Source organism: Gorilla gorilla, chromosome 4 (genome assembly GCF_029281585.2).
Source record: "Gorilla gorilla gorilla isolate KB3781 chromosome 4, NHGRI_mGorGor1-v2.1_pri, whole genome shotgun sequence".
NCBI lineage: Eukaryota > Metazoa > Chordata > Mammalia > Primates > Hominidae > Gorilla > Gorilla gorilla.
The window spans coordinates 176,856,341-177,000,519 of record NC_073228.2 but is presented as its reverse complement, the minus strand read 5'-3'; the positions used below and the strand labels follow the sequence as shown (position 1 = coordinate 177,000,519).

General features: G+C 43.2%; 2 protein-coding genes and 1 pseudogene across 13 annotated transcripts; 1 reads left to right on the top strand and 2 right to left on the bottom strand.

Annotated features, from left to right (window-relative positions):
• Positions 1–25,624: 25,624 nt before the first annotated feature.
• Positions 25,625–45,494, bottom strand: BNIP1 (BCL2 interacting protein 1). Of its 7 annotated transcripts, XM_004043013.3 has the most exons (7): positions 45,366–45,494; positions 43,041–43,133; positions 38,309–38,437; positions 35,578–35,669; positions 31,139–31,240; positions 29,937–30,055; positions 25,625–26,266 (listed from the first exon to the last, which is right to left on the bottom strand). In XM_004043013.3, the coding sequence occupies exons 1-7, from the start codon at positions 45,447–45,449 to the stop codon at positions 26,070–26,072; spliced, it is 816 nt and encodes a 271-aa protein (XP_004043061.1). In that variant the 5' UTR covers positions 45,450–45,494; the 3' UTR covers positions 25,625–26,069. The 7 variants fall into 7 exon arrangements, with proteins under 7 accessions (XP_004043061.1, XP_055243355.1, XP_004043060.1 ...); XM_055387380.2 differs by lacking the exon at positions 31,139–31,240; XM_004043012.4 differs by lacking the exon at positions 38,309–38,437.
• A 5,135-nt stretch (positions 45,495–50,629) lies between these two features.
• On the bottom strand, positions 50,630–133,811 carry CREBRF (CREB3 regulatory factor). Of its 6 annotated transcripts, none has more exons than XM_019027871.4 (10): positions 133,652–133,801; positions 109,292–109,491; positions 103,474–103,599; positions 98,702–99,788; positions 81,267–81,461; positions 79,361–79,550; positions 77,687–77,760; positions 66,741–66,863; positions 56,347–56,482; positions 50,630–51,302 (listed from the first exon to the last, which is right to left on the bottom strand). In XM_019027871.4, exons 2-9 carry the CDS (start codon positions 109,298–109,300, stop codon positions 56,367–56,369), a joined length of 1,920 nt encoding a protein of 639 aa, XP_018883416.3. In that variant the 5' UTR covers positions 109,301–109,491; positions 133,652–133,801; the 3' UTR covers positions 50,630–51,302; positions 56,347–56,366. The 6 variants fall into 6 exon arrangements, with proteins under 6 accessions (XP_018883416.3, XP_055243353.2, XP_004043054.4 ...); XM_055387378.2 differs by lacking the exon at positions 133,652–133,801 and adding an exon at positions 132,445–132,805; XM_004043006.4 differs by lacking the exon at positions 50,630–51,302 and having other exon boundaries at positions 52,367–56,482; positions 133,652–133,811.
• Positions 103,822–104,917, top strand: LOC101149736 (cell division control protein 42 homolog; annotated as a pseudogene).
• Positions 133,812–144,179: the final 10,368 nt, after the last annotated feature.

Genomic DNA, 144,179 nt, shown 5'->3' with positions numbered 1-144,179 from the left:
GAGAATGTTCTCTAAAATTGACTGTGGTGATTGTTATCCAACTCTGTGAATATACTAAAAGCCACAGCATTGTACATGATAAATGGGTAAATTATATGTGAGTATATACATCAATAAAGCTGTTTCTAAAACAAGAATGTTATAGAGATGGTCTCTGATGGTATGTAACCACTTGAGATTGGCTTTTCTCACTCAGCATCATTCCGTCGTAGTCCCTCTCAGCGGTTGCCCAGAGCAGTAGGTGGACCCTCCGCATTGCTCAGTAGTATTCCAGTGTACAGACATCCCAGAGTGTGTTTAACCATTCACCTGCTGGATATTTGAGTTGTGTCCCTTTTTTTTTGGCTATTAAAGCTGCTATGAACATTTGTGTACAGATGTTTGTATGGATATACATTTTCATTTTGCCGAGATGAATGCCGAAGTGAATGTTTCATTTTAAGTGTCTCTGTTATCCAGCACACCTCTGCTAAGAAATGACTATCTGCATCTGGGAGCAGTGGTTCATGCCTGTAATCCTAGCACCTTGGGAAGCTCAGGTGGGAAGATCGCTTGAGGCCAGGAGTTTGAGACCAGCCTAGGTAACATAGTTAGATCCTATCTCTACAAAAAATAAAAATGAAAAAATTAGCCTGTCATGGAAGTGTGTGCCTGTGGTCCCAGCTACTCAGGAGGCTGAGGTAGGAGGATCGGTCGAGCCCAGGAGGTAAAGGCTGCATTGACCTATAAGTGCACCACTGCACTCCAGCCTGGGATGACAGAGAGATTCTGTCTCTATAAAATAAAAATAAAAGAAGTTACTCTCTGCAAATGCTTTATATTTTGTGTTTTAAGGAACCATGTAGTTAGTCAATTTTCTAAACGGAAATCAGGCCAGGTATGGTGGCTCACGTCTGTAATCCCAGCACTTTGGGAAGCCGAGGCAGGTGGATCACCTGAGGTCAGGAGTTCGAGAACAGCCTGGCCAACATGGCAAAACCCCATCTCTACTACAAATTCAAAAATTAGCTGGACATGGTGACACATGTCTGTAGTCCCAGCTACTCAGGAGGCCAAGGTTGGAGGATCGCTTGAGCCCAGGAAAGTGAAGGCTGCAGGGACCGTGATCATGCCACTGCATTCCAGCATGAGCAACAGAGCAAGACTCTGTCTCTAAAAAAAAGAAAAAAAATTACCACATTTTTAGATTATATAATTCTGATTCAAAGGTAAAATACAAAGGGGGAAAATATATTTAACATAAAATTTGAATAAAATATTTTCCAAAATCTTAATGAAGACTTACTTCCATAAAAATAATTTTTATGTCAGGCTTCAGGCTCAGTGGGCACCTGTGAGTCCTGATTTAATGAGACAAGCTTCAAATTCTAGGTTTTTTTTAAATGATTCTTCATCATTGATTGATTGATTGATTGATTGATTTTTAAGGGACATGGTCTCATTCTGTTGCCCAGGCTGGAGTGCAATGGTGCAACCATGGCTCCCTGCAGCTTTGACCTCTGGCCCCAAACAATCCTCCTGCTTTGGCCTCCCAAAGTGCTGGGATTACAGGCATCAGCCACTGTGACCAGTTTCCTCTTCTTTCTGTTAAATGACATATCATCTCTTGAATGCAAGAGTTTCAGATTCTTAGTAATCATCATTGCCAAGAAATTTTGCTTTTACAAGTAAGTGACTTTTAAAAAGGTTTAAAAATTGTGTTTTTCTACCTTAAAAATTTTACAATGGTCAAAACTACACATAAAGGATCACCCTTTCTTTCCTTGGCAATTATGATATAGGAACTTCTTGGGATTTCTAATCCATTCCAACTTTCTTTTTTTTTTTCCTTTTTGAGACAGAGTCTCACTCTGTCGCCCAGGCTGGAGTGCAGTGGTGCAATCTCGGCTCACTGCAACCTCTGCCTCCCAGATTCAAGAGATTCTTGTGCCTCAGCCTCCCGAGTAGCTGGAGTTATAGGCATGCACCATCACTCCTGGGTAATTTTTTTTTTTTTTTTTTGTATTTTTAGTAGAGACAGGATTTCATTATGTTGACCAGGCCGGTCTTGAACTCCTGACCTCAAGTGATCTGCCTGCCTTGGTCTCCCAAAGTGCTGGAATTATAGGCGTGAGCCAGTCCGACTTTTTCATACTGAGTATGTCACAATAATGCTGACACTCTAACTTGTAAAGCACACGTGATTGACTGCAATGGTTGCCTGCAGGTGGCACAGTTACCCCTGTAGGGGAACATCAGTCATCCAAACAGAAGCATCTGTGTGAAGACAGAGCAGGCAGCCCGGAGCTGGGCCTGCCCAGGCACCTGCCCTCATCCTTCCCTCCAACCCCTAGGGGGCCTCCCTTCAGTCTGTACCCGCTACTCCTGGGCACCTGCAACGCAAGCTCACCAGCCCCCGTGGCTCTTGCCCAAACCAGACAGCATAATGCCTGGCGGCTGGCTACTGTCCTCCACATCCAGGCGGCAAGCAGCTCTTTCTTGATGGCACTCAGGACCCCGCCTAGATCAGGGCATACCACCAAGGCTCACAGTGCTCCTGAGGCCGCTGGGGCACCACAGGGTGCTTCTCAGGTCCTGTCACTCAACTGGGCCTCCCCAAAGCGGGCTCACAGCCCAGGGGCTCCAGTTGCCCCAGGCTCTGCTAGGCTGCCCAGAGGACTCAAGGTGTGGATGTCTCAGGCACACCTGAGTGTTGAGCTCAGCACACGTGTATGCTGGGCACGGCATGAGTGCAAGGAAGCGCTGGCATAGAGAATAGCACAGGGAACCTGCAGCGCAGCATCCCCTGGCTAGGAAGCAAACTACTGCTGACTCCACCGAAGCCCCTGCACGCCCCTCCCAGTACCATCTCCCCTTGCCCCTGCAGAGGCAGACACCATCCTGACTTTGGTGTCTATTCTTTTCATTCGTTTCTTTCTATTTTACCACATGGGTATATATCCATTAAAATATGTAATTGTTTTTCATGTTTAAAACTTTATGCAAGGAATATTATTCAGTGTTAAAAAGGAAGGAAATTCTGACCTATGCTATAACATGAGTGAAGCTTGAGGACATCAGGCTAGGTGAAATAAGCCAGTCACAAAAAGATAAATACAGTATGATTCCACTTATCGGAGCAGAGTAGTCAAAATCATAGAGACAGGAAGTGAAATGCTGGTTGTCAGGGCCTGGGGGAAGGGGAGAGTGGGGAGTTGTATAATGGGGACAGAGCTTCACTTTCACAAGATAAACAGTTCTGAGGCCGGGTGTGGTGGCTCACGCCTGTAATCACAGCACTTTGGGAGGCTGAGGCAGGCAGATCACCTGAGGTCAGGAGTTTGAGACCAGCCTGGCCAACATGGCAAAACCCCGTCTCTACTACAAATACAAAAATAAAAAATAAAACTAACTGGGCATGATGGTGGGCACCTGTAGTCCCAGCTACTTGGGAGGCTGAGGCAGGAGAATCGCTTAGAACCTGCGAGGCAGAGGTTGCAGTGAGCCAAGATCGTGCCACCACACTCCAGCCTGGGCAACAAGAGCGAAACTCTGTCTCAAAAGAAAACAAGAGTTCTGGAGCTGGATGGTGCTGATGGTTGCGTAACATCATGAGTGTATTTAATACCACTGAAATAAATACACTTACAAATGGTTAAGATAGTCAATTGTATGTTATATGTATTTTACCATAATCAAAAAATGTAACTTTACACAAATAGTAGTCAACTATGAGAATCGTTCTGCGGCTGCTTTTTTTGATTGACATCGTGAGATTGATCCATGTTGATACGCACAGATGCCAAACATTCCTTTTCCTGCTGCATTGTAGTCCACTGAAGAAATACACTCCAATTTCTTCATCCTTTAGATGTGCGTTTCAGTTGTTTCAAATATTCGCTATTACAGACAATGCGTGAATGTTCTTCCTGTGTAGACGTGCGCTTACGAAGCTGCCCAAGAGAGGCTCTAAGCTATCGGTCCTCAAAGTGTGGTCAGAGGAACCCTAGGGAGTCCCTGAGACCCTTTCAGGGGCCTGTGAGAACCTCCCTTTTGTTTTTTTCTTTTATTTATTTTTTTTTATTTCTGAGATTTTGGTGCACCTATCACCCGAGCAGTGTACGCTGCACCCAATTTGTAGCCTTTTATCCCTCACCCCACTTCACCCTTTCCCCCAACTCCCCAAAGTCCAATGTATCATTCTTATGCTTTTGTGTCCTCACAGCTTAGCTCCCACTTATGAGTGAGAACATACGATGTTTGATTTTCCATTCCTGAGTTACTTCACTTAGAATAATAGTCTCTGATTCCATCCAGGTTGCTGTGAATGCCATTATTTCATTCTTTTTTCGGCTGAGTTCTATTCCATGGTATATATACCATTTTCTCTATCCACTCGTTGATTGATGGGCATTTGGGTTGGTTCCACATTTTTGCAATTGCGAATTGTGCTGCTATAAACATCCGTGTGCAGGTATCTTTTTCGTATAATGACTTCTTTTCCTCTGGGTAGACACCTAGTAGTGGGATTGCTGGATCAAACAGTAGATCCACTTTTAATTCTTTAAGGAATCTCCACGGTTTTCCATAGTGGTTGTATGAGTTTACACTCCCATCAACAGCGTAAAAGTGTTCCCTTTTCACCACATCCACACCAACATCTATTATTTTTTAGTTGTTTTATTATGGCCATTCTTGCAGGAGTAAGTTGGTATCTCATTGTGGTTTTGGTTTGCGATGTTGAGCATTTTTCCATACGTTTGTCGGCCATTTGTATATCTTCTTTTGAGAACTGTCTGTTCATGTCCTTAGCCCACTCTTTGATGGGATTGTTGGTTTTTTTCTTGCTGATTTGTTTGAGAGAATCTCCCTTTCTAACTACATATCTGTGTGAATAAAGCCAGATATGCTTTTGCGTATTTGCGTATTTTAACCAATACAACTGCAGATGCATTAATGAGACTCCAGTGACTTCTACTGAATAAGACACTAAGGAGATTTCCAAAAATGCAAAACAGTGCCTTCTTCTCATTAATTTTTTCATTTTGAAAAAACATGGTTATTTCTTACTAAAAAGATGTTATGTTACATTGTGATTGATTTAGCACTGTTGTTAAATTAGTAAATAAATACTTTTAATATTTCTCAGTTTTAATTTCTAATAGGGTAAATATTAATATCCAATAAACAAAAACTCTTTTGGAGTCCTCAATAATTTTTAAGGGAATAAAGGATTACTGAGACCAAATTTTGAATACGCCTGCTCTCAGGTACCTACCTCGGTGTGGAATGACCAAGGTACGGAGCAGACACAAATTCAGCCTTACTAGATATTGCCAAATTAGTCTCCCAAGTGATCATCCTGCACAAAGACAGCAGGTTTTGTGTGTTTGTTTTGGGGATTTTTTTTTTTGGCTTGTTTGTTTTCTGTTTTGTTTTTTTGTTTGCTTGTTTTTGTTTGGTTGGTTTTTTTGGTTTTTGTTTCTTTTTGAGACAGAGTCTCGCTCTGTCACCCAGGCTGGAGTGCAGTGGCACGATCTCAGCTCACTGCAACCTCTGCCTCCCGGGTTCAGCTGATTCTCCTGCCTCAGCGTCCCGAGTAGTTAGGATTACAGGCGCCCGCACCACACCCGGCTTATTTTTTTTGTATTTGTAGTAGAGATGGGGTTTCACCATGTTGGTCAGGCTGGTCTAGAACTCCTGACCTCAGGTGATCCACCTGCCTCAGCCTCCCAAAGTGCTGGGATTACAAGCATGAGCCACTGTGCCTGGACTGTTTTTTGTTAATTAATGGCCAACTCATAAAAATCAAGTGAATTACCCCCCAAAATTCAAGTATCTGGCTTTTCTAGAAAAATCTGAAAATGTGATGTCACTGGGCCCATGTCTCTGCTTGGCCTGAGGACATCTGTGTTGTGCCCTCGCCTCGGGCAGGGAGGCCACTGGAGAGTTCTCAAGGAGGCCATGGCATGTGCCTCTGAAAGAGAGGGGCTGATGCAGGGCACCAACTTGAATGAGGAAAGTCCGGCTGCATTGGGCCCAGTCAGAAGCTGCCAGAATGACCCAAGCAAGGCACAGGGAGGCCCAAGGTAGGCAGAGGCCAAATGTACAAATGGGAGCCTTGGACATGACCCCCAGAAGAGAGAAAGATGAAGGAGACATGAAGAGGCTGAGTTTCTTCTGGGGAGCCCTAGGGGCCAGTAGCAAGCGTAAGAGAAGCTTCCAGGTGGTCACTTGGTTGCAACCAAAATGGGGAATGCAGGTGGCAAAACTCACCTGGGGTTGGTAAAGGTTTTGACATCCAATTTCTTTTTTTTTTTTTTTTTTTTTTTTTTTGAGACAGAGTCTTGCTCTGTCACCCAGGCTGGAGTGCAGTGGCAGGATCTCGGCTCACTGCAACCTCTGCCTCCCAGGCTCAAGCAATTCTCCTGCCTTAGCCTCCCAAGTAGCTGGGATTGCAGGTGCCGCAACCACTCCTGGCTAATTTTTGTAATTTTAGTAGAGATGGGGTTTCACCATATTGGTTGGAATGGTCCCAAACTCCTGACCTCAGGTGATCCACCCGCCTTGGTCTCTCAAAGTGCTGGGATTACAGGCGTGACCCACCACGCCCGGCCAACATTCAGTTTCTTTATTCTTGATCACTGGCCTGACTCACGTAGGCATCCTTCACTTATCTACTATGCTCAGGCAGACCTGGTCTGGGTCAGTGCCTGCAGTTAAGCTGAGGAACAGGCTTGATGTCAAGGAGGGCCGAATCCAGCCAGGCACAGTGGCTCACACCTATAATCTCAACACTTTGGGAGGCCGAGGCTGGAGGATCCTTTGAGCCCAGGAGTTGGAGACCAGCCTAGGCAACATAGTGGGACTCTGTCTCTACAAAAAATTTAAAAATTAGCCAGGTATGGTGGTGGCATCCACCTGTAGTTCCAGCTACTCAGTAGACTGAGGTGGGAGGATCGCTTGAACCTAGAAGGTTGAGGCTACAGTGAGCCATGATCGCACCACTGTACTCCAGCTTGGGTGACAGAGCAAGATCCTGTCTCAAAAATAAATACATAAAAATTAAAAAGAAGGGCCAAATCCCAGATTTGGGGGCAATTTTTATTCCAGCTCTGGATTTTGAGCAATATTTATACCAGTTCACAGTCAATCAAAATGATGGTGGTAAAAGTAAGCCACAAAGGCCAATGCCTGGGCCCACTGCAGGAAGAGCTCTGGACAGACACGTTTATACTTTTGACCATACTGATGTGGAGGTCTCCTCTCTGGAAGCCTAACTGGGGGGATGGCTGGCCTGCCAGTTTCATCTCTCTTAATCTCTCCCTCTTCCAATAAGGCACACAGGGGTTATAGTACTAAGGACCCATTGGGTTGTAAGTGACAGAAACCCAAGTAAAAGAAATTAGTTTTTGGCTGACCTAAATAGGAAGACCAGAGATTTGATGGGTTTCAGGCATGGCTGGATCCAGGGGCTCAAATTATGTGAATAGGATGCTATCTCTCTGCCTCTCAGCTCAGCTCTCCTCTTAGACAGGCTCCCTTAAAGATGGTAACACTGTAGCTCCAGGATCCCTTCCTGGCAGCTTGGTGACCCTAGAGAAAGAGAATGCTGTTTTCCTCGGAATTCCATGAGACATCCCAGGACTGATGCTCAGTTGCCTAGTTTGGTTATGTGAGCCAATCGCTCTGACCCTGACCATCCAGGTCACCTCTTCAACCCTGGCATCAGGGGTTGTCTGAGTTCTGTCCCCATGTGGACTGAGTTGGGGAGTGATGGTTTCTCAAAAGAAAACTAGATGTTGATCCCAGATGAAAGGGAATGGGTGCTGGGCAGACAGATACAGTAGATGCCCACTGCAGGGCATTGGTCCCTCAACCCCTGGCTTCTGTACCCTGTGGGGAAAAGTAAGGGTCCTTCTCCCAGGCCATCCCTACCAGAACCAAATAAGCTCATCTCTGCTTAACTAGGCCCACTTCCCTAAAGAAAGGAGGGAAGTACTTCTGATTAATCAGGGGGATCCACCTCAAACCCTGCCTCACACCTATTTTACCAGTTATGTCACTGCTACAAAATGGGGGAAGAAAGCAATTCCAAATGTACTAAAATATTCACAAGAAAAAACATTAACTTTGTGAGTGGCGTCTTTCAAGCCAGATGGAATTGGAAGTGTTTGTAGTTGCAGGGTTGATAAAATTCTGGATCATTAACATGATCTGCTCAACATTATCTCTGCTGTCCCCTTTCCAGGTTTTTGGTTTAGCAAATGGTAAATAATTTGGGTTCGGTTGCTGCATTTATCTGCCACATTCCTCATAGGCCCCGGGATCATACAACCACATTTGTTCCAGAGAGTAGCAGACGGCAGTGCCCACACTTGCCATATAGGAGTGTTTGAAGTCAACATGATGCTGTGTAACGTGAGCGGCGAGGCTGAAAGATGGATGTAAACTTTATCACAGAAGCTTTCCTTCCTGTGTAAATCCATTCTCCAGAAGGAAAATGTTTGCAATCTCTTTCCTGACCCAGCGTGTCCTCTGGGGTGAATCAGTGCTCTAGGTAGGAAGAAGCTGGAGGCTCTGGAAAATGCTTCTCTGCCTGGGAAAGACTTAATGTTTGAGGTTCCGAACCTCAGGGTGGCTTGCCTGACTCTAATTCACTCTATTTCCCTTCTTCTCTCTTGCTTGACACAGTGAACTCCAGAAGTAAAGAATGGACCACTTCTTAACGATGTACACTACTCAGGTAAGGGGAGCACTAAAAGCCCAGATTTCACCATTACACAATATATCCATGTAACACAACTGCCGTTGTACCCCTAAATCCATAAAAATAAAAAATTACCTAAAAAAAAAAAGAATTGACCATTTTTATCTTCTAATGTGGCTACAAAAGAAAAAGGAAAGAATTTACCACTCTAAAACCTGCAAACAACCTAAATGCCCAACTGTGGGGAGGAGAGGGGGTCAAACCAAATACACTCCACCCATCAGGTTCCTTCATCTATTCTGTAAATACTGAGCACCTGTTGTGTGCCAGCGATTATCTCTGGGTATAGTGGTTTTCAGGCCATTTTTTTCCTTCTTCAGAATTTTTCCAGTTTTCCAAATTTTCTAAAATGAGCATGTATCACTTTTATTATCAGAAAAAAAACCTGATGTTCATTCAGTAAGGACAAAACCAACCAAAGAAACTGACTTTCTGAGAGTGGTATAGCAGCATGCTCCAGCTATCTAGTGCTGCCTAACAAATCACCCCAAACTTAGTGGCATCAAGGAACAACATCCATTCATCACAATTCTCTCTCCCGCTTCTGGGGATTGGCTGGGCTCAGCAGGGTGCCTCTTCCTTGAGGTCTTTCCTGTGGTTGCAGTCAGATGGTGGCTGGTGCTGGAGTCAATGAGGAGCTTGCTCATGTGTCTGGCATTTGATGCTGGCTGCTGACTGGGAGCTCAGCCAAGCTACAACACCAGTAAGTGGTCTCCCCATGTGGCCCAGGCTTCCTCACAGCATCGGTGGCTGGGTTCCAGGGGTGAGTGTCCCAAGAAAGAGAACCAGGGGGATTCTATATTGCCTTCTCTCCTGGTCCCAGATATCACACAGCGTCACCTCCACCACAGCCTATTATTAGAAACAAGTCAACCATATTCAAGGTGAGAAAACTTAGACTCCACCTTTTGAGTGGACTGCTAATAAACTTGCAGACATCTTTTAAAAGGACTGCACAGTGCTTTCCTGAACCAAAGTTCCCAAGCACCCCAGTGGCACTCTAACACCAACCAGTCATCCTACCCATTGGCCCCTCAGTCCCCGTTTTCTGCATCTTCTCAGCACTGAACTCCACCTTAGACCCTCTGCTCTCAGCAGAAGACCTTGTCTCCTCATAAAAGGGAAGCCAAGACAGCAGATCTCCCCAACAGATGCCCTTGGTGCTGAACTTGAACCTCGTTTCCATGTTGAATCCTCCATTGAGTCGAGACACCTTGCCTCCTCCATGACCTCGCCCAACCTGTTCTCATCCTTCCTCTTCCCTTCCCTCACATTCTTGGAATGTGCTAGGTTTCTTCCTCTTAAGTAAACCCATCCCTTAAGCCTAGGGTAGGGAGATCACTCAGAAGGAGTCTGTAATAAGCCAGCCAAGGTCAGCAGGAGGCAAAAAGGAAGGGGAAGGCCAAAAGTAAACTCATTTTTGAAGTAGAAGGGTCATCCTCCAGAGGTGATGATATCGGAAATAAGGAGGTTTGAACACGACTTTGAGGTTCCAGCTTCTGTGTCCCATGAATCCTTGCCTGGGATCTTTCTTACTAGGTTTGGGAGACAGCTCCCTCTGTCCCCTTAATGGCCATGTATCCTGTTGGGAAGAGGCTGAGGAGAAGCTGCTTCTAGAGATCCACAGAGATAGGAGGGCAGGAATGGAGGCCTGGGTCCGTGAGTCCCTGAGGCAGGACCTGGTCCCAGAGCTGCCCAGGATTCCGCCGCTCTCCCTTTAACCTGGAAGCCCCTCCAGGATGTCCCCAAAGTATCCCTTCCACTTAAAAAAAAAAAATGCATTGCAGGCCAAGTGCGGTGTCTCATTCCTGTAATCACAGCACTTTGGTAGGCCGAGGTGGGCGGATCACCTGAGGTCAGCCTGGCCAACATGGCGAAAACCTGTCTACTAAAAATACAAAAATTAGCCGGACGTGGTGGTGCATGCCTGTAATCCCTGCTACTTCAGGGACTGAGGCAGGAGGATCACTTGAACCTGGGAGGCCTCCACCTCCACAGGGAGGCCCAGTGTAGTGAGCCAAGATTGCACCACTGCACTCCAGCCTGGGCAACAGAGCAAGACTCTGTCTCAAAAAAACAAGAAAAAAAATGCATTGCAATGAAACATACACAACATAAAATAAAATTTACCTTTTTTTCTCAATAGAGAGAATTTAATATAGGGACTAGTTAAACAGAGCAGCAAATGGCCATGGCAAACAATCCAAAAGGCAAAACAAAAGTGAATATTGAGCTCACAGAAAGAGTTACTGCAGGGAGCAGCTGCCACTCCTGCAGGTGAATGGGCAGCGGGGAAAGGTCAGGGTCATCAGAACCCAGAAGCCTGGATCTGGGGAGGGGCTCTGCCTGGCGGCTGCGGGTGCCTGTGATCCATTAGAGGCGGGTTCTGGGAGTGTGAGAAGTGAGAACAAATAAAATCAGAAGCAGCTGCAACTGTGAAATTGACGATGCTATTCATCTTCAAGTGTGCAGCTTAGCAGCATTCACGTCGCTGTGCAACCGTCACCACCACCCATCCAGAGCACTTTTACCTTCCCGAACTGAAACTCTACCCATTAAACAACAACTCCCCACTCCCTTCTCCCCCGGCCTCCCGCTCACCTCTGTTCTACTTTCTGTTTCTATGACTTTGACTTTATACGTGAAGTCATACAGTGTTTGTCCTTTGTGTCTGGCTTTTTTCACTTTGTGTAACACCTTTAAGGTTCACCCATGTTGTAGGATGTATCAGAACTTCCTTCCTTTTGAAGGCTGAATGATATTCCACTGTGTGGATAGACCACACTTTGTTCATGCATTCCTTCCTCCGTTGATGGACATGTGGGTTTCTTCCAGCTTTTGGCGGCTGTGAATAATGCTGCTATGAACATGGGTGTGCAAACATGTGTTTGAGTCTCTGCTTGCAATGCTTTGGGGTATGTACCCAGGAGTGGAATTGCTGGACTGTGTGGTAATTCTATGTTTTTTGAGGAACCCCCATACCGTCTTCCCTAGCAAATCCCCTTTTCTCGCTTTATGAAATGGGCTTCCTTTCTCAGCCTCCTCCTCACTCAGGCTCCCTACTGCTCAACTCATGAGACTTTTTGACAGAACGGTCCACACTGACAGGCTTCACAGACACATGTCCCTTTTCGAGCTGTCCTCTGCCCTCCCCATGCACCGAAACTGCTCTGGGCACCCCAGAGGGCACCCCCAGAGGTTGATAGCACAGCCTCTCCTCAGACCTCAGCCTCCTGGGCCTCCCCTCGCCCCTGACATCCAGACACTCCCCTCCTCCTCTCCGCTTGCCTGCAGGGCCACCTGGCTCCCCACCCCCTCCAGGGTTCCTCTGCACCTTCCAGGGCCTTTTCTGCTAGTTCCTTTCGCCCACTGCCCTTCATCATGATGTACCCCGGACTCAACCTCAGGGCCCTTTTCTCTTCCCACATGCACTCTGCAAGAACCTCATCCACCCCTTGGGCACTGAGCAGAGGTAGACGCCCCCCAGCTCTGTCCTTCCTGACCCCTGCCCACTTGATTCTGAGCTCTGCACCCTCAGCCACCAGTGGCCTTTCCACATGGACTTGCTGCAAATGACCAGTCTGGCTGAGGGCCCTGGGGGCCGGGACATGACACCCTTCTCTCAGCCCTCATCACAGTCTGTGAGGTAAGCACTTGCCTTCCATCTGTTTTGTTTTTGTTTTTGCTTACTTATTATTATTATTATTATTATTATTTTGAGACAGAGTCTTGCTCTGCCACCCAGGCTGGAGTGCAGTGGTGCTATCTCAGCTCACTGCAACCTCCACCTCCTGGATTCAAGCCATTCCCCTGCCTCAGCCCCCTGAATAGCTGGGATTACAGGTGCCCATCACCACATCTGGCTAATTTTTGTATTTTTAGTAGAGACGGGGTTTCACCATGTTGGCCAGGCTAGTCTCGAACTCCTGACCTCAAGTGATCTGCCCAACTCAGCCTCCCAAAGTGCTGGGATTACAGGCGTGAGCCGCTGCACCTGGCCTGCTTACTTATTAATTGATTTATTTAAATAAAATAGCACATGAATCCATTATCATTGTAAAAAGTCTTACGTTAGGCCTGTAGAGTTATAAAGAAAATCCTCCTTCTCCCACGCCCCCACCAGCTACTGTCTCCTTAGAGGCAGCACCGCTAATGTCAAGTGGGTTATATTGTCCTATTGTCCATTTTACACATTTACACACACATATACCCATATGAAAACATACTGCTTTGTTGTAAATGTGGATGATCTTACATGAATGTCTTCATTCTTAAAGTTGGGTTCTGATGTCCTTTGTTCCCAGAGCGGTGTGTCCTGGAGGGCTCATCATGGCTGCACAGACGGTCTTCTCAGGCTTCCTCACTCTGCCTTGTACCCCACAGCATGGATGTCTCAGAAAGTACGGAGGGGGCCAGGCGCGGTGGCTCACGCCTGTAATCCCAGCACTTTGGGAGGCCGAGGCGGGTGGATCACGAGGTCAGGAGTTCAAGACCAGCCTGGCCAAGATGGTCAAACCCCGTCTCTACTAAAACTACAAAAAAAAATTAGCTAGGCATGATGGCAGACATCTGTAATCCCAGCTACTCGGGAGGCTGAGGCAGGAGAATCGCTTGAACCCGCAAGACAGAGGTTGCGGTGAGCCGAGATCACGCTATTGCACTCCAGCCTGGGACACAAGAGCGAAACTCCATCTCAAAAAAAAAAAAAAAGAAGAAGAAGTAGAACAGCTTCTGAAGAAAGTGTATCTCCTCAGGAACCTAGGAGAGAAGTTGAAAGTGACAAAGAGTAATAAATCAATACAAAACAAATATGGAAGAAAAATGTCATTTGTACTTATGACTATATGATATTAATTTTTGTTTGTTTGTTTTCATTTTTGTAGAGATGGGGTCTTGCAATGTTTCCCAGGCTGGTGTCAAACTCCTGTGCTCAAGCAGTCCTCCCACCTCAGCCTCCCAAAGTGCTGAGATCATAGATAGGCGTGAGCCGCCATGCGCGGGCAATATTGTATATTATTTTCACTGAACACAAACATACCATTTTACACATGAAACAGTTGTTCAAATGATTTATATTTTGTGGAGGTTTTTGATGAGTCGTGCATCTAGATGTTTAAGACTGCATAGTGATATTTAGGGGAAATGGATTGGAATTTTTGGATGAAGAGGAAATTTATTAAAAACCCATTTAAATAAAGGATTGCATAGCCTCTGGCTCTCAGAAAATTCACTGTCCTGCAAGTTTCAGGATTTTGATAAGGAGGAATGCTTGTTCCCATTTACCCACACCTTTGTCAACATTGAATAATTACCAGTCATTTTCATCGTTGCCACCCTGGTGGGCAAGAACTGCCCTCTCATTGTTTCAGTCTCCCATTGGGGATTTTGAGTTGCCGTACGGCGTTCTTTCATCCTTCATTGACTGTTTCTATTTCCTGACTCCCAACAACTGGGTACCTTTGGGGCTTCCCAGTCAACAGATCATCCTGCCTTGAACAGAGTGAGACCCAGCCTCTGGTCTGTGCCCAAACTCCCAGTAATCCCTGCCCACAGGGCTTCCCAGACCTCAACAGCCTCTCTGACAAGCACCTTGCAGAACTCGCCAAGGGCACAGGACCCATTAAGACGGGGGTCCCCAACCCCTGACCTCAAATCAGTACCAATTCATGGCCTGTTAGGAACTCGGTGGCCCTGCAGGAGGTGAGCCGCCAGCGAGCATTACCGCCTAAGCTCTACCCACTGTCGGATCAGCAGCGGCATGAGATTCTCATAGGAGCGAGAACCCTATTGTGAACTGCGCATGCGAGAGACCTAGGTTGTATGCTCTTTATGAGAAGCTAACTAATGCCTGATGTTACATCCCGAAACTATCCCCACCCCCACTTCTGTCCATGGAAAAATTGTCTGCCAAAATGGTTGGGGACCACTGCATTAAGAGAAGCAGGCTGGTCTGAGCATCCTCTGGAAGAAGAGTCCAGCACAGAGGGTGATATTTAAAAGGCACAGTGGCGTTGAGGTGATGAAAATGTTGACTGTGGTGATGGTTGCCAACTCTGTGAATATACTAAAAACCATTGAACCAAACATCTTAAATGGGTGAATTGTATGGTATGTGAATTTTATCTCCATAAAGCTGTTAATAAGAAAAACAAAATTATGGCCAGGCGCGGTGGCTCATGCCTGTGATTCCAGCACTTTGGGAGGCCGAGGCGGGCAGATCACGAGGTCAGGAGATTGAGACCATCCTGGCTAACAGGGTGAAACCCTGTCAGTCTCTACTAAAAATACAAAAAATTAGCCGGGCGTGGTGGCGGGCACCTGTAGTCCCAGCTACTCAGGAGGCTGAGGCAGGAGAATGGCGTGAACCCGGGAGGCAGAGCTTACAGTGAGCCGAGATCACGCAACTGCACTCCAGCCTGAGCAATAGAGCGAGACTCTGTCTGAAGAGAAAGAAAGAAAGAAAGAAAGAAAGAAAGAAAGAAAGAAAGAAAGAAAGAAAGAAAGAAAGAAAGAAAGAAGGGACGGAGGGAGGGAGGGAGGGAGGGAGGGAAGGAAGGAAGGAAGGAAGGAAGGAAGGAAGGAAGGAAAAGAAAAGAAAAGAAAAAAAGAAAAGAAAAAGAAAATGTCAACCCAAGACTTGCAATATGCTGCTGCTTTTTTTTTTTTTTTTTTTTGGAGATGGAGTCTCGCTTTGTTGCCCAGGCTGGAGTGCTATGGCATGATCTTGGCTCACTACAACCTCTGCCTCCCAGATTCAAGCAATTCTCCTGCCTCAGTCTCCCAGGTAGCTGGGATTACTGGCACACACTGCCAGGCCTGGCTAATTTTTTATGTATTTTAGTAGAGACGGGGTTTCACCGTGTTGCCCAGGCTGGTCTCGAACTCCTGAGCTCAGGCAATCCGCCCGCCTAGGCCTCCCAAAGTGCTGGGATTACAAGCGTGAGCCACCATGCCCAGCCGCAATATGCTTCTTTGATTACAACCCCACCTACTCTTTCCACCACCCTGTGTAGCATCTCCAGAGTGTTTGCACAAATCATGAGATGCTGACCACGGACCGCCAGGATGATTGGCTGGATGTTGAATGTGCAGTCACCATCTTCCTACAGTTAGCAAAGAGCCTGACTAAATAATCTAGGCTGGGAGAAAAAGTGTGTATATATAAAGATAGTAACCGAGCATTATTAAAGCAGTAGGAAAAAAAGTTAACTGAAATACCCTTTGAACTATGGCATTGGTTAAATTTATCATGGAGTATGACAGAATCATTAAAAAATGATGTTGTATTAGAAAAAAAATCTAAGTATCTGTGTGAGTCCATTTTGCATTACTATAAAGGAATACGCGAGACTGGGTACTTTATAAAGAAACGAGTTTTATTTGGCTCACAGTTCGACCTGCTGTACAGGAAGCATGGAGCAGGCATTGCTTCTGATGAGGCCTCAGGAAGCTTCCACTCATAACAAAAGGTGAAGGGGAAACAGGTGTATCACATGGCAAGGAGGGGGCGGTGGAGCGGGTTCCAGACACTTTTTTTTTTTTTTTTTTTTTTTGTGAGGCAGAGTCTTGCTCTGTCGCCCAGGCTGGAGTGCAGTGGTGTGATCTCAGCTCACTACAACCTCCGCCTCCCAGGTTCAAGCGATTCTTGTGCCTCAGCCTCCCAAGTAGCTGAGATTACAGGTGTGCACCACCATACCTGGCTAATTTTTGTATTTGTAGCAGAGACGGGGTTTCACCATGTTGGCCAGGCTGGTCTTGAACTCCTGCCCTGAGGGGATCTGCCTGCCTTGGCCTCCCAAAGTGCTGGGATTACAGGCATGACCCACCGCACCTGACCTCTCTTTTTAACCAGATCTCTCATGAACTCATCACCACAGGGAAGGCACCAAGTCATTCATGAGGGATCCACCCCCATGACCCAAACACCTCCCACTAGATCTCACCTCCAACACAGGAGATCACATTTCAACATGCGATTTGGAGGGGATGCACTGCCAAACCATATCAGTGTCCATCAACAGAGAACAGAGTAAATTATTATTATTAGTAGTAGTAGTAGTAGTATTTTGAGATGGAGTTTTGCTATTGTTGCCCAGTCTGGAGTGCAATGGCATGATCCCAGCTCACTACAACCTCTGTCTCCCAGGTTCAAGCAATTCTCCTGCCTCAGCTTCCCAAGTAGCTGAGATTACAGGCGCCTGCCACCATGCCCGGCTAATTTCGTATTTTTAATAGAGACGGGGTTTCACCATGTTAGTCAGGCTGGTCTCAAACTCCTGACCTCAGGTGATCCACCTGCCTTGGCCTCCCAAAGTGCTGGGATTACAGGCGTGAGCCCCCACGCCTGGCCAACAGAATGAATTATTTACAGTGTGTCTCAGTGGGACACTATGTAGGCATTTGAAAGAATGTGGCAGCTCTGGCCGGGCGAGGTGGCTCACACCTGTAATCCCAGCACTTTGGGAGGCAGAGGCGGGCGGATCACGAGGTCAGGAGATCGAGACCATCCTGGCTAACACAGTGAAACCCCATCTCTTCAAAAAAAAAAAAAAAAACTTAGCCGGGCATGGTGGCAGGCACCTGTAATCCCAGCTACTCAGGAGGCTGAGGCAAGAGAATCGCTTGAACCTGGGAGGTGGAGCTTGCAGTGAGTCGAGATCACACCACTGCACTCCAGGCTGGGTGACAGAGCAAGATTCCATCTCAAAAAAAAAAAAAAAAAGAATGTGGCAGCTCTGTGGAAACTGAAATGGAGGATCACTAAGATACATTGATGACAGGGCAAGACGGTGCGCACAGTAATCTTCCATTTGGATAATTTTATGTTCACACATGTATACACATATATACATATAAACTCACAGATACTTGAACACAGGGGCAAAGTATTTAACCATTGGTAGAGGAGGGCGCCACCCATTAGCACAGAGGCTGGCAGGTGTGCTGCACTGCTGCATCCCACCTGAATGCTAAGCCGGAGCCTGCTTTTGTGGATATAAAATAACATGTTCAGAAGGAGATATAAGAAGCTCATGGCAGTGCTTGTGTATTAATTGAAAGCTTTTGATGGAAAAGGAGATTAGCTAACCCAACGAATACTCAACTCTTACAACTCAACAATAAGAAACCAAACAACCTGAGATACCATCTCATACCAGTTAGAATGGCGATCATTAAAAAGTCAGATGCTGGAGAGGATGTGGAGAAATAGGAACACTTGTACACTGTTGGTGGGACTGTAAACTAGTTCAACCATTGTGGAAGACAGTGTGGCGATTCCTCAAGGATCTAGAACTAGCACCATTTGACCCAGCAATCCCATTACTGGGTATATACCCAAAGGATTATAAATCATGCTGCTATAAAGACACATGCACACGTATGTTTATTGCGGCATTATTCACAATAGCAAAGACTTGGAACCAACCCAAATGTCCATCAATGATAGACTGGATTAAGAAAATGTGGCACATATACACCATGGAATACTATGCAGCCATAAAGGATGAGTTCATGTCCTTTGTAGGGACATGGATGAAGCTGGAAACCATCATTCTCAGCAAACTATCGCAAGAACAAAAAACCAAACACTGCATGTTCTCACTCATAGGTGGGAATTGAACAATGAGAACACTTGGACACAGGAAGGGCAACATCACACACCGGGGCCTGTTGTGGGGTGGGGTAAGGGGGTAGGGAAAGCATTAAGTTAATGGGTGCAGCACACCAACATGGCACATGTATACATATGTAACAAACCTGCATGTTGTACACATGTACCCTAGAACTTAAAGTATAATAAAAAATAAAAAAAAAATCAAACAACCTAATTTAAAAAAATGGTCAAAATATTTGAAAAGGGCCGGGTGCATTGGCTCAAGCCTGTAATCCCAGCCCTTTGACAGGCCGAGGCAGGCGGATCACTTGAGGTCAGGAGTTCAAGATCAGCCTGGCCAACATGGCAAAACCCCGTCTCCACTGAAAATACAAAAATTAGCCTGGCGTGGTAGCACACACCTGTAATCCCAGCTACTCGGGAGGCTAAGGCAGGAGAGTGGCTTGAACCCAGGAGGTGGAGGTTGCAGTGAGCCGAAACAGCACCACTGCACTCCAGCGTAAGTGACAGAGCAAGACTCCATTTCAAAAAAAAAAAATTTGAAAAGACATATCTTAGTCCATTCAAGCTGAGATAACGAAATACCACAAACTGGGTGGCTTACAAACAACAGAAATATATTTCTCACAGTCCTGGAGGCTGGGATGTCCAAGAGTGAGATACTGACAGATTCAGTGTCTGGCGAGGGCCAACTTCCTGGTTCCTAGATGACACCTTCTTGCTGTGTCCTTGCATGGTGGAAGGGGTCGGGGGTCTCCCTGGGGCCTCTTTGGGCCTCTTTTATAAGGGCACTAATCCCATTCATGAGGGCTCCACCCTCATGACCTAATCACCTCCCAAAGGCCCCACCTTCTACTACCCTCACCTCGGGGGTTAGGATCTCAACATATTAATTGGGGCAAGGAGAGGAAATCACAAACATTCAGACCATAGCAGGACACTTCATCAAAGAAGATATGTGGCCAGTAAATAAGCACATAACATCATTATCATTAGGAAATGCAAACTAAAGCCACAATAAAGACTACAACACACCCACCAGAAGGACTAATTTTTTTTTGAGACAGAGTCTCACTCAATTGCCTAGGATGGAGTGCAGTGGCATGATCTCGGCTCACTGCAACCTCTGTTTCCTGGGTTCAAACGATTCTCCTGCCTCAGCCTCCCGAGTAGCTGAGATCACAGGCATGTGCCACCACGCCTGGCTAACTTTTGTCGTTTTAGTAGAGACAGGGTTTCACCATGTTAGCTAGGCTGGTCTCAAACTCCTGGCCTCAAATGATCTGCCTGCCTCGGCCTCCCAAAGTGCTGGAATTACAGGCATGAGCCACCGTGCCCGGCCGCACTGTGACTCCCTATTATCTTTTGGGGGAGGAATTTGTTTCGGTTAAACATATTTCTTAGTTTTTCCACAATGAACATATATTGCTTTTGTAAAACAAAAGGTATCTGAAACGGGTCTCAATCAATTTAAAGGTTTATTTTGCCAAAGTGAAGGACATATCTGGAAGATAAAAACACAGAATCACAGAAACAGTCCGTGGTCTGTGCCTTTCTCCGAGGATGATTTTGAGGGCTTCAATATTTAAAGAGGAAAAGCTGGCTGGAAGGGAAAGAGGGAGGGTGTATGGTCATCCACAGGTTGCAAGGGAGAAGGAGCAGGTAAGGAGATGGTCAATTATGAATTATCTGGTGCTCAGTAAATTAGCACTTTACATAAGGGTAAGGTGAACATAGAGTAGCCGCCTGTGGAGATATTTAATTTTTATCCGTAGCTATCTGCTTAGGAACCAGAGGAAAGGCAATTTCTTGCACGACTCAACTTTCAGCTTAATTTTTTTTCTTTCGGCTTAGTGAATTGGAATTACAATTCACTATGGGGTCTCAATATACCCTCTAGTGTATCTGTCTGACTTCAGGTCAATCTCTGACAAGCTGTTGGCTCTGCAAGGCAGGCGGGATCTTACTCTTCTGTCCACAGGATGCAGCAGAGTGTAGCTTTAGCACACACTCAATAAGATATGGGAATGGATGGGAGGACGAGGTCTCTCAGGATGGCAGCAGGAGTCTGCAGAGTCTGACAGATCACACCCTCTTGGTCCTTTAATCCATTGCTTCTGAAGCCTGTTCAGGTGGCAATGGAGAATGCCACGGAAAAGCCATCTCTTGCAAACCAAGAATGACTTCCTTAAAAATTATGAAATTTCTGCCAGAAGCACTCTTGTTCTTCGTGCCATTCAGGGTATCAGATTAAAACAGATTCACCATTTGCTCCTTCTTCCATCACATTCATTTGGTATTCTATGGATTCATTTTATCTAGGGGTACTCTTTGCCAGCAAACAAGATTGCAGGGGAAGGAAGGGAAGAGCAAAGATTTAAGAATAAGAAAAAAGAACATTGCACATTAAGCTAATTCTACCCATTAACTTTTTTTTCCATGGATCGGGAAAGATGGCCAACTTCCCGGGCCTGCTCTGCCCCTCTCAGTCCTTTGCCATTTGGGAAACTGTGCTCCGTCCTTGGGTCCTGATTTCTCGCCTACCCCAGCATCCTCTTCTTCTTAGCCTAAGCGCTGTTTTCCTAAAGTTAAGCCCCAGACAGAAAGGGGTAGTAGGCCGTTTTGCTTTTGTTTGGGAGAGAATGCGGCAGCCGCCAGGGTCACTGTGTGAGAGGCACTGCGTGAGCTCCTGGCATGTGTCTTGTCCTTTGATCATCCCAGTACCGCTAAGAGGTCAGAACTGTTGTGGAGGAGGTGATCCATTGCTGAGGGCACATGGCCAAGAAGAGTACAACTAGAATTCAGGTCTCTGCCACCAAAAGCCATAGTTTTGACTGAGGCACTGTGGCCCATTAAAGATGCAAGTTGACCAATACTACGAGCCCTGAGGTTTCTGGTGTGTAGCAGCCTGGGCCTGCTGTTGGGGACTGAAGGGACATTGGGGTGATAACACCCACCCCTCCCCTCACCCCCAGGCTGAGCCCTTCATTCCTGACAACAGGGCTGAGACTCCTGTCTGCTATCTCTTAGATTAGCCCACAGCTATTTTTATTCTGCTCTTGCTTAGGGAAGAAACACAGCTCGGGCAAACCCTCCAGCAGGGCCCCAGGGAAGACCACCATTAGCCAAGGAAGAACACAGAGCTTGCTTCACTATCTTTTTTCGGCCACCTACATACACTAACACAATGTATTGACGCCTTCTTCTCAGAACAAGGTTGACACGAATCTGTCAAAATAAAGCGAATGCTCATCTCCTGGTTTGGTGGGAAAGAGGTTTCAAAGAGATGGGCTGGATGAAGGGAAAAGAGACCCAAGAAGGAGAAAATAGGAAGCGTGCTAGGGAAGCCGGGAAGCCCGGGAAGGCCCAGGCTGTGGGGTGGGGAGCGATCAGGAACGTGGGGCGGATGAGGAGCACCAGCCACAGGGCGGTGGAGCTGATCAGGGTCTGGAGCTCGCCTGGGAGGCCTGCATTGCACATTTAACTTTTGAATTATGGCTGAGCATCCTGTAGATATGGTCAAAGTGCAGGAACATGGATGACCTTTCCTTTGATACAAAGGGAACAAGATCTGAAGCATTTAAGCCTGAATAGGAGAGGAGTTGCCAGAGAGGTAAGACGGAAGCCAAGAGAGTGTGGCACCACATAGCCGGGGAGCTTTCTGGAAGAACCAGTGCCCAAAAGGGCCAAAGATTGTGAGAGGTAAGAAAAGGGTGGGTACGGGCGGGAGATGGCCTCCAGGTTGGCAGCCTGAGGTCACTGAGCCCCTACACTCACCTCTTGCCACGCAGCCTTGCTTGCCCTCCTCGGATGTGCCAGTGTGCCCCTGCCCGGCCTTTGCTCCAGCTGCTCCGTCTGTGCAGAACCCTCTCCTCTCGACTGTCCCCAGGACGCACCTCCCCTGCCTCAAGTCTTTGCTCAAATCCTACCCCAGTGAGACCAACCTTGACCACTCTGCTTAACACTGCAAACCTGCTCCCACCTCTCCATCCAGATTGCCATCAATAAGCTCCTCTCTTCCCAAACCGCTCATTTCATGTATTAACTGTTTATCATCTGCCCAGCATCTCCTACACAACAGAAGGTCCATGACAACAGAGAATCATTGTTTTGTTCACTGTGTAGCTCTAACACAAGTACCTGGTACATAGTAGGTGCTCAGTAAATACTTCTTGAATGAAAGATCTCTTGATGACTGCTCTATACCTTTAACTCCTTGACTGTCAGCTAATCAAAATGTAACAGATGAGCCGGGCACAACGGCTCATTCCTGTAATCCCAGCACTTTGGGAGGCTGAGGTGGAAGGAATGCTTGAGCCCAGGAGTTTGAGACCAGCCTGGGCAACAAAGTGAGACTTCATCTCTACAAAAAATAAACAAAATTTAGCCAGGCGTGGTGGTGCACACCTGTAGTCCCAGCTACTCGGGAGGCTGAGGTGGGAGGATTGCTTGAGCCTAGGAGGCAGAGGTTGCAGTGAGCCATTGTCACACCACTGCACTCCAGCCTGGGCAAAAGAGCAAGACCCTGTCTGAAAAAAAAAAAAAAAAAGGTAGCATCTGAGCTTGCATTGCTATTTAACAGTGAAAATTATGGCCACTTAGGAAACATATCCAAAAACAAAATATAGGTAAGCTTCATACATCTTTGTTTTAAAAAATCTGGCCAGGTGCGGTGGCTCATGCCTGTAATCCCAGCACTTTGGGAGGCCAAGGCAGGCGGGTCACGAGGTCAGGAGCTCAAGACCAGCCTGGCCAAGATGGTGAAACCCAGTCTCTACTAAAAATACAAAAAAAAATTAGCCGGGCGTGGTGGCAGGTGCCTGTAATCCCAGCTACTCAGGAGGCTGAGGCAGAGAATTGCCTGAACCTGGGAGGCGGAGGTTGCAGCGAGCCAAGATTGCGCCACTGCACTCCAGCCTGAGTGACAGACCGAGACTCCATCTCAAAAAAAAAAAATCTGATACCTACATATAAATATACACTGCATATACACATGCAGTACATATATACGTATATATGCAGTGTGTGTGTGTGTGTATACATATATATATATATATATATATATATCCATAAGAGCATTTCAAAGGGACCGATGAAGATTACCACACCCACTGCAAGACGGCAGAGCAAATGTGGACACTGCCCTCTCATGGTTGAGCATGGAGAGGGCCGCATTCTGCTTTGGGGAAGGATTAACCCTGGTGGCTGGTGGAGGTTGCAAGATGTTGTTATCAATGACATTTCAAAATGGGTCACATTCAACTCTATTTTCAGGAGGAGGCAAGTAAAAGAGGAATAAAGTGTCAAAGGGAACAATTTTAGGGCATACAGAGCCCACGCAATTCCATATTGTGAGGAGGATGTTGACAATTAGTGGGAAGCAGTAAAGAAAAATGTTAAGACAAGAAAATCCGAACTTGATAACATCCATCTGCTGCACTTACAGCTGGAATTTGAGTGGGAATTTCCCATCTGTGCTTTATTCTCAGCTTTAATTTGACTATAAATAAGACACATGTGTGCACAATCTGCACCGAGTGTCTTTTGGGGCCAGGAATTGTTTAAGGATGATATACAGCCTACAAAATGTGTGTGTGTGTGTGTGTGTGTGTGTGTGTGTGTACACAAAGTGTGGATCTATACTTAGATCCACACTTTAGCTTGGAATCCACTCATTAAGCTGGTCTGAGATGTGCAGCTAGTTTTTTATAACTCGGTCCCATGATGATCTGCCACTTTATAACTGAGGCCTTAACTCTTGACATCCTCTGCTCAAACACCTCTAACAGAACGCTGGTGCCTGGCCCAGCTTTTCCTGAAGCACCGCTGCTGTCAGCTGCAGGAAACCTCAGTGCCCAGGGCCCAGGGGGTGGCAGCATTTGGAAAGGCCATGGCAGGCCTGGTCTGAAGACAGCTAGCTACACTTGCTGCTTTATATTCTCTTTGGATTCTCAAGTTGACTCTATGAGGACCCATATGGATTATCACCTCCATTTTACAGATAGGAAAACTGAGGCTTAGCAACATAAGGTAACTTGCCAATGGTCCTGTGGTCCATTAGCAGTGGAGCCAAATCTCAAAACCAAGTGTTTGAGCCAAGGATCAAAGTCCATGTTCTTCCCACTTTCCCTTCAGCCTCCACACTGCCCTTCCCAGGTCCTCTGGGGCTATAAATAGTGGGGGAGGCTGGGATTTCAAGCTTGAGGTCAGCCAGGCCTGTAGCACAAAAGACACAGCACCTCTAGGGCTGGCCTAGCCTGGGCCCTCTCCCTCTGGCCTGGACAGAACTCAGGCTCACACAGTCTCAGCTTCTCACTAGCTTCTCCCTCCTTGGTTATACTTAGCTCTGGACATCAGAGAGAAAGGCATGTGCCAGCCTGAATCACTGCACACCCCCAGGCCTGGCCAGGCTGCTGTGGTAGAGAATGGCATCTCAGCCTTTTCAGATGTTGGTGTGAGCCACTTCCAACAAGGGCTGTTTTCTGTTCTTTTTTTTTTTTTTTTTTTTTTTAAAATACAGACAGGGTCTTGCTATGTTGTCTAGCTGGTCTTGAACTCCTGGGCTCAAGTGATCATCCTGCCTCAGCCTCCCAAAATGCTGGGATTAGAGGTATCAGCCACCACACCTGGTTGAACAGGGGCTGTTGGACCCTCCTTCCTGATAGTCTGTGAGATTTTATTTCCGTGTCTCCTTCTGTTCCTCCTTGAGGGAGGAACCATGTCTGGTTCACCAATGTATTTGTCATGTTCAGCAGCGTCTATAACACCCTGTGTGTGGCAGCTGTTTAATAGTTCCTTGTTGTTGGGTGGGGACAGAAAGAAAATAACAATGCTAATTCTTTGTTGAATGAATGAATAAATAAATAATCTAGTTTCATGTCCTAAAAATCTGGACATCAAGAAAAGAGGGCTGGGCATGGCGGCTCACACCTGTAATCCCAGCACTTTGGGAGGCCAAGACAGGTGGATCACCTGAGGTCAGGTGTTCGACAGCAGCCTGGCCAACATGGAGAAACCCCATCTCTACTAAAAAAATACAAAAATTAGCCGGGTGTGGTGGTGTGTGCCTGTAATCCTAGCTACTTGGGAGGCTGAGGCAAGAGAATCTTTTGAACCCAGGAGGCAGAGGCTGCAGTGAGCCAAGATTGCGCCATTGCACTCCTGCCTGGACGACAGAGCAAGTCTCCATCTCAAAAAAAAAAGAAAAAAGAAAAGAGGAACACACATTCCCAGAGGGCTATCTTACAAAATCAAATACATTTTATTCTATTAAATAAAATCAAGTTTATTCAAGGAATGACCAGGAGTTTTCATCAGCTTTCTTCCTACCTCTTCTCTCTTCCCTCCACCAGATCTGGCATTTAAGGGCACGATGGGAGCGGGAGACAGGAGGGGCATCCGGTCCTGGAGGCTGGACTTTAAGTGCTCCACGCAGCAGCGGCCTCCCATAGCGCACAATGGGGGAAGGAGGCGGTTCGTATGTCCCCAGGGCGGTATCCCAATGCCAGGCCTTCCTCCCATGGCTCTGTTCACCCTTTACAAGCCAGCTACTTGCAGAAAAGTGGGGCACTGTGTTCCATCCAACCTGCAGGCAACTGGCGCAAATGGAGGGGTGTGTGGCTCAGCTTAGCAGCCTAGAGCTCAGGAACCAGGACAGATCCTGAAACAGGAGCTGAAAGGGCCAGAACTGGCACCTTCGGAATCTCACAAAAATGGAAAGAGCCGCTTTTTCACAATATAGAGGACCGTAGCAAGAAACAGGGCTAGCGCAAGGAAGATGAGAAGCTTGTCCGTCAGCTCCCGGCGATTGTATTTTGTGATAAGCTTCCGGCCCAGCTGGATGGTCCCCGACATGGACTTAAATTCTTCATTTGCATCCAGGATCGTTCGTGAAGAAGTGACTGAAACAAAAGAGGAAGGAGGCCCAACTCAGAGACTGCAGCTCAAGATCCAAAGACCTCACTCTGCTGGCTGGGGTGCTGATAAAAACCAGCATTCTCAAGTGAGTTCCTCTGAGCTGGAATCAAAGCATGTGGAGACCAGCCAAGGAGCTGACAAGGAAAGGCTCCTCCCCAGGTCCCATCAGCTCCAGAGAGTGAGGGGAGGTTTGTTTGGGAGTCCTTGAACATGAACGTCACCAGGGAGAAGGGCAGAAGAGGCTTGCTCACCCAGCCACCTCTTCAGCTCTCTGAAGCAGATGGACGCTGCTCAGGGAAACCACCAGCCACAAAACCAACCCAGGGATCGTGGGCAGGCACTGTGAGGTCTGTGTTGGGGCAGCAGCCGAACGCACCAGAACCTTCCACCTATGAGGTGCGGCCTCCAGGACATCTGCTGGCCAGACCGACTCTTTGCAGGATCTCAAAAGGGCAAGGGTGTGCCGGGCTCTGCCGTAAGCCCTCACACATACCAGTCCCTCAGGCCAAGGATACTGGCTGTAGCTTTAAGGAGGTGACACCTAAGAAGAGGCCCACATCCCTTAAGGAATCACTGTCCCCAGAGTCAGATGTATTTCTGAATATGGGTATCTGGGCTTGACGCTGAGGGTAGAAGGTGTACCTGGAGAGGTTCTCCCACAAAACATAGCAAGGCATCACCAGAACAGCCATTGAATAGAACACATTAAGTGAAAAGGGAAAGTATAAAGGAACGCCTGTGAAATGTTTCCATTTAGGTAAGAAACAGGGAGATAAATGGTATTTCATTTGCTTAAGTTACAAAAGCTTGGAGGATCACAAGATATTTTTTAAGACACTGGTTACAGAGGTTGCCTCTGGGAAGTGGACCAGAGGGCTGGCAGGTAGGGGTCAGCTGGAGGTCAGAACAGAGAGTGATCTTTTTTGTGTCCCTTTTGTACTCTCCAGAGCTGTGCTAACCAATATGGCAGCCCCTAGACATGCGAGGCTGCTGTGCATAGAAAAACGTGGCTAATGCAAATGGAGATGTCAGGAGATGTAAGTGTCAAACCCACACAATGTTTCTTTTCTTTTTTTTTTGAGATGCAGTCTCACTCTGTCACCCAGGCTGGAGTGCAGTGGCGTGATCTTGACTCATCACAACCTCCACCTCCTGGGTTCAAATGATTCTCCTGCCTCAACCTCCCCAGTAGCTGGGATTACAGGCATGCACCACCACGCCCGGCTAATTTTCTTTTTGTATTTTTAGTAGAGACAGGGTTTCAACATGTTGGTCAGGCTGGTCTCGAACTCCTGACCTCAAGTGATCTGCCCGCCTTGGCCTCCCAAAGTGCTGGGATTACCGGCATGAGCCATGCCTGGCCAAAATCCACACGATGTTTCAAAGACTTAATCTGAGAAAAAGGAATGTAAAATATCTCAATAAGTTTTAATATTAGTTGTACATTGAAATTATAATATTTTACATAATGGGTTAAATAAACATCTTATTAAAATTAATTTCTTATGTTTCTTTTTACTTTTTAAAATGTGCCTACTGGAAAATTTAAAGTTACATACGTGGCTTCTGTTACGTTCCTACCGGCAGTCCTGGGCTAGAGTTTTCTTATCCTTCTCTATGTTGTATGTGTTACCTTTTTAAAAATTAAAAGCTAATAAGTAAATAAGATAAATTATCAGAGGAAACACAGCAGCGTTTTGAAAATGATAGATAAAAGGAGAAAAACAAACACTCACAGAACAGGAATCCCTCTCCGCCTGCTTTCTCCACACCTGCCTGCTGCAATTTCAAAACCCTGAGATCTTGCTAAGTAAAAACCTAATAGGCCTTTCTTTTTCAACTTTATTATTACGGAGAATTTTGAACCATCACAGAGCAGACGGCATAATATCATGAAATGCCATGTGTCCGCCACCCATAACCAAGAACCACCAACCTCTGAAATCCTGCTCCCCCTCCCCCCAACTGCCACTACTCCTGCAATTGTGGAGCAAATTCCAGACACCATATTCCTAATAAGCTTTTTGTTTTAAAATTATGGTCCTAGTAGGCTTTTAAATCAAGCTGAATTTGTGAGGCATAAGGAAAGGGTTAAGAACTGTATTCTTCTCTTTTCTTCAATAGTTATCGCTTCTACAAAATGGGCCCCAAGAACACTGGGACCCTCTCAACAGCCCAGAAGCCACCAGCATTTGTGTTTCCTTCCCACTGTTAGCGGGCGGTATCCTGTCGCCACATCACAGCATAAAAGCCCTGGACTCAGAGGCCAAGTTGTCGCCTTGCTCCCTCTCTCTCCAAGGCCTCTCCCACAGCACACGCTGAGAGGAAGCCCCTGGCTGGTTCCGAGCCCAGATGTTCAGGTAAGCTGCAAACTCAAGGAGTGACCTTGGGGTCACCTGCTTGCTTTCCTTTTGCTTCTGCCTATTTGGTGCACTGAAAAAACAGTGGTCCAAAATCATAATTTCTAGGGGTGATCATGGTATTGTAGTTATGGGGTTGCTTCTGCTTTTTCCCCAAAGAGTCCCTTATCTTTTAGAGAGATGTACTGAGATATTTATGGACTATGTCTGGGATTTGCTTCAAAATAATCCAGATGGGGGATGGGCTGAGGGTAGAACTGAAACGAGACTGGCTGGGGTAATGGACTCAGGGCTCAGGGGATTCAGGATACCATGCTTTCTACTTTTGTCCAGGTGTGCAATTTTCCAAAAGCGTTTCAAGGAGTAAACGCCCTTTTTCTGTTGTCTTATACTGAAGGACCCTGGAGAGGGCTGATGCTCTTCTCCATCACAGAGGAGACACTCTGGGAAAACTATTGGAGGAAACCAGATGGTCTCAAGCAGTCTCTCCTGTAGCCTCTGATTCACATCTTTTAAAAGGAACTCATAGGAAAAATAACGTTGGGGAGTATAATTGTAAACTGAGGTCCTAGCAGTCCTACCAGCAGCTGATTCGCCAAACATCTCTTGGAGCAACCATTCCCAAATTTGCCTGGCCATATGTGTCCCCAGAGCCCTCACTGAAAATCAGACTCCAGGCCCCTCACCCAGCCCTGCCAACACCCTCTCTAGGACAGGGGCTGGGACCTCTGCCTTTCACATGAACACATGGGAATGCTCCCCCTGAGGAAACATCGATGGGGGTGTGGGGTCTTCTAGTAAACAGAAATACGGGCCAGGCGTGGCGTCTCAAGCCTATAATCCCAGCACTTTGGGAGGCTGAGGCAGGCGGATCACCTGAGGTTGGGAGTTCAAGACCAGCCTGACCAACATGGAGAAACCCCGTCTCTACTAAAAATACAAAATTAGCCGGGTGTGGTGGTGCATGCCGGTAATCCCAGCTACTTGGGAGGCTAAGGCAGGATAATGGCTTGAAACCAGGAGGCAGAGGTTGTGGTGAGCTGAGATCGCACCACTGCACTCCAACCTGGGCAACAAGAGCGAAACTCCATCTCAAAAAAAAAAAAGAGAAATAGGAGCAGCACATCCCACACTGGATAAGACCATGGTGTCAAGTCATCTCATGAGGGAGAAGCCACCCAAGTCAGTGAACATCGTGTGGGCTGTGGTGGAGGAGCCCAGAGTGGAGGTGCCAGGGCAAGGGCCCTAGAGCAGTGTCTCTGGGAGAAGCTTCCTACTCCAGGCCCAGCTTTACCTAGAGACTGCATGGCCTCCTCGCTCTGCTGGACCTGCTGGGCCATCATCCTGCTGATCCCCATGAGGCTCTCAGTGATGGTACTGGATGTCTGGGCCAGGCTCTCTTTGGTGGTTTTCCTAAAAGTTCAGAGGAAGAGAAAGGGGAGGAATGTCAACAAAAGCCTCCCTGCAAGAAGGCCCACATCCAAATGAGATCTCATGTTTTACCTATCCAATTAGTATACATATTTTAAATGATCACATTCAAAGCTGGAAAGGGTGTGCTGAGACCCACACCCCTGTGGACTGCTAGTAGGAACATAAACCAGTGCTGCCTTCTGTAAAGCAATTTGCCAGTTTAAGAGCCTTGGTAATGTTCATTCCTTTGACTCAATCATCTCATCCCTGGAAATCCCTCCAAAGGAAACATCCAAAATGCGGATAAAGCCTTATGTTCTAAGACATGCCCTGGTGTATTACTTACACTACTGAAACACTAGAAATGCAAACACACACAGGGGATTGTATTAACATACAATCTACATACTATGTACTATTAGAATTAGGCTTAAAAAGCTTTTTTTTTTTTAATGAGCAACTTTTGTGCTGAAACAGCAGAATATGAAATTTTATGTATGGTACAATTTTGACTTTGTAAGAAATGTAGAAGTAAAAATGAGGGAGAGAATATACCAAAATGTTCATGAGTAATAAGATTCGATGTTTTCGGCCGGGCATGGTGGCTCACGCCTATAATCCTAGCACTTTGGGAGGCTGGGGTGGGTGGAACACCTGAAGTCAGGAGTTCAAGACCAGCCTGGCCAACATGGTTAAACCCCATCTCTACTAAAAATACAAAAAATTAGCTGGGTGCAGTGGTGCGCAACTGTAATCCCAGATACTTTGGAGGCTAAGGCAGGAGAATCACTTGAACCCGGGAGGCAGAGGTTGCAGTGAGCCGAGAGGGCACCACTGCACTCCAGCCTGGGCTACAAGAGTGAGACTTCATCTCAGAAAAAAAAAAAAATTCGATATTTTAATTTTGTAATTCATACTTTATTTTACCAATTTACTACAAATAAGTATGCATTTTTTTCAAACTTAAAAAAATTACTTATGTAATTAAATTAAACACCAAGCTGAAAACAAGAGGGGGTTTCCTACACCTTGCCAATTGTTATCTATTATTATCGGAGCCCAGAAAAATAAAAGAATAGGTACCTTTGCCTTAAGAGATCTCCTCCCTGAAGAAGTTCTGCTTTCTCTAGATTATCGATTGCAATTTTGCAGGTGAGATTAGCTTTCCTCCATGAGGCCTGATTGCTGGAATTGGAAGGTTCACATGTGAGTGTGTCCACTCCACCAGGCCATAAGTCAGTTCAATTCACAGCACTTCCCATCAACAAAGGCACATGGGAGAAGGCCACCAGGCACGGCCTTCAGAGCCCATCCCACCTCCTGCCACTTCCACCTCCTGGTCCCCCAGCAACTGTTCTTGCTCAGGTCCTGATACCCCTTGACCGGACCCTGGAGGCTGCCACGGGGAGGCTCTGTTGCTGTCCCTCTGCCCCCGTCAGCCCAAGGGGCTGTGAACATGGCACTCCTCTGTGCACAGCTCCACAATGGCTGGACTTCAGGGAGACATCCAAACTTCCCAGCTGGGCACACAAGGCCCCTCTTCAGTCCAGTTGCCTCTAAGGCTGTACTGCTATGGCCTGTGTATTATTAGTTGGTACCATCCCTGGAGAACCATGACTTACTCATCTCCAGTATCTTGAACAACCATTTCTGGCCCTTCAGCTGCTGAGTTAATATACTTTGTAGGAAATAAAAAATCGTGGCCAGGCACAGTGGTTCACGCCTGTCATCATAGCACTTTAGGAGGCCGAGGTGGGGGGATCACTTGAGCCCAGGAGTTCAAGACCAGCCTGGGCAACATGGAGAAACCCTGTCTCTACTAAAAATACAAAAAATTAGCCAGGCATGGTGGTGGCGCATGCCTGTGGTTCCAGCTACCCAGGAGGTGGAGGAGCGAAGATCACCTGAGCCTGGGAAGTGGAGGTTGCAGTGAGCCGTGATAGTACCACTATACTCCAGCCTGGGTGACAGAGTAAGACCTTGTCTCAAGAAAAAAAAAAAAACCACACACACAAAAAGCCAATCTTTCAAAATATTTCTTCAAGGTTTGTTGTTCTTTCCATACTACAGACCAATCATGAACAACACAAACATGATGGATTAGCAGAGCCCTGACTGACACGGCGGATCTACAGTCTTCACCTGCGCTAACTTGTGGGTGATAACAGAAAGTTGGTGAACAGCTTCCTGGAGTTAGAAATGTGACAGTTGACCGGGCGCTGTGGCTCACACCTGTAATCCCAACACTTTGAGAGGCCGAGGCGGGTGGGTCACTTGAGGTCAGGAGTTCGAGACCAGCCTGGCCAACATGTTAAAAACCCTGTCTCTACTAAAAATACAAAAATTAGCTGGACATGATGGCGAGTGCCTGTAATCCCAGCTACTCGGGAGTCTGAGGCAGGAAAATCACTTGAATCTAGGAGGCAGAGGTTGCAGTGAGCCAAGATCATGCCACTGCACTCCAGCCTGGGCAATGAGAGTAAGACTCCGTCTCAAAAAAAAAAAGAAATGTTGACAGTTGTTGATAGACTATAAAAAAGCTAACTGAGTCTCTCTAGGAATCAAATTCATACTTCAGAACTCTTATGTAGCCAGCTCAAACCAATTGTGCTAATCTCTGGAAATACTCAAAAATCAAAACACAGAGTACATGAACTGACAGGGTGGTTTTCTAATAGCACCTTTATGCTGAAGGTCTTAATGAACACCTGCTCCGCCATTTCACACCTGCCACTTTAAAGAATCCATTACATTTTGAAACAGTTTAAAAGGGGGTTCTGCAGGACCCTGGGATCCAGAGATGAATGAGGGGCAGTACTTCTCCTCAACCACCTCACATTCATTTGGGAAAAAGACAAGCAAACAGATACTCACTGTATGGTGTGACAAGCATGATGACCCAAGCAAGCACAACTACTGCTCCAACTGCCAAAGTTGGTTTTTTTTTCTTTTTTCTTTTTTTTTTTTTTTTGAGACAGGGTCGGCTGGGCACGGTGCCTCACACCTGTAATCCCAGCACTTTGGGAGGCCGAGACCGGCGGATCACGAGGGTCAGGTGATCAAGACTGTCCTGGCTAACACGGAGAAACCCCATCTCTACTAAAAATATAAAAAATGAGCCAGGCGTGGTGGCAGGCGCCTGTAGTCCCAGCTACTCGGGGAGGCTGAGGCAGGAGAATGGCGTGAACCCGGGAGGTGGAGCTTGCAGTGAGCCGAGATTGCGCCACTGCACTCCAGCCTGGGCCACAGAGTAAGACTCCGTCTCAAAAAAAAAAAAAAACAAAAGAAAAGAGACAGGGTCTCGTTCTGTCTCCTAGGCCAGAGTGCAGTCACATGATCACGGCTCACTGCAGCCTTGACCTCCCGAGCCCACTGCCCTCCTGCCTTGGCCTCCCAAGTAGTTGAGACTACAGGCACACATCAGCATGCCCCCAGCTAATTTTTTTTTTTTTTTTTAATAGATGAGGTTTTGCTTTGTTGCCCAGGATGGTCTTAAACTCCTGGGCTCAAGCAGTCCTCCTGCCTCGGCCCCCAAAGTGCTGGGATTATAGGTGTGAGCTACTGCACATAGCCCCAAAGTATAAATTGACAGCTTTCTCTGCTCTGGCCTGTAATGCTACATTGTGGATGGCCATTCCCAGCTTTAAACCCATGCTAAACTGAGTGTGTCTGGCATAACTTACCATACTTTATACAAGGGCTCCTCTGTACTCAGTGTTTACAATCTGAGTAGGCTTGGTGGCTCAGGAAAGCAAAAGCCATCATAACATAAAGTATTCGTGAAATAGCCAAGCCCTGGATCACTGCCCACCACTCATACAGCCCTCCCTGCTTACACTGGCCTCCCTGTGCCTGTGTTTTTGCCAGTCGGTGTCTTCCTGACAGCTGACTGTTACATACACAGCTGCTTGCAGGGAAGATGACGCTGGCAAATTGCTCAAATCAGAAGCGAAGCCACAAATACAGATCTGGCAGAGGCAGACCAGTGAACAAGAGACAAAGAGAAAGCCCATGGGAATGACAACTTAGCAGGGGTTTCAAAAGAGAATGATCTAGCCAGGCACGGTGGAGTGTGCTGTAGTCCCAACTACTTGGGAAGCTGAGGTGAGAGGATCGCTTGAGCCCAGGAGTTCCTGAGGCTGCAGTAAGCTATGACTGTACTCCAGACTGGGCAGCAGAGAAGGACCTCATTTCCAAAATTTTTTAATTTTTTAAAAATAAAAATATTTTTTTTTTGTTTTTAAGATGGAGTCTCACTCTGTCACCCAGGCTGGAGTGCAGCAATCTCGGCTCACTGCAACCTCTGCCTCTCGGGCTCAAGAGATTCTCCTGCCTCAGCCTCCCGAGTAGCTGGGATTACAGGTGTGTGCCACCACACCCGGCTAATTTTTGTATTTTTAGTAGAGAGGGGTTTCACCATGTTGGTCAAGCTGGTCTCGAACTCCTGACCTCATGATCTGCCCACCTCGGCCTCCCAAAGCACTGGGATTCCAGGCGTGAGCCACCGCACTGGGCCAAAAATGTATCTTTAAAAAAGAGAGCGAATGATCTGAATACCTCAAATATGTTTGGGAAAACCCTCTTTATGATTGGTACAAAAGTCAAATGTGAAGGGAAAGATACTGTTTCATGTTGTCTGACAATTTCATTGGAAAAGTTAAACCTCTCCCAATTCAATAACAAGAAATGGCATATAACTGTAATTATATAATCAAGGATGAGCACACACCTGCAATTACAACCTCGATTTTGGTTTTATTTTTTGACCTCAATTTTGTTTAATTTATGGTTTTTCTTGCATTTTATTTTATTTTATTTTTAGACAGCATCCCACTCAAAACCTTCTAAATTTTGGTCCACCTTCAGCAGGTTTTCTTTCTGTAAATTTTTTCTGGTACCAATTATCCTTAGATAAAAAAATGACCCTGTATTACAAAAGCAATCATATTTTTTGATTAAAAATATACAATACAGTATAATGTTAAATATGCTTTTGTAAACTATGCTCAGCTCCACCTGCTCAGATAGGCCCTATTTATCCCTTCCCCACTCGCCCCCACTTGACTATTACTGACTGAGAGAGAACATTCCACCAGTGTGTAACTGATGCAATTGGCTGGGCGTGGTTGCTCCCACCTGTAATCCCAGCACTTTGGGAAGCCAAGGTGGGTGAATCACATGAGGCCAGTGTTAGAGACCAGCCTGGCCAACACAGCAAAACTCTGTCTCAACTAAAAATACAAAAATTAGCCAGGCGTGATGGTGGGCGCCTGTAATCCCAGCTACTCGGGAGGCTGAGGCAGAAGAATTGCTTGAACTCGGGAGGCAGAGGTCGCAGTGAGCCAAGATCAGGCCACTGCACTCCAGCCTGGGCGACAGAGCGAGACACCGTCTCTCAAAAAAAAAAAAAAGACACCATTAAGTCAGCATTAAACCAGATCCATCAGGCAAACACACGTGCAAGGCTCACAGGCAACAAGAAGAGCCAGCAGAAGCCGCTGGCGGGGGCAGGCCCTGCCTACCTGAGCATCTGCTTTTTGTGATTCTCCACTTCCTGGAGTAGAAGTTGTTTCTCTGATTCTTTGTCTTGCTCTTTAGCCAACTGCTCCAGGTCCTTTGAGGAAAAATAACTCCATGTTAAAATGATTTCAAAAGTCAACATAAAAGCAGAAGAGCATTTCTATTTCTGCCAAGGGCATACAATAGCACTTGAAGCACCCTTTTAAAACAGAACACCTAGGAATGCTAGGTAACATATAACACACATCCTTTTAAATCTATAGCTAAGTCCACAAGGAAGTAAGGAAAACCCCTATGGCCCAAAAGTGAGAAGCGAACAAGAGTTGGAATAGTCAGCCTGGGAGTGATGCACGGCTGTCCTAGAGTCAGAGCTGCTGCTCCTGTCACCTAGGGCAGGCCCGAAAGGAAAAGAAAAACAATGACGAAATACGAGCACACTGATCCCCCACTTAGATATCATTAAAATATCAAACTGCTGTTCATTTCCAGATACTCACAATTTCTGTGCCTATTTCATTAAAGACGAGTAATAGGCAGTTTGAGCGCTTGAAGGTTTGAGAGCTTGTGCAGGGACAGAAAAATGAAGCCCTGAGCCATCTGAGGCTGAGGCTGAGAAGCTGAACTGTGATCACCACAAATCTAAAACCCACGAAAGGTTATAGACACAGGAAAACGGTCTAAAAAAATGTCCATCTACCAGCGCAGAGTGAAAACATAGATGCCTGCCTTTTTTTGCTATGAGTTCCAAATAGAGGGGTTAAAAAAAACTCCCCTGAGAATGTATATCCAACCAGGGAGCTGCTCCTTCCACTGATCTAGGGTTCAATTCATCTTCCCTGAGTGGTTCGTGAAACTCCATGAAGAGAAATGAACATAAAAAGTGTTCTCGGCCGGGCGCGGTGGCTCACGCCTGTAATCCCAGCACTTCGGGAGGCCGAGGCGGGCGGATCATGAGGTCAGGAGATCGAGACCATCCTGGCTAACACGGTGAAACCCCGTCTCAACTGAAAATACAAAAAATTAGCCGGGCGTGGTGGCAGGCACCTGTAGTCCCAGCTACTCGGGAGGCTGAGGCAGGAGAATGGCGTGAACTCGGGAGGCGGAGTTTGCAGCAAGCCAAGACTGCGCCACTGCACTCCAGCCTGGGCAACATAGAGAGACTCTGTCTCAAAAAAAAAAAAAAAAAATGTTGTCAGACTTGTGATCATCCCAGGAGACCTGGCGGGAAGCTAATGCAAAAACCTCTGTAGAGACTTGGCCTCGACCCAGCTGCACAAAGTCCCTCAGATAAGGTCTGCTGAAGATGAGTGCTCACAGTCCAAAATAACCAAACACCAAGGAAATAACCCACCATAAGTGAGGGTCAGCAGACACACCCAGAAGTATTAAACCCCAAGAACTTCAGATAAAAGAACCATCAAGAGGGACTATAATTAAAGATAGCATTATACCAGTCACATTTTTTGGTTTACAAATTAAAACAGGTTCTAGCTTCAATCACACTATTGATCTGAAACATCAATGTATTTGCTCATTTATATACTAATTTACTGATTTACGTATCAATTTGCACATGCTGGTTGGGAACAAGTTTGTGTATCCACCATTTCAATAGCACAGAGACAACTTTCAATTTATGCCTCCAAATATTGCTGAGGTAGAGAATAAAAGAAATAATCAACTGTGAATTGGAAAAGTTTTGCAAATGTCATCAATTATTTTCATAATTATTTGTTTAAAATTTGTATTCCCTATTAGAATGTAAATTCTATGGGCCAGGCGTGGTGGTTCACGCCTATAATTCCAGCACCTTGGGAGGCCAGGGCAGGCAGATCACGAGGTCAGGAGATCAAGACCATCCTGGCTAACACGGTGAAATCCCGTCTCCACTAAAAATACAAAAAATTAGCCAGGCGTGGTGGCGGGTGCCTGTAATCCCAGCTACTCGGGAGGCTGAGGCAGGAGAATGGCGTGAACCCGGGAGGTGGAGATTGCAGTGAGCCGAGATCGTGCCACTGCGCTCCAGCCTGGGCAACAGAGTGAGACTCTGTCTCAAAAAAAAAAAAAAAAACAAAAAACAATGTAAATTCTATGAATAAGCAGAGCTGTATCTCACATTATTCACTACATATATTCCTTGTGCCCGGCACATACTGGGCACTGAGTCACTGAATGGAATAATGAACGCATGGGAAAAAGGGAGGGATTAAAAAGGGGGAGAAATGTACAATTTACTCATGAAAGATTGCCTGGAAGTTCTGTCAAAGAGAACCAGTGATAGTTCTGGAGAAAGGAATGGCGGGGGAGAGCAGTTCTCAAATTCCAGTTTGAGAGCTATATGTACAAAGACAAACACACAGATATTTATACACAGTCAATGCCCAAGATTTACCATGTGCAGAACACACAGTTTTGAGGATATGAGGCCAGTTCTCTAGTATCACACGATCTTGTTGGAAATACACAAAAAAGACATTCAAATAAAAGCTAAAAATGGCAAACAGGAATCTTGTATTTATTTCCAGATATAAAAAGAGTATGTAAATACTTAAGAAACGCAGATTAAAACTGGGATGGGGTTATTCATTTACTGGCCATGTGCTTATTAGGTCCTTCCTAGGTGCCATAATAAATATGTAAATGTACACGTATTGGTGAGGTCATTTTAATGAGTGAAGGAAATAAACACTGGGTGGGCACCCAGATATTTAAAAAGAACATACAAATACTCACACTGAAGGTAAAGGGTGTAGTTGGAGAGTTGAAGTCATGCTGAGTTGAAGAAAAGTCTGTCAGGGAATAAGTTAGCTTAAAAAAAAATGTGGAAGCGGTCCAAATAAATGCCCTTTGATAGAGAACTGGCTAAAAAAAAAAAAAAAAGACAGCTGTTTAGAAAAGAATGAGAGACCAGGTGTGGTGGCTCCCGCCTGTAATCCCAACACTTTGGAAGGCGGAGGCAGGCAATCGCTTGAGTCCAGGAGTTCAAGTCCAGCCTGAGCAACATGGCAAAACCCTGTCTCTATAAAAACTACAAAAATTTGCTGGGTGTGGTGGCACACGCCTGTAGTCCCAACTATTTGGGGGACTGAGGCAGGAGGAAAATCGCTTGAGCCTGGGAAATCAAGGCTGTGGTGAGCTGAGACTGTGCCACTGCACTCTGGCCTGGGTGACAGCCCAAGACCCTGTCTCAAAAAAAGAAAAAAAAAAAAAGAAAAAGAAAAATGAGGACAGTCTCTGATTACTGAAATGGAAAAATTTCCAATATACATATAATAAAATTATACTTAACAGTATAAGTTTTGACTGGGCGCGGTGGCTCACGCCTGTAATCCCAGCACTTTGGGAGGCTGAGGCAGGCTGATCACAAAGTCAGGAGATCGAGACCAGCCTGGCTAACACGGTGAAACTCCGTCTGTACTAAAAATACGAAAAATTAGCTGCGTGTGGTGGCACACACCTGTAATCCCAGCTACTTGGGAGGCTGAGGCAGGAGAATCGCTTGAACCCAGGAGGTGGAGGTTGCAGTGAGCAGAGATCACACCTGCACTCCAGCCTGGGAAACAAAGCCAGACTCCGTCTTAAAAAAAAAAAAAAAAAAAAAGTATAAAGTTTTTAAAAGCTGTGTGTTAGTATGCTACTTTTTAGATGAGAAACAAGGAAGAAATAAAAAAAAAAAGAAATTTGTCTTTTTAAATATTTGAGTAGAGAAACTCTGAAATGACATATCAGTAACAAAAGTGGTTACCTGTTTGGAAGAGTGGAACAAAAAACAAAACTGGGGCACAACTGAGACTTTTCACTGAATGTTGATACTTATAGACACAGACACATACATAAAACATGTAAAAGGAACATCTTTTCAAAAATAAAAAATTAAGATTATTAAATCAGTACTGGAGATGAAGGCAGGAAGAGATCAGCTAGGTATGGTGACGCTGCTGAAAATCATATAGTTAACTCCAATAGCAAAAATTACACATTTTCAAAATTGCCCTTGAAAATCTCTGAGGTAGGCAAACACAGGACACAGACATACTGCTTCTCAGGGGTCCAACTGGCCAGCTTTTCTACCAGCTTTAGAACAGACTGTCTTCCTCTGTTAAGCAACAACAGAGTTGCTGGTGGGCTTTGGGGGCCATGTTATATGAAAAGCACAAGTCTTTTTTTTTTTTTTTGAGACAGGGTCTTGCTCCATCACCCAGGCTGGAGTGCAGTAGCACAATCTTGGCTCAATGCAACCTCCAACTCCCAGGTTCAAGCAATTCTCATGCCTCAGCCACCCAAACAGCTGGGATTACAGGCACGGGTCACCATGCCCAGCTAATTTTTATATTTTTAGTAGAGATGGAGGTTCACCATGTTGACTAGGATGGTCTTGAACTCCTGGCCTCAGGCGATCCACTCGCCTTGGCCTCCCAAAGTGCTGGGATTACAGGCGTGAGCCACTGTGCTGGCCAAAAAAGCACAAGTCTTTAGACCTGATATAGTCTGAATATTTGTCCCTGCCCAAATCTCATGTTGAATGGTAATCCCCAGTGTTGGAGGTGGGGCCTGGTGGGAGGTGTTTGGATCATGGGGGTGGATCCCTCATGAATGGCATAAGTCATTCCCTTAGTGGTAAGTGAGCTCTCACTCAATCTCTCTCTTGCTCCTGCTTTTGTCATGTGACATGCCTGCTCCCTTTGCCTTCTGCCATGACTGGAATCTTCCTGAAGCCTCCCCAGAAGCAGATACTGCTATGCTTCCCATACAGCCTGCAGAACCATAAGCCAATTAAACCCATTTTTTTAAATAAATTACCCAGCCTCAGGTATTTCTTTACAGCAATGCAAGAAAGGCCTAATACAAAACCCCAATACCACAAGACCAGGTGCCACAAGACCCATCCAGGGATGGTGATATGGTTTGGCTGTGTCCCCACCCAAATCTCATCTTGAATTGTAACTCTCATAATATGTCATGGGAGGTACCTGGTGGGAGATGATTGAATTACAGAGGTGGGTCTTTCCTGCACTTTTCTCATGATAGTGAATGAGTCTCATGAGATCTGATGGTTTTAAAAACAGGAGTTTCCCTGCACAAGCTCTCTCTTTGCCTGCTGCCATCCATATAAGACGTGACTTGCTCCTCTTTGCCTTCTGCCATGATCGTGAGGCCTCCCCAGCCATGTCAGAAGTCCATTAAACTTCTTTTTCTTCCCAGTCTCACGTATGTCTTTATCAGCTGCATGAAAACAGACTAATATAGATGGGCAGATCCATGACACCCACCTCACCCTCACTGAAGGTACAGCAGGGGAAACATCTCCACTATTCAAACTGCTACTTCTAAGAGACCTCCAGAAGTCTAGAGGAGCAGGCATGTTTCCACACTCAGGTACCTCCTGACTCTCCTAGGTCCCACTAGGGCAGAGTAAGTGCTAGTTCTCTGCCAACCCAACATTAGGTCCTGTGGCTGCAGTGAGAAGAATCCCAGGAGAAAACTCAGGAATAAAAATGGAGAACGTAAGACATCAGACTGAAATTACTAGAAACCCTCAGGAAATAAAGAAGGAAGAAGAAACCAAGAAACCAGAAAAACCATCAGAACAGTAATCAACCCTTGGAGTGACCAGGAGATCCAGAGTTCCCTAAAAGAATGCAATTATCTCAAATTTGAATAACTGAGGAAGAAGAATCATGAACAATAGAAAGCAACTGCCTAGTGTTTCAAGTAGAGGGGCATGAAGAGGAGCCGGCAGGAATGTCTCCAGATAATGACAAGTTTGCAGGACTTTTACTGAACTACTCATGAGGCTAAATAGAGGCCAAGGAGCCAACCCTGTTCCTGTCCTCAGGGAGAGGGCCTACACAGGATTCCAGGATACAGATGGACAGCATCTTTTTAAGTGTGCAAATGCAGTCATCCTTCCAACTCCTGAGTTCCGGCCCTGGGCCTGTGCCATCCCTATTCACTTTGAGGGGCTGCTGTGGGCCCCTCTACCCATGAGCTGCATGCAGGATCCTTGGATGCCCAGATGGGAGCCTTGAAACATGACCCCTCCATAGTTAGCTCCATACGTGTTTCCTGGCTTTTTCTCAGCAGCCCCCAGACCCACAAGTGGTCTTCGTCATCTGATTCTGATCTAGATTCTGAACTTGGAAACAATTAGAAGCTGAATCCCAATTCTGTCTGAAAGCAACACAATAGTCTGGGCTCATGCCTGTAATCCCAGCACTTTCAGAGGCTGAGGCAGGAGGATCGCTGAGCCCAGGAGTTTAAGACCAGCCCAAGCAACATAGAGCAAAAAATCCATCTCTATTAAAAAATATATATATATATATATATATTTTTTTTTTGACACAGAGTCTTGCTCTGTCACCAAGGCTAGAGTGCAGTGGCACGATCTCCGCTCACTGCAACCTGCGCCTCCTGGGTTCAAGCGATTCTCCTGCCTCAGCCTCCTAAGTAGCTGAGATTACAGGTGTGTGCCACCATGCCCAGCTAATTTTTGCATTTATCAGAGACAGGGTTTTGCCATGTTGGCCAGGCTGTTCTCAAACTACTGGCCTCATTTTCATTTTTAAAAATGAAAGCAACAGAATAACACGATCTATACAGTGGTGCACAACTCTTTGCCCAGCCCAATGTAATAAGAATAAAATGTGAAATAAATAAAACAAACAAACAAAACCGCTACTTGTCACCCTCTAGTGTTTTTTGAGACAGCACATATACCATACTTGAATTCAGGCATACTAAATGTGTATATGATGTGACTGGTGACTATTGAAATAAGGAAGATGCTGAGCAAAGTAACAGCATAAAAAAAAACCCAGGAGTGTGATGGATTGAGGTAGTAAATGAATGAATAGGGTAGAAAGAATGGCAGAGAAGAGAAAGTATTTGAAGTGGCCCCAGGATTTCAAAAATTCCAAGGATAATGGTGTTCCTGCCATTCACTTGTTCACACAGCTGGCAGTGTTCTGCATGCAAAAGTTTCTTGTTTTTTTTTTGAGACAGAGTCTCGCTCTGTCGCCCAGGCTGGAGTGCAGTGGCTCGATCTCGGCTCACTGCAAGCTCCGCCTCCCGGGTTCATGCCATTCTCCTGCCTCAGCCTCCTGAGTAGCTGGGACTACAGGCGCCTGCCACCATGCCCGGCTAATTTTTTGTATTTTTAGTAGAGACGGGGTTCACCGTGTTAGCCAGGATGATCTTGATCTCCTGACCTCGTGATCTCCCCACCTCGGCCTCCTAAAATGCTGGGATTACAGGCGTGAGCCACCGTGCCTGGCCAAAAAGTTTCTCGTTTTTACCTGGAGAGCAGGTTAGTACAGAGTCACCCTCCCTGTCTAAGTGTTTACTGCTCCCATCAGCTGGTGTTTGAAGAACCCAGATGGCTCTCAAGCAGAGGATATACCCAGGACAGAGCCCCCTTCATTGACTGAACTGAGATACTCAGCATCTCAGTTCTGAGAATACCCACCTGTATTCTGTGACGCAACTGTTGAAATTTCTCTTTTACTTTAGTATTCAGTTCAGTAAGAGCACTTAAGGGTCCTGAACAATCACGGATATCCTAGGAGACATTGAACAGATGAAAGGCCTTTCTCAAGGCAATGAAATGAAATGACACCATCCATACAGTGAGAGAGTTGGTTTAGACCAACTAATATTAACGTACTGACTATAATTCATCCTGATCTTTGCTGTTTACCTCTGCAACACAAGCAAAAACATTATCATTTACATTTTTCTCATTCCTTTTTAGATTAATGTTGAATTAATATAAAAGCCTAGAAAGAAACACAACTGCTTTGACCTAATTTTTAGTGCCTAAATTTTAACAAAACATTACCTGGCCAGTAGGAAACAGCTTAAAACAGCTTGTATGCCCAACAAGAATGGACATGCAAAAGTGATACTATCACTTTAGAACCTTAGATCCTTCCAACTTGGAAGATCAGGATGTTTACATATCTGGCATCGTATGATGAGATTAACTTCTCCAGTGTGATTTTACAAACCATTAGTGATAAGTTAGAGTGTTTATACAGACATGTTTAAGGGCAGATTTAGAATCTGTTGCTGGACATTCAGAATTACTGGTGCCAGCTTTCACAGCAGGCTCTGGAGACAGACCAGGTGGATTCGAATCCTGGCTGTAGCAACTTATGAGCTGTGCAAAGTTACCTGGAAAGTTATTTAAATTCTCTGTGTCTGAGTTTCCTTATCACAACACTACTTACCTCATAGAACATCATAGATTATGTATGTATGTAAAGCACTTAGCCGAGCTGCTGGAAAACGGTAAGAATGCAATACATCCAGCTATAATCAGTCTTTCTCATCAGCAATGACAAGAACCCAAATGTTAGAAAGTGTACAGAAGAATGCCTAAGCAATTTAGATTATGTGAAAATGTAATTTCATTTGTATGAAACCTGCTTATTTTTCTATAATTGGCCCAGAAGTTTTGTAATGTATACATCAGAGAAGTGAAGTTCAAGAAGTTTTAAATACCTGCATCAAATTTCACTTTTTCTCTGGCTTATTCATTTAATCACACTTCTTTGCACAGTATTTGTTTATTCTGCATCTAATTTGGTTTATTCTGCATCTGGTTTATCTGGGGAGCCCTATTTTCCTGCACTTTTTGCCACACCTTGTTACAAGCTCTGAGTCTACATCTAATGTTTAGTGACTTTGTTGAAAATGATTAGCTTTAAAAACCAAGGTTTAGGCCGGGCACGGTGGCTCACGCCTGTAATCCCAGCAATTTGGGAGGCCGAGGCGGGCGGATCACGAGGTCAGGAGATCGAGACCATCCTGGCTAACACGGTGAAACCCCGTCTCTACTAAGCAAAACACAAAAATTAGCCGGGCGTGGTGGCGGGTGCCTGTAGTCCCAGCTACTCAGGAGGCTGAGGCAGGAGAATGGCGTGAACCCGGGAGGCGGAGCTTGCCGTGAGTCGAGATCGCGCCACTGCACTCCAGCCTGGGCGACAGAGCGAGACTCCGTCTCAAAAAAACAAAAACAAACAAAAACAAGGTTTAAAACTCGGTTTCTTTTTGCTAAACTCATGGAACCGTGTCTACATTCCCAATTCTTGCCTAAGTCCACTCGTTTATTTTACCTCTACCCTTAAATGGCTTAAGGCGAAACACTTCATTTCCTATCTGTTCAAACGGGGTAACACTCTAAGGTGTTATTCCTAGGTTGACTTTCCCAGTCCGGGTCCCAGTTTTGCCACTGACCCAGGTCTGCCTTCTAACCTAGGCCTTGGCGCCGTACTCGATTTCCTCAAGCATAAAAAAACAACTACGGTCCAGGTTACATTCGTTTCACCCGGTGCCTCCCGTGCCAGGTGGCCTTGGATTCCAGGGGAGCTGGCCAACAGGGGGCGGGGCTAGCTGCCTCCCGGACGCTACCAGAGGATGGTGAAGCAGCGTCAGAGGGCGGGGCCAAGCAGGGTGACAGGTAGGTTGTGAGGTAGTCAGGGGCGGGGCGACGACCAGGGCTGCAGGTGGAAGGGGCAAAGCCGAGCCCCGAAGCAGTAGCTGAGTCAGGAGCGGAGAACAGTGGGGTGCTCTGGGGATGGGAGATCCGGCGGCACCCGGAAAAAGGATCAAGGCCAGCAGTCACCGGGACACAACCAAATGGGGACCGGGGGGGTAGCCGACCATGGGGCGGAGCCTGTGGTCTGGGAAACCAAGTGGGGAAAGTTCGGGAGTGACACTGCCAAGCTCACAGACCAGCAGAGCTTGGGTTAGGGCTGCTGGAGCCCGGCAGGGGTCCCGGGATCAGTACCTGAATAAGAGCCTTCACCTCCAGGTCAAATTTGACAATCTCTTGGTTACAGATCCGGACGTGGACATCTTGGGGAGCCGCCATGTTGGGGACGCCGGCTACGGGCAGCGGCAGGACCCAAGTTCAAACGCGTTTTCGCACCGCCTTCTTTCCCTCTCCGCCCAGTCTCGGGGCAGCGCCCCCTAGAGACCGGCGAAAATGGCAAGCGAGGGTCCCTGCGCAGAGTTGGGACTTTCCCTGACACGTGTAGGGAAATCAGCCTCTCCTCTTGGTATGGCCCTAATAACATGGAGAGGAAGAGAAGAGGGAATATCAAGAACGCTTCACAGTGGTCTCTTTCCATCTTCCTTCTGTCAGGCATTCTAATAACTATATATTTTTTACATAGAAAAAAAAGACTGGAAGAAAAGTATCAATTGAGATGTCTCTGGAAGTACAAGTAATAATTTTTTGTTTCTTCAAACTTTCTTATATTTTTAATAGTTTCTACAGTGAGTATAAATTGTGGAGTAAAAGAGGAAATGATAAACGTCATATATTTTTTAAAGTATGGAGTTCAAGGCAGGTCAGTAGAGTACCTCCTATCACTCCAACACATGATCTAAGGGATCTTTGTAAAACACGAAATTGATCAAGTCACCTACCTGTATGCAGCCCTTCTATGGCTTCTCGTGTTTCCCTTTTGTATACAACTGGATTTATTAAATCTACCTTGCTAAGGTAGTTTTGATGGAAATGTCAGAGCAAACCCTCAACAAATGGTGGCTCTTTTATTTTTGTTAGTAAATAATCCAAGTTTCTTAGCTGGTCCTCAAGGCCATCAGCCACCCCAGCCATCAGCCACCGCACCCTGCGCCCTTCCTGGATTGCTCAAGCTCTTTCTGGATGTGTAGCCTTAGAATGTGGTGTTCCCTCTCCCTAGAAAGCGTTTCCCCCACTCGACCCCACTCCATCTGCTTTTGTTCGGGTCACTTCAGCAAGCATAGACTGTGAGGACCTAAAGGCCTAGGACTTGAATGTTCATCTCTCTCTTTTTTTTTTTTTTTTTTTTTTTTTGTGGCGGAGTCTCGCTCTGTTGCCCAGGCTGGAGTGCAATGGCACAATCTTGGCTCACTGCAAACTCTACCTCCCAGGTTCAAGCAATTCTCCTGCCTCAGCCTCCTGAGTAGCTGGGATTACAGGTGCGTGCCACCATGCCCAGCTAATTTTTGTATTTTTCGTAGAGACGGGGTTCACCATATTGGTCAGGTTGGTCTTGAACTGACCTCGTGATCCACCCGCCTCGGCCTCCCAAAGTGCTGGGATTACAGGCGTGAGCCACTGCGCCCGACCATGTTCATCTCTCTTAATCCTCACAACCACCCTTGAAATTGTACTACACTAGTATCACAGATCAGGAGTAGGGCTTAGAGTAGATTAAAACAAAAAACAATCAACCCTGTCGCAAGATTACCTATCTTGAAAGTGGAAAAGCCTAGGCCGGGCACAGTGGCTCACGCCTGTAATCCCAGCACTTTGGGAGGCCGAGGCAGGTGGATCACGATGTCAAGAGATCGAGATCATCCTGGCTAACACGGTGAAACCCCGTCTCTACTAAAAATACAAAAATTAGCCGGGTGTGGTGGTGGACGCCTGTAGTCCCAGCTACTTGGGAGGCTGAGGCAGGAGAATGGCGTGAACCCGGGAGGTGGAGCTTGCAGTGAGCCGAGATCGCCCCACTGCACTACTCCAGCCTGGGCGACAGAGCAAGACTCCATCTCAAAAAAAAAAAAAAAGAAAGAAAGAAAAGAAAGAAAAGAAAGAAAGAAAGAAAGAAAGAAAGAAAGAAAGAAAGAAAGAAAGAAAGAAAGAAAGAAAGAAAAAGAAAGAAAGAAAGAAAGAAAGAAAGAAAGAAAGAAAGAAAGAAAGAAAGAAAGAGGCACAGCCTCTACTGAAAGCCATCTTTTCCCCAAAAAATCAATATGGTCCCCACCTGTTGTAAGCGGGGCTCTGTGCTTGTCTGTCTGTGTCCCTACAGCCCTCTACACACCCTCTCGTAAGGTATTCATCACCCCACTGCACCTAATAGAGAGGCAGTGTATCACAGGCTTGGCATCTGCCTGGGCTCAAATCCTGTCCACCACACACTTCGCATGCCTGTGCCTCTGTCTCCTCAGAAGCTAACTGGTGATAATCAATTGCGCCTACTTCACAGGTTGGAGAATTAAATGAGATAATACATGAAAAGCACCAAGCACAGTGTGCTAATGTGGCATATAGTAAGATCTCAATGCCCGTTAGCTGCTGTTATTCTACTACTAGCCCACATTTTGGGAGCACTTCCTATGTGCCAGGAACTTTGTACTAAGCGCTTCATGTGTGTCTCGCTTAACTCTTACAACAACTCTGTGAGGTAAAAATGGGGCAGAGAGGAATAATGACTTGCCCAGAGCAAATGGAGTTACTAGGTCAAAGGATATATGCATTTAAAAATTCTGACATATTACCAAATTGCTCTTCATAGGGATTATGTCAATCCATACTGCCTCCAGCAACATGGCATAAACGCCCGTTTCCCGTGGCCTCATCAACACGATAGGTTAACAAAGATTGGAAGTTTTGCCAATCTGATTAGGTAGAAATGCCTTCTTTAGTTTATGCTTTTCTGATCATGAAGGAGGCTGAGAAACTCTACCTATGCTTCAGAGCTATTTGCATTTATTCTGTTGTCTGCTCATTGTTCTATTGGGTTGTTGGTTTCTTTCATATCCGTTTCCGGGAACTCTATATATTAGGAGGATTAGTCCTTAGAGATGAGTTTCAAAGCTTTTCTATTTTCATTTTTTTTTTAAAAGACATCTACAGCCTTAAAAAGTCTATAGAACTTTGATTTAGCTTATGGTTTTTGTTAATCTTGTTTTACACTGAATTTATCAATCTTCGTTTATGATTCCTGGATTCGTGGTCCAAATTACAGGGATTTAAAGGGATTGCCCACATTTCCTTGTAGTGTTTTTATGGGTGGTTTTTTGTAGCTTTTTTTTTTTTACACTTAGATCATTATCTATTTTGAAATATATGTTGGCTTATGGTGTGAGATATAGACCCAATTTTACTTTTTCCAGAGGTTACTCAGTTATTCCAATACTATTTAATGAAGAGTCTACCTTTTGCTCACTGATTCTGGATGCCACATTTGCCATACTAAATTGTCGTATATATTTGAGTCTACTTTTAGACCTTCTATTCTGCTTGACTGGCCTATTCATGTATCAAAATTACAGTTTTAACTATTATGGTTTTATAACGACTTTTAGTATGTGCTAGGATTAAATACCTCTTCCCCTTGTCCCCTGCATCACTGCCCCCTCACCCCCACTGCCTACCAGCATCTTCCAGCTATTTTATCCCTGTGTAAACTTTTTTTTTTTAACCCTCTTGGTATGTTTTCTTAGGATGACATTTTTTAGCAATATTATATTTTTAATTTAACTTACCACTGTTAGTTCTATGTCACTGCTCCTGTGTAAGAACTGTGTATCTTTCAATTTATTCCAGTTTCTTTCTGTGTCCTTCACAGTACTTTCAAAGTTTTCTTTATCCTAGGCCTTGTATACATTTTCTGTTAAGTTTATTCCTGGTAATATTTTCAGGTTAAAACCTTTTAAAGAAACTGAGGTTTACTTTCTTCAGGTCACTCCAGTGTTTTGGATACTCACATAGAAGCTCCCTGTTTAGGACAGCAGAGAAGCCCCAAAGCCAGCAGCTGGCAGACCTGCGCACGTGCCCTTGGGACCCGTTCACATCATGCTTCTTGTTGAATATTCATATGCAATCAACAGTCCCCAGTTGCATCTCTTATGCTGCAGCTAAAGAAGAGAACATAAGCTCCCTTTTTCTCTACCCTCCAATATACTTCCTTCCAATAAGGGGACCCAATCCTAAACCTTAAGCAAGAGGCCATCTTCGAGGAACAGATGTGCAGTCTGGTGATCATTGCACCCAATCACTGATTCCTCTCAACTCTGTTTTGCTTCCCCTATCACCTTTACCCACTGATCCTTAGACTAGCTTTTGTTTATCTGCTAGGTTTTGGCTTTCTTTTTGGTTTTTAGATTCTAAGGCCTTTATCCCCCGCTACAGAGACATCCTTCCAAATATTGCCTGTGACTTGGCCTGATCCCAAAGAGATGAATACAAATTATTTCTGTAGTGCAGCAAGCCGACTGGAGTTGAATTGGAGCTCTATAATCATATAAGGTAGGTCTGGGGCTAGTCTCCTCATCTGAGTCTAGTCTCCCGTAAAATGGACATGACCACCAGCCTCACTGGGCGCTTGAGAGTAGCAGCTGAGTTTCCTGTAACAAAAAAGCACCTAGCAGAGTCTTAAGGAATGCCACTCCCTCCCCTAGGGCTTTCTAACACCTTCTTCCTGCTCTGAACCTTTTAGCTGGGATATTATAGCATTTCCCAGCCATTTTCTTTCTTTCAAATTCTCCACTGTACTGTGGCTAAACAGCTCACCAGCTGAATGACCCAGCTAACTGGATGCTATCCACAGGTTTAGTTTTCTAAGGACTATACTGGTCTGGCTCACCCAGCCCTTTAACAGTCTCAAGACCTTGACAGAGGATCCTGTGAGCAGTGGTCTTTAGAGATCAAGTCCTGATGCAGAACCAGTCCATTGGAGGCCATGCCCCTCCCCTTTGCTTCCTGATGGCCCTAATGTCACTCACATGAAACAAAGAGGGTTTCTTCAAGGGTCCAGGATACTAAGAACCCAAGTCTATCAATTCTCTAATACACCACTGGATGTGGTACCTGTGTCCTTGAAAACACCTCAGCAACAATAATGTACCTAGAGCCCTTTGCATATCTGTAACAGCTCCTGTGTTGTTCTGCAATCCTGTTCACATGCTGGCTGTGAGTTCCTGGAGTTCTCTTTCATCTCTCTATTGTCCAGTACCTAGCACAGGTCCTGGCAGAGTAAGTGCTCAACAAATATTTGCTGGCTGACTTTCAGCCACATACTCTGATGGAAGCCTTCACTTAGGTCTCTGGATTTAAGCCTCTATGTATACGCCCAGCTTAGCTTGGAGACTTAGAGTGATTAAACACACAAACACATACAAATGTTTAAATCAGGAGAGACCCAAAATATTTTATTTCCCATGCAGAACACTTGCCCAAAGATTGAAAGAGGAGAAATAAGAATATCCTCTAAGCTGTGAAGAATGCAAATGCTTACATCAACAAATAATTCTATATAATAGCTAAATGTCACTAAAATATTGAAAAATCAACCTATAGTGTCAAAAAAATGTTAGCTCTTTGATTATTACCACGAGAGGGGCAGCAGACCAGCAGTTCACCACTCTCTGTGATTTGGAATTTCTTTGGAATAGGTTATCTTGAGGAGCGGATGGTTACCTAGGTAAGCAAGATACAAGTACAGAAAGGAAGGGCGAAAACATGAGGCAAACAATTCAGAACCTTTTCTTTTCATCTTTTTTTATTTTAAATTACAAAGGATGTTGCATACACTGATGAATCTGTATCTGACTAGAAGTGCTCAGGGGTTGGAAGGTGACAGAAAACAAAGGCAAAATTTGCATTGCCTTTCCATCTGAAATGAAAAACTGCACAACTATTAACCAACATTTAATAGGATAATTTTTAAACAGGTCATGCGTCAACAAGATAAAGGTCTTTCTAGACAAGAGACAAGACTGAATCCAATAAAAAGTGTCATAGCTCCAGTTGGGAGAGAAAAGAAAAAAAACTACAGAATATTTATGATAGCATTACAAACAGGATCCTACGCAACTATGCAAAAGAGGTTGCCACATTGTATGAACAAATGCTTTGAATTCTTGCCCTTCCACTCTTCTCTTGTGACTTCTGTGCTGTCAGCCCTAGTATCGCTGTCAACCACAATACTAAGCTGTAGGACAAATCCTAGGGAAAGAAGGTAAAAAAGCAGGCAGTGGAATACAGTGTCATAAAAAGGTGGTGGAAAGGCAGATACAGTACACACATACACATTTCTGTTATTTGGTTCTGAAAAAAACAAAGGGCGAAGGGCAAGACACAGTAATCAGTCCTGCTCCTATCCACCCAGAATTTAAGTAACTACACCATTGTGTTTACATTGTTATGAAAGAGGCAAACCGAACCTAGTTCACCCAAACTTGGCACATTGAAATACCCAACTTTGATGTTCTTCACTAGTTACCAAGTCTTCAATTCCAAAATACTGTTTGGAAGTAGTTTTAAGGCTCTGTCCCCTCACTACTACCTCCAAAACTCTCTAAACAAAAATGGCAATTTGGCCTAGCTCAGTTCCTAGGTGTAATTTCTACGATTTCAGTCAGTTTATTAAGCATGAGGACTATGCTTCAACACATAATCCCATTTGCCTATGGAAGTGTGTAACTTTCAGTAGTACATTTTCATCATCTTTCCCCAACATGCTTATTCCTTAAAACGAAACAACCATTCCTACAGTTGACATTCATTGTTACATCCTAATGTGTTTGAAGTATTAAAAAAACATGGAGTCGTCTTCTCATAATGCCCTTATTAAGATTACAAAGATTACAAAAGAATCCACAAGTATTACGGCACTGTGTGAGACTTATTTGTCATGATCCAAGGGAAGAACAAGACTGCAGTTCTGTGCAAAGTTGTGGAAATGGCCTCAGTTCCATGGGAAATGGTATTCCACAACAGACTTCACTAGAAGGATAATTGAAACCTTTTACTTTAACACTGAAAGCATAATTCAATGCATTCTCAAAATTCAAGTTTCAAGATATGGAGAGATGCTAACATTCTGTTACATAATTAACTAGAAAATACTTGAACAGAATTTTAGGAAACTATATAAAGAAAGGGAACATAAGTTTTTGTTAATTCTTGCTGAAGGCAACTTGAATTCATTTCTTATAACATTAACTAAATCTTAGCAGCTAAATTTTTTTAAATGTGTGGAATAAAGAAAAGCACATCCATTCTTGACATTTTGGTGAATAAACTAACAGCTTTATTAATGAAGGCAAACATCAGATCATTGTATGAATATTATATATATATATATAAAAAGAAATCCAAACTAACAGCATTGTATTTCAAAAGTACTGTACTTCTGTTTCTTTTAAAGAGACTTGTCATCTGTTTTTATAAAACAAAATGGGTACTCTTCTCCTAAAAAATCCTGGAAAAATGAAATAGTCAATTTCAAGCTGATGAATTGAACACACCTTTCTTTAAATGCAGACTATTGCTAGGAAGCAAATAAAGTCAAGCATCAGAAAGAAGATGTATGAGAAATGCATGAAAGTCAGAGAAAAGGGATGTAGTGAAATTACTGCTAATCTTTCCCCCCTATATTCAAAGACCATCCAAAACTGGTCTTTCATACAAATATAAAATAACTATAAAGAGAGGGAATTTGAAACCATACCCATCTGAAATCCTTCATGATGCTTTTGTAATAGTTCTGATTCTCTTACCAAAAAGGTCAAAGTTAAAGATGTAGGAAGTGGAAGGGAATGAAGACGTTTAGTTTTAAATGTACAAGTAAGGCACAATATAAAGCCACATCATAATCTGTCATGAAGGATATAGGAAAGGACAAGAATCATACATGGTACAGTAGAACAAGCAATTATATTGACTGGAAAAGTGTGGCACCCAATTCAAAACTCAGACAAGATCTTAACAAGAGCGACTGGACAGCATGCTTTCATATGGAGACAAACTCTATAAAGAATCCAGTGTATCTGAAACTAGGAAAAAAAGGTTTTTGTTGGTTTTTTTTTTTTTAAATCATAGTAGTACTAGAGTCAAAGTTTATAATTGCTTTGGAACAATGGGTTTACTTGAGGTGAATTCACAATGCCTTCACTTAAAGTAAGATTCTGGACTTCATTATGAGCTATCTGTATACCATGTATGAACACAGAAAACCTTTAGAGAACTCTTCTCTAATGATCTTCACCCAAAAATACATGCCACAATTTTCAAAAACAGAACATGTACAATTGTTGGGGTTTTTACATTACCCTTATAAGATTGGTTTGTGTGATACACTAAACGTATATATTTTAATGACAATAGAGGAAGCAGATTATTACTGGCATTAAAGTACAACCATTTCTAGACGGTTTTAAATGCCACAGAGTCCCCTGGTTAAAATGTAAAGCTGCACAGCTTGCCTATGTCATCTTTATGATAAAGTTAAAACAGCAAGAGGATTTAACTTTCACTCTACATTTTACTGCCAGGTTTTTATATAGATCAAGTATCGCTGCAGCATTCTGACCAGCCCAGATTTAGCAGCAAATGGCAGGAATCATATAAAATGCAATTTTTTTTTAACAAAGTGCTTTTCTAAGATATACATACATATATAAATAGGTACAAAATAAAGTGTCAACATTAAAAAGCTCAACTATTTAAAAGCTTTTAACTATTTAACTTAAGTAGTACATATAAAACACTGAAACTCAAAGATATGGAATCTACTAAACAGATTCAAAGTCTTTTTTTTTTGAAATGCAAGACCAAAAAATCAAATTCTGGTTTGCAGACAGGAAAAAAGTATCAAAAACCAGAATTCCTAACAGAGCAGCTAGAAAGGGGCAATTTTATAAACCTTATCAGCTGAATATCATGAGGTGATTTTCACCTGATTGCAAAACTGCCACAGTTTGAAACACTTTTCAATTTACCAGACACACTCTGTCAAGACTTCATATACTTCCAACTTGCAAGCCTGTGTTTTGCCTTCTCCCACCTAAAAAGGAAAAGCTTTAAACGATGAACTTACATTCTATTAAACCGTTAGACTTGAGCTTATCATCTGTTTAGCGTGAATGTACAAACCAGGTACATTTCCACCAAACACATAGAAAAATCTTGTGCATCACAGTTCAGCTAAGGTGGTAAGACAATCCTTACAATCCTCCTTGGATTTCTTTTTTAAGATGTCAAAGAAGCAGGTAAGCAACATTGTTCATTTGTTACTGGGTGTTCTAGATCAAACCTTCACAAGCTATATATATAGCTTCATATGCTATAGCTTACAAATGGGGTATCAAAGTAAAAGAAAAATTATACTTTGACACTTTATAGTCAAAGTATAATTAAAAAAAGAAATCCTACAGTGGGTAATGGAGAAATAGATAATTTTTCCAGCAGCTATGCCTGAAATTTTTGGTATTTTTTTCCTTGCTAAATATGCTTTTTTTCTTTTTTTAGTTTTTAAGCCACCAGTTTTCAGAGTTCAAAACACAAGATTTGAGAATAAAACAGTAAGAGAGACAGGATGGAAAAATCTGTGGGGGAAGGTTTATAATGCTGCCTTGACATAAGAAATTTCTCATCAAGAGGTAAAGCTTGAACACAGTTAAAACACTGACTAATGAAGCTGTTTTATATGAGCAAAAAAGAGCACCTAAAAACTAAATGTGTTAATGTTTCTCAATTCTAGAAACTATAGAAGAATAAGTCACATGTTAAGTTTGAAGAAGCTAGTTTGAAAATACCTGTACAAAAATATAAAAATCTATAAATTGTTTTTGTTTCAGCCTGTGTTGATCTTTGAAAATATTACATGCACAATAATACATCAATTGGAAAAGTGGCAACTAAAGAATTAGATATTTTTAGCTTTTTGCTTTCTTTACATATATATATATACATAATACAATAAAAATAATCTATTTTGTTGTCTGGTGGAAGTATACTACAATAAGCTAAATAAACATTTTAATTTTCAAAGTCAAAAACTATTTTACCAATAGCTTACTAAAATGAAATATATTAAAATTTCCTACAATAAGTGCAGAAATAAAAGACATCTAAATGGCCACCAACTTATCTACTATGGAAGCGAACTAGAGGAACAGCAAAATAATATTTGTATGTATGGATGCTCCTTCTGTAGATAATTGGACCCAAACAGAAATAAAATTCACAGTTCAGTAAGATCCCTAACCCTGACCTTTTTTTTTCTTTTTTTCTCCTTTTTTTCATACATTCATACAGTATCATGTAAGCTGTGCAAAACTTTACTTAGACTGGCAGTTTGCCATATCAGTTGCATTTGTCTTTGGTACAAAAAATAAAACAATCGCAATAATGTGCAAGTATTTGTCTTCTTCCGGTCAAGTACCGAAATATGAGTTTTCTAGAGCCATCTTTTTTTTGTTGTTTTTTTGTTTTGTTTTTTATACAATACACAGACTCTGTGGCATATATCTACATTTCAACATAGTCCTATATACATTCAAAAAATCTGAAAAAGAGTTGGAACAAAAAAACATTTAAACCCCATAATTTTTCCATCTATATATCTTGTTTTTTCTCATTAGGGTTTTCATCATACAAAATATTACCAGTTTTATAGTTTCCCCAAAATACAAGGCACAAAGAATATGCTTTTTTTTTCTTACTTGCACAGACATTTGTGTGTATATATATATATATATATATATTTATATATATCATCTTGAGCTCTGACAATGAACATCTAATATGGCCCACAGGCACAAGTGCTGGGTGTGCCATATACAAGTGAGATTAATGGTGTGGAAAATTAGAACAAAAAGCAATAATTCTAAAAACAATTTAAACCGACTGTTTAAAAAAATGCTTCCTCAATTTTTTTGTGTGGTTCAGAGCATAAATCTGCCACAATACTTGGCATTTTACTATTTCACTCCTCCAAAATGTTTTGCTTTAACAGATTTTTGTAATCTGTACCTAAACATTTACTTAAACATATGATTTTCAATTCTGATGCCAGTAGCAGTTTTAATCATGGTTTATGCTCTGAAAATGCAATAATCAAGTATTTTGGATCATGCTTCACTTACGCTACTTAGTTCTTAAAACAATGTAACCTAATTGTAAATGTTTACATAATGCTAACTGACATGCAAAACAGAATGAAAATTTACAATGGATAACGTGACAAAACGCAGACATTTCTGACCAGTGGTCCAATGAGGCTGATTACACCTTTGATGTTGGTATCCTTAATCCTACAAGGCCTCCAGTGGGATTCCCTTCTGCAGTCTTCTCTAACACTTGGTTAACAAATTCTGAGGTTTGCCCAGCAACTGGTAGACCTGAAGAGAAGAATAAAAGGCACATCTAGACACAAAAATGGAAGGCCATGAAGGGAAGGGAAGGAGCTGGTAAAAACTGAGGTTCAGGTGTGGCCCTCAGCTTGATACTAGTCCCAAATGAATTCCCTGGCACTTGTTATTGCAGCTCAGAAAACAATGCTACCCTTCATATTACTGTGTAAAATTTTAAGATTAGAAGAGTCAAACCAAGAATAGCCATGAAAAATCATAAACCAACATTTAAAGTGAGGTAGATGACAAGTGTAACAGTCCAAATAACAGTCCAAACCCAAACCCAAAGGCTGCCGACAGGCACTGCTTCCCACGCCCTGGTTTTTCCCTGTTCTCTCAGCCAGTCTCTTCCAATTACTCTAAACTCACCAAGTTCCATGGGTGGGTTTCACCCATGAAACTGAAAATATAGACCTGAAGGATGTTTTGGGTCATTTTTATAATTACTGGATACAGTTTAAGTTTCCTTTTCTTCATTTAAAAAAGTGAATGAACGAATAAGAAATGTTGGAAGAGAAGAGGGAGAAAGGTGGGAGCAGCATAAGTATGTAGATTTTCTCATCTTCCTCATCTTCCATAGTAAGACCAAAAGATAAAATCAGTAAATCAAATAACAGAGGTATAAGTACATTTTTTTAAGTATTAAGAAAAATAAAAAGGATGGAAATAGAAATATATTTGTCAGCTAGGCGTGGTGGCTCATGCCTGTAATCCCAGCACTTTGGGAGGCTGAGGCAGGCGGATCACCTGAGGTTGGCGGGTCACCTGAGGTCGGCAGATCACCTGAGGTCGGGAGTTCGAGACCAGCCTGACCAACATGGAGAAACCCTGTCTCTACTGAAAACACAAAATTAGCCAGGTGTGGTGGCACATGTCTATAATCCCAGTTACTTGGGAGGCTGATGCAGGAGAACCACTTGAACCCAGGGGGTGGAGGTTGGGGCAAGCCGAGATCATGCCACTGCACTCCAGCCTGGGCAACAAGAGTGAAACTCTGCCTCAAAAAAAAAAAAAGGAAAGGAACGGGGCGGGGGGGGGGGGGGAGGGAAGGGGGAAGGAAGGGGGAGGGGAGGGGAGGGGAGGGGAGGGGAGGGGAGGGGAGGGGAGGGAAAGGAAAAAGAATTTGTCAGCTGGGCGCAGTGGCTCACGCCTGTAATACCAACGCTTTGGGAGGCCAAGGCAGGCAGATCACCTGAGGTCAGGAGTTTGAGACCAGCCTGGCCAACATGGTGAAATCCTGTCTCTACGAAAAATACAAAAAATTAGCCGGGCATGGTGGCGGGTGCCTGTAATCCCAGCTACTCAGGAGGCTGAGGCAGGAGAATTGCTTGAACCCAGGAGGCAGAGATTGCAATGAGTCAAGATTGTGCCACCGCACTCCAGCCTGGGCAACAAGAGTGAAACTCCATCTCAAAAAAAAAAAAAGAAATATATTTGTCATTGCTCATAGGAAGAAGTCAAAAGATATCATAAAAAATATTGGCCGGGCGTGGTGGCTCAGGCCTGTCATCTCAGCACTTTAGGAGGCCAAAGTGGGCAGAGCACAGGTCAGAAGTTTGAGACCAGCCTGGCCAACAAGTTGAAACCCTGCCTTTACTAAAAATACAAAAATTAGCCGGGCATGGTGGCAGGCACCTGTAATGCCAGCTACTCAGGAGGCTGAGATAGGAGAACCACTTGAACAGGAGGCAGAGGTTGCAGTGAGCTGAGATTGCACTACTGCACTCCAGCCAGGGTGACAGAGCAAGACTCCGTCTCCAAAAACAAACAAAAAAAAGTGTGTGTGTGTGTGTGTGTGTGTGTATGTATATATATATACAAGCTTAACCATGTGATCAAACTTAGCATGACCAATAATGAGACAATCTGATATTATGTGCCTCTTTACTGATGGAATGAAAAGGATGTATGATGTATTCTTACCAGAAAATCTAACTGCATTTAGTCATGAGGAAACAGATAAATCCAAATGTTGAGACATTTTACAAGACCTGGATTTTTCATAAAAATAAAATAAGATGGGGAGACTGATGTAGACTAAAGAAAACAAAAGAAGAGATATAACTAAATGCAATGCATGATCCTCGACTGAATCACACACACAAAAAAATGCTATAATGGACATTATTGAGACAACTGGGAAAATGGATTCCATATTAGATATTATATCAATGTTGAAGCACTAGGATGTGACACTGGCGTTGTGGCTAAGAGAATGTCCTTGTTTTCAAGCAATACAGGCTAAAATAGTTGGAGACAAAGAATCATGATTTTTACGAGTTATTTTCAAATATTCCCTGTCCAAAATATACATGAAGATAGAGGTAGAAATAAAGCTAATGTAGCAAAATATTAACACTGGTGAGGGCTGGGTGGGGTGGCTCATGCCTATAATCCCAGTGCTTTGGGAAGCTGAGGCGGAAGGATCACTTGAGCCTAGCCTGGGCAACACAGCAAGAACCCGTCTCTACAAACATAAAAATAAGTTTGCTGCTGGCCACGCAAGCTGGCTCATGCCTGTAATCCCAGCACTTTGGGTGGCCAAGGTGGGTGGATCACTTGGGGTCAGGAGTTTGAGACCAGCCTGGCCAACATGGTGAAACCCTGTCTCTACTAAAAATGCAAAAACATTAGCCAGGCATGGTGGTGTATGACCAGTGACTTGGGAGTCAGCTGAGGCAGGAGAATTGTTTAAATCTGCGAGGCAGAGGTTGCAGTGAGCCAAGATCACGCCACTGCACTCCAGCCTGGGAGACAGAGTGAGACTCCATTTCAAAAATAAAAATAAAAATAAAAATAAATAAATTAGCTGGACATGGTGTTGCACATCTGTAGTCCTAGCTACTTGGGAGTTGGTGCTGAAAGATCGCTTGAGTCCAGGAGTTGGAGGCTGCAGTGAGCTATGATAGCACCACTGCATTCCAGCCTGGGTGACAGAGCGAGACTGGTTTCTAAAAAAAAAAAATCAATGAATTTTAAAAAAACAACGAAAACAACTGGTGAATCCAGTTGAACGAAACATATATGTTCATCGTACAATTCTTTCTCCTTTTCTATAGGATTAAAATCTTAAATGAAAAGTTGACAGACAAAATAAGTATACATTTTATGTTACAGTTAAAAGCCAATCCACAAGGTAAAAATGCAAAGCTTTGCAAATTATCAGAGGATACAAACAAAAGTGAAACCATAATGGATCATGTAAAGGCAAAAAAAAAGGCCACATAAACAAACTCTAGCAGATCTTTTGATGACAGCACTAAAACCAAACATAGATCAATTTTTTTAAAAATGAGCTAAACTCACCTATTAAAGTACAACCTCCAGAATAAATAACAAAAAAAATCCAAATACATGCTACATAAAAAAATCTAGACCGAGCGCGGTGGCTCACGCCTGTAATCCCAGCACTTTGGGAGGCCGAGGTGGGTGGATCACAAGGTCAGGAGTTTGAGGCCAGCCTGAACAACATGGTGAAACCCCGTCTCTACTAAAATACAAAAATTAGCCAGGCGTGGTGGCATGCGCCTGTAATCCCAGCTACTCAGGAGGCTGAGGCAGGAGAATCGCTTGAACCTGGGAGGCAGAGGTGCAGTGAACCTAGATCACTCCATTACACTCCAGTCTGGGTGACAGAGCAAGACTCTGTCTCAAAAACAAAAAACAAACAAAAAAAAAAATCTAAGAAAAAATTTTCTGATATCTGAATTAAAATTAAGTTACATTTTAATTTAACTAAAATGTTTTGTGTGTGTGTATGTTTTTTTGTTTTTTTTTTTTGAGATGAGGTCTGTCATTCAGGCTGGAGTACAATGGCACGATCTTGGCTCACTGCAGCCTCCATCTCCTGGGCAAAAGCGATCCTCTCGCCTCAGTCTCCTGAGAAGCTGGGATTACAGGCTCGCATCACCATGCCTGGCTAACTTTTTGTATTTTTTTTCTAGAAATGGGGTCTCCTTAATGTTGCCCAAGCTGGCTTCGAACTCCTGGGCTCAAGTGATCCTCCTGCCTTGGTCTCCCAAAATGTGGAGATTATAGCTGTGAGTCACTGCACCTGGCTAAAATGTTTTAAAAAGATGTAACTGGCCGGGCGCGGTGGCTCACGCCTGTAATCCCAGCACTTTGGGAGGCCGAGGCGGGTGGATCACGAGGTCAGGAGATCAAGACCATCCTGGCTGACACGGTGAAACCTCATCTCTACTAAAAATACAAAAAATTAGCCAGGCGCAGTGGCAGGTGCCTGCAGTCCCAGCTACTCGGGAGGCTGAGGCAGGAGAAACGTTTGAACCCGGGAGGTGGAGTTTGCAGTGAGCCGAGATCGCGCCACTGCACTCCAGCCTGGGCAATAGAGTGAGACTCCGTCTCAAAAAAAAAAAAAAAAAAAAAAAAAGATGTAACTAATATAAAATGATTCAGAGGCCGGGCGCGGTGGCTCACGCCTGTAATCCCAGCACTATGGGAGGCCGAGGCGGGTGGATCATGAGGTCAGGAGATCGAGACCATCCTGGCTAACATGGTGAAACCCCATCTCCACTAAAAATACAAAAAATTCTCCAGGTGTGGTGGCGGGCACCTGCAGTCCCAGCTACTCCTGCAGCTGAGGCAGGAGAATGGTGTGAGCCCGGGAGGCGGAGCATAAGGTGAGCCGAGATCGAGCCACTGCACTCCAGCCTGGGGGACAGAGTGAGACTCCGTCTCAAAAAAAAATAAATAAAATAAAATAAAATAAAATGATTCAGAAGGATTGAAAATAAAAGAGTAGACAAAGGAATACCAAACAAATATAAAAAATAAGATTAGAAACAATACCAAACAAATAAGAAAGCTGCATTCGTGATAATACCAGACAAGAAGTGTACTTCGTGATGATAAAAACTGTAATTCATAATGCAGATTTAGTACTAACAAATACTATTCAAACATCCTGACATTCAGAAGCAAAAACACAGAAAATATGAGATGAAACTGAAATACATTACTGGGAACTTTTCTCAGTTCTACACAGAGTAAATGGACTGCCACACCAAAAAAAAAAAAAAAGGAAAAAGCTTAATTAAAAATACCTAGTCGATATGTGGGAATCTTATTATAAAACAGAAAATACATCTTCTTTTAAAACTCCCGCAGAACATTAAAAATTGTAATCTTATATTAGGCAGCCAAGAAAATCTCAATAAATCCACAAAAAACTGGAGGTCAGTAATAAAACTAGAAAACAATAATCCCTACCTGCTGGGGGAAATTTTAAATCTCTCTCCAAGAATTCTTGGGTTAAAGAGTAAATCAAACCTAAAATTTCAAAGTATTCAGAAAACAATAAAAATGACAAATCAGAACTTACGTCAGAATTTAAATCAGCTAAAGTAGCTCTAAGAAGAAAATTCAAAGGCTGTTATTTATAAGAATGGTCAAGAAAGAATAAAAAAATTAAGCATCTAACAACTCAAGAAATTAGAACTGGTAAGTTAAGAGCTGGTTTTGCGGGGGAGAAAGTAGAATAACCCATAATGAATCAAGAAATAAGGGAGAACAGACACAAAATAAGAAATGAAAATGGAACAGTAACAACAGATATAGAAGAAATCAAAAATCAAACAAAAATGCTTTGCTCACTTTTAATAAATTTGAGGTCCAGGAGGAAGTAATTTTTCAGGAATACGTAAATTATCAAAAATGACTCCAGAAGAATTTGTAACCTGACAGAGAAATTACCTTTAAGAAAAATAAACTCAGGCCAGGCGCAGTGGCTCACGCCTGTAATCCCAGCACTTTGGGAGGCTGAGGTGGGTGGATCACAAGGTTAGGAGTTTGAGACCAGCCTGGCCAAGATGGTGAAACCCCATCTCTACTAAAACTACAAAAATTAGCTGGGCGCGGTGGCATGCGCCTGTAGTCCCAGCTACTTGGGAGGCTGAGGCAGGAGAATCGCTTGAACCTGGGAGGCAGAGGTTGCAGTAAGCCGAGATCGTGCCACTGCACTCTATCCTGGGTGACACAGCGAGATCCCATCTCAAAAAAAAAAAGAAAAGAAAAAGAAACTCAGCTAGGCTCAGTGGCTCATGACTATAGCACTTTGAGAGGCTGAGGCGGGAAGATCACTTGAGGTCAGGACTTTGAGACCATCCTGGCCAGTGTGGTGAAACCCCGTCTCCATTAAAAATACAAAAATTAGCTGCACATGGTGGCACATGCTACTCAGAAGGCTGAGGCATAAGAACCACTTGAACCCAGGAGGCGGAGGTTGCAGTGAGTCAAGATAGTGCCACTGCACTCTAGCCTGGGTGACAGAGGGAGACTGCCTCAAAAAAAAAGAAAAAGAAAAAGAAACTCCAACCCATTTAAACTGGTCCAGAGGCAAATTCTGGGAAGACAGCTGTATAGTTGTTGTTATTGTTGTTTTTGAGAAAGGGTCTCACTCTGTTGCCCAGGCTGGAGTGCAGTGGTGCAATCACCCTGCTCATTGAAGCCTTGACCTTCCAGGTTCAGGCTGGTCTTGAGCTCCTGACCTCAATCGATCCTCCCACCTCAGCCTCCCAAAGTGTTGGGATTACAGGCATGAGCCACTGTGCTCAGCCACCACATAGATTTTTAATCTTCATTTCCCCATATAAAAACAGAGCAACTAAATGGCAAAACCATAAACCCATGGAAAACATTTACAAGTGATAAGGTATCCCTAGGAACATTCAAGAAGGTAGGAACAAACTACCAAAAGCTTTAAGACATGTATGGCAACAGCATTATCAATATTTATCAATATTTATGTGGATGAGCCAAAAGGAAGTAATGGACATGAGAACAAAAAAAAATTTCCAAATAGCCAATAGGTTATCCACTGGCAAGTACAGCAGAGTCAACTTGAGAACTGCAGCTAACGCTGTGAGGGATTTTCTCCAACCCAATATTGAATACAAGGTGAGTACAAGGAGCCCACAGTCAGAAGTGAAGGGGCCCACAGTTGAGCCTCTGTGAACTCTGAAAATGGACCAGCCAGGACTCTTGCAGGACAGGAGCAAGCCGTGATAAAACAAAAAAAACTGGCCAGGTGCAGTGGCTCAGGCCTGTAATCCCAATACTTTGGGAGGCCAAGGCGGGCAGATCACTTAATGTCAGGAGTTTGATACTAGCCTGGCCAACATGGTGAAACCCCATCTCCAGTAAAAACACAAAAATCAGCCGGGCATGGTGGTGTGCGCCTGTAATCCCAGCTACTGGGGAGGCTGAGGCAGGAAAATCACTTGAACCTGGGAGGCAGAGGCTGCAGGGAGCCAAGATCACGCCACTGCACTCCAGCCTGGGCGACAGAGTGAGACTCTGTCTCAAAACAAAACAAAAAACCCTGGGGTTGAAATTAACATCGATCAAGAAAGGAACTAAAGATAGGAAACAGAGATGGTCCAAATAAAATGAGGGAGGGGAGCAGAACAAGAAATCTCAGAAAGACAGGTGCCATTTTTTTGTTTTTGTTTCAGAGACGGGTTGCCATGTTGCCCAGGCTGGTCTAGAACTCTTGACCTCACATGATTCTCCTGCCTCAGCCTCCCAAGTGACTGGGATTACAGGAAAAAGCCACCAAACCTGGCGTGCCATGTTTTTTTGTTTTGTTTTGTTTTTTTGAGAAGGAGTCTCGCTCTGTCGCCCAGGCAGGAGCGCAGTGGCACAATCTTGGCTCACCGTAACCTCTGCCTCCTGGGTTCAAGCAATTCTCCTGCCTCAGCCTCCCAAGTAGCTGGGACTACAGGCGCGTGCCACCACACCCAGCTATTTTTTTGTATTTTTAGTAGAGACGGGGTTTCACCATGTTAGCCAGGATGATCTCAATCTCCTGACCTCGTGATCTGCCTGCCTCGGCCTCCCAAAGTGCTGGGATTACAGGCGTGAGCCACCGTGCCCGGATGCCATGTTTTTAAATGTTAACTGAAAAGTGGAGACTCTGTGAAAAAAGAAAAGCTATTCTGAACCAAACCTTCTTTTAAAAGTTCAGAGGAACTAATTTCACATATATATGAACAACAGAGAAGTATCAAGGTCAGAATCCCACAACTTTTTCTAAGAAAAAAGAGAATAAAAGACATTAAAGAAAATGGCATGATACATGAAAGAACATAAATCAGAAATAGAATAACTAAGAAATAAGGTGACAGAATTCAGAAAATAATTAGAAATACAGGGGAAAATTCCTGAAAGTAAAAGGAACCTAAGATCAGCAAGTAATGACAGCAAATAACGCTTTAAGAGAAACAGAAGGTAAAAAGGAGAAATAATGTTAAAAATGAAGAGATAAAAATGATTCAAGAAAAAGTGGCACAAGGCAGGAAGATCATTTGAAGTCAGGAGTTCAAGACCAGCCTGGCCAACATGGTGAAACCCCACCTCTACCAAAAAATACAAAAATTAGCCAGGTGTCATGGTGGGTGCCTGTAATCCCAGCTACTCAGGAGGCTGAGGCAGGAGAATCACCTGAACCTGGGAGGTGGAGGCTGCAGTGAGCTAAGATTGTGCCACTGCACTACTGCCTGGGTGACAGAGCAAAACACTGTCTCAAAAAAAAAAAAAAGAAGAAGAAGAAAAGAGAAAAGAAAGACAGACAAATACTAAAGATGGGCCAAAAAGAGCCAATCTATAGATAATAAGAGTCCCTACAGAAGAAAAGCAAAGCAAGGGAACAGATCAAACACTAAAAACATTTGAAAGTACATATTGAAAGAACACAGTATAAACATAAAAATGTCAACTAAAAATGACCAACTCTAAGATATAACCTAGCAAAATCACTGGTATTTAAAGAAAAAATCCTTTTGGCACCTAAGCAAAAACAGCAAAGTACTTATAAGGAAAAAATAATTAGTCAATATTGGCTTTTCTTTTTTCTTTTCTTTTTTTTTTTTGAGACAGAGTTTTGCTCTGTCACCCAGGCTAGAGTGCAGTGGTCTAATCTTGGCTCACTGTAACCTCCACCCCTCCTGCATTCAAGCGATTCTCCTGCCTCAGCCTCCCAAGTACCTGGGATTACAGGCACCTGCCACCACGCCCAGCTAATTTTTGTATGTTTAGTAGAGACAGGGTTTTACCATGTTGGCCAGGCTGGTCTCGAACTCCTGACCTCAAGTGATCCGCCCACCTTGGCCTCCCAAAGTGTTGGGATTACAGGCATGAGCCACCACGCCCAGCCAGTATTAGCTTTTCTATAGCAACACTTTATGCCAAAAGAAAATGGAGACTCATATTCAAGATACTCAAGGAAAGAAAATACGAGTTGAGGATTTTACACCTGGTAAAACTGACTTTCAAGTGTAAAGGAGTACATAAGCTTACCAAACATATAGATGTTTATATTAAAAAATAAAAAGGTAAAAATAACTTTTTCTTGTAATGTTAAATTTCCCCCTGTAGCTAATAAAGTAAGAATAAAAATGCTTTTAAAAATAAAAGGAAAGAAAAGAAAGAAATGCTATGAAAGAATACATAAAAAATTAAAATAGCATCAACCCATTTGAAGAAAAAGTCAAGCACAGAATTAATCCATATGGAAGCAGGAGGTAAGTGATTGCTGAGGAAAATACTGGCAATTAGGGTCTACTCTTCACCTGATTGTTTTCAATATAAATATACTTTTGTTCAAGAAAAACATTTGACCTTTTATTGTGTAAATTTAATTTTGGGGGTTTTCGTGGGTCATATAACGCTGGATGCCTTGGATGCTACTGTCTGTCAGTGACTTTCTCCTATAGCAGGCTGAGCTGATTCTCATGTCTATGTCTATACTAGCTAGCTCTCTCTTCCCTGTCAGCTCTCAGTTGGCCTGACGTCTAGATCCCTGCCCTCTGATCCTCCCCACATTGTACAATCTGTTCAGGGACGGGAAACCAGAGAGCCAAGTTTGTGGGAATCCTGTGAAATGCATTACTGAGTAAAACAAGTAAGAATCTCTACACTAAAGTGCAAACTGCAGGCTTGACAGCTCTGGGACCTTTTGTCCTCCATGAAAGGTTAAAGTTGCTAGAAGTTTGTTTTTCTTAAATGTTAAAATAGTTTCATGATTAAGTCTAAATTACAAGTTGTGGTCACCTGCAACATATGTTTATGAACACTAAATCTCAAAAGATAAAATTACTCATAAAGGAGAGTAATTACAATGAGAGCACTTGAGTTTTTCCTTAAACTAAAAGAACTTTTAATATCCCCTTAAATCATACATCTTATACATGTTATTAATTGTTATGAATTTATCTCGTATTCTTCTTACCGAGAGTATCTTTAATGAGGATTTCAAGCTTCTGCCCCATGTTGGGTCCTCTCTCATCTCTTGGATTCTGTACCCGGTTTACAATCTCTTGCTTGATGGAGTTGATTACAAACAATAAATTATCTGTAAGACAGAACAAAACACTTGGAATATGTCACTACCATGAAAGACTTTCCTTTTAATTATGTAATAACAGATAATTAAGAAATGGACTGGATTAAGAAAATGTGGCACATATACACCATGGAATACTATGCAGCCATAAAAAATGATGAGTTCATGTCCTTTGTAGGGACATGGATGAAATTGGAAATCATCATTCTCAGTAAACTATCGCAAGGACAAAAAACCAAACACCGCATGTTCTCACTCATAGATGGGAATTGAACAATGAGAACATATGGACACAGGAAGGGGAACATTACACTCTGGGGACTGTTGTGGGGTGGGGGGAGGGGGGGAGGGATAGCATTAGGAGATATACCTAATGCTAAATGACGAGTTAATGGGTGCAGCACACCAGCATGGCACATGTATACATATGTAACTAACTGGCACATTGTGCACATGTACCCTAAAACTTAAAGTATAATAATAATAATAATAATAATAATAATAATAAAAGAAATAATAGATGACACCAACAAATAAAAAAATTCTATGCTCAAAAAAAAAAAAAAGAAATGGAGAATGTGTAAGAAAGCATTAAGCAGTAATGATTATAAGCAGCTCCTATACAAAGAAACTGATTTCAAATGATGTGGCACTTGTTTTTTAAAAATATCTCAAGATTAGCCAGGTGCAGTGGCTCACGCCTATAATCCCAACACTTTGGGAGACCAAGGCAGGTAGACTGCATGAGGTCAGGAGTTCGAGACCAGCCTGGCCAAATGGTGAAACCCTGTGTCTAATAAAACCACGAAAATTAGCCAGGTGTGGTGGCATGTGCCTATAGTCACAGCTATTCCAGAGGCTGAGGCAGGAGAATTACCTGAACCCAGGAGGTGGAGGTTGCAGTGAGCCAAGATCTTGCCACTGCACTCCAGCCTGGGCCAACAGAGCAAGACTCCCTCTCAAAAAACAACAACAGCAGCAGCAGCAAACAACAACAACAACAACAAAACCCTCAAGATTACTGGGTATGCACTTTTGATAACACACTGTAGCCAGGTGTGGTGGTGTGCACCTGCAGTCCCAGCTACTTGGGAGGCTGAGGCAGGGGAATGACTTTAGCCCAGGAGTTGCAGGCAGTTGCACTAGGATGGTGACTATGAATAGCCGCTGTGCTCCAGCCTAGGTACCACAGTGAGACCCCATCTCCAACTAAAAAAAACGGCAAGGAAAAAAGACCACACTGTAGACATGCATCGATGTCCACTATCCTGTAAGCAACTTGCCCTACTTGTCTTCATTGCTTTAAGACATGATAGTGCCTGCTATATCGAATCACAGGACCTTAGTAAATGTTTATTAAATAAATCAAACCAAGTCCCTCAAAAACAAAAGCTTTAAAAACAGATTTCCCCACCTTGAAAAGCTTTAAAACAAAACAGAACAAAAAGCAAGTTAAGGCCTGGCGTGGTGGCTCACACCTGTAATCCCAGCACTTTGGGAGGCCAAGGCGGGCAGATCACGGGGTCAGGAGATAGAGACCAACCTGGCTAACACGGTGAAACCCTGTCTCTACTAAAAATACAAAAAATTAGTTGGGCGTGGTGGCAGGTGCCTGTAGTCCCAGCTACTCAGGAGGCTGAGGCAGGAGAATAGCATGAACTCAGGAGGCGGAGCTTGCAGTGAGCCGAGACTGTGCCACTGCACTCCAGCCTGGACAACAGAGCAAGACTCCAACTCAAAAAAAAAAAAAGCAAGTTAACTCAAAGTAAGTAAAGGAGGGAAATAATAAAGAGCAGAAATGTATGTAACAGAAAATATACAATAAGGAAAATTAACAAAGCCAAAAGCTGGTTCCTTGAAATGATCAATAACACTGACAACCCCCTACCCAGGTAGATCCATCATGAAAAATAAGAGACAACACCAATCACTCATATCAGTAACGAAAAAGGTGTTATCACTTTAGAATCTACAGATATTAAAAGGATAATAAGAAAATATGGTGCTAACAAATTTAACAACTTGGGTGAAATGAACAAATTTCTTGAAAACACAATTTAAAATCCACATAAGAAGCCAGGAAGGCCGGGCGCGGTGGCTCGTGCCCGTAATCCCAGTACTTTGGGAGGCCGAGGCCGGTGGATCACCCAAGATCAGAAGTTCAAGACCAGCCTAGCCAACATGACGAAACCCCATGTCTAATAAAATATAAAAATTAGCTGGGCTTGGTGGCAGGTGCTTGTAATCCCAGCTACTCAGGAGGCTGAGGCAAGAAAATCGCTTGAAGCTGGGAGGCGGAGGTTACGGTGAGCTGTGATTGCACCAGTGCACTCCAGCCTGGGCAACAAGCAAGACTCCATCTCAAAAAAAAAAAAAAAAAGAAGAAGAAGAGGCTCAGGCACGGTGGCTCACATCTGTAATCCCAGCACTTTGGGAGGCCGAGATGGGTGGATCACTTGAGGCCAGGTGTTCCAGACCAGCCTGGCCAACACAGTGAAACCCCATCTATACTAAAAATAAAAATAATTAGCCAGGCATGGTGGTGCATGCCTGTAATCCCAGCTACTCAGGAGACTGAGGCATGAGAATTGCTTGAACCCGGGAGGCAGAGGTTGCAGTGAGCTGAGATCGTGCCACTGCACTCCAGCCTGAGCAACAGAGTGAGATACTGTCTCAAAAAAAAGAAGAAAGAAAGAAAGAAAAAGAAAATCCATACAAGAAGAAATAAAGCATCTGAATAGCTTTTTCTAGTAAAAGAATTGAAATTACCAAATATCTTCCCCAAAAAAAGAACCCAGAAGGTTTTAATAGCAAATTCTATCATAGAAACAATGAAGAAATAAAATTGATCTTATAAAACTTTGTCAAACAAAAAAGAAAGAGAGATCATGGTCCAATTAATTCTATAAGGCCAGTATAGCCCTAGTACTAAAACCTTTTAAAAAAAGAAAATAAAAATCATAGACCAATATTCCTCTTGAATGTAGACACAAAATCCTTAACAAAGCATTAACAATGGAATCCAACATATAATATTAGAATAGAATAATATGAAATATTAGCAATAGATTCCAATATAAAAAGGAAGATATATCATAACCAAGTAGCGTTTATTCCAAGAATGCAAGGTTGGCTTAACATCCAAATATTAACAAATGTAATTTGCCACTTTAACAGATGAATATGTGATGTATTAACAGAATAAAAGAGAGCAATACATGATTGTTCCAATAGATGCAAAAAAATCATCAACACCCATTCATAATAAACAAAACTAGAAATAGAAGGAAATTTTCTCAAAATGATAAAGGGCATCTCATCTACAAAAAAGTACAACACAAACATCATACCTAAAGATAAAAGGTTTCCCCTGAGATTGTAAACAAGGCAATCACCACTCTATTTAATATTGTGGCTGTTCTAGACATTTTGATAAGGCAGAAAAACAAAAGCCATAAAGATCAGAAAGGAATAAATAAAACCATTCCTATTTGCAGATGATGACTGTGTCAGCAGAAAATCCCAGGGAATCTACATACCTACTACTGGAACTAAGAGTAATACACAAAAATATGTTTTATATATTAATACCAAAGAACTCAAAAATAAAATTTCAAAAGCAATTCCATTTACAGAAGCACTAAAAAACATAAAATACTCAGGACTACATCTAATAAAAGATGTTCAAGCACTCTACACTGAACACTGTAAAAGATGACAGAGAGAAACTAAAGAAGACTTAGCTAGGTAGAGAGAGATACCAGGTCCATGGATCGGAAAATTCCATTTTAAGATAGTAATTCTCTCCAAATAGATCTAAAGATTCAAAGCAATCCCAATTAAAATTCCAGTAAGCTTTTCTGTAAAAGATGATAAAGTAATTTGAAAATCTATATAGACATGCAAAAGACCTGTAATAGCCAAAACAGATTTAAACAAAAAGAGCAAAATTGGAGGTCTAACAAGAACTAGCGCTACCTGACTTAAAGATTTACAGTAATCAAGACAGTTCTGTACAGTGATCAAGACAATTTTCTATCTACATGACTGGGTGCAATGGCTCATGCCTGTAATCCCAGCTCTTTGGGAGGCCAAGATGGGATGATCGCTTGAGCCCAGGAGTTCGAAGCAAGACAGCGAGACCCCATCTATGTTTTTTTTTTAATCTTTTTTTCTTTTTTAAAAATAATTTTAAATAGAGACAAGGGTCTCACTATGTTGGCCAGGTTGGTCTTGAACTCTTGGCCTCAAGCAATACTCCCAATTGACCTCCCAAAGTGCTAGGATTACAGGCATGAGCCACCATGCCCAGCCCTGTCTCTATTTAAAAAAAAAAAAAAAGTTTTGCATCCACATAAAGGAAGATAAATGTATCAATGAAACAGAATACAATATCTAGAAGTAAACCCATAAATATATGGTCTATTGACTGAACAAAGGTGCAAAAACAAAATTCAATGGGGAAGGGAAAGTCTTTTCAATGTATGGTGCTTGATCAACCAGATATTTATATTGGGAAAATATGAACATCATCTTTTACCTTATACCATATGCAAAAATTGACCTAAAAAAGATAAGCCTAAATGTAAAACCTAAAACTACGTAAATGCTGAGAAAAAAAAAATACAAGAAAAGATTTGTAAATGCTGGAGTTGGCAAAGGTTTCTTACAACACAAAACATCATGAAATATTAAAAAAACTGACAAATTGATTCATCAAAATTAAAAATGTTTGATCTTTGAAAGATGCCAGTGAGGGCCAGGCATGGTGGCTCATGCCTGTAATCCCACCCAGCACTTTGGGAGGCCGAGGCGGGTGGATCACTTGAGGCCAGGAGTTCGAAACCAGCCTGGCCAACATGGCATAAACCTGTCTCTACTAAAATTACAAAACTCAGGCCAGGCGCCGTGGCTCACGCCTGTAATCCCAGCACTTTGGGAGGCCGAGGCGGGCGGATCATAAGGTCAGGAGATCGAGACCATCCTGGCTAACATGGTGAAACCCCGTCTCTACTAAAAATACAAAAAAATTAGCTGGGCGTGGTGGCAGACGCCTGTTGTCCCAGCTACTTGGGAGGCTGAGGCAGGAGAATGGTGTGAACCCAGGAGGCGGAGCTTGCAGTGAGCCAAGATCGCGCCACTGCACTCCAGCCTGGGCAACACAGTGAGACTTCCTCTCAAAAAAAAAAAAAAAAAATCAGTCAGGTGTGGTGGTGCACACCTGTAATCCCAGCTACTTGGGAGGCTGAGGCACAAGAATCGCTTGAACCTGGGAGGCAGAGGTTGCAGTGAGCTGAGATCGCACCACTGGACTCCAGCCTGGACAACAGAGCGAGGAAAGACAAGAAAGATAGAAAGATGGAAGGAGAGGGAGGGGAGAGGAGGAGAGAGAGAGAGAGAGAGAAAAAGAAAGAGAGAGAGGAGAGAGGGAGGGGAGAGGAGGAGAGAGAGAGAGAAAAAAAGAAAGAGAGGGAGAGAGAGAGAGGAGAGAGGGAGGGAGGGAGGGAAGGGAGGGAAGGAAGGAAGGAAGGAAGGAAAGAAGGAAGAAGGGAGGGAGGGAGGAAGAGGGGAGGGGAAGGGAAGAGGAGAGGGGAGGGGAAGGGAGGGGAGGGAAGGGGAGGGAAGGGGAGGGAAGGGGAGGGGAGGGGAGGGGAGGGGAGGGGAGGGAAGGGGAGGGGAGGGGAGGGGAGGGGAGGGGAGGGGAGGGGAGGGGAGGGAAGGGAAGGGAAGGCGAAAAGGAAAGGAAAAGATGCCAATGAGGAAAGCAAAAAGCCAAGCCAAAGAACTTATATCCAGAATAAAGAACGTTTATTTATTTACTTACTTACTTATTTTATTTTATTTTTTTTTTTGAGACAGAGTTTCACTCTTGTTGCCCAGGCTGGAGTGCAATGGCACAATCTCAGCTCACTGCAACCACACCTCCCGGGTTTAAGTGATTCTCCTCCCTCAGCCTCACGAGTAGCTAGGATTACAGGTGCTCACCACCAAGCCTGGCTAATTTTTTGTATTTTTAGTAGAAACGGGATTTCACAATGTTGGCCAGGCTGGTCTCGAACTCCTGACCTCGGGTGATTGACCCATATCAGCCTCCCAAAGTGCTAAGATTACAGGTATGAGCCACTGCGACCAGCCCAGAATAAAGAACCTTTAGAAGAGAAACCAATTTTTTTAAATGGCAAAATATTTGAACAGACACTTCACAAAAGAAAACATATGAACAGCCAATAAGCACAGGAAAGAGGCTCAATGTTATTAATCAGAGAAATGAAAAGTTAAGACCACAATGAGATACCATCACACACCCATTAGATTTGTAAAAATAAGAAGATAGGCCCTGCCATATGTTGGCAAGGCTGTGGACCAACTAGAACCCTCCTACACTGTTTTTAAGAATGCAAAATGGCACAGTCAGTTTGGAAAACAGTTTAGCAGTTTCTTATAAAAGTAAATATACACTTATCTTATGAATCAATCATTCTACATCTAGGTATTTAACCAAGAGAAATTAAAACATATGTCTACCCAAATACTTGTACACAAATACTCATAGCCCCGTGGTTATAGCCAAAAACTTGAAACAACCTAAGTATCCATCAAAAGGTGAAGAGATAAACAAATTGTAGTACATCCATACAATGGAATACTAGTTAGCAATAAAAAGGATCTAACTATTGATACAGGTAACAACATGGAGGAATTTTTAAATAATTATGCTGAGTGAAAGTAGCCAGGCAAAAATGTAAACATATTGTGATTCCAACAATGTAAGATCTTAGAAAAATGTAAATTACTCTATAGTGACAGAAAGCAGATTGAGGCTATCCAGGGATAGGAGGGGAGAGCAGAATGACTTACAAAGGGGCACCAGGAATCTTTTGGAGGTAATGGAAATATTCATTATCTTGATTGTTTCACATATGTATGCGTATATGTAAACCAATCGAATTATACTCTTTCAATGTGTAGGTACTGTACTTCAATTATACCTCGGTAAAGCTGTAAGGAAAACACATTTTTTATTTCAGCACACAGGATTCCTACAGTCTGAAATTAATCTCTACCTCTTCAGAGACTACCTTGGTGATTTGAGGTTTTTGTTGTTTTTAAAGAGATGGGGTATTTCTCTATCATCCAGGCTGGTCTCAAACAATCCTCTCACCTCAGCCTCCTGAGTAACTGGGATTACAGAAGCATGCCACAATGCCTGGTGTAAAAACCAGTGATTTGTTATTCTTCATCTAGCAATACTGAGAAGGGGCCAATCTAAACTGCAGTTGAAGAGGAAAGTGAGAGGGACAATTTAAAACTACATTCAGGGGCCAGGCGCGGTGGCTCATGCCTGTAATCCCAGCACTTTGGCAGGCCGAGGCGGGCGGATCACGAGGTCAGGAGATCAAGACCATCATGGCTAATACGGTGAAACACCATCTCTACTAAAAATACAAAAAAATAAAATTAGCCGGGTGTGGTGGCGGGTGCCTGTAGTCCCAGCTACTGGGAGGCGGAGCTTGCAGTGAGCTGAGATTGCACCACTGCACTCCAGCTTGGGCGCCAGAGCGAGACTCCGTCTCAAAAAAAACAAAACAAAACTACATTCAGGGCCAATATATGTAAAATGTGTCATCGAACAAGGAAAGTACAGCTAACCTCCTACATCACTTGAAACAAAAAATCTGTGTTTCTTCTCCATGAATAATTGAAAGAGAAGACTGCTTACTCAAGGATATTTGCATAAAGGCTAGACTTAGGGAAAACAATGGGGTTCTCCCATATTCAACAGGTTAAAAGTAAATAAAGTTACTTTTAAAAGAGAAAACACGGTCGGACACAGTGGCTCATGCCTGTAATCCCAGCACTTTGGGAGGCCGAGGCAGGCAGATTACCTGAGGTCAGGCGTTCGACACCAGCCTGACCAACATGAAGAAACCCTGTCTCTACTAAAAATACAAAATTAGCCAGGCGTAGTGGTGCATGCCTGTAATCCTAGCTACTCGGGAGGCTTGAGGCAACAGAATCGCTTGAACTCAGGAGGCAGAGGTTGCGGTGAGCCGAGATCGCGCCATTGCACTCCAGCCCGGGCAACAAGAGTGAAACTCTGTCTCAAAAAAAAAAAAAAAGAAAAAACACTATAAAATCTAAAGTAAAACTAAGCAGAATAGTTCTTCTCAAGCCTTGACAGTGTCCAAACACATTACGGGGCAGGGAGAGAAAAGGGAAAGGGCTCTCATGCTACTGCAAACCTCTGGTTTAGGAAATAGAAGCACCTGGCTCTCAGAAATTGAGTCCAAACATTCAACTCATAAACAGATCCTCCTCCTCTGATGCCATATTCATCAAGGGATTTTCTGGTTTTAATGTTGCCATATAGCTTTCCTTAGGGACAAAATACGTCAGTCAGGGTGAAGAGCTAACAGCTCTATTTCTCATTCTGAGTCAACAAGTTTCCACAGGATTCACACAGCAGTCTCCAGTGAGCTTTGTCAGGAGGAATCAATAGAAGGAAGTTTGGTGGGAAAGGATGAGATGAGTAGTATAACGGGCCCCTGAAGCTAGTCCCTGGAACAATGCCAGTTCATGACATATTAAAAATGATAAAGACAACAGAGTACATTTTTCATAAAGCTAAATTTATTTTCTATTATGAGATTATGCCCTTCTCAAATTTTTAATACTAAAATATCCTTCCTTATATGAAATTATAGTAATAGTAGATGATGTTCTTTTTATTGTTCTCACTTGGCAAAATATAAAGTTGGTAAGCCTATGTTCTCAAGTCTCAAAATATTTTTCAAACTGTAAATCACAAATTCTAGAAACTATTGGGCTGATAGGTAATGGATAATAAGTGTTCCACAAAGAAGTAACAGAGTGACTCCAGATATCTAGGAGGCGGCCAGGGCACCACTAACAGAGCTCAAGGTCAAAATGTTTCAATAGTAAGAAAGAACAATAGGAAAATGGATAGCTTTGCATTTCAACACACCAACAATTATTTTATCTAATTCATTTACTGAGTGGCTATTAAATAAAACATTAAGTTCATTTCATAAGTTGAAAACTTTACAGTTGGAAATTCTTTTTCTGCCCTCACCAAACGAAACAAAATAATCAAGATAAAAGATTAAGAAAAACTGCACAGTTTATTGAACACCTATGTGCCAGACATGCTAAACTTAAGAAAACCTCTAGAAACAAATAATTGGTCATTGTTAACACTGTTTCACTTTCAGATTCAACTTGCCCAAAAGAACTACACATTGAAGAGGACAATTTTTGAGGCAAAGGAATACACTCTTATAACACCAGGCTTAAACAAAATAAGGGAGAAAGGAGGTGTTCTTATCACGGAAGATCAAAACCAGAGCTTCCCATACCCCTGAAGTGCTGTAAAAGGGTTCTAGATGTGTAAGATAATTATCCCCTCAGCTCATGGGGACCTCCTCCCATGAGCAGCCTACTCTTGTTATATTCCATGATGCCTCAGAGATGATAATTTTCTACATGTGCTACAATGTGAAATGCTGAGAAGCACTTTGGTTTAGATCAAAGCCAGTAGTTCCTGAATAAGTACTAGAATGGTTCCATTAAGAATAATCTTGGGCCCAGGTGCAGTGACTCATGCCTGTAATCTCAGCACTTTGGGAGGCCTAGGCAGGTGGATCACCTGAGGTCAGGAGTTCGAAACCAGCCTCGCCAACGTGGTGAAACCCTGTCTCTACTAAAAATACAAAAATTAGCAAGGTGTGGTGCACGGGCCTGTAGTCCCAGCTATTCAGGAGGCTGAGGCAAGAGAACTGCTTGAACCTGGGAAGCAGAGGTTGCAGTGAGCCGAGATCGTGCCACTGCACTCCATTCTGGGCAACAGGGCGAGACTCCATCTCAAAAAAAAGAAAAAAAAAAAAAAGAATAATCTTGGCTGGGTGCAGCAGCTCATGCCTGTAATCCCAGCACTTTGGGAGGTTGAGGTGGGCAGACTGCTTGAGCTCACGAAATTGGGACCAGCCTGGGCAACACAGTAGAAACTCCACCTCTATGAAAAATGCAAAAAATCAGCCAGGCGTGGTAGTGCACTCCTGTATTCCCAGATACCCAGGAGGCTGCAGTGGGAGGATCACCTGAGCCCAGAAGGTAGAGGCTGCAGTGAGCTGTGATCAAACTACTGCACTCTAGCCTGGGCAACAGAGTAAGATCCTGTCTCACACACACAAAAAGAGAATGATCTGAGAAGTGTTAAAAATATGGATTCTTGAGTTCTACTTGTACACAATCTAATTCAGAAGATCTGCAGAGAAGCCTAGAAATGTGTATTTTAACCAAGTACACAGACAATTCCAGTGAGCAATCAAATCTGAAAAACACAGGTCTGAATTATTCATATGAAGCCTAAAATATCATTATTCAATTTAGGGAAAATATTAAAATCAGTCAACAAAACTGGCTAATCCAGTAACACAATTATAAAATAGAAGAAATTATTGTGATCTTTCGAGAAGTGCAGGTTGTTTTTGCTGCCTATTCTTAATTTACTAGTAAAACTTTCCACATCTTTTACAGAAAAAAATAAATAAATTATCATGGTCACAATGTGGATCAGCTTGTTAGTGTAAAGATGAGATGTGGATTGGGAAGTCAGCAGTACAGAAACTTATATTAAAAGGCGGACAAGACTGAAGGAAAGTGAGCATGTGGCTTACTGAACAGATAAACAAATAGGAGGCTAGCCAAAAACTAGGCAGAATACAGCGAAAGCAAATCACAAACCAAAGAAAAGAGAGAGTGGTCAGCAAATCAATAGGTGGTTAATCAACTTCTTAAAACTTTAGGTTTACCATATTCTGTGTTGAGGCCCCATAATTTCACTTTATTAGCTTCATACTGGGCTTTCTTCTTTAACCGACAAGCTCTGTGAAAGGAAGGAGCAGTTAGTTCACTTTCTTTTTCTTAATTTTAATTTTATTATTTTTAATTATGGAGAAGGGGTCTCGCTATGTTGCCCAGGCTACTCTCCAACTCCTAGCTGCAAGTGATCCTTCCTTTTTGGCCTCCTAAAGTGCTGGGATTATAGGCATGAGGCACCATGCCCAGCCTGCTTTCTTTTTTAAGTGAATTTTCATCTTTCATTTTCTAATAGCAATCCAAAACTGCTGCCTACTGACATTTATCAAATAACTGAGTTACCAGAAAACACAACATAATCATTTATGCAAATTGATTTTTAAAAATTTAGCACACATTTAAAAATAAAGCTATATCAGCACACAACTATTAAAGTGGCTAAAAAACAAAAATAAAAACAAACAAAAACTGATAATACCAAAAGTTGTACAGGATGTGAAGCAAGTGGAACCCTCATGTGTTGCTAGCAGGAAAGTAAAACAGCACATATAGCTACTTTGGAGAATAGTTTGGCAGTTTCTTATAAGCATATATGCTTGGATATTTATCTAAGAGAAATGGAAATATATTCACACAAACATTTGTAAGTGAACATTGATGGTGGTTTTATTCATAATTGCCAAAAACTGGAGGCAACCCAAATGCCCTTCAACTGGTGAATGGATAAACTGTAGTATATCCCCACCCAAAGGAATACAACTCAGCAACCAAAAGGAACAAATTATTACTCCAGGCAACAATATGGATGAATCTCAAATGTGTCATGTTGAGTGAAAGAATACAGATTCAGCTGGGCGCACTGGCTCACGCCTGTAATCCCAGCACTTTGGGAGGCCTGGGCAACATGGTGAAACCCCATCTCTACAAAAAATACAAAAATTAGCTGGGCATGGTGGGTCACATCTATAATCCCAGCTACTTAGGGGGCTGAGGCGGGAAGATCCCTTGAGTCCTGGAGGCAGAGGTTGCAGTGAGCTGAGATCAGGCCACTGCCTGTGTGATAGAGTGAGACTCTGTCTCAAAAAAAAAAAAAGGAAGACAGGTTCAATCAAAGGCTACATACATACAGTATATTCCATGTACATGACATTCTGGAAAAGGCAAAACTACGGAGACAGAAAACAGATCAGTAGTTTCGAGGGGCGATGGGTGCAGGAAGGGGTTTGCTTTTACAAAGAGACATAAGGAAACTTTTTAAGATGATTTCTGAAAACGTTCAATATCTTGATTGTGGTGGTGGTTGTATGATTGGATATGTTTGTCAAAACTCATAAAAGTATACATTAAAAGGTATACATTTTACTGTAAGTTATAGCTCAATAACTCTGACTTACCAAAAAAGCAAACAAAAAATAAAGCTATGAAAAAATTTTTTATTGTTATACAACATAATGCACCAGAGTCCATTCATCTCTCCCCTCTTAAAAACTTTTTCCATAAAACAAAAATACCGTCTTCTACTTTCAAAAGAAAAATTATAATATTCTCATTGTAGTATTTATAAAAGAAAAATACAATTTCTTTGTTGTCCTTCTATAAAAACTCACTTAAGGCCTAACCTCACCTCCTAAACTTTCTTCACATGAGTGAACATTATTAGCATTTACCTGGAAGCCAGCTTATTTTTTTCCTTCCTTGACCTTGGTCGGGCTGTTAAGGGAAGCTCACTGACTGGAGTCAGGTCACTAATCACCTTATTCAGTTTCCGAAGTTCATTGCCTATCTGGAGGAGTTTTTTAGGATTTGGAGTCAGGTCTTCTACATCAGTTCTCCGTGACTTCTTTACTGCATATTTTCCTATAAACAGTTTAAAAGAAGTTTAAGTCAGATCACTTTAATTAACAAGAGACACGTTTTTCACGGCCACATTTTTAACCACTTCCCACCACTACCTTTTCTTTTCAGAAGTCTTGGCATGTTTCAGAAGTCTTAGCATGTTTAACAATCTATCCTAGAAGGGCTGGCCTCCTCTCCTTCCCATCTTGTGGCTGCAGGAAATGGGGGTGATATGGCAGAGTTCTAACTTTTTCCAAGTTCTTCCCTACCCTAGGCTTCTAGTTCCAGCATGACAGATTCTTCATTATTTGCATGGCATACTAAGCATCTCAAATCTCAGGATGAGTATGAGTTCAACTAAACACCAAAATCAGGACTAGGGTATAATATATAGTCGGAAGAGAGCTCGGAGATTTTACACAAACCAAGATGTTTCTGATGCTACGTCTGAAAACTGTCAGACATACACATTTTTGTATTGAACTTGAAAATCCAACAAGTAAGCATAACCTTGTTTAAAAGCTCTTCTTTTGTTGCTTTGATAAATAACATTATAGAAGACTCAAGGGGTCTTGGTCTATCACTCCAGGCAAAAGGGATGGCTCTGTCCTCTGAACTCCTACAACTTTCCTAGTATTCATATGCTACTTGGGATTATTGACTGGACTTAATGTTTCATTTCTAGTAGAAAACTTATGTGAATGCAAAAGCTTGGTAATTATTTACTGAGAGACAATATAGTACACCTGGTTGCTAGTGGAAAAGGAAAATGAGACACAAACATACATCAGATGGAATTCTTGTCCTCAAAAATCCTTTGCAACTCACATCCGTACGATGAGTGAATAACCTGTTTACTGACCATCACACTTACTAGTAGTTCCCCTCCCCACTTTTTTCAGTAAAGACTTTGTATTAATTTTTTTTATTCAGAGCAGAAGAACTAGAAACTATGGATTAATTTAAAAATAACATTTGTGCAGAATAAATTCTACTTAATCACAGCTTCCTGAGTTCACAATAAAAAATTTGACCTACCTAAGACTGTCATTTTTAAAATTTTTTTAGAGACAGGATCTCACTCTATCGCCCAGGATGGAGTGCAGTGGCATAATCACAATTCACTGCAGACTCTAACTCCTGGACTCAAGTGATCCTCCCGTCTCAGCCTCCCAAAGTGCTAGGATTACAACCATGAGCTGCAGCACACGGCCTGACCTACCTAAGATTATAAACTTCTGATTCCTGCTACAGGTATTCAACTCTTCTCTACTACTCCTTTTCTCCATAACCATCCTCCCTTTCTTTTCTTTCCTTGCCCTTTTATCCCCATTACCATTTGAATTCCAGTCCCCCCATTTATATCTGGGGATTAGACAAGAATGCAAGAGAGCCCGTTCACTTTCTCCTCAACCCTTCTGCTTATACCAACTGTGACAGGTCAGAAACCAGCAGCCTCCTGGTCATTTCCTGGATGGGGTAGGTAGATTAAGAAGGGACTAGAAATGAAATAATGTTTACACAGTCCTTCCTCTCCGCTTAGGTGAGGACTCTTAACACTGGTAAAAGCTATTTGTGAGTGATGAAGAGTAGTCACGCAAATGTAGCAGCTCTACAGTCCCCATCTCCAGTTTGCTAGGAAGGGCTGAATGCCTAGGTACACGGAGTAAACATTATGGATTAGTAGCTCAACTTAATTAAAGTGACACTAAATATCTGACTGCAATCCCCTCTTACCATGATGTAAGCCATTTTTCTGATACATATTACTTGGCAAAGTATCTCGGTTCCACTCAGATGGTCTCAGCATCCTCTCTTGCTGTGATGGTGTAAGTTGTTCACTATACTCCCAGAAGTATCTTCTTTTACCTCTCTTCCGTGAAGATATTGAAGTCACCTCCTTCAGGTCTTCTACAGAATCATTTTCATAGCCTTAAAAAAAGGTCCCGCAATTTTTAAGCTCCATAAATTTCAATAAATCAATCAGAACAAACGAAAAGATCCCTTCTATTTGTAACTTGGTATATTTCCTTGCATCTGAAAACATCAGTGGCATGTCAAAGATAATAAATCAGGTCTATAAGAGAACTTTTAATATGTAAATCTCTAACTCATAAAACATTCCGAGATTAATAAACATAGATAACTACACTGTTCATCTTCCTTGGGTTTCTTTTTAGTTTTTATAAGTTAGTATACGGTACTATTTTTATTATCTTCAAACAGGATTAAGAGAACAATTATAGGACAGCTATAGGAATATCAAAAGTACCATCAGATAATGGTACTTAGATACATAAACTATGACTTTTAAATGTCTTCCTTCTAATATTAATGTATCTGAAACATGTCAGACAGAAAGCTATGTACACTTCTCTTTTTTTTAATATTTTTCTTTTATTTTAATTTTTAAAAAATTTTTTGTAGGCCAGGCGTGGTGGCTCACACCTGTAATCCCAGCACTTTGGGAGGCTGAGATAGGTAGATCACTTGAGGTCAGGAATTTGAGACCAACCTGGCCAACATGGCAAAACCGTCTCTACTAAAAAATACAAAAATTAGCCAGGGCGTGGTGGTGCACGCCTGCAATCCCAGCTACTTGGGAGGCACAGGCATGAGAATCACTTGAACCCAGGAGGCGGATGTTGCAGTGAGCCGAGATTGTGCCGCAGCACTCCAGCCTGGGCAACAGAATGAGGCTCTCACTCTGTCTCTAAAAAAAAAAAAAAAAAAAAAAAATTTTTGTAGAGACAGAGGTCTCACTATGTTGCCAGGCTGGTCTCAAACTCCTGGGTTCACAAGCAGTCCTCTGGCTTCAGCCTCTGAAAGTGCTGGGATTACAGGCATGAGCCACCATGCCTAGCCCAGCTGTATACACTTCTATGATGGTGTTCTACTGGGCAGAATTCTATGTGGCAGCATTAGTTTTCTTCCTACCTGTCACACTACTTCTTTTGGAAAAGTATAAAAGATGACGGTTCTCACACTGGCTATCAGATAAAAAACTTATATGCCTATTCCAGTTAATATTTTATTGAAAGCTATTTGTATTAACGTCACTGTTTAAGAAGGGGGGATTTTCCTAATAGGAAGTTTCAGAAAATACTTAATTCTGAGTTGCTAGAACTGTTGGTCAGACCCAGTATTGAACGACCTATAAATCTAAAATACCCTCAGAGAATGGCCACCTCTGATGTACTCCAGATCATTAACGCTAGGTACATGAACAAGACGGAATGGGCTGTGCGAAGAATGTACACGATCCAAACCTAAGGTAACCAGGAAAACTTGGGCAGCATTGGCCATAAGTAAAATGGTCATTTTTCCTTCCTGAAAACATAAGAAGGTGATGATATGTTTGCTTTGAGGAACTAAGTTTTCTCCAGACAAAGAATGAATCAGGAGCATGCTTCCATTTATATACTATTCTGGAAAAAGCAAACTATATGGACAGTGGTTGCCAGGGATTGGCAGTGGAGGAAAGGGATGACTATAAAAGAATATAAGGGGCCGGGTGCGGTGGCTCACGCCTGTAATCCCAGGACTTTGGGAGGCCAAGGTGGGCGGATCACCTGAGATCAGGAGTTCGAGACCAGCCTGGCCCACACGGCGAAACCTCATCTCTACTAAAAATACAAAAATTAGCCGGGCATGGTGGTGGGTGCCTGTAATCCCTGCTACTCAGGAAACTGAGGCAGGAGAATCGCTTGAACCCAGGAGGCGGAGGTTGCAGTGAGCCAAGATCATGCCATTGCACTACAGCCTGGACAACAAGAGCAAGACTCCATCTCAATAAAATAAAATAAAATAAAATAAAATAAAATAAAATAAAATAAAATAAAATAAAATAAAATAGAAGAGGGAATTTTCGGGGGTGATCAAACTATTTGGTATTAGTGGTGGTTACATGATTACATGATTTGTCAAAACTCATAGAAATGTACACTGTAAGAGGGGTGAACTTTACTGTGTGAAAATTATACCACAATAAACATGACTTTAAAAAAAAGAATCAATTTGGAAAGCAGAATGATTTCTGAGCAACAGTTAAGGCAAGCTTTTGTAGCACTGCTGGTATTAACAGCATTTTATTAGTGTACACATGGTAGTTTAAAACAAAACAGCAAGCAGTGTGATGGTGACCCTTAGGCTCTTCTTTTTTTTTTGAGATGGAGTCTTGCTCCGTCGCCCAGGCTGGAGTGCAGTGGCACGATCTTGGCTCACTGCAAGCTCCGCCTCCCAGGTTCACACCATTCTCCTGCCTCAACTTCCTGAGTAGCTGGGACTACAGGCGCCCACCACCACGCCTGGCTAATTTTTTCTATTTTTTAGTAGAGACGGGGTTTCACCGTGTTAGCCAGGATGGTTTCGATCTCCTGACCTCATGATCCACCCGCCTCGGCCTCCCAAAGCGCTGGGATTACAGGTGTGAGCCACTGCACCTGGCCCCTTAGGCTCTTCTTAAAAAATGATGCACAAGTTGAGTGACACAATCATTTCTAGAAGTCTAATTTTTAAAAACTATATTAGAATAAAGCAATGGCTTTGGCCTATTTATTTGTGCTTATGTTTCTTTTCAAATTATAGGATTTATTTTGTTCTAGTTATCAACCTAGTTTTGGAAAAGATGCAAGGGCCATATGTTGCCAACAGAAATGGCCTTTAAAAAGGCCCTTGTGGCCAGGCACGGTGGCTCATGCCTGTAATCCCAGCACTTTGGGAGGCCAAGGCAGGCAGATCAGGAGGTCAGGAGATTGAGACTATCCTGGCTCACACGATGAAACCCTATCTCTACTAAAAATACAAAAATAAATAAATAAAAAGGCCCTCATGGCCAGGTACGGTGGCTCACGCCTGTAATCCCAGCACTTTGGGAGGCTGAGGTGGGTAGATCACATGAGGTCAGGAATTCAAGACCAGCCTGTCCAACATGGCAAAACCATCTCTACTAAAAATACAAAAATCAGCTGGGTGTGGTGGTGCCCACCTGTAATCCCAGCTACTCAGGAGGCTGAGGAAGGAGAAGACTTGAACCCGGGAGGTGGAGTGCAGTGAGACGAGATCATACCACTGCACTCCAACCTGGGCAACAACAGCACGATTCTGTCTCAATAAATAAATAAATAATAAAAAGGCCCTTGTTACACTAGGTAAGCAAAAATTACTGGCTCACAAGATTACCCTAGTTTGACTGTGAACACCTCAACACAGGCAGATGCACCAACCAAAATACTCCCACCTTCCTATCAATGTCAGTAATTGGGTGTTCCACACTTAAGCCTATCCCAGCCCAAAGCATAAGGGAAAAAATTTTATATACAGCTTCCTCAGCTGTGTGTGTACACATACACACACACACACACACACATATACACATACCATCCTCCTGGATACTTTATTTGATATACTCCCTTAGATAGTAACTACCTTTGCCTCTCTGCAGGGGCCTGGATCTCTGGCAAATCACTGTCCCTAGTTAGGAAGGAGGTTGTTAGCTCCATTTATACGAACTAAAATGCTCATGGAGACTTGACATGATTTGGCACAGCTGGGACTAAGTCAGGCCCCACAACTCAAGGTATCTCAGGGGCTTCCCACTTTTCTTGTGCCTAATTAAATGATCTGAATAGATTTTTTCCTGCATATATTTCATGTTAAGTTTAAAGAATTATGAAGATTTTTTTATTTCTTCTGTCCCACCCAAATTACAGTTTTATTACCTATAGGTGTCCAGCCTTTTTCCCAGAAGTATTTAAAAGCCATCAGTTTTCTTTGACTTAATATAATAACATTTTCTAATAGCATACACCATAAATTCACCATCACAAAAATACACACACACACACACACACTCTCTCTCTCTCTCTGAATTTGTTGCCTAAAGCCATCCACCTTTCTTGGGACTGTGACTTGCTCTGTCACCCAGGCTGGAATGCAGCAGCGTGATCACAACTCACTGCAGCCTCGATCTCCCGGGCTCAAGCAATCCTCCCACCTCAGCCTCCTGAGTAGCTAGGGCTACAGGCACACACCACTACACTGGGCTAATTTTTGTATTTTTTGTAGAGACAGGAGTCTCCCTATGTTGCCCAGGGTGGTCTCGAACTTGGGCTCAAGCAATCTTCCCATTTCAGCCTCCCAAAGTGCTGAGATTACAGGCATGAATTACCATGCTCAGCCACCATCCACCTTTCAACACAGAGACTACCAATGATCAAACAGTATGAAAAAAATTATGCCCCAAGATCACTGGTCTTGAATCTAGGGTCATTAAATATTTCTCAAACTAGATTCTGAAGAACACTGTTACCGTAAGATATGGTTTTACCCGAAGTGAATTCTGTAGTCAGATGAGTTTTAAAATCTCTCATCCTGCATATCTCTCTTGCCAAATCACAGTACACACAGACATGTTAAAAGATTAAGAAATCATAACAGTAAATAAACCCACTTAACACTAAATTCCATGAAGATAAAGATGTCTACTTTTTTCATCTCTGTATAGCCAATACCTAATATACACAGTGCCTGCCACAAAAGTAGGCACTCAAAATTTTTTAAAACAAATTCATGATGTTGTTTAATGCAACATTTCCTATTAAGGCCTTTCCCTTTTCTTTTCATGTGATAGATCATCATACTGATCTAACTCATTGCTATCTGACATGATTACCAAAAAAAGTAACAAAATACCACATTTACTGCCTAAAATTTCAATCACACATCTCTGGTTAGTACAGACTACTGTCAATAAGCTGGTAAAGTCAACTGTGAAGATGTTTAGTGAAAATTACAAAATAAATTCTCATTCTGGGAGCCCATTCTTAGCCTTACAATCATGTAATTTCATGACCCCAAACAGTTGTAGCCTGTCCACAGAAAACGCTCTATTAAAATTTGGGAGCCAATCCAGAAAAGAAACTAAAACTCCATTTTGCACCTTTCCTGAAACTTTGTAGGCTCGTGAACTGTTGTAGCCAAGTGCCAAGAAACAGCATCAAGGGAGCTAGTCATCACAAAAGGGCCTTTGTAAACTGTCAGCTATAAATTAAACCAATCAATCCACCCTAAACTAGCACTGAAGAAACTATAGCTATCCTTACTCTTTTGCTACAAAGAATTTCTTCCCGTTTCTCACCAGTAACTCACTTTTGCATCTTTAAAGTCACTTGTTTAGTTCTTCTAGGAAAAGGAGAAAATTTTACTAGCAAATGTAAATAAAGCCCAAATAATACCACAAAATTAACACAATTTTGTGGTGAAAGCATGCTGCTCATTAACATTTGTGAGAACTGTCCAAATAATATTAACCAAAAGGGTTTTACTTCAAGTCAACTGAAAGTGAATGAATTAAATGCCATCCACAAATTTGGGATAATTGTCAAATAGGTCCAAGAAGAGAACTTGACCCTGCCAAATGCCTGCTAATGTATAAAGCCAATGTCCTGTTATGAAAGAGCAACATGCTAATAAATAAGGCTTCTCCTACAAGGGTCAAGGGAAGAAAATGTGACATGTGACTAGTTCTGCCTCCCTGTGAGAGTCAAAGGGATGAGAAAATAAAAATGGCGATCAATTAACCATGTGATCTCCCTTCACAGACCTCCTTATCTCTCAACACATCCAGAAGGAATGAAGTCAAGAGATCAAGGATAAATTTAGAGTGGAGTTAAAGGTCAAAGAAAAGTATGGCCCCAAGCTCCAAAATGGTTCCCATGGACCCAAGCTAGCCCCAGCAGAACCTGGTTACAGGCCTACCCCAGCACCAAGCCAGCAGCTGCAGACCTAGGCTCAGGGCCCACCCATCCCTGGAGTCCTGGACTCCAGGCTCACACCCACAGTCCTAGTTGACAGGCCTGCCCCAAGAGACCCCTATGCCACGCTGGTGCCTGTGGAGTCAGGACCAAGTCCACTCCCACAGATACAGGTGCCAGGTAAGTTCTCGTGGATTCAGACTCAAAGCCCACCCCACTGCCGGGTCAGCTCCTATGGACCCAGGTTTCAGACTGACCCCAAATGATCCAGGCTCCAGGCCTGCTTCCACAGTACCAGGCACCAGGATGACCTCTACAGACCCAAGCCTCAGACCCACCTGGCTGCTGACTCCAGCAATAGGCCAGCCTACCCAAGGACTCCAGGAGCAAACTTGCCTGCAGAGCCCTTCAGCAAGCCCACCCAGAACCTCTAGATGACCTGACAAGTGAAGGGCTTTCCTTGGCAAAGCCAGTCTATAAAGACTGGAAGAGGAGCCCACATGTTTAAATGTATAGACACCAATTCAAGGCCACAAGGATCACAAATAATCAGGGACAAATGACACTAGCAAAGGAAGAAAATTAAGCACCAGCAACTGATCCAAAATAATGCAGATCTATGAACTTCCTAACAAAGAATTCAAAATAATTGTCTTAAAGAAGCTCAGTGAGCAACAAGAGAACATAGACAACCAAATGCAATCTAGAGCTGAAGAACACAAGGACTAAACTGAAAAATTCCACAGGGCAATTCAACAGAAGACTTGATCAAACAGAAGAAAGAAGCAGTGAGCTCCAAGACAGGTCATTTGAAATTATCCAGTTAGAGGAACAAAAAGAAAAAGGAATGAAAAAGAATAAAGAAAGCCTACAGGATTTATAGGACACCATCAAGCAAAATGAAATGCACATTATAGGAATAGTGAAAAGAGTAAAGAAAGAGAAAGGGGCAGAAAGTTTATTTAAAGTAATAATGACAGGCCGGGCACGGTGGCTCACACCTGTAATCCCAGCACTTTGGGAGGCCGATGGGGGCAGATCACCTGAGGTCAGGAGTTCAAGACCAGCCTGACCAACATGGTGAAACCCCGTCTCTACTAAAAACACAAAAATTAGCTAGGTATGGTGGGCACCTGTAATCCCAGCTACTCAGGAGGCTGAGGCAGGAGAATCACTTGAACCCAGGAGGCAGAGGTTGCAGTGAGTCAAGATGGTGCCACTGCACTCCAGCCTGGGAGACAGAGTGGCAAGACTTCGTCTTAAAAAAAAAAAAAAAAAATTCACTAAGACACATTATAATCAAATTCTGAAAAGTCAAAGACAAAGAGACTTTTGAAAGCAGCAAGAGAAAAGCAACTTGTCATATACAATGAAACTCTCATAAGACTGTCAGTGGTTTTCTCAGCAGAAACCTTGAAGGCTAGAAGAGAGTGAGATAACATATCCAAAGTGCTGAAAGAAAAAAAACCACTGGGCTGGGCATGGTGGCTCATGCAAGTAATTCCAGCACTCTGGGAGGCCAAGGCAGGTAAAATGCTTCAGCCCAGGAGTATAAGACCAGCCTGGGTAACATGGTAAAACTCCATCTCTACAAAAAAATACAAAAATTAGCTGGGTGTGGTGGCATACACCTCAGCTACTTGGGAGGCTGAGGTGGAAGGATTGCTTGAGCCCAGGAGATTGAGGGTGCAGTAAGCTAGGATCACGCCATTGCACTCTAGCCTGAGCAAGAGTTAAGACCCTGTCTCAAGAAAAAAAACAAAAACAACACCCTACAAAGAACACCATATCCAGCAAGCAAGCTGTCCTTCACAAATGAAAAAAATAAATAAAAGCTTTCCTAAGTTGGGCATGATGATGCACATCAGTAGTTCCAGCTACTCAAGAGGACTGAACTGGGAAGACTGCTTAAGCTCAGGAGTTCAAGACCAGCCTGAGTAACATAGTGAGACCCTCTCTCTTAAGGGAAAACAAAAAAGACTTTCCCAGAAAACAAAAGCTGAGGGAGTTCATCACCAGTAGGACTGCTTCACAAGAAATGTTAATGGGAGTTCTTCAAGTTGAAATGAAAGGATGCTAACTAACAGCATGAAAACATATGGGTTGCGGGGGAGCAGTGTGGCTCATGCCTGTAATCCCAGCACTTTTCGAGGCCGAGGTAGGTGGATCACCTGAGGTCAGGAGTTTGAGACTAGGCGGGCCAACATGGTGAAACCCTGTCTTTACTAAAAATACAAAAATTAGCAGGGCGTGGTGGTGGTCGCCTGTAATCTCAGCTACTCAGGAGGTTGAGGCAGGAGAATCGCTTGAACCCGGGAGGTGGAGTTGCAGTGAGCTGAGATCACGCCACTGCACTCCAGCCTGGGCGAGAGAGTGAGACTCCATCTCAAAAAAAAAAAAAGAAAACATGAAAGTATAAAATTCACTGTGTAAAAATAAGAACAGTCATATTCAGAATGCTCTAATACTGTAACAGTGGTATGCAAAACACTTTTAATGCTAGTATAAAAGTTAAAAAGGCATTAAAAATAACTATATATAAAATAATTTTGGCTATGCGTGGTGACTCACACTAGTAATCCCAGCACTTTGGAAGGCTGAGGTGGGCGGATCACTTGAGGTCAAGAGTTCGAGACCAGCCTGGCCAACATGATGAAACCCTGTCTCTACTAAAAAAAAAAAAAAAAATTTATATATATATATACACACACACACACACACACACACACACACACACACAAAAGATTAGCCAGGTGTGGTGGCAGGTGCCTGTAATCCCAGCTACTTGGGAGGCTAAGGCAGGAGAATCATTCGAACCTGGGAGGAGGAGGTTGCAGTGAGCCAAGGTTGCAGTGAGCCAAGACTGTGCCACTGCACTCCAGCCTGGATGACAGAGCAAGACTCTGTCTCAAAAAAAAAAAAAAAAAAAAAAAAAAGCTATATATAAAATAATTTCTTAAGGGACACACAATATGAAAAGATGTTAACTGTAGTATCAATAAAAAGTGTAAAGTGTAGAGATTTTATATATAGCCGAAGTTAAAACTATTACCAGCTTAAAAAAGACTTGTGTTTTATGTAAGCCCCATGGTAATCACAAAGAAAAATCTGTAGTATAGATAACATAAAAGATAAAGAAAAAGGAATCAAAGCATACCACTACAAAAAACCAACAAATCACAGAGGAAGAGAGCAAGAGAGGAAGTAACAAAAGGACTATAAAACAGTCAGAAAACATTAACAAAATGGTAACAGTAAATCCTTACCTATCAATACCCAGTAAAATGATATAGAGTGGCTGAATGAATAGAAAACCAAGAACCAACCCTATGTTGCCCACAAGAAAATCACTTTAGCTTTAAGGATGCATATAGCCAGGCATAGTGGCTCACACCTGTAATCCCAGCACTTCGAGAGGCCAAGGCAGGCAGATCACTTGAGCCCAGAAGTTCAAGACCAGCCTAGGCAACATAGGGAGACCTCATCTCTACAAACAATACCAAAATTAGCTGGGTACGGGGGTGCATGCCTGTAGTCCTAACTACTCGGGAGACTGAGATGGGAAGATTGCTTGAGTCTGGCAGGTCAAGGCTGTAGTGAGCAGTGATTGCACCACTGCACTCCAGCCTGGGCAACAGAATAAGAACCTGTCTCAAAAAAATAAAAAGGATGCATGTAAGCCATAAGTGAAGAAATGAAAAGAGATATTCCATGGAAATGGCAACCAAAAAGGACAGAGCTGGCTATACTTATATCAGACAAAATAGATGTTAAATCAAAAACTGTCACAAGAGGTGGCACACACCTATAGTCCCAGCTACTCAGGAGGCTGAGGCAGTGGTACTGCTGGAGCCCAAGTAGTTGAGACTGCAGTGAGCTGTGATAGTACTGGTGCACACCAGCAGCCTGGGTAACAGAGTAATATTCTGTCTCAAAAAAAAAAAAAAAAAGTAAAAAAATAACTACTGTCACAAGACAAAGAGGGTCTTTATATAATAATAAAGAGTTTGTTGATTTATCAAGAGGTTATATACATAGTAAATGTATATACTCCCAATATCAAAGCACCTAAGTAAATGAACCAAATATTAATAGAACTAAAGGAAAAAACAGACGGTAATATAGGGGACTTCAACACTCCATTTTCAACAATGGATAGATCATCAGAATATCAATTAAAAAAACAATGGATGTGAATAACACTTCAGACCAAATGGACCTAACAGACATATATAGAACATTCTGACAGCAGCAGAATATATACTCTTTTCAAGCACAGACAGAACATTCTCTAGTTTAGATCATATGTTAGGCCACAAAACAAGTCTTACTTAACAAATTTAAGAAGACTGAAATAATACCAAGTATGATATTTTGGCAACTGTATAACTAGAAATCAGAAGGAAATCAGAAGGAAATTGAGACCATCCTGGCTAACACAATGAAACCCCGTCTCTACTAAAAAATACAAAAAATTAGCCAGGCGTAGTGGCGGGCGCCTGTAGTACCAGCTACTCAGGAGGCTGAGGCAGGAGAATGGCTGAATCCGGGAGGCGGAGCTTGCAGTGAGCAGAGATTGCGCCACTGCGCTCCAGCCTGGGCGACAGAGCGAGACTCCATCTCAAAAAAAAAAAAAAGAAGGAAAATTGGAAAATTGACAAATATGTAGAAATTAAACAACAAACTCCTGAACAACCAATGGGTCAAAGAAATCAAAAGAGGAATAGAAAAATATGTTGAGACAAACAAAAATGGAAACACAACATATCAAAACTTACGGGATAAAGCAAAAGCAAATCCAAGAGGGAATCTTATGGTAATAAATACCTACAACAAAGAAAAAAAAAATCTCAAATAAACAACCAAACTTTACACCTCAAGGAAGTAGAAAAAGAAGAACTAACCCAAAGTTAGCAGAAGGAAGAAAATAACAAAGATGAGAGAAAAATAAATGAAATAGACATTAAAAAACAATAGAAAAGATCAATGAAGAGTTTTTTGTTGAAATGAAAACGAAATTCACAATCTTTTAGCTAAATTAAGAAAAAAGAAGACTCAAATCAATAAAATCATAAATGAAAGAAGAGAAATCAGATTTAATACCACAGAAATGCAAAGAATCATTAAGGACTACTATAAACAATTATATAATAACAAATTGAATAACCTAGAAGAAATGGATAACTTCCTAGAAACATACCAAGACTGAATCATGAAAAAAATAGAAAAGCTCAACAAACCAATAACAAGAAAGAACACTGAATCAGTAATCAAAAACTGTCGGCCGGGCACGAGGACTCACATCTATAATCCCAGCACTTTGGGAGGCCGAGGCGGGCAGATCACCTGAGGTCAGGAGTTCCAGACTAGCCTGGCCAACATGACGAAACCTCATCTCTACCAAAAATACAAAAAGTAGCCAGGCATGGTGGTGACTGCCTGTAGTCCCAACTGCTCAGGAGGCTGAGGCAGGAGAATCACTTAACCCGGGAGGCGAAAATTGCAGTGAGCCGAGTTCATGCCACTGCACTCCAGCCTGGGTGACAGAGCAAGACTCTGTCTCAAACAAACAAAAACTCTCAATGAACTAAAGCCAAAGGCCTGCTGACTTCACTAGTAAATTCTACCAAATATTGAAGGAAGAATTAATACCAATCCTTCTCTAATACTTCTAAAGAAATGTAGAGGAGAGAACATTTCCAAACTCATTTTATGAGGCCAGTATTACCATGATACCAAAGCTAAACAAGAACACACGAGGTAAGAAAATCACAGGCCAGTACCCCTGATGGACATGGATGCAAAAATCCTCAACAAAATACTAGCAAGCCATGTTCAACAGCACACTAAAAGGATCATACATCATGATTAAGTGGGATTTATCTTTGAGATGCAAGGATGATTCAATATATGCAAATCAATCAATGATATACCACATTAACAGACTGAAGGATAAAAACAATATAATCATCTCAATAGATATGGAAAGAACATGTGACAACATTCAACATGCTTCAAGATCTGAAAGAATTTGCTTTAAAAAATTCAACATGCTTTCATGATAAAAAAAATTTAACAAATTACATATAAAAGGAACGTACCTCAACATAATAAAGGCCATACATGACAAACCCATAGCTAACATCATACTCAGTGATGAAAACCTGAAAGCTTTTCCTCTAAGACCAGGAACAAGACAAGGATGCCCATTCTCTCAACTACTATTCCATGTATTGATAATACCGGAAGTCCTATCTAGAGAAATTATGCAAAAGGAAAGGAAAGGGAAGGGGAGGGGAGGGGAGGGGAGGGGGAAGGGGGAAGAGGGGAGAGGAGGGCAGGGGAGGGACTGGACACAGAAAGGGGAGGGGAGGGGAGGAGAGGAGAGGGGAGGGGAGGGAAGGGAAGGGAAGGGAAAAGGAAAGAGAAAAGGAAGGGAGGGAAGGGAGGCAGGGGAAGAAAGAAAACAAAGAAGGAAAGGCATCCAAATAGGAAAAGAAATTGTCTCTGTTAGTAGATGACATGATCTTGTATCTAGAAAACCCTAAAGACTTCACCATAGGCTGGGCGCAGTGGCTCAAGCCTGTAATCCCAGCACTTTGGGAGGCCAAGGCGGGCAGATCACAAGGTCAGGAGATCGAGACCATCCTGGCTAACACGGTGAAACCCCGTCTCTACTAAAAATACAAAAAAATTAGCCGGCTTTGGTGGCGGGCGCCTGTAGTCCCAGCTACTCAGGAGGCTGAGGCAGGAGAATGGCGTAACCCGGGAGGCGGAGTTTGCAGTCAGCCCAGATGGCGCCACTGCACTCCAGCCTGGGCAACAGAGCAAAACTCTGTCTCAAAAAAAAAAAAAAAGACTTCACCATAGAACTGTTTGAACTAATAAACTAATTCAGTAAAGCTGCAGGATACAAAATCATTATTCAAAAATCAGTTGTGTTTCTATATGCTAACAACTATCCAAAAAAGAAATTAGAAAAACAATCCCATTTACAACAGTATCACACCAAAAAAAAAAACTTAGAAAAAAATTTAACCAAGAAAGTGAAAGATCTATACATTGAAAACTATACAACATTGGTGAAAGAAACTGAAGACACAAATAAATAGAAAGATATCCTATGTTTATGGATTGGAAGAATTAATACAGCCAAAATATCCATATTACCCAAAATGAACTACAAATTCAATGCAATCCTTAAATAAAGGGAAAAAGACCCTAAAACTCATATGAAATCACAAAAGATTCTGAATAGCCAAAGCTATCTTGGGCAAGAAAAACAAAACTGGAGGCATCATATTATCTGATTTCAAAATATATTACAAAGCTTTAGTAATTATAGGCCAGGCACGGTGGCTCATGCCTGTAATCCCAGCACTTTGGGAGGCTGAAGCTGGCAGATCACGAGGTCAGGAGATCGAGACCATCCTGGCTAAGATGGTGAAACCCCGTCTCTACTAAAAATACAAAAAAATTAGCTGGACGTGGTGGCGGGCGCCTGTAGTCCCAGCTACTTGGGAGGCTGAGGGAGGAGAATGGCGTGAACCTGGGAGGCGGAGCTTGCAGTGAGCCAAGATCGGGCCACTGCACTCCAGCCTGGGCAACAGAACAAGACTCCGTCTCAAAAAAAAAAAAAAAAAAAAAAGCTATAGTAATTATAACAATATGGTACTGGCATAAAAACAGACATATATACCAATGAAACAGAGAGCCCAGAAATAAATTCTCACATTATGTCCAATTAATTAATTCTTGGCAAAGGTGCCAGAAACAACAATAAGTAAAGGATAGTCTCTTCAATAAATGGTTATGGGAAAACTGGATATTCAAAGGCAAAATAATGAAACTGGAGACCCTTATCTCATACCATATTGAAAAATCAACTCGAAATGGATTAAAGACTTAAACATAAGAACTAAATAATAAAAATACTAGGAGAAAACATGAAAAAGGATTCTTGACATTGGTCTGGGCAATGATTTTTTAAATGTGTAATTCCAAAAGCACTAGCAACAAAAGCAAAAATAAACAAATGAGATTGCATCAAACCAAAAAGCTCCCACAGAGCAAAATAAACAACAGAGTGAAGGGACTACCTATGAAATGAAAGAAAAATATCTGCAAACCATACATCTGATAAGGAATTAATATCCAAAATATACAAGGAACCCAAACAATGTAATAGCAAGAAAACAATCCAATTAAAAAATGGGCAAAGGACCTGAATAAACATTTTTAAAAAGACATCCAAATGGCCAACAAGTATATGAAAACATGCTCAATACCACTAATCATCAGAGAAATACAAACGAAAGCCACAATGAGATATCACCTCATACCTGTCGGCATGGCTATTACCAAAAAGATAAATGAAAGCAAGTGTCATTGAGGATGTGGAAAAAAGAGAACTCTTGTAAACTATTAGTGGGAATGTAAATTGGTACAGTCATTATGGAAAACAGCATGGAAGTTCCTCAAAAAATTAAAAATAGAACGATCATATGATCCAGCAATCCCACTTCTGGGGATACAGCCAAAATAAATAAAGTCAGTATCTTGAAGAGATATCTGCATTCCTATGTTCATTGCAACAGTATGCACATAACCCAAGATAAGGAAACAACAAAGGGGCCAACAATGAACATATACATAAAGAAAATGTGAGAGTTATACGCACATGCCCACACACACAGGAATATTATTCAGCCTTAAAAAGAAAGGAAATCCTGTCTTTGTGATAACATGGATGAACCTGGAAGACATCATGCTAAGTTAAATAAGCCAGGCACAGAAAGACAAATACAGCATGATCTCATTTACATGCGAAATCTTAGAAAAAAAGTCAAACTCAGGATCAGAGAGTAAAAAGTAGAATGGAGGTTGCCAGGGGCTGGTGGGTGGGGGAAATGGGAAGATGTTGGCCAAAAGGTACAAAGTTTCAGTTATGCAGGATGAATAAGCTCTGGAGATCTAACATACAGCATTGTGACTACAGATAACAATACTGGGCTGGGTGTGGTGGCTCACGCCTGTAATTCCAGCACTTTGGGAGGCTGAGGCAGGCAGGTGGCTTGAGTTCATAAGTTCAAGACATGCCTGGGCAACATGGCAAAACCCCATCTCAACAAAAGATACAAAAATTAGCTGGGCATGATGGCGCACGCCTGTGGTCCTAGCTACTTGGAAGGCTGTGGTGGGAGGGTGGCTCGAGCCAGGGAAGCAGAGGTTGCAGTGAGCCAAGATTGTGCCACTGCACTCCAGCCTAGGCAACTGAGCCATATCTTGTTTCAAAACAACAACAACTGTATTGTGTAGGCCAAATTTGTTAAGAGAGTAGATCTTAAATGTTCTTACCACCCTACTATGTGAAGTGATGGGTATGTTAATTAGCCTGATTTTGGTAATCATTTCACAACGTATACATATGTAAAAACATGTTGTACACTTTAAACGTATACAATTTTTATTTGCCAAACATACCTCAATAAAGTTGGGGGGAAAAAGTCAAAGAAAAGCAAAACTGCAATCAAAAGTCAGGTAGATAATATAGTCCTTGCTGCCTTGGTGATGGTAGGATTTACTGACTCCTTCTGATCTATATATTCCTTTAAGCACCAGCTGCTAAAGGCATTTCCTTCCCCACATTTGCCATTTCCCTTAATTACCCATCCTCTCTTTGTCTCACCCTTCCCCTCCCTGCTCCTAAATACGAGACTCAAAGCAACAGGACCGATCTGTCAAGACTTTAAGGACCACTTATGAACAGCAGTATGATCTTCCAAGAGCAGGGAGTTATATAAATTACCCCTACCTACAAAGTCAAGTCTCCTTGAAATATCTCAAAGCAGATTTTATTCACTTGCCAAGAGAAAAATTTTCCTGTATTGTAAAAAGACATTATTCTACCTAGACTATATAGAGTTGTACAGTAAACCAATGAAGAAGGCACAATCCCTTTTCTTCCATATTCAAGTAACTTTTACTTACCTGAAACTCCACCCAAATCAAAAAATGTTTGTGTCAAATGCATAAATCAAAGCATTTGTGTAATAGAAAGATTTCACCAAAGGAAAAATTCTTTTAGTAATAATAATGTTTCACTAGTTACAATATAGGTATTATGCTTTAAACACCTTTCAGAAAATTAAATATCTATGTTTATACCGCCTGAAATTCCAGCAATCATCATTATAACAAAAGGGCTCTCTTTGATAGTTTTTTTTAAAAATAATAACTTAGTTTTCATGCAGAGTTAGTACCAACAATATTTTTGACGAAAATAACTTTAGTTTAAATTTGAAGATCTTTACTTCTTTGTGCATTTTCAACCATGTGCCACTTGGCAATACTATTTTTATAAATAAACTGCACAAGCCAACAGCGCCAAAAGCCCAAGCATGTAAATGCTAAAGTGAACCAGTTCCCCCAGAGATTTCATTTTCTTTGTCCCTTTTATTTATATGCGCTGTATATAAATAAAGCAGAGTCTCCTTCATGCTCACCAAATTACAGCATGTATTTTTCTTAAATAGGAAAATACGATGTAAATTAAAATGTTAGCAGACACAAAGAAAATGCTTTTACATTATTCATAAATAGACTTTGTTGGGTATTGGAATGAGTAATATAAACCATCATCACTTGGTTCAACATTCTATATACTCCTATCTCAACTATAATAGAGAGACACATGCATAAACAGTAATATTTTTATTTATTATTTTTTGTTGTTATTGAGACAGACGTTCACTCCTGTTGCCCAGGATGGAGTGCAATGGTGCGATGTCAGCTCACCGCAACCTCAGCCTCCTGGGTTCAAGTGATTCTCCTGCCTCAACCTCCGGAGTAGCTGGGATTACAGATGCGTGCCACCACATCTGATTTTTGTATTTTTAGTAGAGACAGGGTTTCACTGTGTTGGCCAGGCTGGTCTTTAACTCCTGACCTCAGGTGATCCGCCCACCTCGGCCTCCCAAAGTGCTGGGATTACTAGCGTGAGCCACTGCGCCTGGCCCTAAACAGGAATATTTTTTAAACCAATACATTATTGGTGTCTTTGCATAAATGCTCAAGAGAGTGACAAAACAGGTCACTTAACATAAGATACATTAAGAATAAGTCCTCAGTTGGGCACAGTGGCAAGCTCTCATCTCTATTTTAATTTTAAAAATAAGAAATAAAATAATAAAAAATAAGCCCTCAAGGAATCAGCTTATGAATCCCTATGTGAGCAAAAGTGATCATTTTAGAGCTATTTGAATAGAAAAACCAATTACATATCCAAGCCATGGTTTAAGTCATTTAATTCCCAAACTAAAATAAAGAAATTATCCAAACAAAACAGAAACAAAAACCTTTCTATTTCAAAATAGTAATACAAAGGTCAGTCTGGTAAGCTTGCAAGCATTATAATACCTGGTTCAGAGAAAGTATCACTAATATCATCATCCTTGTCATCTTCATAATCCTCTTCCTCTTCTTCCTCCTCCTCATTTTCAGACAGTTCATGCTCACTGCCGAATCCTTCATCATGGTCCTCATCATCAACATCCTCCTCGTCCTCCTCATCTTCTTCAGGACTGCATTTAGTTGGCTGTTCACCCAAGTTGTCGGAGACAAAAAGAGAATAATTGTGCTCTTCTTTTTTCTGGGATGAATCTGAGACTGATGTACTGGCAGAAAGACTGCTGCTCTCTCCTGCTGCAAGTGACCCAGGACCTTCCTGGGGCAGGGGACTTAGTAATAGTTCCTGGGTTTCTTTAAAAGGCAAAGCGGGAGTGGCATGACCTTGAAGAGGCTCCATCCCTTTTTTCTCTTGTCTCTTTGCCACTGCACCACAGTAGCAGGTGTTCTCCTTTGCTGCATCTGTGTGAATCTGGCTCAACAAGGGCCGGCTCTGTTGCACTGGGTTGATCTTTACCTTTGCCTTTTTTACATAGTCTTTACATTCAACATGAAAGTTCACCTTTTCATTATGATACATGTTGGTCTTCACCATGATTTGTGTGCTTGAAGTGGGTTTACTTGCTTTTTGGACACAGTCTGACAAGGGGACCTCAGCCTGCACAGTCTTAGAAGAACACACAGGAGCAGCTGCTCTGCTTGTGATCTTTTTACCAGGGAATGAAGAGGGTAAGGGATTTTGTTTGACACTGAAAAGTGAATCGGGGTAATAAAGGGAATCAGAAACAGACTGTGAGTCCTCACTATTAAGTTGAGCTAAAGTTGGAGTTTTACTTATAACCTCTTCATCTTGGTAAGGACTAGAAAAGTCATCAAGACCCAAGTAATCCACTTCTTTTGTTCCCCAGATGTCACAGCTGGTTAGTTTGGTATATTTCGTTAGGTCTTCACAGTATGTATCCCACTGTTCCCAGTTTGAGGTTAAAGCACCCTCATTATCCAGGACATCTGTGAAAGACTCCAGATTTTCAATGTCTTTGCAGTCCTCCAAAGAAAGAAAGTTGTCTCTAGGATTCTGTTGGTAGTTCATCTCTCTATCCTGAGAAAGGTTTTAAAAAAGAAATTGCACATCATATTTCAGAAGGAAATATTCACCTCCATATGTCAAACTGATAAATCAATACTTGACTTTTGGTCTGTTTTAACATAAAGGCTACTGACATGATGCTTTATCATTTCATATAATGTCATCATTTCCCTAGGCAAGAAAAAGTAGAATGAAAATAAAACAAACAAAAAACAATTAAAAATTAAATTTAAAAAAGACGGAAAGTGTGTCCCTTGAGAGGCTCAGGTATGATCCAAATATCAAGGGCTCTTGAGTTTACCATAAACATTCTGCCTGAAAAAAGTTTACATTTCCTTATCTTAGAAGGATTTTGGGATCTCCTTTGCGGTGGTAGGGTGGGGGCAGGGGGAGACACTTCAACTAAAAAGCAAATAATGTGATAAGTGAGAGAGAAGAATTTAAAATATTAACAATGAAAATAATAAAGACACCCTCATTACAGAAGAAGATATCTTTTTAGTGGGAACTTTAAATATAGAGGCAAAGAGCAATCCAAAGAGAGTTGGAATTCAACCACAGAATGGTAAGATCTTTTGCAAGACCTTATAACAACACTTGGGGAGGCAGAGTAAAATACTCCTCACGAATTTTAGAGATGATTTTTTTTTTTTTTTTTTTAGTAGAGACAGGGTTTCACCATGTTGACCAGGCTGGTCTCAAACTCCTGACCTCAAGTGATCTGCCCACCTTGCCCTCCCAAATTGCTGGGATTACAGGCGTGTGCCACTGGAGATGTCAATTTCAAATATCAGTTAAGACTGCAGCCATTGAAATGAATGCAGCATAGCTCTAATGTACAAATATGAAAGACTGCCCACCATATATTTTTATTTTTAAAAGAGCAAGTTACAGAAAACTGTTATCTATATTATCCAATTAAAAAGTATATACAAAAAAACTATATACATATGTTTACATATGCATGGAAAAGAACCTGTTAGTTACGTTTTGGTAAAAGGTTTGGAAGGTGGAGGCACAGAAAAAAAATGAGGAAGTTTTCAGTCTTCCAGAGTTATTTTTTTTCTTTAATTTTTGGTGTGTGTGTGTGTGTGTGTGTGTGTGTGGTCTGTGTATGGTTTTTTTTTTTTTTTTTTTTTTTTTTTTGAGATGGAGTCTCACTCTGTCACCCAGACTGGAGTGCAGTGGCGCAATCTTGGCTCACTGCAACCTCCTCCTCCGGATTTAAGAAATTCTCTGCCTCAGCCTCCTGAATTGCTGAGATTACAGGCACGTGCCACCATGCCCAGCTAATTTTTTTGTATTTTTAGTAGAGATGAGGTTTCACCATCTTGGCCAGGCTGGTCTTGAACTCCTGACCTTGTGATCCACCTGCCTCAGCCTCCCAAAGTGCTGGGATTACAGGCATGACCACTGCGCCCGGCCTGTCTGTGTATGTTTTAACAGCTTTACTGAAGTATAATTTCACATACCATAAAACCAACCTATATTAAGTAGACAATTCAATAATTTTTAGTAGATTTACGCATTTGAGCACTCAGTTTTCCAGTTTTTATATATTTTTGTGTTATTTCAATTTTATGTAATTAAAACTGTTTTTAAAATGTTTTTCTTCTGAATTTTAAGTGTCTCTTTACCTCAAGAATAAATGATTAAGTATATGCAGATCCTGTTTGGAATTGCTATTTTTGTGCTACATTCTTTATGTCATTCATATGCCTTGCTCAATGTTTTCCAGCTGAAAAGCCCGTTATCTTTATCAAAAACTAGATTTGAAGATATTTAGATAATCTTTTACCATTTTTGATGCATTCATTTTTTTTTTTTTTTTTTTGAGACGGGGTCTTGCTCTTGTTGCCCACGCTGGAGTGCAGTGGTGTAATCTCCGCTCACTGCAACCTCCGTCTCCCAGGTTCAAGCAATTCTCCTGCCTCAGCCTCCTGAGTAGCTGGGATTACAGGCACCCACCACCACACCCAGCTTATTTTAGATTGCGCCATTGCACTCCAGCCTGGGCAACAGGAGCGAAACTCCGTCACAAAAAAAAAAAAAAAAAAAAAAAAAAAAGAATGTATTTGATGAAGCAATATTGGCTGCCCTGGAGCCTCCAGAATGGAAGAAGAGCTGCAGGTGTGTGTGGCTATGACCATCTCTCCAGAGCCCTTTCTGCACAGCTGCTGTCGGCATCATACTAAAAGCAATGTTTAAGGCCGGGCGCGGTGGCTCACACCTGTAATCCCAGCACTCCGAGGTGGGTGGATCACGAGGTCAGGAGTTCGAGACCAGCCTGACCAATATGGCGAAACCCCATCTCTACTAAAAATACAAAAAATTAGCCGGGCGTGGTGGTGCATGCCGGTAATCCCAGCTACTCGGGAGGCTGAGGCAGGAGAATCGCTTGAGCCCGGGAGGCAGAGGTTGCAGTGAGCCGAGATTGTGCCACTGCACTCCAGCCTGGGCTACAGAGCGAGACTCCGTCCCAAATAAATAGATAAATAAATAAATAAAAGCAATGTTTAAATCAAACTAAAGATTAAAAATTAAAATTCAGGCAGGTGATCCACCCGCCTCGGCCTCTCAAAGTGCTGGGATTACAGGCATGAGCCACCACACCCAGAAGCATCCTTTTTCTTTTTGAGACTCCAGTCTGCCAGACTGGAATGCTATGGGGCGATCATGGCTCACCACAACCTCTGACTCCCTGGTTCAAGCAATTCTCCTGCCTCAGCCTCCCGAGTAGCTAGGACTACAGGTGCGCACCACCATGCCCAGCTAATTTTTGTATTTTTAGCAGAGACGGAGTTTCACCATGTTGGCCAGGATGGTCTCAATCTCCTGACCTCATGATCCGCCCGCCTTGGCCTCCCAAAGTGCTGGTATTACAGGCGTGAGCCACCATGCCCAGCCAACAGCTGCATACTTTTAAAATTACTAGATGTAGGCCAGGTGCGATGGCTCATGCCTGTAATCCCAGCATTTTGGGAGGCTGAGGCGGGCAGATCACCTGAGGTCAGGAGCTCAAGACCTGTCTGGCTGACATGGTGAAACCCCGTCTGCACTAGAAATACAAAAATTAGGCTGGGCGCAGTGACTCATGCCTGTAATCCCAGGACTTTGGGAGGCCGAGGCAGGTGGATAGCCTGAGGTCAGGAGTTCGAGACCAGCCTGGCCAACGTGGTGACACCCTGTCCCTACTAAAAATGCAAAAATTAGCTGGGCATGGTGCCAGGTGGCTGTAATCCCAGCTACTTGGGAGGCTGAGGTAGAAGAATAGCTTAAACCCAGGAGATGGAGGTTGCAGTGAGCCGAGATCACACCACTGCACTCCAGCCTGGGCAACAGAGCCAGACTCTGTCCCCAAAAAATAAATAAATAAAATTAGTCGGATGTGGTGACACACACCTGTAATCCTAGCTACTTGGGAGGCTGAGGCAGAAGAATCATTTGAACCTGGGAGGTGGAGATTGCAGTGAGCCAAGATCACACTACTGCACTATAGCCTGAGAAACAGAGCGAGACTCCGTCTCAAAAAAATAAAAATAAAAATAAATAAATAAAATTATCCTAGGTATAATTATAAGAATCAAACTTGGCCCAAGCACATCTTTTTTTTTTTCAGGCATTTATAAATAAAAAACTCTCCCACAAACTTTTACCCCAAATCAATCAAGACCAAAACCAAGAAAATGTTGCTTACCAGTTCATACATGAAATCTGGATCCGAACTGTTTGCTAAGAGATCTGTGCTCATCAGAGTTTGTTCCGAAAAGGTGTGGCTTCGAAAGGCATCCCCGAAAGGCGGATCCATTCCGCTTACACTAGGCTACAACAGAGTGATTTTTATTTTAGAAAGTTAAAGACTACTTTGAGACCAATTTATCATATATGAGCCCCAACCCCACCCCCACCCACTAAGTAACTTATTCTTTTCAGAAAACATTTCTATACTTTTTTTCTACTGTATAGTATATTTAAGAGCTTTGGCTAACACTGAACTGTAGACTTAAATTAGGAAAATACCTAAAAATAGAAAAAATAAAGTGCTGCCAATGCCCCAGTGGAGAAGCTGAGGTCAACATCAGATTTGAAATATTTAAAGTGGATACAAAACTATTTCAGCAATGCAGACAATTAAGTGTGTTGTGGGTGATGGTGCTGTTGGCAAAACATGTCTCCTGATATCCTACATGACAAACAAATTTCCATCGGAATAACGTACTGTTTTTGACAACTATGCAGTCACAGTTACGATTGGTAGAGAACCATACACTCTTGGATTTTTGATACTGCAGGGCAAAGGATTATGACAGATTATGACCACTGAGTTATCCATAAACAGATGTATTTCTAGTCTGTTTTTCAGTGGTCTCTCCATCTTCATTTGAAAATGTGAAAAAAAAGTGGGTGCCTGAGATAACTGTCCCAAAGACTCCTTTCTTGCTTGTTGGGACCCAAACTGATCTCAGAGATGACCCCTCTACTATTGAGAAACTTGCCAAGAACAAACAGAAGCCTATCACTCCGGAGACTGCTAAAAAGCTGACCCATGACCTGAAGGCCATCAGGTATGTGGAGTGTTCTACACTCACACAGAAAGGCCTAAAGAATGTATCTGATGGACGGGGGTGGTGGCTCATGCCTGTAATCCCAGCACTTTGGGAGGCTCAGGTGGGCAGGTCACCTGAGGTCAGGAGTTCAAGACCAGCCTGGCCAACATGGTGAAACCCTGTCTCTACTAAAAACACAAAAATTAGCCGGGCATGCTGGCGGGCACCTGTAATCCCAGCTACTCAGGAGGCTGAGGCAGGAGAATCGCTTGAACCTGGGAGGCGAAGGTTGCAGTAAGCTGAGATCTCGCCATTGCACTCCAGCCTGGGCAACAAGAGCGAAACTCCGTCTCCAAAAAGGAAAAAAAAAAAGAATGTATTTGACGATGCAATATTGGCTGCCCTGGAGCCTCCAGGATCGAAGAAGAGCCGCAGGTGTGTGCTGCTATGAACATCTCTCCAGAGCCCTTTCTGCATAGCTGGTGTTGACATCATACTAAAAGCAGTGTTTAAATCAAACTAAAGATTAAAAATTAAAATTCAGGCTGGGTGCAGTGGCTCAAGCCTGTAATCCCAGCATTTTGGGAAGCCAAGGCAGGCGGATCACCTGAGGTCAAGAGTTCGAGACCAGGCTGGCCAATATGGCAAAACCCTGTCTCTACTAAAAATACGAAAATTAGTCAGGTGTGGTGGTACGTACCTGTAATCCCAGATATTCAGGAGGCTGAGGCAGGAGAATCGCTTGAACCCAGGAGGTGGAGGCTGCAGTGAGCCAAAATTGTGCCACTGCACTACAGTCTGGGCAACAAGAGCGAAACTCCATCTCAAAAAATAAAAAATAGGCCAGGCGCAGTGGCTCACACCTGTAATCCCAGCACTTTGGGAAGCCAAGGCAGGTGGATCACGAGGTCAGGAGATCGAGACCATCCTGGCTAACACAGTGAAACCCCGTCTCTACTAAAAATACAAAGACAAAATTAGCCGGGTGTGGTGGCGGGCACCTGCAGTCCTAGCTACTCCGGAGACTGAGGCAAGAGAACGGCGTGAACCCGGGAGGTGGAGCTTGCAGTGAGCCGAGATCGTGCCACTGCACTCCAGCCTGGGCGACTGAGCGAGACTCTGCCTCAAAAATACATAAATAAAAATAAAAATGAAAAAAAATCATTTTTGCAATAATGACAAATGCCGCGTACCTACCCACATGCACTTGTGTGGGACAAGGCCCATAGGTATGGTCCCCCCTTCCCCCTCCCAGTACTAGTTAATTTTGAGTAATTGTGTATCGTCAGAAAAGTGATTAGTACCAGTTTTTGTTTTGTTGTTTTAAAACTTTATTATTATTTGTTTAAAAGCAACGCATGCTTATGGGTGACTCTGTAACAAACTAATTGGAATTGTTGAAGCTGTTCCCTGGTTCCACCCTGGAGAGTAATCTGGGACATCTTGGTGTGTTGTTGTTGTTTTTCCTCCTCTTTTTTTGAGGGGAGTGTGCGGTTTGTTTTTCAGTCTTGTTTTTTTAATTCATTAACCAGTAGATAGCCCTTAAGGGGAGGAGGATGGATCCACTTCCTAGTTCTAGTTTAGAAAACATGTTCCCCATCTGGTGCTCTCAGGAAGGAGTATAGTACATGCCTCATTTAATAACATACTCCTTTTTGAAAGTTGCCTTTTCTTTCCACCCTTGAGTAGATCCAGTATTTGATGAAACTCATGAAAGTGGGTGAAGCCTGTCTTGCCCCTCTGTTTTCTAGGCCACACTATATGTGACTGTGACTTTCACAGACATCTGTCTGCCATTTGCTGATTTTTTGGGAAGTTAATTTCTAACTTCTTTCACTGATACACGAAGAAAAGTATTGCACCTTTCAAATACACCAAATAAATTGAGTTTGTAATTTAAAAAAATGTTTTCCCTGTCAAAAAAAATTGAAAAAATACAGAGCAGCAATTAATATCTTCTAGAAAGTAAAGCTTATTTAGCCACCAGTCACCATACAGCACCTATCGAGTACTTTCACTTAGCTATATAACATTTCTTCAAATCCTTGTCTAACAACACTATTTTAACTACCAGTAGAGAATTCCCTGCCTTTTCCTAGGGTCTGCAGATACAGCAAATCACTCTCACTCTGTGCTGCTATGTGAGTCCCATGTCTTATTTTCCAAAGCAAGCTGGAAGACAATTTGGGCATCACTGTCTAGTACAACCAATGCCTGCAGGAAGGTAATGGAAACAGAATCAACTAAATACCCAAAAATCTCCTTGATAAGACCAGTAACTTGGGCATGAACTCTGTAGCCTTAATCCTGATTCCTGAAAAGGGCACAGTCCATCCCATAATAAGTAAAGGGGAAAAAAAAGACTTGGGACCCAGCATTAATTCTCCTTCTTGTTTTTTCTCTATCTTCTTTTTACATTTTAACATCTATACAAATCCCGCCAGAGTCAAGTCTGGGCTCACCCTCCTAAAGTGGGTCAAATAATAGAAAGGCCTCAATTTGAAATCTAACTGAGATGAAGAAAGAGAATGAGAAAGAATAAAAAATTTCTTTTATTTATTTTATTTTTTTTTTTTGGAGAGACAGAGAGTCTCGCTCTGTTGGCATGATCTCAGCTCACTGCAACCTCCACCTCCAGTGTTCAAGTGATTCTCCTGCCTCAGCTTCCCAAGTAGCTGGGACTACAGGCAGGCACCACCACGTCCAGCTAATTTTTATATTTTTTAGTAGAGATGGGGTTTCACTATATGTTGGCCAGGCTGGTCTAACTCCTGACCTCAAGTGATCAGCCTGTCTCGGCCTCCCAAAGTGCTGGGATTACAGGTGCAAGCCACCACACCCGGTTTTTTTGTTTTTTTTTTTTTTTGAGACAGAGTCTCGCTCTGTCGCTCAGGCTGGAGTGCAGTGGCGTGATCTTGGCTCACTGCAACCTCCCCCTCCCGGGTTCATGCGATTCTCCTGCCTCAGCCTTCCGAGTAGCTGGGACTACAGGTACGCACCACCACGCCTGGCCTAATTTTTGTATTTTTAGTAGAGATGGGGTTTCACCATGTTGGTCAGGCTGGTTTCAAACTCCTGACCTCAAGTGATCCGCCCGCCTTGGCCTCCCAAAGTTCTGGGATTACAGATATGAGCCACTGCCAACTGGCCAAAAATTTCTCTTTTTTAGTATTTTCTTTTTTTTTGTGCAAGTTTCTGCAGAAATGTTTTTAAATGGTATTAATCTATTTGCTTATTCTTTTCATATACTTTCTATCTTTCACAAACTGGACTTTTCATAGACCCTCTCATTGTATTTTTCTTCATTGGTACGTCCCATCTTATTTTTTTTTCTTTCTCTTATCTTCCCCCTACTTTTCCAGGCCTGCAGAACCTTTCTTCCTAGAAAAAGTTAGCTTGAGAAAATAAGTTTAAAATTTAAGCCCCAAATTCAAGTACTCAATAAATATAAAACTAAACCTCAGCGGGGCACAGTGGCTCACGCCTGTAATCCCAGCACTTTGGGAGGCCAAAGCGGGCGGATCACGAGGTCAAGAGATCGGGACCATCCTGGCTGACACAGTGAAACCCCGTCTCCACTAAAAATACAAAAAATTAGCCAGGCATGGTGGCAGGCGCCTGTAGTCCCAGCTACTTGGGAGGCTGAGGCAGGAGAATGGCGTGAACCCAGGAGGTGGAGCTTGCAGTGAGCCAAGATTGCACCACTGCACTCCAGCCTGGGCAACAGAGCGAGACTCCAGCTCAAAAAAAAAAAAAAAAAAAAACTAAACCTCGAATGGGCAACCACTCTAAAAGGGTATATGCAGTCCATCTGTCACAGAGGTTGGGGTGGTGGTAGGCAGCTGTTCTTTTTTGTTTGTTTGTTTTTTGAGACAGAGCTTGCTCTGTCCCCAGGCTGGAGTGCAATGGCATGATCTTTGCACTCCCAGGTTCAAGCAATTCTCCTGTCTCAGCCTCCCAAGTGGCTGGGATTACAGGCGTGTGCCACCACACTCAGCTAATTTTTGTATTTTTAGTAAAGACAGGGCTTCACAATGTTCGCCAGGCTGGTCTTGATCTCCTGACCTGTGATCCGCCTGTCTCGGCCTCCCAAAGTGCTGGGATTACAGGCGTGAGCCACTGTGCCTAGCCGGCCGCTGGTCTTTTCAATATCTATTACCAAGTCCCCTTTCTTTGCCTCTTCTGCCTGTCTCCGAGTCACCAGACAATCCCAGCAAATTGTTGATTCCCTGTGCTCAAGGGATAGCTCAGTATGGCAACACAAAAAGCCACCCAAGAGTCCCTGCCCACTCATTACTTCTAGGTTTCTCCCCAGCACTGAAACAAACAGGGGAGGGGCAAGAGCTAAACACTGGAGAAGAAAAGGAGGAGTTTAGATAAGGAGAATGGGGACTAACAGGGCTTCACTGATTGTCTCACTGATTGCCTTAAACCAAAACTGATCAATTCAGAGTAGCTGCCATAATATAAACAGATACAATCATTCCTAGATATATTTTGTGGGGAGATATTTACATGTGCACACACAGGTATGTGTGTGCGTCTATGAGAAAGAGAGAGATAAGAGGGGTTGGGGGAGGCAGCCTGAAGTCTCTCACTATTTCCTCTTAATTACTTCTAAATTCAGCTAGCATAAATGAAAGGTAAGAATTGGGAAATAGGAAGAGTGAGGAGATAGAAATGGGATTGCTGTGGCAGACTAATTTTCAGGGGAGTTGGTTTTGCCCCATAAAGCCAGCAGATCTGTCCACTTTCTACCTATTTATCATACTACCTATGTAGAACTCATTAAACTTCAAGTGATAGCAAAGTAAGAAATAGAAGCCAATAGAAGGAAGAACATGTACTCAAAACTAGCTGAGATCAGAAATGAGATATCACAAAAAGGTAGTATGCAAAGTTGTGTTAAGGTATTGACTTTCTGTAGTGGGAAAATAAAAAACTTTGCACCTACTCTGTATGATTTACCTGAGGCATTTCCAAGCCCAGATCCTGTGAATCCGATTCCAAACTTCTTTTTTTTCTCGTTTGTAAATTCCTTTCCAGCTTTACTTTCAATTCCAAGATCGAAGATGATTTTCACAATAAACAGCAGGTTTCCCCAGAGTGCTTCCAATTCAATTGCTTGGATCACTGCTTTTTTTTAAAATAATTCTGTGCGATGCTGTCTGTCAAACAACACAAAGTAACTTCACTGAATTCCAGGAAAAACAAGTTGATGTTTCAAAACAAAAGTTGACTTTTGAAAAATAATATTAGCAGAGAATACTGTACTTTAAATGAGTAAGTCTTATGGTTGAGTTATCAAGGATTTGGTCATATCTTAATACTTACTATTCTGAAATTTACCATTCCTCCTCTTATATTTTTCTAAAATAGAGCTGGTCAATAACCAATTGGCAACATTAAAAAAAAAACACAAAATTAACATAGGCTTATTTTTTCTGTGATCTGAAAGATGTAATATATTGATTTTTAAAGTCAAGCTCTCATTCACTTTATGTTCTTTATGAGAAAACATATCTCAAAATTTAATTCCATCTATTGTATAATCATTACTGCTAAATTAATCTACATTTTATCTCTCTCATAAGTCAACAGAAATGAATACATAATAGTCTGAATACATAATAGTCAGCAATGGAACTTAACATATCCTCTACATTAAATAAAATCACATTTGTAATGGTATATGCCAACATTATTTTTTCAGTTATAAGTATAAGCTGTCATTGAAGAAAGAATTATTCCAGCAAGTTTTTAACAGGTGTATGTTTGAGGGAAAATGGGCCTGAGGACTGCTTTGCAGAGTAGTTTCAAGGGTTAAGTTAAACAATGACTACAAATCATCTGGCACAGGATTTTGACAGGGTACAGACTTAAATGTTAGTGTTTTTTCCCTTCTCCATGAAGACTTTAACCAGGAGTAACTAAACAGTTATACTCGCTTCATTTTCCTGTCCAAGATCAGTGGGTCTCAAAGTATGATCCAAGGATCAGCAGTACTACATCAGCATCAACCTAAAAATTTGTTTAAATGCAGAATCAAAACAGAACCTCTAGGAGTGGGTACCAGCAATGTTTTTTAATACGCCCTCCAGGTGATTGTGGTCCTCTCTAAAGTTTGAGAACCACTGTCCTATCCTTGATCTAATTCAGTCCAGAAGCAGTGTCACTTCTTATATTGGTAAACAGTCAATTTACACTGAATTTGCCTTCTGAAGTCAGCACATTGTCTGGGCTAGAGGATTACAGTGGTACATTGTATTAATTTCCTTTTTTTTTTTTTTTTTTTTTTTTAAAAAGACAGAGTCTCACTCTGTCACCCAGGAGGCTGGAATGCAGTGGTCCAGTCTTGGCTTACTGCAATCTCAACCTCCTGGGTTCAAGTGATTCTCCTGCCTCAGCCTCCCAAGTAGCTGAGATTACAGGCAAGCAACACCACACCCAGGGACTCAATCATTGTTCTACTTAATTAGATTAATAAACTGACTATAATTCACATTTTCTGGATCTTTGCTGCACTCTCGCCTCCAGTGGGCTGTCGTTCCCAGCTCACTGGTCTAACCTAGGAAACAATGTCAAGTGCCCACCTAGAAACAGAGTTAACTACGCTTTTCAATTCAGTGCTACAGTATAACTAGATTGCTCCCTGTTCCTGCCAAAGGCCTGTTCTTGTGCAGTCTCTCCTTATGTGACCTCATGCCGTCGTCCTACAACTGGTATGTAGTCATAGTCATTGCCCTAATTCTCTCCCCTGATTCCTATGAGAAAGAAGGTCAGTCACTTTTTCTAGACCTATGACTTAGGCCTCCCAAAAGGCATCTAATTCAAGTCATGTGTTCAATAAAGTGGATCAGTATGATCTTGGCATAAAACCTGGATCTGGGAGAAAAGTTTGATACCCTTTAAAATCTGAAAAATTAACCTTACTAGCAATAGGGTCAGCTGGGCGCAGTGGCTCACGCCTGTAACCCCAGCACTTTGGGAGGCTGAGGCAGGTGGATCACTTGAGGTCAGGAGTTCAAGACCAGCCTGGCCAACATGGCAAAACTCCATCTCTACTAAAAATACTCACCAGCACTTTGGGAGGCTGAGGCAGGAGAACAGTGTGAACCCGGGAGGCGGAGTTTGCAGTGAGCCGAGATCGCACCACTGCTCTCCAGCCTGGGCCACAGAGCAAGACTCCGTCTCAAAAAAAAAAAAAAGAAAGAAAAACTTCACATCAAGAAATATATAAACCTCTTTGTAAATGAGAGTATTTTATGAATAATAAATATATATTTATTATACATTAATAATAAATATATAAACCTTTTTGTAAATGAGAGTATTTTATGAATAAGGAGATGTTGTATATGATGGCCAGAATCCCTGCAGCTCTTGTTTTATATGGAACTGGCTTAAGCCCCCTTTTAGTAACTTAAGGAAACTGGTTCCTCACAACAGTAAGTAGCTCTTCCGAATCATCTAACATTCATCACAGTAAATGTTAAAACAATTTTGACACACCAATTAAGATGAGTATTATCCAAAAAGTGGAAAATAACAAATATTGGCAAGGATATAGAGAAATCAGAGCCCTTGTGCATTTGCTGGTAGGATTGCAGCTGGTGTGGGAAACAGTTTGGTATTTCTTCAAAAAGCGAAATCCAATTACCATATGATCTAGCAATTCCACTCCTAGGTATATACCTAAAAGAGTTGAAAGCAGGGCCTCAAACAGATATGTGTACACTTATGTTCATGGCAGCATTATGCACAAAAGCCAAAAGGTAAACACAACTCAAGTGTCCACAAACAGATGAATGGATCAACAAAATATGCCAAATACAACAGAATATTATTCAGCCATGAAAATGAATGAAATTCTGATACACACTACAACAAGAATGAACCTTAAAAACATTATGGTAAGTAAAATAGACACAAAAGGACAAATATTGTATAATTAGGCTTTATGAGGTGCTTAGAATAGAGAAAGAGAGTAGAATGGAGGTTACTAAGGGCTGGGATAGTTTTTATTTAATAAGTGTACATAGTTTCTGTTTGGGATGATAAAAGTGTTCTGGAGGCTGGGGGTGGTGGCTCACACCTGTAATCCCAGCACTTTTGAGAGGCTGAGGCAGGTGGGTCACTTGAGGTCAGGAATTCGAGACCAGCCTGGCCAACATGGTGAAACCCTGTCTCTACTAAAAATACAAAAATTAGCCAGGCATGGTGGCTCACGGCTGTAGTCCCAGCTACTTGGGAGGCTGAGGCAGGAGAATCGCTTGAACCTGGGAGGCAGAGGCTGCAGTAAGCTGAGATCATGCCACTGCAGTAAGCCTGGGCAACAGAGTGAAACTCGGTCTCAAAAAAAAAAAAAGTGTTCAGGAATAGACAGTGGTGATGGTTACACAACACTTCTCAATGTACTTAATGCCATAAAATTGTACAGCTAAAGATGATTAAAATAGTAAATTTTATGTATATTTTACCACAAAAAATTTTTTTTAAGTTTTTTAGGTAAGAAATGCCTGAATACAGGCCAGGCGCAGTGGCCCATCCTGTAATTCTAGCACTTTGGGAAGCCAAGGCAGGCGAATTAGTTGAGTTCAGTTGTTCGAGACTAGCCTGGCCAATATGGTGAAACCCCGTCTCTACTAAAAATACAAAAAATTAGCTGGACATGGTGGCGGGCGCCTGTAATCCCAGTTACTTAGGAGGCTGAGGCAGGAGAATCGCTTGAACCTGGGAGGCAGAGGTTGTAGTGAGCCGAGATTGTGCCACTGCACTGTAGCCTGGGCTACAGAGTGAGACACTGTCTCAAAAAAAAAAAAAAAAAAAAGCCAATAAATTTATACTGCTATGTAGTTAATATACTATGGTCTACTTTGATCCTTCCTAATCTTTGCTGGTTCATGCTCATTTCTTTCATGTGACCAGAGGTCTTGTTCCTCTCTCTGTTGTCTTTAAACTGTTCCAGATCCACAATTCTAAGAGGCAGAAACTGTTCTAAACACTCTCTTTTTTTTTTTTTTTTTTGAGACTGACTCTGTCCCCCAGGCTGGAATGCAGTGGTGCAATATCAGCTCACTGCAACCTCCACCTCCTGGATTCAAGCGATTGCTGTGCCTCAGCCTCCTGAGTAGCTGGGATTACAGGCATGCAGCACCACCACGCCTGGCTAATTTTTTTGTATTTTTAGTAGAGACCGGTTTTCACCATGTTGGCCAGGCTGGTCTCAAACTCCTGACCTCAGGCGATCCGCCCATCTTGTCCTCCTAAAGTGTTGGGATTACAGGTGTGAGACACTGATGCCTGGCCATGACCCCTAATTTAAATAAATCATTTCTCCTAAGGCTTAATCCTCAGTAAAGTTGAAAGAGGAAGAAAGGAAAGAAAGGAAGACAGGCAAGGAAGATGCTACGGTTTGAATGTCCCCTCCAAAACATGTTTGAAATTTAATTGCCATCCTAACAGTATTGGAAGGTGGACCCTTTAAGAGGTAGGTATCAATGACATTATCACTGGACACAGGAGTGGGCTCTTGATAGAAAAAATGAATTCAGCTCAACTTCCTCTGTCTCACGTGCTCTCATCCTCTCGCCTTTTACTATGGGATGACCCTCAACAGATGCCAGTGTCATGTTCTTGGACTTTCCAGTCTTCAGAATCATGAGCCAAATAAATCTCTTTTCTTTTACTTAATTACTTTTTTTTTTTTTTTGTAGAGATGGAGTCTTATTATGTTGCCCAGGTTGGTCTCGAATTCATGGGCTCAAGCGATCCTCCTGCCTCGGCCTCCCAAAATGCTGGGATTTGAAGCATAAGCCACCACGCCCAGCGATAAATCTCTTTTCTTTAAAATTATCCATTATCCAATCTGTGGTTACAGCAACAGAAAACAGACTAAGACAAGAGGTAAAGGAAAGGAGGCAGGGAAGTAGGCAGGAGGGCAGGAAACAATGAAGGAAAGGGAAATGAAGAGAGGCAGGGGAAGGGAGGGGTGTGGACAGGGAGGTGGGAAAGGAAGGGAAGTGAAGAAGGGAGGCAAGGAAACAGGGAGGCAGGAAGGACAGGCAACCTTGGTGACTGAAAAGGTTATACAATGTGTATACCCCACGTGACTCCCTTGTTTGGCAAGAAAGACAACTTATCAGACTGCCCAAGCTCTTTAGCAAACTAGGACCCATCTGCCTCATATTCTATCCATCCTGCTATACTTCATAGGTCCCACTCAACAATTCCTTTCCTTTCCTTTTGAAAACTACTCTACTCTGCAAGAGTAGAACAAAACAGTCCTTCAGATGCTTACTAAGTCAAGCCACTACCTGTTTCACGGTACAGTTGAAATCAGATATCCCAAAGTCTCCAAAACATTTAAGCAGCAGAGGTTGCCTATGCAAGGAATACACTGGGGGAAAGGTGGGGCTCAAGTTCTCCCTTTATTATGTAATATGAAACCTGTAACCAAAACTACAGGTGAATCACTATATTTTACCCTTTGATAGCAGTTCTCTAGACTCCAAAATTTAGAAACAGGCAAGTAAAATTCAAAACAGATTATTATAGTTTGTCATGATTATTAGCAAAACATGCCCATTATTTATTTTCCAAATTCTGCTGCCGCTAGTCTTTAAGGAAGGACAATGGGAAAAGAGGAAAGTAAGGAAGAGTGTATCTTTTCCCTCAGATTGGGTGAAAAAAGATCATTTTCCTAGCCAAAGCAGTACTTATAATGACCTTGTAAGAATCTGTGATCCTTTTGCCATACCACCTTGCAAACTCTGTATACCTGATCAATCCAATAGTCTTTTATCCTCACATTCGGAGAGTTTTTACAATATGGGAGGTGGCCAGGCACGGTGGCTCATGCCTGTAATCCCAACACTTTGGGAGGATGAGGCAGGCAGATCACGTGAGGTCAGGAGTTCGAGACCAGCCTGGCCAACATGGCGAAACCCCCTCTCTACTAAAAATACAAAAATTAGCCAGGCGTGGTGTGCACTTGTCGTCCCAGCTACTTGGGCAGCTGAGACAGGAGAATCACTTGAACCCCAGAGGTGGAGGTTGCAGTGAGCTGAGATCATGCCACTGCATTCCAGCCTGGGCAACAGAGTGACACTCTGTCTCAGAAAATTAAAAAATAAAAATAAATAAAAATTTTAAAAAGTAAAAAATAAAATATGGGAGGTGAATTAGGTCTGCCACAAAAAATGTAATTAAACAAAATAAAACCACCTTTTACTGAAAATCTTAAAAAGCAAAGAGGATATACTAAATCTCAAAAGTGATCTCTTCTTAGAATGCCATGTTAGAGGAAGACAGAAGAACTCTCAGTTACAATTTTGTTCAATTCCTTTCCAAAGGCTCCTATCCAACTTTATTTAATCTTTGGGTTACAGGGACAACATATGGGAGCTCAGTCAAAGCTCTTTGGGAACCAATAGGGAAGAAGCCTTTTTTTTTTTTTTTTTTTTTTTTTTGAGACAGACTTTCGCTCTTGTTGCCTAGGCTGGAGTGCAATGGTGTGATCTCAGCTCACTGCAACCTCCACCTCCAGGGTTCAAGCCATTCTCCTGCCTCAGCCTCCCAAGTAGTGGGATTACAGGCATGTGCCACAACACCCGGCTAATTTTGTATTTTTAGTAGAGGTGGGTTTTCACCATGTTGGTCACGTTGGTCTCGAACTACTGACCTCAGGTGATCTACCCGCCTCAGCCTCCCAAAGGGATGGGATTGCAGGCACGAGCCACCGCAACCGGCCAAAAAGAAAACTATTTATTTATTTATTTATTTATTTTTATTTTTTATTTTTTAGATGGAGTCTCGCTCTGTCACCAGGCTGGAGCGCAGTGGCGCAATCTCGGCTCACTACAACCTCTGCCTCCCAGGTTCAAGCAATTCTCCTGCCTCAGCTTCCCGAGTAGCTGGGACTACAGGCACCCACCACGACGCCCAGCTAATTTTTTGTATCTTTAGTAGAGACAGTGTTTCACCATATTAGCCAGGATGGTCTCGATCTCCTGACCTCGTGATCTGCCCGCCTCGGCCTCCCAAAGTGCTGGGATTACAGGCGTGAGCCACTGCGCCCGGCCCTAAAAAGACTATTAAAGCAAGTGTCTGGATTAATCTGAGTTGAAGGGAAGGACTACTTTTTATTTCTGAAAACTATCAATTGCAAGGTATTGGAGGCTTTCTGCAGCCTTGATATCTGTCAATTAAGTTGTTCAGAGCACAAGAATAAGAGCATGGAACAATTTTAGACAGAACCAGAGGATGCATTTCTAATCCCAGCCAACTTTGATTACCACTGGGGACAAAATATTCAGTTTGTATGTATCTGTGTAGCTGTTTACAGATTAAAGTACATTTCTATACCCTGTCATTTAATAAAACAACTTGGTGAAGTAACAAGGACCAGTATTTTGATAAAACATCTAGGTAATATAGTCTTGGTATCAGGATAACCACTATCCCCCAGTCCCTGTCCAACCCTTTTTACATCAATAAACAAAAAGTACAGCAAGGGTAAGAGATTTGTCCAAGGTCATTCAGTAAATGGATGCTTCCAAGCAAACCTATTGTTACAAAGACTATCTCTACTCTTTGGGCCTCAGATATCATTTCTAAAGTACTCGCAAATCTACGTTTTGAACCTAAACATGTGCATGCATGAGCTCTATCATCTGAGATGTGGATATCTCCATGTTCACATTCCATCACCGCAGATACAACATGCCATCTCCCCATCCAAACATTCCTATTCTGTCAATAATACTATCACTCTCTGACTTTCAGGGATAGAAGGCTGATTTCAGCCTTCACTCTTTAAATTATCCTCCCCTACTCACTTTGTTGAATCATACCAATTCTTTTTAACAAAGATATACAGATCACTTACCTTGTACTGAGCACAAATGCATCTGTTTGACTTTGCCCTTCCCTCTTTTTCAACCCTTACTTGGTCCTCATCATCTTATATTTACCATTCTAATATTTGCCCTACAGTCTTCCTGTCTCTATCCTCCTCTCCCTCTCTTGAGTTCTTATGCCCCATTTTAAAATTATTCTTATGCCAATAATCCTAGCACTTTGGGAAGCCGAGGCAGGAGGATTAATTGAGGCCAGGAGTTTGAGACCGGTCTTGGAAACATTGTGAGACCCTGTCTCTACAAAAAAAAAAAAAAAAAAAAAAAGTAAAAATTAGCCAGGCCGCTAGGTGCAGTGACTCACGCCTGTAATCCCAGCACTTTAGGAGGCCAAGGCAGGCAGATCACGAGGTCAGGAGATGGAGACCATCCTGGCTAACACGGTGAAACCTCGTCTCTACTAATAAACAAAAAAAATTAGCCGGGCGTGGTGGCCAGCGCCTACAGTCACAGCTACTCAGGAGGCTGAGGCAGGAGAATGGCGTGAACCCAGGAGGCAGAGCTTGCAGTGAGCCCAGATTGCGCCACTGCACTCCAGCCTGGGCGACAGAGCAAGACACTGTCTTAAAAAAAAAAAAAAAAAAAGGGATAAAAAAATTAGGCATGGTGGCACATGCCTATAGTCCTAGCTACTCAGGAGGCTGAGGCAGGAGGATGGCTTGAGCTCAGGAGTTCAAGACTGTAGTGAGCTATGATTGTGCCACTGCACTTCAGCCTGGGCAACAGTGTGAGACTCTGTCTCTTAAAAAAAAGGAAAAATTTTAAATTTAATAATTATTAAAAATTAATGAAAATTATTAAAATAATTTTTTGAGACAGGGTCTTGCTCTGTCACCTACACTGGAGTGATGTGGAGTGATCTCAGCTCACTGCAACTTCCACCTTCCAGGCTCAAGCAGCCCTCCCACTTCTGCCTCCCGAGTAGCTGGGAATACAGGCACATGCCACCATGCCTGGCTAATTATTGCATTTTTTTTTTGTAGAGAGGGCTTCACCATGTTGCCCAGGCTGGTCTCGAACTCCTGGGCTCAAGCAATCGCCTGCCTTGGCCTCCCAAAGTGTTGGAATTACAGGCATGAGCCACCATGCCCAGACTAAAATAATTATTAATATAAGATAAAATTATTCTTTCTAACCTACCACACGTCATATTAACATTGTGCTCCAAAGTCATCAGCAACTCCCATACGTTTCTTGGATAATGTCCAAACTACTCAGACCTTAGGCCAGACACAAGTGGCTCATACCTGTAATCCCAGCACTTTGGGAGGCTGAGGCAGGAGGATCACTTGAGCCCAGGAGTTTGAGAGCAGCCTGGCCCACAAAGTGAGACCTAGTCTCTTAAAAAAACAAAAACAAGGCCGGGCACGGTGGCTCATGCCTGTAATCCCTGCACTTTGGGAGGCCAAGATGGGTGGATCACCTGAGGTCAGGAGTGTGAGACCAGCCTGACCAACATGATGAAACCCCATCTCTACTAAAAAGAAAAATACAAAAAATTAGCTGGGCGTGGTGGCTCACACCTGTAATCCCAGCTATTCAGAAGGCTGACGGAGGAGAATCGTTTGAACCCAGGAGGCGGAGGTTGCAGTGATGCGAGATCATGCCGCTGCACTCCAGCCTGGGCAACAAAAGCAAAACTCCATCTCAAACAAACAAACAAAAATATTCATACACAATGACACTATCTTTCCAACTCTGTCTTCCACTACTCTTAAGTCTAATATTAGACTGATTTTCCCATTTCCCCTAATCCTCAAGATAGTTACAATCCCACTTTACTCCACTAAGAACTTCCAGTAGTGAGACTCTGACCTTCATGTCTTAGCTCATATTTTTCATCTTCTCTCCTATTCCCTTGCTTCCACTACCAGACTGTGACATCTTTGTGAATGACCATCATATCTCACATCTATTTCACTACAGTGCCAAAAGCAATGCCCTTCCGAGCAGTCATCCACACAAGAGATGGCTGAAAATGAATGGGAAAATCCCCTAAGACCACATGTCCTTCTGGATAAGGAATCAAAGGTGTGGTGCTCTTCACAATGAGGACATTACAAAAGAGTCAATTATTCAATATATATTTATTGAGCATCTTTTATGTGCTCCAAAGCATCTTAGTTTGTTAAATTGAGCCTTGAACCACTGTAGTATCATATAGTAAAAATATGAAAAATTGTACTCCTGAATTTTTTTTAATTTCCAAGAAGAGTGATATTTACATTTTAGTCCATTTTAAAGACCTGATGTAATTATTATCTAGGGAAGAGAGGACAGAGGAAGAAGTAGAATTAAATTTAATTCAAATCAACTGAATTCAGGCACTGGACCGATACATGTTATATTATTCTCTCCCTCGTCATTATTTTATTTTAATATTTTAAACTACAAAGCAGGAAGATAAACTCACCATAGTAAAACAAAATATTTTATGCAGGATGTTAAAGATTTTAGTTTTAAAGAATCACTTTGTTTTCTAAGCTGTTCTGCAGAAATCTATAAAATGTTAAAAAGAGAACAGTACAATTAATGGCAGCGGCATAAAAACAGGCAGTGGTGCAAGTGAGAATGCACTGGAGCACACAGCAGGATTCCAGTGACACCAGACATTCTTCACACACTGTAACAACTTTGATGCTGTTGTTAGCAAGGATTTGAGCTCTTCTTCAAAATTTACTGTAGGGGCAAGGTACAGTGGTTCACTGCCTATAATCCCAGCACTTTGGGAGGCCAAGGTAGACAGACCACTTGAGATCAGGAGTTCAAGACCAGCCTGGCCAACATGGCGAAACCATCTCTACTGAAAAGACAAAAATTAGTTAGGTGTGGTGGCGCACACCTGTAGTCCCAGCTGCTCAGGAGGCTGAGGCATGAGAATCGCTTGGACTCGGGATTGCAGTAAGCCGAGATCATGCCACTGCATTCCAGCCTAGACTACAAGAGAGATTCTGTCTCAAAAAAAAAAAAAAAAAAAATTATTTCCTTCCTCCTTTCTCAGATTTGGCACCTTTTCAAAAGCAGCATGAAATATACTAGAGATATATTCAAATTCCTTCCTACTGTGAAGCAGGCTATACCACCAGCATAAACTATATAATAGCCAGTACAGAGGTTATTTGAACATGGTTTTGCAGTCATCTCTTTTAACACTGAGAAAAGCTCGGTGCCACTTTGGCTCTAACATTCCTAAAAAGCTTGCTTTATGAGGAACAAACTCTAGGTAAAAGGTTATGCATTGTGAGTGAATATTTTGAATTTCATGGCCAGGCATGGTGGCTCACGCCTGTAATCCCTGGACTTTGGGAGGCCAAGGTGGGTGGATCACTTGAGGTCAGGAGTTCGAGACCAGCCTGGCCAACATGGTGAAACCCCATCTCTACTAACAATACAAAAATTAGCTGGGTGTGGTGGCACACATGTAATCCCAGGTATTCAGGAGGCTGAGATGGGGGAATTGCTTGAACCTGGGAGGTAGAGATTGCGGCACTGCACTCCAGCCTGGGTAACTGAGTGAGACTCTGTCTCAAAAAAAAAGAAATATATTTTTAAAAAAGAATTTCATTCCAGACTCTCATCTGCCTTACTTTATGTATAAATGCAAGAATTCCCCATTATTTTGTGGGGATATTGTGATTCACAATAAAATAACATATAAAGTATCTAGCCCTAGCACAAAACAGACACTCAATAAATGGTGGCTATTTTTATTCTCAGATCTATTCCTTGGTATGTGATACTCCTGGGATGTTGCTGCTATTAAGGTATAAAACCAAACTCAACTCAGAATCCTTTTCTTTTTTTTTGTTTTTTGAGACGGAGTCTCCCTCTGTTGCCCAGGCTGGAGTGCAGTGGCGTGATCTCAGCTCACTGCAACCTCTGCCTCCCAGGTTCAAGCAATTCTCCTGCCTCAGCCTCCGAGTAGCTGGGACTACAGGTGCACGCCACCACGCCCAGCTAATTTTTTTTTTTTCAGTACTGATGGGGTTTCACCATGTTGCCCGGGCTGGTCTCGAACTCCTGAGCTCAGGCAATTCGCCTGCCTCGGCCTCCCAAAGTGCTGGGATTACAGGCGTGAGCCACCGCGCCTGGCCCACTCAAAATCCTAAATTGTCTAAATTCCACATTCCACCAAGCTAGAACCAGGGTGAATATGGGATACTCAGGCAACACAGGACACTTAACACCCTTGCCCCCAGGTTTATGAGGGTGTATGTCAATTATGCTGGTTTAATCAGCAAAAGAATCTCTGGACTCACAAAGTCATTCATAAAGCTGCAAACTAGTCATCTCTATACACAATAAAGAAATGGCAGATAAAGGGGAAAAGGCCTCTTTAGAAAGATTATTGCTCTTTATTGTTCAAACAATTACATATAATTTATCACTTTTTCATAGTTCATTATACTGGCTTCACCAAATGGCTCTGGACAATCTGAGAAAACAGTGATATAAAATTTATATGTATATCTGTAACACCTTGCATAGTTTCTAATAAAGAGACACACAGAGTTTATACCATACTTGTCTCAAAAGTGTTGAGATAAATCAAACAAGTGAGGCAGATTATTCCAACTGCTGAGAAAACATAGCACTGAATATAATCAGCAGCTATCAGAGAAGGAGAAGTACATAGAGTAACCAGAACCTAGTTCCACTCCTCCATCAGGCAGTCAGTATTCTTAATATCCTTCCAATCAGACGAAAGAATAAAATTTACAGTAACTCGTTAGTTTTTAACTTGGGAATTTTGACAACCAGCAAGTTATTATGCTAATAAAACTAAGGTAAAAAGGACCTAACAAGTGCACTCTACTGGGAGGATATACATTTTAAAACAGAAGACAAAATTAACTGAAGATTTTTTTTTTTTTCAGGCGGAGTCTCGCTCTGTCGCCCAGGCTGGAGTGCAGTGGAGCGATCTTGGCTCACTGCAAGCTCCACCTTCTGGGTTCACACCATTCTCCTGCCTCAGCCTCCCAAGTAGCTGGGACTACAGGCGCCCGCCACCACACCTGGCTTATTTTTTGTATTTTTAGTAGAGATGGGGTTTCACCACATTAGCCAAGATGGTCTCGATCTCCTGACCTCTTCTTGATCCACCCGCCTCAGCCTCCCAAAGTGCTGGGATTACAGGTGTGAGCCACGGCACCCGGCCAATTAACTGAAGATTTAAAGCCAAGGTCTCAAACTGTACTGCAGTGAGAAACCAACGCCCACAAATCAGTTGTGTTCAGTTGCAAATCAGTTGCATTAGTGTTTTTTAAATTGTAACTACCAGTATTTAAATTTCACATGAAATTTCATATAAAATTTGATGTCTGATCTCAAATACCACTCTTTTGGGGGAAAAAATTAGATCTGACATTGGGTATACATTCCCAGAAAGATGATCACTTGAACTAAAAAGAGGTATCCTCTTTAAATTGGCCTGTGCTCTCTAGCTTGCTTGAATCTCCACCCAGTCCCATTTTACAGATTATGAATCTAAGCTGAAAGATGCTCAAAACCACAGAACTAGCAAAATGCCTATTTATGAATGTTGGGTGTTCAGTCTTGACAGCTCTGCAACTCAACTTCCAAATAAAATGTAATGAATGTTAAAAGAGATATCTAAAAGACTTGTACACGAATATTTAAAGCCATTTTATTTATAATAGCCTAAAATCTGGAAGCAATGCAAATGTCTACCCACTGGTAAACAGATAAATTGTGGTATGTCCATACAATGACAAAGGCTCAGGCCGAGCACGGTGGCTCAGGCTGAGAAAGGTGGCTCACACCTGTAATCCCAGTACTTTGGGAGGCTAAGGCAGGAGGACTGCTTGCAACCAAAAGTTCCAGACCACCCTGGGAAACATGACAAAACCCCATCTCTGCAAAAAATCAAAAATTAATCAGGCATGATGATGGCACCTGTAGTCCCAGATACTCGTGAGGCTGAGGAAGGAAGATCACTCTAGCCCAGGAGGTCAAGGATACAATGAGCCATTATCACGCCACTGCACTCAGCCTGGGCAACAGAATGAGACCCTGTCTCAAAAAAAAAAAAAAAAAAAAAAGATTCAATGAATATACGACACAATATGAGTATCTCAAAATCAATGTTAACTAAAAGAAGTCAGACTCAAAAGACAACACATTCTACCAAAAGATTTATATGAAATTCCAGAGAAGACAAAACAATAGTGATACAAAGCAAATCAGTGACTGGAGCCAAGGGCGAGTGCAGGAGAACTGAACAAAAGGGGCATGAGGAACTCTCTGTGGTGATAAAAATGTTAGAGATATAACAGTGGTTAGATGACAGCATGTGTTTGTCAAAACTCAAAATTGGTTGTATTTTCTTTTACATAAATTATAATTCAATAAAGCTGAATTTTAAAAAGAGGTGTTTACAAAATAATAGACAACTACCGAGAATACTACTACCTGGGAAAGTTTGGAAAAGCTTTAGGAAAAAGGTGAATTGGACTCTGTTATCGAACAATTTGTAGGTGCATAAGAAATAGAAAACAGGGCACATAGGCAGTCACATTCTACACTGTGGCCTTTGAAGAAGTAGCATCTTTGAATACAAAGGAAAATGTTTCATAAAAAGAAATTCACAGAAATGGATAATTAGTCTTTGAACAGGTATCAAAAGCTAGTTGATCTTACAAGATTTCCCAAGAGGGAATCAGCTTATTTTGCTATTTATATGTAAAATAAGCAGACAGTGTGCAAGAATTTGTTTTGTTTTGCTTTTAAATAAAAGATAATGAGAGGTGGCACACGCCTGCAGCCTGAGCTACTCAGGAGGCCGAGATGGGATTGTTTGACACCGGGAGTTTGAGGCCAGCTTGGGCAACACAGCAAAACCCCATCTCAAAAAAATAAAAAATAAAATAAAGCAAATAAAAAGGAAAGGTAGGGGCAAAGAGAAACCCAAAGGGGCCAGGTGCGGTTGGTCACGCCTATAATCGCACATTTTGGGACGCCAAGGTGGGTGGGTGGCTTGAGCCCTGGAGTTTAAGACCAGCCTGGGCAATGTGGGGAAACCCTGTCTCTACAAAAAAAAAATTAGCTGGGCATGGTGGCACACACCTGTAGTCTCAGCTACTCGTGAGGCTGAGGTGGGAGGATCACTTGAGCCCAAGGTCAAGGCTGCAGTGAACCATGACTGTGCCACTGCATGATCCTGTCTTTAAAAAAAAAAAAAAAGAAGAAGAAGAAGAAGAAAAAGGAAAAGAAAAGGAAAGAAATATAACCCAAAGGGAATAAAGAGAGAGAGGGAGGGAGGGTGGGAGGTGAAATAAACGCAAGAGACAAATAGAGTCAGAATGAAAGGTAGTTTAGTACCAACACATTAGAAAAGGTGGGACTAAAAGAAAAATGGAACACTAGGGGAAAAAACCCATCAACCAAAGTCAGAGGTACAGGGAGCTACAGAGAAAAGAGACTGGAGACCTGACAGCATAGAACAGACTGAAGAGAATTAGACGACAAAGTGAAAGCAAAAAAAGCTATTTCCTCCTAAATCTTACACATCAGTTTCCTCCTCTTCCATTCTCCTTCCCACCTCTGCCTTAGCTCAAACCATCTCATACCCAACCCCACACTACACATCTTTTATACTTCAACTGTACTAGAATGCCTCCTTCACTAATCTTCAAAACTAAGTTCAAACACCACTTTTTCAATGAATATTCAACTTTCCCCAGGCAGAGTTAGCAGTCCTTCTTCCATATTTCAGAACATTTTGTTCTGAAAAACCATCGTAACATTGGGCTGCAATGTGTGTCTCCTCTCCTAGTCTATGGGCAACTCTAGTAGAGGATTCAAAGGTAAAGATGAAAACCTTACTAAAAAGCAGTTCAAAAACTGTACAGCTAGGTACAGTGGCTCACACCTGTAACCCCAACACTTTGGGAGGCTGAGGCAGGAGGGTCACTTGAGTTCAGGAGTTCAAGACCAGCCTGGGCAACATAGTAAAACTCTCTCTCTACAAATAATTTTTTAAATTAGCCAGGTGGGCCAGGCGCAGTGGCTCACACCTGTAATCCCAGCACTTTGGGAGGCCAAGGCATGCAGATCACCTGGGGTGGGGAGTTCAAGACCAGCCTGACCAACATGGAGAAACCTCGACTCTACTAAAAATACAAAATTAGCTGGGCATGGTGGCGCATCCCTGTAATCCCAGCTACTTGGAAGGCTGAGGCAGGAGAATCGCTTGAACCCGGGAGGTGGAGGTTGCAGTAAGCCGAGATTGTGCCATTGCACTCCAGCCTGGGTGACAGAGCGAGACTCTGTCTCAAAAAAAAAAAAAAATTAACCAGGTGTGGTGGTGCGCACCTGTAGTCCCAGATACTCAGGAGGCTCAGGAGGCTGAGGCAGGAGGATTGCTTGAGCCTGGAAAGTCAAGGCTGCAGTGAGCCGTGATCGTGCCCCTGCACTTCAGCCTGGGTGACAGAGCAAGACCTGTCTCAAAAACAACAAAAACTGCATGAGTCCACCTCATTTATACCATACCACTAGGATGCTAGAAGCCTTGCTGTTTTAAGGAATTCTACAATGAATCTTTTCAAAAGTACACCCACCCTACCCCTAATTCCTCCCCATATCAACGTTTTATTTTTGTAATGCTTTAAATTTCTCAGTAAATGACTAACCTATAATAGAAAAGGCAGCAATTCCATCAGCAGCCAAAAAAGAAACTGCTTTTATAAAAGGAGCACCTCAAACCCTCAGGACAAAATATTATACTGAAGAAAACATATGTACAACAAGAATCTAAAAAAAAACTGGAGGACAAAAAAAACAGCAAGCTTTACTATCACACTAGTCTCTAAGAAAAAAAACTTTAGGCCAGTGCATTGGCTCACGCCTGTAATCCCAGCACTTTGGGAGGCCAAGGCAGGCAGATCGCTTGAGGTCAGGAGTTCGAGACCAGCCTGGCCAACATGGTGAAACTCTGTCTCTACTAAAAATATAAAAATTAGCCGGGCATGGTGGCAGGTGCCTGTAGTCCCAGCTACTTGGGAGGCTGAGGCAGGAGAATTGCTTGAACCCAGGATGCGAAGGTCACAGGGGCAGAGATTACACCACTGCACTCCAGCCTGGGTGATAGAGCGAGACTCGCCTCAAAAAAAAAAAAATCAAAAAGAACAAAAATTTATTTTAATTAAGAAATTAAAAATTAAGAAATCAGCAGGCCAGGTGTGGTGGCTCACGCCTGTAATCCCAGCACTTTGAGAGGCCAAGGCGGGTGGATCACCTGAGGTCAGGAGTTCAAGACCAGCCTGGCCAACATGGCGAAACCCCACCTCTACTAAAAATACAAAAAATTAGCTGAGTGTGGTGACGTGCTCCTGTAATACCAGCTACTCAGGAGGCTGAGACAGGAAAATCGCTTGAACCCAGGAGGCAGAGGTTGCAGTGAGCCGAGATCGCGCCACTGCACTCCAGCCTGGGCAACAGCATGAGACTCTGTCTCAAAAAAAAAAAAAAGAGAAAAAGAAATCAGCAAATTTGTGAGGCTTTCATAGGAAATTCTCAAAATCAGTAATACCCAAAAGATATAAAAGTGGTTTTGGTGTTGAAAGGACAGAGTGTAGGATGATTTAAGTTGCCAAGAGTTAAGCACGGAAAGCAGTAGTTTAGAAAGCTGTTTAGGAAGGAGAGTTACAATATAGATTTTGGAGGAAAGGTCATAAATTGGTGAAATGCATATAAGGCTTGGCTGGTGATACTACTGCCGCACCCTGCATCAAACTCGATCCAAATCCTAGTCTACCCCACAGAGGTGAGTCAGACTTATTAGCAAGAATGATTTTACAGGCCGGGCGCGGTGGCTCACGCCTGTAATCCCAGCACTTTGGGAGGCCGAGGCGGGCGGATCACGAGGTCAGGAGATCGAGACCATCCCGGCTAAAACGGTGAAACCCCATCTCTACTAAAAATACAAAAAATTAGCCGGGCGTAGTGGTGGGCGCCTGTAGTCCCAGCTACTTGGGAGGCTGAGGCAGGAGAATGGCGTGAACCCGGGAGGCGGAGCTTGCAGTGAGCCGAGATCCCGCCACTGCACTCCAGCCTGGGTGACAGAGCGAGACTCCATCTCAAAAAAAAAAAAAAAAAAAAAGAATGATTTTACAGTGCCCTCCTTAATAAAAGACCCTACTATGCAGATGAAAAATTATCCCAAACCTATATGAAATAAGAGATTCCATCCATATTTGCCAAATAGGACAAATCCAAAGAACAAAGCACAACTTTTTTTTTTTTTAATACCTGCAAGGAATATTCAACAAGTCTAACTAATGGAGTTCATCTGAAAACAAATTAACAAAGGAACTAAAGAGATTTTTAAACATCATCAAAATAGCTTCTCTAAAAACTTTCTTAAAAGAACGGATCAATTTTAGAATGAAGGCTTTTTGTTTGAACAGACGGTGATTAATTCCTCCTTTCTAACTAAAAAAAGCCCAACATCTCTAATAGTAGACTTTATTACTTTCCAGATAAGCAGTTCTCAGCAATGCATGCATTCATTTAAACAGTTCAAGAGCACTAAAAGGTATCAGGCACAGTGTGAGGCAGTGAATATATAGAAATAAAACACAGACTCTGACCTCAAGGAGCTCATAGTTTAATGAGAAGACAAATAAGCCAGGAGAAAATCGAATCCAGATTTGAGAAGTGGTTTCAAGCAAACCGAAATATTAGCATATTCAAAGTACAAGAGTTTAAGAATACAGTAACTAAAAATTTCCCAGTATCCCCTTGTGAGATGGAAAACATCATTAATCCCTACCACTACAAATTAATAAACTGAGATTATCTGTAGTCATCCAGCCAGACCCTGGGTTAGCTAGAACTAGAAACAAGATTGCAGGCCACATGTTTCTCAGTTCATAAAGGTCAATATATTCTCTTTTCTAAACTTTTACGCTTCCACTTGAAATCCAGTTCAAGTCAACAAAAATGGTGAAATATTACATTAAAAATAAAGCAAAAGTTATCAAAAAAATTTAGTATTTCCCAGTTATATTTTTAGATTACGGCATCTCTGCTTCACTAGGCACTTAGCACCACTTGACATCTTCCCCGGAAAAAGAGAGGAGGTAACCTGTATTTTTTGGGGCCTGGAAAAAGCATCCTACTCTCTTTAATTCTTCAAGCATCTCAGGCAATGAGCACTCAATGTCTTAATAACTTCTAAATTAACTGCATATTTGAATATAAGAACTACATGTGTTGACTATTCACGTGACTATCATCTCTTGAAACAGCTATACAGTTTTGTTAAGGATTATATGCTAAATGTACTTTGAAACTTCAAGAGGACCATATCCTGAATATATCTTAGGGCCAAAGTTTTTTCAATCAGAATGCATCTCTAAAATCAACAGGATTTGTACCAATATTTGCTTTAAACAGCTTTTCAAGAAAACATTTATATGTAAACGAAGGAAAAATACAAAATACAATGTTGCCATATGCTCTTGTACTAAAAATTCTCTTCAAGGCAGGAGACTGTACAATCTGCAAATGCTCAAATTTACCTAAAGTGTCTATTTGTATATTCTGAAATACCTTAACATCTAAGCACTTAAAACTCAGTGACTGGGCCAGATGCGGTGGCTCACGCCTGTAATCCCAGCACGTTGGGAGGCTGAGGCGGGCAGATCAGGAGGTCAGGAGATTGAGACCAGCCTGGCCAACACAGTGAAACCCCATCTCTACTAAAAATACAAAACTTAGCTGGGCACGGTGGCAGGCGCCTGTAATCCCAGCTACTCGGAAGGCTGAGGCAGGAGAATCGCTTAAACCCGGGAGGCGGAGGTTGCAGTGAGCCGAGACCGTGACACTGCACTCCAGCAGGGGGACAGAACTAGACTCCGTCTCAAAAAACGAACGAACAAACAAACAAAAAACCTCACTGACTGATGTCTTACAACAGGGGCTGACAAACTATAGCCGTGGAAGCACAAATAGAGGCACAGCCTGACCTTGTAAATAAAGTTTTATTGGAATACAGCCCAAAAATATGTAGAACATATTTTCTACAGCTGTTTTCATGCTACAGATTGCAAAGTTGAGTAGTTGTGGCAGAGACTATAAGGCTGAAAAAGCCTAAATATTAACTATTTGATCCTGTTCCAAAAAAAAAAGTCTGTCAACCCTTGTCTTAAAATAATCAGAACCAATTATCTGACAAATTTATGTCTAGTCTAAGAGTTTACCTATCCCGAAATGAGCTACTGAATATGGTGAAAGTGTCAGTGAATTGTTCCTCAATAAAATCCAAGTTCAACCCTACATGGAAACAAGCGACTGCTAATTCATTTCAAAATCACATAACTAGAGGGGGCACCGGTGGCTGATACCTGTAATCCCAGCTCTTTGGGAGGCCAATGCGGGCGGATCATTTAAGATTAGGAGTTCAAGACCAGCCTGGCCAACTTGGTGAAACCTTGTCTCTACTGAAAATACAAAAATTAGCGGAGCACAGCGGTGCACGCCTGTAATCCTAGCTACTCGGGAGGCTGGGGCAGGATAATCGCTTGAACCCAGGAAACGGAGGTTGCAGTGCGCCAGGATCACGCCACCCGACTCCAACCTGGGCAACGCAGTTAGACTCCGTCTCAAAAAAAAAAAAAATATATATATATATATATATATGTATTTTTTAAATAAATATATAAATGCCGATCTTGACTGAAAATTAAGCTTTAAAAGCAAACAGTGATTTCAGTTCTCTTTATCTTTTAAAAACTGAGTTATATTAATAGAATCAACACACAAACTTACTGTACTTCACTGTCACTTGTATTTAACCACCACCAGGAACCATGCTAGTTATTCCTTTACTTCTTACACTAGTATCCTAGAACCCACACACATCCACCCTGTAAACTAAGTAGACACCCTGTAAACTAAGTAGAACATTGTCTATATAAAAGCTTGCTTTCACCTGCCATGACAGAGAATGATGGTAAATGGAGCATCCAGACTCTCTTCGGAAGGTATTTAGCCTCTTCTATGTTTATGAATATAAAAACCCCAAAGCTGATATACCAGTCATATGAAGGAATTATACCCAAATAAGTTCTATTGCATCTATTTGCCATTCTTAGAATAAGAGAGCATTATATAAGCAATGCTGATTGACTTTATCAACCGATGCAACAATGAAAACTGCCTGGAATATTCTAGGTATCAATGAAAAGTTTTTATTTTAATTTTCACTATACTTCTCTGTTAAACTAATTAGGGCATTGTAAGGGCTAGGGTTCCAAAAGCAACACAATGCCACCTGATAAAATAAGAATTGATAGGCCAGGCGCGGTGGCTCACGCCTGTAATCCCAGCACTTTGGGAGGCCAAGGCGGGCAGATCACCTTAGGTCAGGAATTCAAGACCAGTCTGGCCAACATGGTGAAACCCCGTCTCTACTAAAAATACAAAATTAGCCTGGCGTGGTGGTGGCCGCCTGTAATCCCAGCTACTCGGGAGGCTCAGGCAGGAGAATTGCTTGAACCCGGGAGGCGGAGATTGCAGTGAGCCGAGATCTTCCCACTGCACTCCAGCCTGGGCGACAAGAGCGAAACTCCGTCTCAAAAAAAAAAAAAAAAGAAAAAGAAAAATGAGAACTGATAAATAAGCTAATACCCTCATTTACTGCAAAAGTTATACGTAAGAATTCAAGTTTATCAAATAATCAGGGATTATGTTTTTATGTATCATTATTTACAGAACTGAGTCAGTCATGCCAAAGTACTACAAAAATTGATGAATCAGGCCGGGCGCAGTAGCTCACGCCTGTAATCCCAGCACTTTGGAAACTGAGGTGGGTGGATCACCTAAGGCCAGAAGTTCGAGACCAGCCTGACCAGCACATGGTGAAACCCCGTCTCTATTAAAAACACAAAAAATTAGCCGGGCATGGTGGCACGCGCCTATAGTCGCAGCTACTCGGGAGGCTGAGGCAGGAGAATTGCTAGAACCCGGCAGGCGGAGGTTGCAGTGAGCCGAGATCGTGCCATTGCACTCCAGCCTGGGCGACAGACGGAGAGTCCGTCTTAAAAAAAAAAAAAAAAAAAGAGGCTGGGCGCGGTGGCTCACGCCTGTAATCCCAGCACTTTGGGAGGCCGAGGCGGGCGGATCACGAAGTCAGGAGATCGAGACCGTCCTGGCTAACATGGTGAAGCCCCGTCTCTACTAAAAATACAAAAAAAATTAGCCGGGCGTGATGGCGGGCGCCTGTAGTCCCAACTACTCCGGAGGCTGAGGCAGGAGAATGGCATGAACCCGGGAGGCGGAGCTTGCAGTGAGTCGAGATCTCGCCACTGCCCTCCAGCCTGGGCGACAGAGCGAGACTCCGTCTCAAAAAAAAAAAAAAAATTGATGAATCATTTACCAATTATTCTTTTTCTCCAGCTAATAAAATAGAAGATAATGCAAATTCTTAATACAGCTAACTCTGATTAGCCCCTGCATGATCTATCTAAGGCATGTTCCTACGCCTAAGTACTTAACCAAAGATGCCATCAATAGCTTGGTACCCTTGACAATACCAACGTAGCCACAGGTTGTAATCCGATGTAAACACAAACCAAAATTAAGCATTTAACAAGGTCAAAAGGATGCCAAAATAATCATAATACAATTAGATTAAAATAAGTTATTTTCCAATTATTCATACCATTTTTCCCTGCCTCTGGTGTATATCCTATTTTGGATTAAAAGATTAAAGATATTTAAAAGTACAATCAAGTGACAACTAGTTTACGACAGATCACAAGATTTACACACAAGTCTTGTTTTCTGCTTTAAAAAAAAAAGAAAGAAATTTCCAGGCCTTGATCCTATTTTTCACCTGCAGGGTATTCGCAAGAAAAGTCCCAAAGAACCTTCGAAACTAAATAACTTCCTGTGGGCTCAGTTTTCTCAAGAAGCTGATTAATGTGGACTACCAACTTATGTTAGCAAGAGGGGCAAATTACTACTAAGACTAGGACAAGCGCACGGGGCCTAATCTTTAAAAGGCATCCTGATGAGAAAAAAAAAAAAAGAGAGAGAAACCCCGCCCAGCCCTCAACTTTCTCGGCTTTTCTAGTCCCGTTTTCTTTTACAAAATTCAGAAAGCAAAACTTCCCCTTCACTGCCTGTCTCTTATCTGAGGCCTGGTACAGAAATTCAGACGGCTATTTATCCAAGTACCTCCTTAAGGTAGTCTTAAGGCTCAAGCCAGCTCAGAAACGGCAGAAAGATTTGCTTTCTTGGGTTAAAGCAGGGTGATTACAGGGTTTGGCGGCCAGGTCTGTCAGGAAGCATAGGGTCGAGAAAGAGGGAGAATCCAGAGACTGAGCTCCATCTAGTCCCAGGAACCACCCCCAGGGGAGGCTTGACTGCCCTCGGTACTTCCCTGCCTCCTCAGCTCGTGTGAGGAGAAAGGCGGGTCGAGGTCAGGCTCCCCTGAGCTACTTCCTGGTCCGATCGGACTCGCCTTCGGACACCCGAAACACCCCCGGCCCGGCTCCCTCGCCCTTTGCCCTGTCTCCTCCCCTCTCAGTGACCCACCACCACTGGTCCCCTCCCATCTAACATGGCTGCCCCGCCCGGCCCACCTCCGGCACAGCCTAACCAATTAGTGGCCCCCGCGGCACCGCCTCCCCCACGCCCATTGGTGCAGTAGTCTCCATCCGCCCGCTCCATTGGACGCCAGAGTCTGCCACTCAGCTCTGAGGGCTCCGCCCCTCAGCCGCTTCAAGCTGCTTTGAGAAGACATATAAACAAATCCCGGGAGGGAGGCCCCTCGCCCGTCGCCTCTGAGGCGGGGACAGAAGGGGGAGCGGCTACCCCCAAGACGCCCTGCCCTGCTCGGACCCCCCTAGCCCCAGCCCGCGCCTCTTCGTCTCCTGCCAGCCTGGCTCCAACCTCCGCGGCCCCGGCCCTTCCTCACACGCCCCTCTCTCCCCTCCTCCCCCGCCAGTCTCGCCTCCCCTCCCCTCCCGGGCCCCTCCCACCCGCTCTCTTCTCTGACAGGCCGACTGCCGGCAGCGGCGGCCCCGGGCTCCGAGGCAGTGGGGAAGGGCCGGGCGGCCCGGCAGGACGGACGCCCGGCGCTGCCCATCCCCGGCCTAGCCTACTGCCCGCCCGCGAGTCCCATCTACCGCCGCCCCGCGCTTTTATGTAACCGTCCCGGGCCGGGGGTGGGGGAGGGGAGCGGAGCCCCCGTGACCTGCAGGCGGTGGCCCAAGGCCCGCGCGCCCTAGCACTCGGCCGTGGTCCCGGCCCCCGCCCCGCGCCGGCCCGGCCCAGAGCCCCAGCGCTGCTGCCTCCTAGGCAAGCGGCCCTCCGCCCCCCGTTCCGCTCTTCGCCCAGCCCAGGCCCCTGGGGGTTCCGAGCAGCGGGTGGCGGCGCTCACCTGTGGGTGTAGGGGCGGCTCAGGGACTGGGTCCGGTTCCGCTGCAGGGGCCACGGCCCCTCTCCATGCTGCCTCGGGTTTGTTTTGTTTATGTCCTTCCTGACGGGTTCCCGGAAATCGCGTGACTCGCCCCCCTCACGTGGGCCGCGGCGAGGAGGAGGAGGGAGGCGGGGGCCCGCCGGCCTCGGGCCAATCGCGAGGCGTTCCACAGCCCGGCCAATCAGGGGCTGAGTCCGGCCGGGCACCCCTGTCACGTGTCGCCGGAGGGGCGGGTTGCCGGGAAAAACCAGGAAGAGAGGGCGGAGCGGGGGCTCGGTGCCGGCCTCTGCAGTGTGGGCGTGGGCCGTCTGCGATACCCGGCAGCACGCCCAGGATGGGAGAGGATGTTCCTTTTTACAAAGGCTTCAAATGCAGCGTTTTATCAGATCTCAGAACTGCGCTGTGAGGCATGAGGTGTCCGTTTGCCCATTTTGTAGTTTAAGTTCACTGAAACTTGAAGTGGCTAACTTGATTAGTAGGGGGATTGTATCGATGTCATGGGTAATGGACCGCCTCCCCATCTGAACGTCTTAATTAAGTGAGAGACAAACCTTGCCTTTTGTCGTTCGTTCATTCATTCACCGACTCAATATTTATTTAGCTCGGATTCCGAGACACAGGGATCAATCAGACTGCGTGCACCTTTGAAGAGAGAGACCCGTATACGACTGTACAACCAGAATGCCACTACTACAGAAGCGCCTAGACAGACAAACCTCCGTGGCACATGGTCGTTTTCTTGCACTTCCTGATCCTCTTAATAACAACAGCGTCCCTTTATTGAACGAGTACTATATGGTGGGCTTATCATCTCAATTGGTTTTCCCTGCAAGCACGTGCAGTAGTAATATATCCGTTTTTCAGACAGGAAAATTAAGACTGAGAGGAGTTAAGTTACTTGCCCGAGGTCAGGCAGCTAGTAAGTGAGCTAGCTAGGGCTGGAGCCCTTGTCTTTTATCACAGCCTATTTTTCCAGATGCTTTTTATACATCTTAAAGGCACGGAATTGATCTGAACACACAACAGAAATTTGATTTTAGTAAGCACAGGGAAAGGAGGACTGGGGAATAAAGACACCCGCCCAGGTTTCTGTTAGGAGGAATCGCCTTTGAAAATGTGACTCCCTTTTGCACAGATTTAGAGAAGTAGTATAGTGTCATTGTCAAAACCATGGACTTTGGAATCAAAAAGACCCACAGATCATAATCATCAGGAGAGCAGGGACTGGGCAGTGTTTATCCTGTACCTTCCATGCCCGGCACATAGACAGTCATTACATACTGGTTGAATGAATAGTCTGGATTTGAATCCTTGTTTCACCACGTGTAAAGCAACACAAATTAACCTCTGTGAAGCTCAATTTCCTCCTCTGTTAGTACCTTCTGGGGTTGATGTGAGAACTAAGTGAAATAATTCATATAAAGCACTTATCATAGTGCCTGGCATATAGTAAGCACTTAATCAATAGTTGAATTATTAAATTGTTTAAGGGCATCATTTGGAAGATGTACTGTATACTAAATAGCAAGTACAGATAACTTTAGACTTTAGCAGGTTAACAGCCACTAAAATAATACTTCTGTACACAAAATGAATAGATAGCTATATGTAGATACCTAACAGGAAAGTAAAAGCATAAATCTCTCCTCTGTAGCCGCCACAATACCAACCACATAGTAGGGCCTCCATGCCCAATGAAGGAATGAGTATTTCCCCTACTGCAAAGTGAGTACCAGGATTATAATTTTTTTAAATCTAACACATACCACATTCTAGTTTTCCACATCAACTGGAATTTAAAATTGAAAAAGAGGAAAACTAGCTGGGAAGTTTGAGCCAAGTTGCCCCGAATCGTTCACATGAGATTCATGCATTAAATCTCCCTGGCATACATGACAGACCATCTTCTCTTGTAATACTATATTTGAAAAAGCTCCAGCAGATCGTTAGACCTTCCATTGTTACTCTGCTATCTGGACACGGGCATGTTCATCTCCTCTGCTGGGCAGTTCCTTGGGGTCAGGGGGCAGCCAGGTTTATCTCCTAGCGTGAGGCTCCGCCCACTGAAGGTGTTTACTAGTGAGTTACATTGGATTCCCACATTTCCCTCTTCCGTTGTCTTGGAAAGGATGAGGTTTTGGCTAAAGGAGACCTTTCCATCAAGGTTTGTTAATGACTATATCCTGCTCCAAAATGAATGAAATCACTGGCTCTGAATTGATTTGTGTTTCTCTGGGTTTTATCCTGCCAGATTCTGTCACAGTCAAAGTTGGCAGGAAGTTGGAACTCTGTAATATCATTGGCTTCTTGTTCTAGCCACAAAGTAGTAACCAACTGGCATCGCCACTTCCAAAGTGTTTAACCTGGTTCCTGCGGAATAATTTACATTCTGGAATAGCATGAGTCAGAAAAACACGCTTTACACAAATATGATACAATGGGGGAAACAAACCAAGAACTCCTTTTAATTCTTTTTTTTTTTTTTTTTTTTTTATTTTTTTTTTTTTTGAGACGGAGTCTCGCTCTTTCGCCCAGGCTGGACTGCAGTGGCGCTGTCTCGGCTCACTGCACGCTCTGCCTCCCGGGTTCACTCTATTCTCCTGCCTCAGCCTCCTGAGTAACTGGGACCACAGGCGCCCGCCACCACGCCCAGCTAATTTTTTGTGTTTTTAATAGAGACGGGGTTTCACCGTGTTAGCCAGGATGGTCTCGATCTCCTGACCTCGTGATCCGCCTGCCTCGGCCTCCCAAAGTGCTGGGATTACAGGCGTGAGCCACCGCGCCCGGCCAAATTCTTAAAATAATTTTTTTATTTTCGATTACCTAACATATATAGATGGTACAAAATTCAAAAGGCACAAGAAAGTATTCAGTGAATATCAAGTCTCTGTCCTGTTCCTGTTTCTTGGCTACTCATTTTCCCTTCTCAGAGGTAACCACAGTTACCCACATTCTGTGTCTTCTTCCAGAGATATCCTTTGTATGTGCAGGCATTTTACCTACTTTAAACCTTCATGTGTTTGGAACACTGTTCTTGGAGCCAAGACCCCAATTTGAGCTTTACCACTAACTATAAGATCCAAGGTGACCTCTCTGAGTTCCAGTTTCTTCACCACAAGGGATCAGAAGTAAAACTGGGTATTCTCTATGATCTTTTTAACTTCAACACTGAGCGTACATCCTGAAAGAATTAAAATGGTTGGCACAGGTCCTAACTTTCCATATGACCTGTAGGTCATAACTTTGCGCTGTGTGTAAATCTTCATTACAGTAGATTGAGCTCTGCCTGCTGCTCACAGACATCTTTTAAGACAGTGTTATCATTTCAAGTCTAAATGTTTTCTTTCCGGACCCCTCTAGGCCTGTGTGATTTGTTAAATAAGACTTCACAGCTTTAGAAGTGAGATTAATTAACTCAAAGCTGGAAGATCTCCAGGAAAAGCTGTGTCCTTCTGACACTAAAAACTGATTTTCTTTCTGAGAAGACTGGAGTGAATTGAAAAGAGATACTGATTGATGGTTAGCAATTGGCCTCTATCCTTCATTCATCTTACCAAAAATATTATTTGGGGCTGGGCATGGTGGCTCATGCCTGGAAACCCAGTACTTTGGGAGGACGAGGCGGATGGATCACTTGAGGTCAAGAGTTCAAGACCAGCCTGACCAACATAGTGAAACCCCGTCTCTACTAAAAATACAAAAATTAGCCGGGCGTGATGGCAGGTGTCTGTAATCCCAGCTACTCGGGAGGCTGAGGCAGAAGAATCGCTTGAACCTGGGAGGCAGAGGTTGCAGTGAGCTGAGATCACGCCATTGCACTCTAGCCTGGGCAACAAGAGCAAAACTCACCAAAGGAAAACTCCATCTCAAAAAAAAAGAAAAAAAAATTATTTGGGCTGGTCCAAAGGTAATGAATTATCTCAATTGTTCATAGTTAGTTACAGGTGGAACTCCTTGTTCTGCTCTTTTGCCTGACTACTGCACTTGACTAATCTTTAAAAAATGAAATAAAATAAAATAATTATTTGGGGGAAGAAGAAAGGTCAGTTCTTCCCACTGCCTGATCTCTCAAGAGGACGCAGTGTTCTTCGTGTGACAGCTCTGAGCCTTGGTTTCTTACTTCCACAGAAAGCACTACAATTGGTCCCAAATATCCTTCTCTAGTCTCCCATTTATTCACCCTGATTCCTCATTCCACCCCATTTCGCATACCTAGCACCAGTCCTGCCGTAGGATAGGAGCCTGCTTGTGTTCTGAATGGACAGATTAATATCTAAATTCTGTTCAACCTCCATGGCTCAAGATCTCACCTCTTTCATGGAATCTATTTCTACCATGTCTATTTCTGCCCTCCTTAATCTCCTTTCCTCTACCGCCGAACTAAGCACTTAATGTACTTACTGCTTTGTATTATTCATATCGTGTGTTGATATTATTTCTTCAATAAAATCACATGGGCATAAACACAAATCCTTGAGTTATGAAGAAAAAATGCAAAGCACTTCATTAGATAACCATCTTCCAGCCTGTGTTTAGTGATGGGCGGGGGTTAGGAATAGGAAAGGGAGAGAAATAAACTGACATCTGTGGAGTGCCTAATGTGTGCACTGAAGACACAATCCTTGCCCTGGAGGAACTCAGAACCTAGTGGGGGAGACTGACCCCACAATCCAACCAGAGTTCATCAGAAGGGAGCCGTTAGAGGGTTGTTAAGAGCAGGACACATATGCATTTCAGCACCACCTTTTTGCTAGAAAAACTTAGTTGGATAAGTAACTAACCTGTCTGTTCCTTAATTCTGTAATAACTTGCCTCACAGTTATTGATTCTGAGGATTAAATGCAGGGCCTGATGCATAATAGATACCCCCAGCTGGGCATGGTGGCTCACGCCTGTAATCACAGCATTTTGGAAGACCGAGGCAGAAGGATTCCTTGACCCAGGCATTTAAGATCAGCCTGAGCAACATGGGGAAACCCTGTCTGTATTTAAAATAAAATTTAGACCGGGCATGGTGGCTGACGCCTGTAATCCCAGCGATTTGGGAGGCTGAGGCGGGCAGATCACAAGTTCAAGAGTTTGAGACCAGCCTGGCCAACATGGTGAAATCCCCGTCTCTATTAAAAATAGAAAAATTTTGCTGGGCGTGGTGGCAGGCGCCTGTAGTCCCAGCTACTTGGGAGGCTGAGGGAGGAGAATTGCTGGAACCCGGGAGGCGGAGGTTGCAGTGAGCCGAGACTGCACCACTGCACTGCAGCCTGGGCAACAGAGTGAGACTCAGTCTCAATCAATCAATAAATAAATTTTAAAAATAGATGCCCCCCCACCTTCTCCACTTTCCAGGGAGGAATGTGCCTGGAAGCTTCTTAGTAGAGAACCAGCAGAGAAGGGAAAGTAGCATGGCAAAGAGAAGGCAGCCAGCGACTCAGAGGGCTTTGGGATTCCGTTGTCTTCCAAGGCAGCATTCCTCTCAAAATTGTTTTGACTGTTTCACTAAGACTGGAAACTCCTAGGACAACTAATAGCTGCTATGGCTTTTTTGTTTTGTTTTATCTTGTCAGTGCTGAGCTGAACATACACTGGTAGTATCAGCAACTCTAACTGATAGCAAACCAGGAAGCTAAGGAGTGAGAACAACCTAGCATTTGTTGTAGAAAATACTCCCAAATGATAGGTACAGTAAGGCATTCTGTTGATGGTGTCAGAAGTAGGACGATAAAAACAGAAAGTGGAGGAACAGATCGATGAGAAGATCAAGACCTGTAGCCTTGAGAATAATTTGTTGAAATACAAACGGAGGCGTGGACCAAAGAAGCCAATCCGATGAACACAGTGAAGCTGGATTCCCAAGTGAAGGAAGTCAGCCGTTCAGAGAGGCTGCTGAAGTTCGGAGAATTGATGATGAAGTTAGGGCATCCTATTATCCAAAGTATTCTTTTAACCCACAAATCCACAAAGTCATAGATTTCCCTCACGTGACAGCAAAACGTTGGACTATGGCCAACAGTTTTTTTTAAGTTTGAGTTTTCATCTTGTTTTCACAAGGTCCAGACTCCAAGATGAAAAGTATAAAATAAATGGGTGCAACATTCTGGAACCGCAACAGTGGGACATAAAGCACGTCAACAGACCTGAATGCCAGCTGTAGCTCCTGTCCTATGTTAAGAGAGGCAGTACCAGGAGGAAGGACCAAGTCTCCTTCTCATTACTCAGTCCCCATAACTCAGGATCTACCAACGGATAAAGCCAGAGGGATTCTGGCCACAGGTGAGCTGGCTACAGCCCTTTCCTGATGCCATGACGACCCATCAGCATGACAGCCAGTCTTAGACTGGGTGTGGTGGCCCACACCTGTAATCCCAACATTTTGGAAGGCTGAGGTGGGAGGATCCCTTGAGACCAGAAGTTCAAGACCAGCCTGGGCAACATAACGAGACCTTGTCTCTACAAAAAATTTAAAAATTAGTGGGGTGTGGTGGCACATGCCTGTAGTCCCAACTACTCGGGAGGCCGAGGTGGGAAGACCGCTTGAGCCCGGGAGGTTGAGGTTGCAGTGAGCTATAATCACACCACTGCACTCCAGCCTGAGCAATAGTCTCAAAAAAATAGCCGGGCGCAGTGGCTCACGCCTGTAATCCCAGCACTTTAGGAGGCTGAGGCGGGCGGATCACCTGAGGTCGGGAGTTCGAAACTAGTCTGACCAACATGAGGAAACTCCGTCACTACTAAAAAATATAAAATTAGCCGGGGGTGGTGGCACATGCCTGTAATCTCAGCTACTCGGGAGGCTGAGGCAGGAGAATCACTTGAACCCGGGAGGCGGAGGTTGCGGTGAGCCAAGATGGCATCATTGCACTTCAGCCTGGGCTACAAGAGTGAAACTCTGTCTGAAAAAATAAATGAATAAATAAATAATATAAAGAGGGGGCCTCTTGTCTACTTACCCAGTCACCTCTCCCCAGCTTGGCGAAAGAAGAAACCATCTTTGGGAAAATTGGGAGTAATGGTGGGACTTGAAGTAGGGATTAGGACAAAGTAGGGGGTGGTTCTCCCCTCCTCCTAACAAAGGGAGTAATGACACAGGTTCAGGCTCCTGTGAACACCATGGGAGAAGGGAGGACCCAGTATGTGGGTTTTTTGTCTCCTCTCTGGGTGAGAAACAGAGGGGTTGGGAGTATTAAGAAGGCAGGAAATGTGTAATACTGCTTTCTGCCCTGCCCCAATCCAATTAAAATCTGGTGAAGCATAAGGCAACTAATATAACTAAAACTGTCCCCACAGGGTTGACAAGAATTGCGTGCCAGATTCTGAACAGAAATATAATTAAGCAATCATCAGGCTGCCCTCTGGCCCCACTTCCTTGTTGCTAAAAGTCATGGAGCATGGCAGGGCGCAGTAGCTCATGCCTGTAATCCCAACACTTTGGGAGGCAGAGGTGGGCGGATCACCTGAAGTCAGGAGTTCAAAACCAGCCTGTCCAACATGGTGAAACCCCATCTCTACTAAAAATACAAAAATTAGGTGGGCGTGGTGGCGCATGCCTGTAGTCCCAGCTACTTGGGAGGCTGAGGCAGGAGAATTGCTTGAACTCGGGAGGTAGAGGTTGCAGTGAGCCGAGACTGTGCCACTGCGCTCCAGCCTGGGCAACAGAGTGAGACTCCATCTCAAAAAAAAAAAAAAAAAAGTCATGGAGCACTAGACACTGACCATTTGCATCCCTGTTGTTGCTACAGGTAGGACTTCTGACATCAGGGCCATAAGACTGCTTTAAGAATTGATTTCCAGCCGGCCGTGGTGGCTCATACCTGTAATCACACTTCGGGAGGCTGAGATGGGCAGATCATGAGGTCAGGAGTACCAGATCAGCCTGGCCAATATGGTGAAACCCGGTATCTACTAAAAATTCAAAAATTAGCTGGGCTTAGAGGCAGGTGCCTGTAATCCCAGCTACTCCGGAGGCTGAGGCAAGAGAATCACTTGAATCCAGGAGGCAGAGTTTGCAGTGAGCTAAGATCGTGCCACTGCACTCCAGCCTGGGCAACTCTGTCTTTAAAAAAAAAAAAAAAGTTGATTTCCATCCCCATGGTTCTATAGACAGGATCTCTGGCATTAGAATCATAAGACTTTTGTTTAAGGCTCACTTAAGATGTTTTCCAGACCCCAACTCCAGCTCCCAGTTTGAAGACCCCCACAGAGGAACGGGATCAGCATGACAACCCAGCTTCTTCAGCTCTCTGTCCCATGACTTCACTCTGCACTCTTCAACCCATCAGCCATCTCCACACTTTGGCCCACTCCAAAACCCTTAAAAACCCTAGCCCCAGACTCCTCAGGGAAATGGATTTAAACAAGGGTCATCTCCTCGTTTCATGACCCTATGATTAAACCTGTTTGTCTGCTGCAACCTGGTGTCACGATGTATTTATTGACTTGCTGTGTGCATCAGGTAATGAACCCGTAACAGTTGAGATGGGAGAGTTCCCTGGACCCCTTCGGGGGACTTGTGACAGGGGTGTGGCTTGCTTACTCAAACCCCTTGCTGGAGGGAGAGCACACAGGTGAGCGGGTGCTGGGGCCAGGGCGAGCGCTTTTGGACTCGGGCCCCATGGTAGCCTGTAGGGGTGTGTTACAATTAATGCTCTTTTAGCCCTTGCCGTCTGTGGACAGCTAAGTGTTAACCAGCTCAGTGGAGAGTCAGGGTGACAGCCTTTTACACCCTGCCCTCTTGGCACCTGGGTTCTTGTCCAGCATCCAGGAAGAATCAGGTCACACAGACTTGAAAGATGGTGAATGTGGAGGTTTTATTGAGAGATGAAGGTGGCTCTCAGCGGGATGGGGAGGAGGAAAGTGGATAGAGTGGGAAGGAGTTTGGCTGCAGACTAAGCAGCCGACCAGCTGCCTCTTTGATGTTCAGATGCTTCTTCTCTTTCCTCTGCTGCACTGCTCTGCTTTTCTGCCAGTGGAGTTTGGGGTTCTTATGGGTACAGGATGGGGGGTCTGGCAGGCCAGTGTGGTTTTGGAAAAAGCAACATTTAGGTGGGAAAACAGGGATGTGAAGTTCTCATTTAGGGCCCCAGGCCCGGGGTTGTGGGTGGGCCTTTGCCAGAGAACCACTCTCTTCTACCCAGTATTTCCCTGCCTCCTGTCCTTATCACAGTTACATAATGTCCTTAGGCCCTGGCACACAATAAGCACTAGGTAAAAGATGGCTATTGTTGGGCCGGGCACAGTGGCTCACGCCTGTAATCCCAGCGCTTTGGGAGGCCGAGGCAGGTAGATCATGAGGTCAGGAGTTCGAGACCAGCCTGACCAGCATGGTGAAACCCTGTCTCTACTAAAAATACAAAAAATTAGCTGGGCGTGGTGGCACGCACCTGCAGTCCCAGCTACTCAGGAGGCTGAGGCAGGATAATTGCTTGAACCCAGCAGGCGGAGGTTGCACTGAGACAAGATCATGCCATTGCACTCCAGCCTGGGTGACGTTGTTATTGTTAATAACCACGGCTCTGAACTTGGCTTCGGGTCTGACGAAAGTCATAGACTTGCTCTCCAGAAAAACACACACGAATATACACACCCCTAATTGTGCAGGTGCTTTCAGGGGGTTTACAGATAGGTGTGGATCCCAATTAGGACCTGCTGATTGACTAGAGAGTCTCCTTATAATATGCAGTACTAGCTGCATAATTTGTGGGGCTAAGTGCAAAATGAAAATGCAGGGACCTTGTTCAAAAATTTCTAAGAATTTCAAGGCTGGGCGCTGTGGCTCACACAGGTAATCCCAGCACTTTGTGGGGCCAAGGCAGGCAGATCACCTGAGGTCAGTAGTTCGAGACCAGCCTGACCAACATGGAGAAACCCCATCTCTATTAAAAATACAAAATTAGGCTGGGCACAGTGGCTCACGCCTGTAATCCCAGCACTTTGGGAGGCCGAGGTGGGCGGATCACAAGGTCAGGAGATCAAGACCATCCTGGCTAACACGGTGAAACCCCGTCTCTACTAAAAATACAAAATATTAGCCAGGCATGGTGGCAGGCGCCTGTAGTCCCAGCTACTCGGGAGGGTGAGGCAGGAGAATGGCGTGAACCCAAGAGGTGGGGCTGGCAGTGAGCCGAGACCACGCCACTGCACTCCAGCCTGGGTGACAGAGTGAGATGCCATCTCAAAAAAAAAACAAACAAACAAACAAAATTAGCCAGGCATGGTGGCACATGCCTGTAATCCCAGCTACTCGGGAGGCTGAGGCAGGAGAATCACTTGAACCCAGGAGGCGGAGGTTGCGGTGAGCCGAGATTGCACCGTTGCACTCCAGCCTGGGCAACAAAAGCCAAACTCCGTCCCCCCACCCCCCCCCCCCCACCACAAAAAAAAAATTGCTAAGAATTTCAATACAAGAGCAGAGCATCAAACCCAGTGCAGGGGCCTTCTAAGCAAGGGGCCCTGTGTGACTGCCCCATGAAATTCACCCTCTAAGATGTTAGAGCTC

Bases quoted from the DNA above. Each gene is read 5' to 3' on its own strand.
- BNIP1 (XM_004043013.3), bottom strand. From the start codon at position 45,449: ATGGCGGCTCCCCAAGATGTCCACGTCCGGATCTGTAACCAAGAGATT. The intron at 35,670-38,308 runs GTGAGTATTTGT...TTTTCCTCAAAG, and splicing joins CTACACCCTTTACCTTCAGT to GACCTGGAGCAGTTGGCTAA. The intron at 31,241-35,577 runs GTAGGCAGGGCC...TTCCAATTCCAG, and splicing joins CACAAAAAGCAGATGCTCAG to CAATCAGGCCTCATGGAGGA.
- CREBRF (XM_004043006.4), bottom strand. The intron at 81,462-98,701 runs GTATTATAATGC...CCTTTTTTTAAG, and splicing joins TGATACTTTCTCTGAACCAG to GCTATGAAAATGATTCTGTA. The intron at 56,483-66,740 runs GTAAGAAGAATA...TCTTCTCTTCAG, and splicing joins CCTCATTAAAGATACTCTCG to GTCTACCAGTTGCTGGGCAA.